The sequence below is a fragment of the Panicum virgatum genome, chromosome 7N (genome assembly GCF_016808335.1).
Source record: "Panicum virgatum strain AP13 chromosome 7N, P.virgatum_v5, whole genome shotgun sequence".
Classification (NCBI taxonomy): domain Eukaryota; kingdom Viridiplantae; phylum Streptophyta; class Magnoliopsida; order Poales; family Poaceae; genus Panicum; species Panicum virgatum.
The window spans coordinates 17,419,011-17,563,189 of record NC_053151.1 but is presented as its reverse complement, the minus strand read 5'-3'; the positions used below and the strand labels follow the sequence as shown (position 1 = coordinate 17,563,189).

The 144,179-nt window shown below is 46.2% G+C and overlaps 4 protein-coding genes, 2 long non-coding RNA genes and 1 other non-coding gene across 21 annotated transcripts in view; 4 read left to right on the top strand and 3 right to left on the bottom strand.

The window, feature by feature from the left end:
• The first annotated feature begins 46,894 nt into the window (after positions 1-46,894).
• On the top strand, positions 46,895-55,800 carry LOC120682586 (pumilio homolog 1-like). The gene is made up of 9 exons (XM_039964548.1): positions 46,895-47,369; positions 49,574-50,631; positions 50,711-50,852; positions 50,927-51,034; positions 53,293-53,505; positions 53,584-53,694; positions 54,613-54,798; positions 55,078-55,252; positions 55,355-55,800. Exons 1-9 carry the CDS (start codon positions 47,136-47,138, stop codon positions 55,429-55,431), a joined length of 2,304 nt encoding a protein of 767 aa, XP_039820482.1. The 5' UTR covers positions 46,895-47,135; the 3' UTR covers positions 55,432-55,800.
• A 1,901-nt stretch (positions 55,801-57,701) lies between these two features.
• LOC120682775 lies at positions 57,702-58,489 on the bottom strand. Its single transcript, XR_005678602.1, has 2 exons — positions 58,405-58,489; positions 57,702-58,093 (listed from the first exon to the last, which is right to left on the bottom strand). It is a non-coding gene; the product is annotated as an uncharacterized LOC120682775 (long non-coding RNA).
• A 6,560-nt stretch (positions 58,490-65,049) lies between these two features.
• Positions 65,050-65,547, top strand: LOC120680963 (translation initiation factor IF-2-like). The gene has a single exon (XM_039962525.1). The coding sequence runs from the start codon at positions 65,050-65,052 to the stop codon at positions 65,545-65,547; it is 498 nt and encodes a 165-aa protein (XP_039818459.1).
• A 15,227-nt stretch (positions 65,548-80,774) lies between these two features.
• On the bottom strand, positions 80,775-82,981 carry LOC120682828 (chalcone synthase C2-like). Its single transcript, XM_039964856.1, has 2 exons — positions 82,795-82,981; positions 80,775-81,784 (listed from the first exon to the last, which is right to left on the bottom strand). The coding sequence occupies exons 1-2, from the start codon at positions 82,979-82,981 to the stop codon at positions 80,775-80,777; spliced, it is 1,197 nt and encodes a 398-aa protein (XP_039820790.1).
• A 10,218-nt stretch (positions 82,982-93,199) lies between these two features.
• TRNAK-UUU lies at positions 93,200-93,272 on the bottom strand. Its single transcript has one exon. It is a non-coding gene; the product is annotated as a tRNA-Lys (tRNA).
• A 15,334-nt stretch (positions 93,273-108,606) lies between these two features.
• LOC120683870 lies at positions 108,607-111,324 on the top strand. Its single transcript, XR_005678963.1, has 2 exons — positions 108,607-109,975; positions 111,028-111,324. It is a non-coding gene; the product is annotated as an uncharacterized LOC120683870 (long non-coding RNA).
• Positions 111,325-142,621: 31,297 nt separating this feature from the next.
• The window catches only part of LOC120682492 (transcription factor PCF1-like), an 11,388-nt gene continuing 9,830 nt past the window's right edge, over positions 142,622-144,179 (top strand). For 14 of the 15 annotated variants that reach the window (XM_039964438.1, XM_039964432.1, XM_039964428.1 and 11 more), the window contains exon 1: positions 142,622-143,952. In XM_039964438.1, the coding sequence (XP_039820372.1) occupies positions 142,678-143,190 (513 nt within the window). In that variant the 5' untranslated portion in view covers positions 142,622-142,677 and the 3' untranslated portion in view covers positions 143,191-143,952. The remainder of the gene's footprint in view (positions 143,953-144,179) is intronic. The other variant, XM_039964442.1, reaches the window with a different exon arrangement.

Below are 144,179 nucleotides of genomic sequence, written 5' to 3'. Positions count from 1 at the left end.
GGGGGCCTGACGAGCGGGGCCGGGCGGTCAGCGGGTGAGGCGGGGAGAGAGTCGCGGCAGCGGGCGTTGACTGGCGGGGTCGGGCGCGCAGGGAGACAGGAGAGGGAGCGGGCGATCGGGGTGCGCGGCGCAGGCTGACGGGTGGGCCAGGCCGCGCTGGGCCGCGGCTGGGCAGGCCGGGGAGATGTGGGTTTGGGCCGGACGAGGGAGAGATTGGGTTGGGCCGGACTGGGGAGAGAGGTGGGCTGCGGGTTGGGTTTTGTTTTGGGTTTTCTGTTTTCTCCTTCTCTTTTCTATTTCTAAATCTAATTCAAACAAAGTTTGAATTTCAAATTTGAATTTGAATTCAAACCACACTCAAATAAAAGTATGCACCAGCATGAATGCAACAAAAAATTAAACCTATGATAAATTTTAATTAATTAAGGAGCAAAAATTAGATTAAATGCCAACTAAACACAATAAACCTTAGAAAAAATAAATAAAACCAATTTAATTTATTAATAAATGCTGAAATTTAAATTAGGGTGTTACAGACCCTACCCCCTTAAAGAAATCTCGTCCCCGAGATTTAGCTGGGCTGGCTAGCAAAGAGATCTGGATAGGTCTTCTTCAACTCATCTTCTCGCTCCCATGTAGCCTCAGCTTCACTGTGATGACTCCACTGAACTCTGCACATCTTGATGCGCTTGTTCCGAGTAACCCTCTCCGACGTCTCCAGAATCTTCACCGGATGCTCAGTATAAGTCAGATCCTCCTGGACATCCACTCCATCCAGGGGTGCCTGCTCCTCGGGTACTCGCAAACACCTCTTCAGCTGAGATATATGGAAGACATCATGAACTCCTGAGAGGCTGAGAGGTAACTCCAGGCGATAAGCAACTTCGCCTTTCCGCTCTTGCACCTTGAATGGCCCCACATACCGGGGTGCTAACTTCCCTTTGACATTAAATCTGCGGATTCCTCTCATCGGAGACACCTTCAGATATACATAATCACCGACACTGAAAGTCAGGTCTCTCCGTTTGCCATCTGCATAACTCTTCTGTCTGCTCTGTGCAATCCGCAGATTTTCTCGCACAGCCTGAACCATCTGCTCTGCATCATCTATGATCTCAGGGCCAAAGAGCTGCTTCTCACCGATCTGATCCCAATAGAGAGGGGTCCTGCACTTCCTGCCATATAATGCCTCAAAGGGAGACTTCTTCAGACTGGCCTGATAGCTGTTGTTATAGGAGAACTCAGCAAATGACAGGCACTTATCCCAACTAGTACCATACTGAATAGCACAAGCTCTCAGCATATCCTCCAACACTTGGTTGGTTCTCTCTGTCTGCCCATCTATCTGAGGGTGATAAGCCGTACTGAAACGCAGCTTCGTATCCAACGAATCATGGAGCTGCTCCCAGAACCGAGAAGTGAACTGAGACCCTCTGTCAGATATAATCTTCTTCGGCACACCATGCAAGCAGACAATCCGAGAGATGTACAACTCCGCAAGTCTGGCACCGGAGTAAGTAGTGTTCACTGGAATGAAGTGAGCAACTTTCGTCAGTCGATCCACTACTACCCAAATGGAGTTGTACCCTTTCTGAGTACGAGGCAATCCAACAATGAAGTCCATAGTGATTTCCTCCCACTTCCACTCTGGAATCTTCAAAGGCTGCAATAGACCTGCTGGCCTCTGATGCTCAGCCTTGACACGCTGACAAGTGTCACAAATAGCCACGTACTCTGCCACTGAATGCTTCATCCCATACCACCAGAAACGTTCCTTCAGATCATAATACATCTTCGTGCTGCCCGGATGAATAGAGTAAGCTGTATCATGGGCCTCACTCAGAATCAACTTCCGGAGATCCTTCACATCAGGCACGCAGATCCGGTTCTTGTACCACAAGGTACCCTGATCATCCTCTCTGAAATGAGGAGCCTTGCCCTTCTTGAGCAACTCACGAATCTCCTGCAGCTTCTCATCATCTTTCTGATGCTGCCTGATCTCTGACTCTAGAGTCGGTACTGCCTCAAACGCTGCACTGGAGGTATGATGCAAGAAACCCAGACTCAACTGCTCGAACTCCTCGCATAACTCTGGTGGCATCTGGAAAGCAACGGCCATGTTGACATAACTCCTTCTGCTCAAAGCATCTGCTACAACATTGGCCTTGCCCGGATGATAGTGAATCTCCAGGTCATAGTCCTTGACTAACTCTAGCCATCTTCTCTGCCGCATGTTCAGCTCATTCTGCGTGAAAATGTACTTGAGGCTCTTATGATCAGTGTAGATATCACACCGCTGCCCATACAAGTAATGCCTCCAAATCTTCAGAGCATGCACAACTGCGGCTAACTCAAGATCATGAGTAGGATAATTCAGCTCATGCCGACGTAACTGCCGTGAAGCATAAGCTATCACTCTGCCCTCCTGCATCAGAACACACCCAAGACCATCCTTCGAAGCATCACAATATACCGTGAACCTCTTCGTCTGGTCTGGCAGAGTCAGGACTGGCGCCGTAGTCAACCTTTTCTTTAGCTCATCAAAGGCCATCTGACGCTCATCAGTCCATACAAAAGCCACATTCTTCTCCAGCAAAGAAGTCAAAGGCTTCGCGATCTTGGAGAAATTCTCAATGAACCTCCGATAATATCCTGCTAAGCCCAAGAAAGATCTGACTTCTTTCACTGTCTGCGGTGTCTCCCACTCGAGCACATCCTTCACCTTGCTCGGATCAACAGCAATGCCTCCCTGAGAGATAACATGACCGAGGAATGGAACCTCGTCAATCCAGAACTCGCACTTGCTGAACTTGGCATACAACTGATGCTCTCTCAGTCTCTGCAATACGAGTCTCAGATGCTCCTCATGCTCTTCTTCTGTCTTGGAGAAGATCAGAATATCATCAATGAAAATCACCACAAAGACATCCAGATAATCCATGAAGACCATGTTCATCAGATGCATGAAGTAAGCCGGGGCATTAGTCAAGCCGAAGGACATGACTGTATACTCATATAGCCCGTACTTGCAGGTGAATGCCGTCTTCGGAATATCCCCAGGACGGATCCTCAGCTGAAAATAACCCGAACGAAGATCAATCTTCGAGAATATATGAGCACCTCGAAGCAAATCAAAGAGATCCTCAATACGGGGCAGTGGATGCTTATTCTTGATAGTGACTGCATTCAGCTCCCGATAATCCACACACATCCTCTTCGAGCCATCCTTCTTATCTACCAGCAACAATGGAAAAGCCCAAGGAGAGAAGCTGCGACGGATATAGCCCTTGGCTAGCAACTCATCAATAGTCTTCTTAACTTCTTCATGCTCTATAGGCGCCATACGGTAGGGCCGCTTTGCAATAGGAGCTGTGCCAGGCAAGAGATCAATACAAAACTCAATGGCGCGTTCAGGCGGCATACCTGGCAGATCATCCGGAAAGACATCCGGGAATTCAGACACCACGCGAATACCGTCCGTGGGTCTAGCCTCCATCTGATGAAGAAATCCCGAAGGCTCTACTGCACTGATAACAACCTCTTGGCCACTGGAAGCTGATAGCAAGACTGTCCTCTGAGCACAATCTATCCGGACTCCCCACTTGGCCAGAGTCTCCATTCCCAGAATGACATCAATGCCCTTGGTGTCTAGCACCATCAGATCAGTACAGAACTCTACTCCCCTCAAAGAAACACTGACTCTCGGGCAGTAAGTGTGAGACCTCAACTGTCCTCCCGGTGAAGATACTAACAGGCACCTCTTTAATGTGCTAGTATGAATACCATGATGCTCGACAAAAGACTGAGTAATGAAGGAATGCGTAGCACCAGTATCAAAAAGCACTGTAGCTGGATATGAATTAACCATGAACGTACCAATAACCACGTTGGGAGCCTCGGCCGCTGACTCGGCCGTCACGTGGTTCACCCTGCCCTGTGCTGGCGCCCTGGGCTGAGCTGGGCGTCCCTACTGTCCCGCCTGCGCCTTCCGGGGGCAAGCGTTGGCGTAGTGCCCCGGCTGGCCACAGTGAAAGCAGGTGCGAGGAGGTCCCTGAGCCTGCTGTCCGGTAGGAGCTGCCGGACGTGGAGCCTGCGGTGCCGGTGGAGCTGGTGGAGCAGCACGAGCCGGAGGTGCCGGTAACCTCTGGCCCTGCCCAGCCTGCTGCTGTCGAGGCGGGTACTGCTGCGGTGGCCTCTGCTGGTACTGCTGAGGAGGCCGGTACTGCTGCTGGTACTGCTGCGGCTGCTGGAGTCGTGGACGAGTGTTGCTGCCGGAAGCAACGGGGACAACCTTCCTCTTCTTGTCCTCCATCTCCAAGTGCTTACGCTCAGTGTTGAGCGCGCTGTCAACCAGATGGTTGAAGTCGTCGAAGCGGAGGTTGAGCAGCGCGTACTGGAGGTAGTCCTCAAGACCCTCCATGAAGTGCTCCTGCTTCTTGCGGTCATCCGCAACCTCGGCAGGGGCGTAGCGAGCCAGCTGAAGAAAGCGATCACGATACTCCGTGACCGACATAGTCCCCTGAATTCACAAAGACAGATAGATATCGGAAGATTAACTCAAGATTCATAAGGATAGAACAAGGGGGCATTAGCTCAAAAGAAACCGCTGAATGATTATACTTAAGATTACCTGCTTCAGTGCCAGGAACTCCTTCTGCTTCATCTTCATAACGCCCGCGGGGACGTTGTGGCTACGGAAACGCTCCCTGAACTGGAGCCAGGTGAGAGCCTCGCGGTCGTGAACTGGGTGGGACTCCCACCAGTCCAAAGCTGCCCCTCGCAGCTGTCCTGCTGCGTACAAGACGCGCTCACGGTCATCGCACTGGGCGATGTCCATCTGACGCTCCACTGCACGGAGCCAGTCGTCGGCCTGAAGAGGGTCGGACGTGTGAGAGAACGTCGGCGGGTGACCCCTCAGGAACTCAGCACGCCTGTCGCGAGGCTGCGGCAGTGGAGGAGGCGGAGGCTGAGTGTGAGCGTGCTGAAGAGCCTGAACGGTGTTGTTCAGGGTAGCCATCATCTGCATCTGGAGCTGGAAGTACTGCTCCGGAGTCAAGGGCGGAGGCATCGGGATCCCGGTACCCTGGTTGTTCTGACCCTGCTGCTGGCCAGAATCGGAACCGGTGCTCCTGGTGTTCACCATCTGATTTGAACAAAAGATTTCACGAGTAAGGATATTGCAGGAATAAACTCAGATGGATATGATAACTCTTTGCGGAAAAAGACTCAGCCATGATAAAGTAGACAGGATAGAGTTGACTGTTTTACCCCCCAACGATCTAACTCATTTTATTAATTAGTTAACTTTAACATCTGAGTGATTTTCTTTAAGCAAATTTAAACTACTAAGCTATGCAATCAGTCAAAAATCCAAATCAAGCATGTAGCATAATAACAAGCAGACAATTTTCACGACTTAGCCGAGTTTAGCAAAAGACTCGACTAACACAACGCGTCGCAGAACGTGCTATCGTATTATTATAAAAAGGTCACCTAGCTATGCTCATGGTGGTCAGATGACTGATTCAGGCCAAAATCTACGAAACTATTCTTCAGAGAGAGAAATCAAGGCAAGAAGGGTAAAAAGTCAAAGAAGTCAAGGGGTATAATAGTAAAATAGTTTCAGCAGGCAAGGATTGAAGAGAAGAAGTCCTAAAACTCGACCAGTTCTATCTAGGCTTCGTCCTACAGTCGATACGGCTCTAATACCACTCTGTAACACCCGGTTTATAAAAGAACATAAACCGAGCAATCATATACGTGCCAGGATCAAGTCACACGTATATACAACAGAATGAACAGTATATCATAGCACATATCACGTAAAAAGATATAATAAAGCGAATACGAATGTTATTTATTACATTAATGACAAAAATGTCTGATACAGCGGAAGCGAAGTACAAAATACGAAAAAGCTCTCCGAAGCTGAAGCAGGGCGCCACAGGGACGTCGACTGAGAGACGAACACCTAGAAGTCCTCGTAGTCCTGGTAGCGCTGGACGAACTCCCTCGTGTCGGCAGGAACTGAGCAGCAGTAGCGAAGCCAAGAGGAAAAAGTAGAGAAGAGGCAAGAGTGAGTACACAACTTGTACTCAACAAGTATAACACAAACTATGAGGCTCTAGGCTGGCTGACTCAACTGCATTAGCTTTTAAGTGTTGGCAAAATTTTATCAAAGCTATTTACTACGAATTGATGAATTACCATTAACCCAGTTACATAGTAATTAATCAGAATTAATTATGATACTACTGAGAACCAAACCAAAACCAAGCCACCAAGGTAACCCCGAGAAGCACCTCCCTCGTCGGAAGGAGATAACTTCACTAATCAAAAGGAGGATCTGGGCCGCTCATAACCGTGAGCACGGCTAGTATACCAGTTTTACACTCTGCAGAGGTTGCACATCTTTACCCACAAGTCGTGAGCTACGCCAGTTGTTCATCACACTTCCTTAGGTGAGATGGCCAGCGACTCACTACGAGGCCTTTAAAAAGAATCTCGTTGGTAAGGCGTAACCGCGAGAGTTAGGTCGGCGACGATGGGGCCCACCTCCGGGGGTACAAGCACAGGAGCGCAATCCAAGCACAGACCAAGCCGGAGGAGCAGGGACCATTGAAGCTTACTACTCTTGCCCCGCAGGTAAGTTACTCCAAACCAAAAAGATCTAATTATTACGCCAAGTCTATCCCATTCTAGCCTTGTGGTAGCGCTGTTGTCCCAGGTTGTCGCTCTATGAACCGGTCCTTATGGAGAGTGGCCAACCAAGCACTAAGCACCATGCTGGCCCCCTAAACCATGTTTCTACAAAAACATCTTTTAACGAGACGTGAGCCACTCAAGCCACACAGAGTGCCACTCTCAGAATTAAGTTCAAGTAAACCATTAATCAAATTAATTAAAAAGGACCAGAGTGTGTTATAGCACAGCAACCTAGCACAACTAACCAAAATGCAACCCAAAGGTATATATAAAGGATATAAACTGGCTAAGAAATCCTTAAAGGCATACAGTATTAAAATGCAGTATGAAATTGTAATTAAAAGTGATGGGTTGTTCATGTTACACTTGCCTTCCTCGTACTGCTCTGGCTGCTGCTCAAACTGCTCGGAAGACGGCTGCTCTGGGTACTGGTACTGGGGCTCCTCAGGTAGCTCAGCGTCTACTCACGAACACATGGCCAAAACAATGCACAAAAATAAGCATACAAGCAAACATTAACAAAAACTAAGAAACAGTACATCAATACATAAAAACAGCACACCAAACTACTCTAAAACTATTCTACGCGTTACAACAATCGCGTGGATATAAAGAACGCTAAAAACGGAGCTAAAACGCATTTTCCAGGCTAAAAACAAGTTCTAGGGGCTTATTTGTAAGAAAACTGAAGTTTCAGGGGCTTTTCTGCTAAAACCGAGGGCCTAAATGTAATTAAACCTTAGATCCAGGGGCTAACATGCAAAACTACAGGGCTTGGATTGCGGGTACAAAAACCAGGAAAGCCAGGGGCCTAAAAGCTAAAAACTGGACCTAGTTGGAATTTCTTTTGAACTAAGCTGGACGGCGGGTTAATTCTAAATAAACCTAGGGTCTCTTTAACAAAAATACCGGCCGAACCGGTACGTGCGGTTTCTGGCCGCTGGATCTAGATCTGAGGGTCTAGATCTAATGGATCCCAGATCTAATCTGGCGCGTTGATCCAAGATCCGGCGGTCCGGGGCAAAGGGGCGCGCGGTGGCGGCGGAACGTCGCCGGAGAAACCTTCCCCGCGGCGGCGCCTCGCCGGAGAGGCCCGAAATCGGCCTTCTCGGGGTCAAATCAACCAGCGCTCGGGTCGGGAAGGTTCGCTAGGCCATGCGTGATTCACCTGGGGGGTTATTTGGGCCCGGGGAGGCTTGGAGGGTTGGGTGCGACTGCGGTGGCGGTTCTGCGGGTCGTGGCCGCCGGTGAGCGGCGTTCTGCACGCCAAGGTGGCCTACGATCTATGACAATGGGTGCAAAGGAAAGGGGAGGTGGCGACGGTTCTTACAGCGGCTCGAATCGAGCGTGGGGGCCGTGCAGGGAATCCAGCGGCGAAGACCGGCGGTGGAGTCGGGGCGGCGTTCGTGGGGGGATCTGGAGGAGTGCGTCTCGGGGCTTCTGGTCCCGGTGGCTCGACGCGGTGGGACCTGGCGGCGCTGGGGGACGGGACGGCGCGGCCGGAGCGGCACTGGAAGCGGCGATTCGCAGCAAGCTCTGCTCCGGCAGGGCTTGGCGAGGCGGCGGCGCTGGGGTGTATGCGGAGCCAGCGGGTTGGGATGGCGGCGCAGGGGGTGCGGCTGGGTTTAAGAAGAGGAAGCCAGGGATCTCGGGCGGGGTTCTGGCGCGGGGGCTCGCCGGGGATCTCGGCCGGAGATCACGGCGGGGCGTTACGCACACGCGGAGGGTGCGGGAGGAGGGAGAAGGGGCCGACAGGTGGGGTCCCGGCGCAGCGAGACGGGGCGAGCGCGACGCTGGCAGGCTGGGCCCACGGGTCAGCGGCGGGGCGTGCTGCGAGCGGCTGAGCGGGCGACGCGGGCGAGCCGGGAGGGGGAGGGGGCCTGACGAGCGGGGCCGGGCGGTCAGCGGGTGAGGCGGGGAGAGAGTCGCGGCAGCGGGCGTTGACTGGCGGGGTCGGGCGCGCAGGGAGACAGGAGAGGGAGCGGGCGATCGGGGTGCGCGGCGCAGGCTGACGGGTGGGCCAGGCCGCGCTGGGCCGCGGCTGGGCAGGCCGGGGAGATGTGGGTTTGGGCCGGACGAGGGAGAGATTGGGTTGGGCCGGACTGGGGAGAGAGGTGGGCTGCGGGTTGGGTTTTGTTTTGGGTTTTCTGTTTTCTCCTTCTCTTTTCTATTTCTAAATCTAATTCAAACAAAGTTTGAATTTCAAATTTGAATTTGAATTCAAACCACACTCAAATAAAAGTATGCACCAGCATGAATGCAACAAAAAATTAAACCTATGATAAATTTTAATTAATTAAGGAGCAAAAATTAGATTAAATGCCAACTAAACACAATAAACCTTAGAAAAAATAAATAAAACCAATTTAATTTATTAATAAATGCTGAAATTTAAATTAGGGTGTTACAACCTTGTTGTTGGAGGAAATCTACAACTATCAGGAGGACGAGACGTTTCTAAACAAGAACACCAGCTGAGAGCCATGTCTTCAGAAGCTTGGGTGTTCCTGGCAAAGGCTCTCCCTCGCCTTTTATAGCCACGTGAGCTTCACTGGGAAACAACCCGTGACGCGACAGACACAGCAGTCACGGGTGTAATAGCGCGGATTCTTCGCACAGTGAATCTCCACGTGAATGCACAGTAAAGAGATAAGTATCACGAGTTTTATTCTTCAGGATATCACAAGTGCAATTAGTGTGGCATATCCAATTGTATCATTTTTCTGGGATACTACCCGAAAAAGACATCTTTTGGATATCGGATCTGATTAAACTTGCTGATATTTTAGGAATAAAATTAGATGCCACGAATTAGATCCTTAATTCCAAATCTTGGCTCGGGGGCTACCCACAAGATATGGGATTTTGATTTAAGGCTCGGGGGCTGGGGATATGTGGCATCAGAGATTTATTTTTCAATTTTTTGAAAAATAAAAAATGAAAAAGACTAAAGTGATCCTCAGCCTAATTCTACGATTCAACCTAAGGCTCGGAGGCTACTTGAAAGGATCTTGGTGATGCCTAGAGGGGGGTGAATAGGCAAACCTGCAAAACTTGAAAAATTCTTTGCAGAAATTAGTCCTGTCAGAACTTCCGACCTACTGTAGGAAGTTCCGACCCCTATACTATAAATTGAACGAGATTCAAAACTAAATATGAAATTGCAAAAACTATTAGAATCAAAAGTTCACCAGTACGTAGTAGAGCACCTTGCAAGTGATCTTGTGCACTAGAACAACTCAAGAGAGTAGATCGGGTCAAAACAAGTTCTAGGTCAACAAGAACAAGTATGAACAAGCAAGAACAAGTAAAGTAGATGACACAAAGATTTGTTCCCGAAGTTCACACCCACAAAGGATGCTACGTCTCCGTTGAGGAGCTCACAAAGAGCCGGGTTGCCCTATAACCCTTATCCTCACTCAATCCACCACATAGGAGGATTGAGTACTCACTAGCTCTTGTCCACAAAGGACGGGGTGATACAAACTTCCCGGGGCGCTCACACACGAGAGGGCGCTCCGCGGGCGATGCCGAACCGTCTAGGAGAAAGCTCCAAGAGTTACAAATGCGAATCGCCGGATGGAGATGCTTCTAGCGCCTTGAGAAGAACGTGGCTGTTCACTCTAGGTCAAGGACTCAAGCTCAATCACAAATCTAGCTCACACCCAAGCCCTTGCTTGGATCTACTCAAGGATTTGGCACTTGGAAGGGTTGGGGAGGTGTTTTGTAGGCTTGAGAGATAGTGAAGTTCGAGTAAAGTCAGCAGCCCTGAATGGAGGGGGTGAAGGGATATTTATAGCACCACCTCAAAAACTAGTCGTTGCTGAAGTTTTATGTGCTTATCGGAACTTCCGACCCAGGGTCGGAACTTCTGACCAGTTCATTTTTCAAACAGCCGAGAGGGGTTTGTCAGAAACTACACAGGACCTCCGAGAAGGAGGGTCGGAACTTCCGACCCAGTCAAAAACAGCTGGCCGAGGACCTTTTGTCGGATGAGATAGGATACTTCTGATGGGGTCGGAACTTCCAACCCAGGGTCGGAACTTCCGACCCCAACTGAACTTTTCAGGTTTTGTGCCCGTGCGTGCATCGTGTCGAGAAAAGATTTAAAGGTTTCTTTTCTAGACACTATAGCATCTCCAGACCGTAGTTTGTCGTCCCTCTTAATAGTACGGTGCTTCCTATACTCAAATTCAAAATAGAAATTAATAAAACTCATCAATGGAGCTCATGCACCATTCCTCAAGTGAATTTAGCGTCGATACTTGCTCTTTTCGATTTCAATGATTTTAAATCCTGCTCATAACTCAATAAACGCATTAGCTCCTTAATTGTGTGTGTCATTATCATCAAAACCCACTTAGGGGGCCAAATGCACTTACAATCTCCCCCTTTTTGGTGACTGATGACAACACAATTAAGGCTCACAAGATATTCATATAAAATCATTTATCCAAAGCTATAGATGAGCTCCCCCTAAATTTGTGCATGAGTTCAAATATTTTCAAGAATAGCCTCATATGCTATTTGCACAAATTTGAAAAGCTCACATCTATTTCCTTGAATTTAGTGGGGTGCGAAGTGTCACAATTAAGCTCGTGATGGATATGACATGATATCTCAAATCAGTAAAGTGAAAATAAGCATTACACCATTACAGGAGCATCACAAGCATGAATAACACAAGTCTAATCACACTAGCGTAGAATAGCATGAATAAAGTCTTACAAACTGAAATTGTCACTTGGCACACCACATAGTCTCATACATAACACAAATAAAGTCTTACACGTCCACAAGCCTAGATAGATAGAAGTTTAAGATACAAGACGATCGAAAAAACAAGATAAATCATAAGCGTGAAGCCCATGACCCTAGTGAGCTCACTCCCCCTTTGGCATCAAGCGCCAAAAAAAAGAGAGGCCCGGCCAAGGCCACAACTCGTCGTCGTCGTCACCACCTCCAGCATCCTCATTGGTGGGGGTGTTGGCAGCCGGCACATCCTCCTCGTCCTCGCCTTCGGAGCCCACACGGCCTCCAAAGTCCTCATCATCAAACGGCAGAGGGCCTCCATACATAGAATAGAAGTCTCCCATCTCACCCCATGGGTTGTAGAAGACCGGAAAAGGAGGGAACTCCAGGGGAGCCCGAACTGGAGAGTGCTCCATATCATTCTTAGCCATGAGGGCCTTCTGCCTTGTCTCAATATTTAGGAGTTGCTCATCCACATGCTGCCTATGAGCACGAATCTCCTCGGCGTTGTGCTTCCCAATATTGAAGCAAGCAAAGAGTCCACGAGATATGAAGTTAAGCATACCCTTCTTCTTGCTTGGACCACGGGAAGGGCCGCGTGAACTAGAAGGATCGGCCTCGGATGGATCAATAGAAGAGCCTGGTGCCTGAGAGCTGGACTGACCCCTAGTGCGCTGAGGGCGAGTATGAGTGCCAATCTTCAGGAGTCTGTCCACGGTCCCCTTGTTCGGCCTGTAGACAAGGTGGTTCTGATCTGCCAAGATGTTGATGCCTGTCACTTCCTTGATCATGTGAAAAATGTATGGAGCATAGTGACAGCCCCTCTTGGGCGAGATGGAGGTGCAAATGATCTCCTCCCACAAAAAACCAAACACACTAAACTCAGAAGAACCATGAGTCATCTTGGACAACAAGTTCCTTGACATATTAGAGATCCTGTCTGAGTTTCCTGCCATGGGAGAAAGAGTGTACCGGAGAATCTGATTCATGAACTTGTAATATGGAATGAGTCCAGAGGTCTCCCCATACTTCACATCTCCATATGCCTCGTCATACATAAAGTGCATCTCAGCATCATCAATGACATTCACATCATGAATCTTGGGTCTCTCAAGATCAACATCAGGAAATCCAAGTATATCAGCAAACTGGCGATAGTTGACAGAGTATATCTCACCCTGAAGCATCCAATGGAATTTCTTCCCCGGGCGATCAACATAAAGAGTGGCATAGAACTGAGCCACTACTTCCTCATTCCAGTGACAGTTGAAGGACATGATGCCTTGCATGTGCATGTTCTGACATGTATCAACTGCCTGAGTAACCACTGTCGGTGTTTACCGCCAAGCCTGATCAGGGATACCCTTAGCAGTAGGGTTTGTAGGTAGGGATCGATGGCTCTGGAACACGATGGTGCAAGGAACACAAAGATTTAGACAGGTTCGGAACTCGAGTTGCATAATACCCTACATCCTGTGTGGTGGTTTGTATTGCCTTAGGTGTAGATGTGTTTCGAGGGGGTCCCTGCCCGCCCTTATATATCCGGGGGGACAGGGTTACATGGAAAGTCCTAGCCGAGTACAGTTGGAGTCCTTCTACAACACGATCGGATAGTTTCCTTGTACTGCAGCTAGTTCTATGCCTATTCGGATAGTTACAAATGAGGTAAGGTACATCCACGAACTATCCCTTACTCTAGAACATTCTATGCCTATGAGCAGTCCCGCTGTCTTGGGTCTGACAAGCCCCCGAGCTCTTCGTAGCCGAGTCCTGCAGGCATCGAGTACTTGGACGGCGTCTTCGAGTACTTCAAGTAGTCAAAACACCCTTCTGGTTGCTTCTAGATCTTCCTTCTGATGCACCGAGTAGTTCTCCAAGTACTTGCGGTTGTTTCGAGGCTGTGAGGTGCTCAAGCCCCGCAATCTTGATCATATATGGTGCGCGAAGTACTCGCGCTCCATATGGAGTAGCCCCGGAGCCTTAGGTTGAATCGTTGAATCTGGTTGAGGGTCACTTCAGTCTTTTTCTCCTTCTTTATTTTTCAAAAAATTTGAAAAATAAATCTCTGATACATATATTCCGCAGCCCCCGAATCTTGAATTTAAATCCCTTCATTTAGATTTAAGAATCAATGTAAACTCGTGGCAAAAACTGAAAACTTCCCTGAGAAGAAAAAATCCATTGGCATCCCAAATATTCGCAAAATTGCCCCTGAAGACCGTATAAAGCCGGTTGAAAACTTCCAAGGGTTTTACCCCTTGAGCTCCTGGCCGCCGTCAAACTCAGATTTCACATTTGCCTCTTCTCAGCCAAAATCCAAAAGCCCCTCTCGTAGCCCCCGAGCCAAAACTCGTGACTTTGAGATGGCTCCCAGGAAGAACAAATCCAAAGTTGAGGAAGGAACTATCACCAATATGTCCACAGGTTGGCGTAAAAGCAAGATGTCTGAATCACTGGTCCAAGAGTTGCAGAATATGGGTCTCCTCCAAGAGCAGGGCATAAGCCAATGGCGCACTGGTGAAGAAGAAGATTACCCTATGGAAGGTACTCTTGAGACTGTTATGTTTCACGATTTTGTAGAACGTGGTCTCACTCTTCCTGTGTCAGAATTTTTCTATAGACTTCTTCAGTTTTGGGGAATTCAGTTACACCATCTCACTCCCCAATCCATCTTGCATCTTTCAATTTTCACTCATTTCTGTGAGGCATTCCTTGGACTTCTCCCCCATTTCTATCTTTTCCAACATTTCTTCTTCCTTGTTCCAATCCCTAATGCCGCCAATCCCGCCGTCGTCGGGGGATGTGAATTGGTACTCCGCCCTGAGAACCGAGGCGAGTACTTGGCTTATGATCCGTTACGTCAACGAGCCGAATGGAAGAAATTCTGGTTCCATGTTGGGAACTTTGAATCCCCTCTTAAAGAAAGGAATGTTGGTTCCCCCCAAGTCCAAGAGAGCTGGTCGAGTAGAGGACCTGGTGGCAAGCAAGTTGAAACCATTCTTCGTGCGATTGCCATTATTAAGAAAAAAAGAGTCACGAGAGATCATGTGGTCTTCTCGTTTATCAGTCGCCGGACGCAGCCTCTCTAGATGCGAAAGCATCCTGCCTTTAGATATGAAGGTACACAGGATCCCACTAGGATGTCCTCAGAACCATTGGCTCAGTCTGAAGTGATAAAGAGATGCTACAAAGTACTCGATAACTTCGACAATTCTTTGACACTTCCAACACTCTTCTCGGCACAAAACCCTCCTGAGAATGCCTGGGTACGTGCTTTGGACACCATGTCGAGTACTTGTAGTTAACCAGTTTTGATCTTCTGACTAAGTATTGACTTCTTTCTGCAGAATAATTATAAATCCTGGAATTGTATGCCTCTGAATTCTGCAAATGCTAATTCTGACGACAGCAAGAAACGGAACTTGGCTCCCGGATCAATATTGCAGAGGAAAATTCCTCGTCTCGATGCCGGCGAGTAAGTATATAATATTTTCTTGATTGTATCCCATTTGCCTCAGCTTTTTATTCAGAATCTTGCTTGGCTTAGGGTCTAACAACTTTCGTCGCATGAAAAAGATCAAATCCAAGACTTCCGCAACTGGGTGTCAAGTGGTTCGGAAGAAACTAGTCGATCAGCCCCCGAGTCTCCTATAATTGGATTGATCGAGACTCCGGCTGCCAGTTTTCCGAGTGTAGACACAGCTGAGAAACCAAGCGCACCAAGCCATGAAAAATCTGATACTCCTGCGGCTGCTGAAAGAGCCTCCAAAGCTGGTGGATCTGGGAGTAGTAAAGCAGAAGGGTCAAAAGGTCCTTCCATTCGATTGGTGCCCTTCCAGTCTATGCCTCAGTCAACCCAGGAAAAGTTGGGAAAGGAACTGTTTGATGATCCGCTGTTGTCTCTAGACAACATGAAGAAACTTGCAGATTGTATGCAGTGGAGCTTTAAATTCACCAAGGTGAGTCTTCTGCCACTATTTGTCTTTGTCGAGTAGTTGTTGATATCTGACTAGATTTGCCTTGTATGTCTCAGGATGTAGCCAATCGATCTTTCTTAAAGTTTCATGCTCTGTATAAGACTGTGGACAACAGAAAGGTCTTGGAGGATCAGAGAGCCATGATTGCCAAACGTCTGGATGAGTCCCTGGCGGCTCATAATAAGCTCTATGAAGCAAATCAACTGCATCATCTGGAGATTTATAATATGAAGCTCCAGATCAAAAATCTTGAAAAAGAAAAATCAAGGCTGCAGGAAGAAAATTCCAAGCTTCAACAACAAGTGCAGACTGCCCAAGCTTGTAAGTACTCAATCTTTTTTCCTTGATTTTGCTTGGTCAATAATAATTACTGAAAAACCTTTCCATCAGGTTCTCCAGAAGACCATACTCGACTGGTTGTAGCAGCTCAAGCTCTTGTGGATGTGATCGATGAAGGAGGGTCGTCAAATAGCAAATCCTTGGTGGAGCGCTTGGAAGAAGCTCCCCAGAAGATTTTTGATGTCTTGACGGCTACTTCCAAGAATTATCTAACCCACATGATAGGAGTTGTCAAGTCGTACTTGCCTCAGTTTAATCTGGCTCTGATAGCTAAAGGAATAGCTCCCAATTGCTCTGATGAGAAATTCCGAGAGTATTGTAAGGAATCAGAAGTGATTGCGGAGGAAATTCTGAAGAACATGACAGAGTAGACTGCTTGTAACAACTCTTATAATCTTCAGTGAGCTCTTGTCATTGTTCATAGCTTGTATCCTGTTGGTGTGTCTTCAGAAGCATAATCTGATACCGTTGGATAAGTATGAAGTAGTCGACCAACCGAGTAGAATACCCGCATAGAGTAACCCTTAAAGTTAATTAGTTAGGATGAGTCTCGTTGGACTATCCAAATAAAAAAAACTTGTAAAGATACCCATAAACTACTCGATCAGGCAAGTAGTGTGTCCTTACCAAGTACTGGAGTAATCCGTAAGACAAAACTATTAGGTACGAACCCCGTCGGGTTGCCCAAGACGTAAACGTCATAGGGATATCCAAGGCTTACTCGAGCAAGGCGAGTAAGGTATCCTTTAATCAAGGACTGGAGTAATCCTTAAGGCAAAACTGTTAGGTACGAACCCCATCGGGTTGTCCAAGATGTAAATACCAGAAAGATATCCAAAACTTACTCGAGCGAGGCGAGTAAGGTGTCTAACTTGTAGAATGGAGTAACTACTAAGATTGACCTGTTAGAGCGAACCCCGTCGGGTTGCCCAAGATGGACAAAATGTAGTAGTATCCATAACATACTCGAGCGAGCGAGTAGTTTTGCATTGACAGTAATGCTGGAGTTCCTCATAGTTGACCTGTTAAGATGAACTCCGTCGAGTTATCCAAGATGGACAACTAGTAAGGTATCCATTCACCTTCTCGAGCTAGGCGAGTAGGTTGTGCCCTTTAAGGGAAAGGATGCAGCTTGTGCAGTTGTTCTGAAGAAAAATTGTGTAAGCTTATCCTGAACTGGTGATGCTGTCAGATTGCCTTTAATGTAGTCGATATGTCGATAAGAATCCTCACTTTATTAAAGAAATCAACTGACACCACTAGTCTTCTTGGATCAAGGATAAAACTTGCGCAAGTGCTCAATGTTCCAGGAATTCGGTACCTCATTGCCATCTGCATCAGTGATTCTGTATGAACCTAGTCTTGCAACCTTAGTTACGATGAAGGGACCTTCCCATCTGGAATTTAACTTGGGCAGTCCTGTTTCATCCTGAATCCGGCAAAGTACTAGATCTCCAATGTTGAAGGATCTTTGCTGGATGTTGCGGTCATGATAGCGTCTGACTCCTTGAAGATATCTAGCTGATTGAGTTAAGGCATTGACTCTGGCCTCTTCGACTGAATCTAGCTCCAGTTGTCGAGCTTCGTCTGCTTCTCCTTCTTGATAGGCTTCTACTCTTGGGGATCTCCACATGATATCCGCAGGTAGTACAGCCTCTGACCCATAGGTAAGGAAGAAAGGAGATTGTCCAGTTGCTTTGCTAGGCTGGGTTCGCAGCCCCCAGACTACATGAGGTAGTTCTTGAATCCACTTGCCACCTTTCTTGGTGTTGGCGTCGTAAAGTCTTTTCTTCAAGCCGTCGAGTACTAAACCATTGATGCACTCAACTTGGCCATTTGCCCGAGGATGAGCCATGGAAGCATATTTGACCTCGATGCAGGAGTTGTCATAGAAATCCCAAAATGATTGTGACATGAAGTTGGAGCCAAGATCTGTAATAATGGTGTGAGGAAAACCAAACCGATGGATAATATCGGAGATGAAGTCCACTGCTCTATCTGATGAGATCTTGACAATAGGCTTGTACTCGATCCACTTGGTAAACTTATCGACTACTACCAGCACATGATTGAATCCTCCTGGAGCGACGGTTAATGGTCCGATCATGTCCAAACTCCAACAGGCGAACGACCATGATGGAGGGATTGTTATCAAGTTGTGTGTAGGGACGTGAGTTTTCTTGCCAAAGAATTGGCAGCCAGGGCACCGTCTGACCAAGTCTTCTGCGTACAAAACAGCTGTTGGCCAGAAGAATCCCGACCTATACGCCTTGCCGACTAGTGTCCTTGATGCAGCGTGATTGCCGCAAACTCCTTCATGTATTTCTCGGAGGATGTCTTTGCCTTCTTCAGGGGTAACACACTTCATGAGGATGCCTGAAGCAGAGTGCTTGTATAGGTTGTCGCCGACGAGGACGAAACCCTTGCTGCGCCTGGTGATGTGGGCAGCTTCAGCGCTTTTAGGATCAACATGTGGTGGAAGCTTGAATTCCTTGATGAAATCAATAAACTGAGTTCGCCAATCTTCATCAATCATCAGCACTTCTCTGACTATGGCCGGGGCCTCTGTGTCAGTGGCTTGTTGGCTTTGTTCCTTGACTGATGGATGGTGAAGTTCATGGACAAAAACTCCTGGTGGAACAGCTGTCGGTGTTTACCGCCAAGCCTACTCAGGGATACCCTTAGCAGTAAGGTTTGTAGGTAGGGATCGACTACTCTAGAACTCGATGGTACAAGGAACACAAAGATTTAGACAGGTTCGGGCCGCGAGTTTGCGTAATACCCTATGTCCTGTGTGGTTTGTATTGCCTTAGGTGTAGATGATTGTTTGGAGAGAATCCCTGCCCGCCCTTATATATCCGGGGGGACAGGGTTACATGGAAAGTCCTAGCCGAGTACAGTTGGAGTCCTACTACAACACAATCGGGTAGATTCCTTTGTACTGCAGCTAGTTCTATGCCTATTCGGGTAGTTACAAAAGAGGTAAGGTACATCCATGAGCTATCCCTGACTCTAGAACATTCTATGTCTATAAGCAGTCCCGCTGTCTCGTGTCCGACAAGCCCCTAAGCTCTTCGTAGCCGAGTCCTGCAGGAGTTGAGTACTTGGCTAAGTGTCTTCGAGTACTTCAAGTAATCAGAACATCCTTCTAGTTGCTTCTAGCCCTTCCTAATACGTCGAGTAGTCCTTCAAGTACTTCCGTTTGCTTCGAGGCTGTGAGGTGCTCAAGCCCTGAAATCTTGATCATATATGGTGCGCGAAGTACTCGCGCTCCATATGGAGTAGCCCCCGAGCCTTAGGTTGAATCGCAGAATCAGGCTGAGGGTCACTTCAGTCTATTTTCCAAAAAAATTTGAAAAATAAATCTCGGATGCCTATATCCAGCAGCCCCCGAGCCTTAAATCAAAATCCCTTTTGCTGCGAGTAGCCCCCGAGCATAGATTTGGAATTAAGGATTTAAGTCGTGGCATCAGATTTTATCCTTCAAATTGTTTGCAGGATTCATCAGATCCGGAATCCGAAAAGACCTCTTTTTCGGGTAAAATCCCAGAAAAATGATGCAATTGGATCCGCCACACTGATTGCACCCGAAATAATTTCAGGAATAAAACCCGGGATGTACGGCTCTTTATTCAGTTCTCACATGAGACGTTACTGTTTGGAGAATCTGCATTATTGTAGCTTTGACTGCGTCTGTGAATGCTGTCATGAATGCGTCCGTGAAACGTACACTGTTGATTCACGGGTTCTCCTTCAGCAAGTCTCCTTGTGGCTATAAAAGGTAGGGAAGAGGACTTTGCCAGAAGCACCAAAGTGTAGCGACCATGACTTTTTCATGGTGTTCTTGCTCTCGCCCTCCTGAATTTTGTGTAGTTCTTTCCAACAAAAGATGCTAGAAGAGAATTTGCGAGTGACAAGAGAAGTCTCCGCTGCCTCCTCCTGCATCCCTAATACCCTTGTCAGATCCATGCTGGACATCATGTCCTTGCATCTTCCAATGAGACAGTTTTGGGGTTGCTGGGTTGAGTCTTGTTGTGTCACATCCTTGGGGTTGCCTGTTTCTAGGTGCCCAAGAACTAACATCTCTGGCGGGGAAGCTTGATCTTGCCACAAAGTGTTTAGGGAGAAAGAGAAATTTCTATGCAAGATGCTACAAGAGGACTTGCGAGGTGATTACTGTAATCTGCCTCCATACTCTTGTAGCTTATTTCCCTGAACACAAATATCTTTATTCTCGAAATGGGAATAATAAGTTTGTACTTTGTCAGGGCCTCGGGCCGATCTAGCAGCAGCATGCTTCTCAGGAAGCCAAGAAGAGTGCGTGTAGACCCGAGTCATTTTGTAAAGTTATGTAAAAAGTACTCGAGTTGTAATGTCGAGTAGTTGTACTATGTCGAGTACTTATCCTTGTTTTGGAATGTAATCCTAGTTAAGGAAAAGGATGTCGAGTAGTCGACTAGGGATGTGAGTGTTTTCTTTTTCAGAATGTAATCTCAGAAAAAGGAATGTCTCTTTTAAATCCCATTATTTCCGCATTTTGCAATGAATTGTTGGCATGTTGGGTGTTTTTACCATGTTGCCACCGCCATTATAAAATGAAGCAGTAACTTAGGTTTTACCCCACTGGCCGCCACTTTTTTTTACTGCTTCAGATCTGTCTTTTCATTCTCGAGCTCCCAGATCCAAAGTTCTTGTTTCCCTTTGCTCCCCACTATCACCCTAGGATTTCCGCCAGTTTATGCGCGTGAAGCGATCCGTAGATTTCCGAATGGCCCCCAAGAAAGCGACCAAGGGGAAGGGTGTGGCTGCAGAGCCAACTCGTGATGAGGGTTTGAACACAAGTAAGTGTTCTCAATCTGACTTAGATTCTCTAGTATCGCAGGGTCCTTTAGTTCCCAGATCTGTTATCCAATGGCGTCCTGCCATGGGGAAAGATCATCCGTATGAAAATACGGGGGAAATCGTTGCTTTCACCTCATACTTGGAACACGGATTGGGGTTTCCTTGCTCTTCTTTCTTTTCTGGACTCCTGCGCTACTACAGGATCCAATTGCATCATCTGAGCCCAAATTCCTTTGTTCATATTTCCATCTTCGTGCATTTATGCGAAGCTTTTTTGGGCATCGAGCCCCATTTTGAACTCTTTCGCTTTCTTTTTCACTTGAAACCGCAGCCCAACAGATTTGTCTTAGATGTAGTAGGGGGCGCCTTGCCCGCCCTTATATACCCGGGGGGACAAGGTTACATGGAAAGTCCTAGCCGAGTACAATTGGAGTCCTACTACAACACAATTGGGTAGTTTCCTTTGTACTGCAGCTAGTTCTATGACTATTCGGGTAGTTACAAAAGAGGTAAGGTACATCCATGAGCTATCCCTAACTCTAGAACATTCTATGTCTATAAGCAGTCCCGCTGTCCCGGGTCCGACAACAGCTGCTCGAGTGGACCCAAGTTTGGAGAGGACATCAGCTCCCACGTTGTTGTTGCGATCGACGTGGTGGATTTCCAATCTTGAGAACTTGTTTTCGAGCTTTCTGATTTCTGCAACATATGCATCCATTGTATCCTTGTTGACGTCTCATTCTTTACTGACTTGTTGAACGACGAGTAGAGAATCGCCGTAGACAAGTAGTCGCTTGATGCCGAGAGATACTGCTAGTCGAAGGCCGTGTAGCAATGCCTCATATTCAGCTTCATTGTTGGAGACCTTGAACAAGATTTGGAACACATACTTTAATTGTTCTCCCTTGGGGGAGATGAACAAAACTCCTGTGCTGCCTCCATCGATCTTGAGTGAACCATCAAAGTACATCACCCAATGCTCTGGAATATTCTGGGGTGCTGGAATTTGATTTTCCCGCCATTCAGCCAAGAAGTCGACTAGTGCCTGTGACTTGATTGCTGTTCTTGGCTTGAAGTTGATTTCCAAAGCTCCCAGTTCAACTACCCACTTTGAGATTCGTCCAGTGGCATCCCGATTGTGGAGTATATCCCCCAATGGGAAGTCAGTTATGACTGAGATCTTGTATTCGTCGAAGTAATGCCGGAGCTTCCTGGAGGTGATTAGAATTCCATACAGAAGTTTCTAAATTGATGGGTATCTAACCTTTGATTCAGAGAGTACTTCGCTGATGAAGTAGACGGGTCTCTAAACACCGTAAGCGTGGCCTTCCTTCGGGCGTTCGACTACTATCGCCGTACTGACTACATGGGTAGTCGCAGCGATGTAGAGGAGTAATTCCTCACCGGGTAGTGGAGCTGTTAGAATCGGTGGTGACTGGAGATGATGCTTGAGATTCTCGAGTGCTTCCGCGGCTTCTGTAGTCCACTCGAATTTATCTTGTTGCTTTAAGAGTTTGAAGAAGGGTAATCCCCGTTCGCCAAGCCTGGACAAGAATCGATTCAAGGCTGCCATGTAGCCTGTAAGCTTCTGGACGTCCTTGATGGTAGCTGGAGCATCCATGGCCATGATGGCATTGATCTTCTCTAGATTAACCTCAATTCCTCGATTACTGACGATGAATCCGAGTAGTTTTCTAGAGGGTACACCAAAGACGCACTTGGTTGGGTTGAGCTTCTAGCGGAATTTTCGGAGGCTGTTGAAGATCTCTTCCAGGTCAGTAATGAATTGATCCTGGGTCTTCGTTTTGACAATGACGTCGTCGACATAAGCTTCAACATTGCGATGTAGCTGATTGGAGAAGCACAGCTGTATCGCACGCTGGTAAGTAGCGCCAGCGTTTTTCAACCCGAAGGACATGGTCTTGTAGGTGTATGCCCCGTAAGGGGTGATGAAGGCCGTCTTGATTTGGTCTTCTTCTTTTAGGGTGATCTGATGATACCCTGAGTAGAAGTCGAGGAAGGATAACAAGACACATCTTGCTGTCGAGTCGATTACTTGATCGATACATGGTAGCCCGAAAGGATCCTTCGGGCAATGCTTGTTTAGATCAGTGTAATCGACGCACATCCTTCACTCGTTGTTGTTCTTCTTCTGGATGAGCACAGGGTTGGCCAACCAATCAGGGTGGTAGACTTCCTTGATGAACCCAGCTGCGAGTAGTTTTGCCAGCTCTTTCTTGATGGCTTCTCGCTTGTCCGGTGAGAACCGCCGTAACCGTTGCTTCTTTGGTGTTGCTTTAGGGTCGACCTTCAAGGCATGCTCGATCAACTCCTTGGGCACCCCTGGCATATCCGCTGGTTTCCACGCGAATACATCTCGGTTGGCCCTAAGGAAGTTGACGAGCTCGAGTTCCTATTTGTCACCCAGTCCTGCTCCGATGATGGCTGTTTTGGAGTCGTCTCCCTCTTGTAGCTAGATAGTCTTGGCACCCACACCATTTGTTGGTTTAACCGATGATTGGCTTGGCTTCTTGGAAGGCATCGGCTCCTTGAGTGAGAGTTCTTTAGCAGCGGCAAGTATTTCGCTGACAGAGCTAGGAACCCGGATAGTGGAAGCATGATCTATTACTTCCTTGTCGCACTCGAAGGACTTGAGGAGGTCTCCCTGTAGTGAAAGGACTCCTTTGTTGCCTAGCATCTTGAGGAGCAGGTAGACATAGTGTGGCACTGCCATGAACTTGTCTAGTGCAGGTCTTCCCAAGATAGCATGATAAGAGGACTCGAAGTCGGCTACTTCGAATTTGATGTACTCTGTCCAGAAGTTCTGTTCTGTACCAAATGTGACTGGGAGGGTAACCAAGCCAATTGGAGTAGAGGAATTTCCGGGGACGATGCTGTAGAATGGAGCCTTGCTTGGAGTAAGCAGACTCATATAGTTGAGGCCCATCTTTACCAATGTTCTTGCAAAGATTAGGTTGAACCCACTTTCGTAGTCGATGAGTACTCGATAAGCTTGGAGCCCTGAACGACTGGATCGAGTACTAGCGGGAACTTTCCAGGTTCAGAGAAGCTGGTCCACTAATCCTCCCTGGAGAAGGTAATGGGGACCTCGCTATATTTGAGTGGCCTCTGAATTGCTGGTTCGACTGAGAGGATCTCTCTGAGTAGGACCTTCTGAGCTCGCTTGGAGAAGGTAGAATCTCCTCCAAATATGACATTGACGACGTTTTGCTGCTGTTGGAAACCGTCACGGTCTTTCTTGTCGTTTTCATCATCTTTGTCTTGTTCTTTCTTTGGAGCAGTTGTAGGTGCTGACTGGAAGGATTTGCGCAGGATCGTGCACTCCCACATCGAGTGGTTGCTCTTGGGGTGGATTGGACATCTTTTGTTGTGAAGTATCTTGTCGAACTGGTCCTGCGGTTTATCGCCCTTCTTACCGTGCGGTGTGCGATCCATAGTGCCGACAGTGTCGTCAGGCTTACGCTTACGCGTAGGATCCCGCTGGTTGCTGGGCCCTCCATGGTCGTTGTGGCGCTTCCCGTTGTTGTCGTTGTTGCGGCGGGGAAAGTGACTGCGTTCTTGCTCCTCTTCATCCGCCCAGCGCTGCATCATGTCAAGTAGATCTACCACTGTTTTGGGACGATTACGCCCAAAGTCGCGGTATAGTGATTGGACGGTGATGCCGCTCTAGAAGTAGTCGATAACGTCGTTGTCGGCGACGTTGGGGATGGTGGCTCTTATGTCGAAGAAGCGCTTGACGTAGGATCTGATCGACTCGCCTTATTCTTGCTTGCACATGGACAGGGCGTGTCGAGTAGCTACACGGTGTAGCGACCCTTCGAAGTTGTCGATGAAGGCCTTCTTGAGGTCATCCCATGAGTGAATGGACTCGTGCGCCAAGCTTTCGAGCCACGTGAGGGGTGCGGGCTCCAGGGCCATCGGGAAGTAGAGGACCTTGGTGTTGGTGTCTCCCCCTGCAACACTAACAGCGGTCGAATATAAACGTAACCATTGAGTAGGGTCTTGCTTACCGTCGTACTTCTGGATGTTTGTCGGCTTGAAATCCTTTGGGTACTCGACGTTGTCGAAGACACTGCTGAGGGCGGGAAACGATCGGAGTTGTCTGCAAGCTGTGCTCTACGTCTTGCGTTGATGATGTCCCGTGCGTCCATAATGGAATCGGCTACCTCTTCCCTGTTGTTCCCACGGTTGTTGTTGTTGCGGTTTGGCTGAGGGCTAGGAGCTTGATTTGCTTGTGGTTGGCCACCTCTGGGGCGATGACTACTCGCAGCTTCCTGATCCTCTTGATTTCTTTGGTTCTGCTATTCCTGCTGCTGTTGACGCTGGTGGCCTCCGGGGGTACGGCTTGCTTGAGGTATTGCTGTTGCGGTAGCCCTTGATCACGTACCGTGAAGTGAGGACAGGGGATTTTGTTTCTCAAGTTGTTCAACAGCGTTTTTGGTGAGATTTATGACTCGTTCCAACTCGGGATTCTGGGGCATCGTCATGAGTCGCAAGGTTGCTTCTGTCAATGCGGCAATCGGTGTTCTGAAGATGGGATCCGCAGCATTGTTGAATTTGTTGTTGAGGTTGCATGGCGGGAGATGAGCACGTTCGGCCGCACGAGTCCTGCGCACTTCTTTGCGTTGATTCCTTTCCCTGCGGGCTGTACGAGTAGCTTCGTCTTCATCAGCTGGAGCGTCTTGGGTCAGGTTGTCTACTGAGATCTGATCCAAGGCTTCGTTTGGATCATGGTGGCTTGGAGCACCTCCGGGCTGGATGATTACCGGAACCAAACGCTCGTGAGAGAAGCTTTCCAGGTCTGATTCGTAATCAGCTAGGACAGTTCCACCAGAGCCTGTTTCCCTCTCGGTTTCAAGAGGAGTGCCGTGTTGAAACAGGAGATCATCAATGCTGGCGACTTCTCGCAGGTTGTCGAGTAGTTCTGCGAGGGTATGACCTCGGAAAGACTTGAGTTGCATTTTAGCCAGCGCATTGGTGATGAAATCCAGGCTGTCTTGAGGTGACTCGACTGGATCTGGGTAAACGTAAAAAATGGGTGTCTCCCGGCTAGCGGTGGATGATTGGTTTTCGACGTGAAGTAGGCGATCCAGGCTATTTTCATAGGAGGATCTAATCCAAAGATGGGTTGCGCAATAAGAGTCCCAATCCGAGTGGATTTCGGTTTGAGATCAATCTGAGTCCGAGTAGAACTCGAGTTGTTTTTGAGTTTCAACACGATCTCCTTGGCAAGGTCGGGAAGCAACATAACGCCACGATCATGACATCTGGCGAGCTTGTTGGAGTCTTCCGACGCGGAGCTCTTCGGCGTGGGAGAGTTGGTTAAGTGGCTATCGAAGCCACCTGAACCATTGGCGATGCAGACCCACGAACCGAAGATGAAGGTGGCACCTCTGGGAGGCGTCATGGTGCTGAAAGCGAAAGTGGCCATCGAACTCGCCGATGAACTCGCCGAGTCCCCTACCTGGCGCTCCAGCTGTCGGTGTTTACCGCCAAGCCTGCTCAGGGATACCCTTAGCAGTAGGGTTTGTAGGTAGGGATCGACGGCTCTAGAACTCGATGGTGCAAGGAACACAAAGATTTAGACAAGTTCGGGCCGCGAGTTGCGTAATACCCTACGTCCTGTGTGGTGGTTTGTATTGCCTTAGGTGTAGATGTGTTTCGAGGGGGTCCCTGCCCGCCCTTATATATCCGGGGGGACAGGGTTACATGGAAAGTCCTAACCGAGTACAATTGGAGTCCTTCTACAACACGATCAGGTAGTTTCCTTGTACTGTAGCTAGTTCTACGCCTATTCGGGTAGTTACAAAAGAGGTAAGGTACATCCATGAACTATCCCTTACTCTAGAACATTCTATGCCTATGAGCAGTCCCGCTGTCCCGGGTCTGACAACCACCTGAACATCCAACTCATTCAGGTGACCCCAATCCATAGACTTCATTTCAGTGGTGGGATGGGTCTTGGTCATGATGACGGTCTCATACCAGTCAACGTGAAGTGTTGGTATTTGTTAACGCAAACAGATTAATCCGTAAGTGCACAGATACCGCTGTAGCTTTCACCCGGAGTATTCCAAGGTATCGATTTCCACGGGGAACGAGAAGTGAACTAGAAAGGGGCCAAGGTCAACCGAAGAGAAGGTAGAAAGATTGTTTTTGTAGGATGAGAGGGTCTCCTAAGGTATTCCTGGGATTACCAGATGCTAAAGGGTCAGGCTCACTAAACTTCACTTACTTCGTAGTGACGGTACCTTTCCGATCCTCGAAAAGAATAGGAAAAGGTGATCGGGGTCAGGCCGCCAACAGCCCTACAAAACACCAACCCGAACGTGGTGGAATACAAATGCCTGGTCGGAGCAGTCACCTCCGGGGCTACCACAACTATCCGTGGGGTTGGGCGCAAACTCAGGTAAACACTAGCCTAGACACCACGTCTATGCTAACGATTACTACTCTAACCTGGTACCTGGACTAGAGCACTCGGTCGAGCGGAATTCCCGTAAGTGAAATAAAGCAAGAACTGAATTTAGACAAATAATAATTTCAGAAATATCGAAAGATAACCTGGATGCAACTCGAGTCGAAGCCGATCTGTAGAGGTACAAAAGCTGAGGAGGCTGTGACAAGCCCGGCTCCTCCTCCTCTCTTCTACTCTCACTCTCTCCTCTTTTCTAAATATACAACTAGGTGGAGAATACCTAGAGGGATACTACTACAACAATATGATGGAGAAATGAGGCTCAAGTGTGTAGGTGTGTGTTTACAATAGAGGGGATGGCCTCTTTATATAGGAGAGAGGGGGAGAGGCAAAGGCAATACATGGAAACATTTCCTGCCGCCTCCTAGGCCATGCAACCGACCCCTAGGTCGGCAACAAAGTTTCCTTCTGAGCTGTGTCGAAAACCGGCAAAGAACCGGCCTCTAAGGCGGTGAACCGGAGCAAAACCGGAGGAAATATGTACTGCAGTGCGTTTCTGGAAGAAGAACCGGAGTCCTGGGCAGCCGAACCGGGCGAAACCGGCGGCAACCCGCGCCATGCACTCCTGGGCCGCCCACCGCCTCTAGCGCTTCCATTCGCTGGGCGCCACGTGCCCCTAGCGGGCTCCCGCGCGCGTCGCGCTCGCCTCCGCGCGTTCCCGCGCGTGCTGCGCCTGCCAGCCGGGCCCGCCTGCCAGCGAAATGGAGCGGCACGCTCCCGCGCCCGCGCGCGCTTAGCGCTCCCGCGCACTCCCGGCCTGGCTGCTGGGCCCGCTTGGACGGCGCGCCTCTCCCGCGCGCACGCGTTTGAATCGCCGCGCCACGCGTCGCGCGGAGAGCGGCCGGCTCGCTGCAGCGAGCGCGCGCTGGCGTGTTGACTTTGGGGGTGCTGACGTCAGCACTCCTTTTTAATTTGCGAAATTCATAATTTTTTATTGGGAGCTCCAAAAATAATAAAGTATATATCCATTTTGATCAGCGCGATGAGCTCTTTGCATTGGTGCACCTTGTTCTCCCATTTGAGGTAAGTTTTACCTATGAAAATTAGAAATTTCTGTAAAACACTTGGGAGCATCAAAACTAGTGGAACTCATTAGATAAATAATATTTTTGTTATGATGTGACATGGAATGTTGTCATTTTAGTTCACTTTGACGGTCACATTTTATGTGATAACGACCGTCAACAAGTTCCCCCACACTTGGATCTTTTCTCGTCTCGAGTAAAGGTTGAAGATAAAGTAAACATAAACATAGCAATTCAAGATATGGAACTGTCATAAAGATTATCCCAAAACATACCTCATACCTGTGAGATATGTGGAGTGGCTAACATATCTTCTTGAGCGGTTGAGAAATGGAACAGCTCTGAAACATAGCTATCTTATTCCATTTTCACATCTTAGTAACTTGAAGAGATTTTTTTTAAAAAAAATAAAGCATAGTTCACATGTACTCCTCAAATGGTACTCTCAAATCACTCAAAGTGTTTATTCTCCTCACCAAGGCATTTTGAGTTTTGCCTTCTTTTTCTTCCTACTTCTAAAAAGCTTATGTGGAGCTCAGGTAGGGTAAGTTTCAAGGCATACTTGCATTGCATATTATGCTAAGTCAAACAATGGATCCATGAAGAAAAATATCATACAATCAAACCAAGATGTGCAAGTGTATGGATATATAGTGGCTATCCTAATTCTATTATGCTCTTTGAAACACTTCTCTCTCTTTATGGAAATTTTAAAGAAAACCTTTTTGTGAGAACATGGGCTATCTCTTTTTTTTATGTCTCTCTTTTTCTTTCATAATTTTTTTTATGATAGCCCCATGACGCTTTTCACTACAAAACTTTTGAGAGAGAAATTAGACATATTTGGAGCATTTATTTTGAAAGAGCCTAACCAAGATATTTTTGTTCACTCCCGGTGTAGGAGTAGAACATTTTTTTTGGTGGATCCTAAGTGGAATGTATGTCTTGCGCCTACTCCCAGTGTAGGAGTAGTGCAAATATTTGGTGGCATGTACGAGATCTTGGTTTTTAAAAGCATGATAAATTTCTTGACATGGGTCAACAAATCTTGACAAAACTAAATGCAATAACAAGCAGTAGAAGTAGAAGGGTTTGAAACTGTAACATGATATTTGGCATTGGTGGGAATTTCTAATACCATTGAGTATGTGAGACTATGGATTTTTTTTTATTTTAGCAAAAGAAAACTCTCCAAGTACTTTGAATAGAAAAGGATGGATTTCCATGCCAAAGCCATATCTCACTTCAAACAACTTAGGCAATATGTTTTTCCTATATGTTTTTCCTATATGTTTTTCCCACAAGCACTAAGGATATGAAAGGAACAAAATTTATGCAGTCCATACTTAAAGAGCTATATCCAAATTTACCTTCAGATTTTAAATCTAAGTGTGGAATTTGGTTCTTTTTAAATCTTTGCAGAGTAAGAATAGAACAAGGAGAATGCATATGAAAAGGTGGGAAGGAAATGATCAAACCAAGTTGTGTACATGCTCCTCCACCCGTTCACGATGTGGTCCGGTGCCTTTTGTTCTTCAGTGGAGGTGTTGCACACCCCCACACTTCTTTGGAACTATATCTGCTTTTTATTCAAAGACAAAATAGGTGAAAATAACAGGGACTCTTCTGGTGGGAAACACCAGAGAGTCAAATTTATTGGACATTGAAACAAGTTTTTATTTATTTATTATTATTACTATTATTTGTTTTTTTTCTGACAAGATTTGAATATTTTAAATTGGATCATTAAATTGCAGAAATTCAATTGTGTCAATTTCTTCTATCTTTCCTGGTTCAAGGAAAAATTTTAAACGATGGCCATTTACCTTGAATATGTTACCGTCATCACTTTGGAGCGTGATAGCACCATGTGGAGCGGTCTCGATCACCTTGAATGGCCCTTCCCATTTACTCCGAAGTTTTCCATGACCGAAGAAACCCTTGAATTTAACATCAAAATCTTATCTCCAGGTTTGAACTCTTTGTGTTTGATTCTCTTGTCATGCCACCTCTTTGTTCTTTCTTTGTAGATCTTGGAGCTGTGGTATGCTTTTTCTCTCCATTCCTCTAGCTCAGATATTTGCATTTGTCTCTTCCTTCCAGCTAGGTGGACATTCATATTCCACTTCTTGATAGCCCAGTGGGCTCTGAACTCCAACTCCACGGGTAGATGGCATGTTTTTCCATATACCAGCTGGTATGGCAACATGCCTATGAGCGTCTTGTAAGCTGTTCAGTATGCCCATAGTGCATCATGCAGCTTGTTCTTCCAATTCTTCCCCATCTCATCCACGATCTTCTGCAGAATGTTCTTTATCTGCTTGTTTGATGTTTCAGCTTGACTGTTTGTCTGGGGATGGTATGGAGTTGCAACATTGTGCTTAACTCCATGTTCAGCCAGGAACTGCCAAAAGGTCTTGTCGATGAAGTGTGAGCCTCCGTCACTTATGACCATTCGGGGTGTTCCAAACCTTGGGAATATTACTTCTTGGAACATCTTTCTGGAGTGCTTGGCATTGTTAGATCGGCAGGCAAGTGCTTCAACCCATTTAGACACATAGTCCACTGCTACCAAAATATACTCAGGATCTCCAGACTTTGGGAATGGTCCCATGAAGTCTATCCCCCAGACGTCAAACAACTCCACTTGGAGGTTGTTCATGAGCGGCATTGCATCCCGTGCGTTGATGTTTCCATGTTTCTGGCATCTAGCACATCTTCTGACAAATTCCTTTGCATCTTGATACATCATTGGCCAGAAGAATCCGCTCTGCCAGATCTTGGCATGTGTACGGAATGCTCCATAGTGTCCTCCATAGGGCGATGCATGACATCTTTCTATGATCTTTGTGGCTTCAATAGTTGGGACACATCTCCTCAACAGCCCATCGGCACAGACTCGGTAGAGGTACGGGTCGTCCCACAGGTGGGAACGACTGAGATGCTTGAGTTTTCTTTTGTCCTCCCCTGGTGTAACATATCCTGTAACCATATAGTTGACAATATTTGCGTACCACGGATTCGAGTCCGTTGCCTTGAGGAGAGTGTCGTCCCTAAGATAATCGTTAATGGGTAACTCATGTGTATCCCTATGATGAAGCCTAGACAAGTGATCGGCTACCGAGTTCTCTACTCCTTTCTTATCTCTTATTTCGATGTCGAACTCTTGGAGTAGAAGAATCCATCGAATGAGTCGAGATTTAGCATCTTTCTTAGTAAGGAGGTATTTGAGTGCAGCATGGTCTGTATACACAATTACCTTTGCCCCCACTAAGTAAGATCTAAACTTGTCAATTGCAAAGACCACTGCCAACAACTCTTTCTTAGTTGTGGCATAGTTCAGCTGTGCCCCGGATAAGGTCTTGCTAGCGTAGGATATAGCATAATGCTTTTTATCCTTTGTTTGGCCTAAAACGGCCCCAACAGCAAAGTCGCTAGCATCGCACATGATTTCAAAGGGCAACTTCCAGTCAGGTGGCTGGATGATTGGGGCTGTAATGAGTGCCTTTTTCAAGATTTGAAAGGCTTCATGGCACTCATTGTTAAAGATGAAAGGTGCATCTTTAGCCAAAAGGCTTGTCAGGGGTCTAGCGATTTGAGAAAAGTTTTTGATGAAACGCCTATAGAACCCTGCATGACCTAAAAAGCTACGAATGCCTTTCACATTCATGGGAGGTGGAAGTTGTTCAATGACCTTAATCTTTGCTTTGTCCACCTCTATCCCACGAGCGGACACCTTATGTCCAAAGCACTATTCCTTCCTGAACCATGAAATGGCATTTCTCCCAGTTCAGGAATAAGTGCTTTTCTTCGCATCGTTGTAAGACTTTTTCTAAATTCTCCAGACAATCTGTGAAGGTGTTGCCATAGACGGTAAAATCGTCCATGAACACCTCCATGATTTTCTCAATCATGTCGGAGAAGATAGACATCATGCATCGTTGGAACGAAGCTGGAGCATTGCATAATCCGAATGACATGCGTCGGTATGCGTAAGTTCCATACGGGCATGTAAATGTAGTCTTACTTTGGTCGTCGGGGTGGATCAGGATTTGATGATACCCGGAGTACTCATCAAGGAAACAAAAGAAGGAATGGTTCGCGAGGCGTTCTAACATTTCGCCAATGAACGGCAACGGGAAAGGATCCTTCTTAGTGGCCTTGTTGAGTTTCCAGTAATATATACACATCCACCACCCCTGACACTCCGTTGAGGGATAAGTTCATTCTTTTCATTCTCAACGACTATCATACCTCCTTTCTTCGGTATGACCTAGACCGGGCTGACCCACTCACTATGTGGCACGGGATAGATAATCCCAGCATAGCGTTGTTAAGTCTCCTTTGTGGTTCCCTTGATGGTGAAGAATCAGGATCGATAGGGATTCTATGAGTGCATAGAGTGGTACTAATTCCTTTGAGGTCTTCGAGCGAGTAACCTATGGCCGCTTTATGTCTTTCTAGGACAGCGACAAGTTTTTGGGTTTCTTCTTGGGAGAGCTTGTCACTTATGATGACAGGAGTTTCACGGTTACCATCTATAAAGACATATCTTAGGCCGGAAGGAAGGGGTTTGAGCTCGATTGAGGGTTCTGATGGCACCTCGGTTTGATCTAGCTATTTGGGTTCTGCCAGCTTTTCTTCTTCTTCAATGAAGTTTTCATCGTCTAGAGCTGGTTCAGCCATGTTTTCTAGGTAAGTCATCATGACATCCTCCATAGGGTCACGTTTGGGTTTAGGCTCCATTATCGCATTGTTTGAGTGTGAAAGTGGGACAGCGATAGGAGAACTTCCCAATTTCACATTCAAGAGACCCTGTTTTGGTCTTTCCTGAAAGAGTGTCCCTAAGGGTAAACCGATCAAGAGGGACATTTCTAAGATGTCATAGATATGAAAATCCAGACGATACTCAGAATCTCTTATGCGCAAAGGAATAGACCTTATGATCCCATAGCTTTCAAGAATAACTCCCGAAGGAATTTTTAAAAGCTTATGAGATGGGATCACATACTCGTTGGGGCAAAGCATTTCAGCTAGGAGTTTTGGAATAATATTTATCCCAACATTCAAACAGTAGTGAGCCTCTAAGATGGTTTCCTTAAGGACGCAAGGTAGAAAATCGGATGGGGCAATGATTCGGGCTACCTCGGTGGACAACTCTGCATCTGCCGACCATTCACGACTCATGATGGCCGAGAGTACTTTGATATGTTCTAAAAGGAAGGGCTCACTGTGCGGACCATCATCCTCAGTCGGTGCAGAGTGCACTACAGGTCTCACTTGTACTGGAAAATTCGAGGTATTTCCAAAATCTTCAAAAAGATCTTCCTCGAATTCAAAGGGAAAAGAAGAGGGATGAGGTTCATCATCCTCTTGAGTTTGGTGCATTCCCTTAATGGGAGGTTCATCAGCAACCGGTTCAAGGGAAGGATTCAAAGGAATTTCAGAAACGGTTGCGAGTGCCTCCTCTTCTTGGTCGGGACTTGACTCCTCTATTTCTTTAGGGGACTCGTCATATATGTCGGTGTAAGGGGTATTTTCAAGGATTTTTTTAAGGATGGCCTTCCCCTCACTAATGGTCATGTGCTTGAACGAGCCTCCAGAAGAAATATCTAGGTAATCAACAGCCTCTTTGCTTAGACCAAGATGGAAGTGATTCAAGAGGATGTGGTCAGGCAAAGAAAGGTTTGGGCCGGTATTTATAAGGTCTATGAATCTAGCCCAAGCTGCTCCTAGAGTCTCCTTCTCTTTCTGTCAGAAGGTGAGAATTTCTATACGAAGGGCACCAACTCTGGAATCGGGGAAGAAAGCGAGACAAAATTTATCTCGAAGTTCATCCCAATTTCCATTGACTCCACCAACAGTATGAGCATACCATTTTTTCGCTCTTCCCAAAAGGGAGAATGGAAACAACGTCCATTTAATGGTCTCATGTTCCATACCTTAAATATGAAGGCAAGAACACAAATGCTCAAATTCCTGAAGGTGGGTATAAGGATTTTCATCTTCGTGCCCAGAAAAGGATTGGTCCCGAACCATGGCTATAAAGCCAGGACGGAGTTCATAGCCAGGAGCTGTGATTGGCTTTGACGACTGTGGTGGCTCTAAGAAGTCGCCCTTTGGTGCGGAGAACCGATGAATAGGAGTGGAATCCATGTGATGGGTGGTGGTTGATGGATGTGGTGAGGTGAAAGTGGTGGTGGTCAAATGAAAAAGGATACGCGGATGACTTGGTTCGATTCTAGAACAGCTACCGTTCCCCGGCAACGACGCCAAAAAGCTTGTTGGTATTTATTAACACAAACAAATTAATCCGCAAGCACACGGATACCGCTGTAGCTTTCACCCGGAGTATTCCAAGGTATCGATTTCCCCGGGGAACGAGAAGTGAACTAGAAAGGGGCCAATGTCAACCGAAGAGAAGGTAGAAAGATTGTTTTTGTAGGATGAGAGGGTCTCCTAAGGTATTCCTGGGATTACCAGATGCTAAAGTGTCATGCTCACTAAACTTCACTTACTTTGGAGCGACGGTACCTTTACAATCCTCGAAAAGACTGGGAAAAGGTGATCGGGGTCAGGCCGCCAACAGCCCTACGAAACACCAACCCGAACGTGGTGGAATACAAATGCCTGGTCGGAGCTGTCACCTCCAAGGCTACCACAACTATTCGTGGGGTTGGGCGCAAACTCAGGTAAACACTAGCCTAGACACCACGTCTATGCTAACGATTACTACTCTAACCTGGTACCTGGACTAGAGCACTCGGTCGAGCGGAATTCCCATAAGTGAAATAAAGCAAGAACTAAATTTAGACAAATAATAATTTCAGAAATATCGAAAGATAACTTGGATGCAACTCGAGTAGAAGCCGATCTGTAGAGGTACAAAAGCTGAGGAGGCTCCGACAAGCCCGACTCCTCCTCTCTTCTACTCTCACTCTCTCCTCTTTTCTAAATATACAACTAGGTGGAGAACACCTAGAGGGACACTACTACAACAATATGATGGAGAAATGAGGCTCAAGTGTGTGGGTGTGTGTTTACAATAGAGGGGATCGCCTCTTTATATAGGAGAGGGGGGGAGAGGCAAAGGCAATACATGGAAACATTTCCTGCCGCCTCCTAGGCCATGCAACCGACCCCCGTCAGCAACAAAGTTTCCTTCTGAGCTGTGTCGAAAACCGGCGAAGAACTGGCCTCTAAGGCGGTGAATCGGAGCAAAACCAGAGGAAATATGTACTACAGTGCGTTTCTGGAAGAAGAACCAGAGTCCCGGGCAGCCAAACCGGCCGAAACCGGCGGCAACCCGCGCCATGCACTCCTGGGCCGCCCACTGCCTCTAGCGCTTCCATTCGCTGGGCGCCACGTGCCCCTGGCGGGGCTCCCGCGCGCGTCGCGTCCGCCTCCGAGCGTTCCCGCGCATGCTGCGCCTGCTAGCTGGGCCCGCCTGCCAGCGAAATGGAGCGGCACGCTCCGCACTTGTGCGCGCTTAGCGCTCCCGCGCACTCCCGGCCTGGCTGCCCGGCCCGCTTGGCCGGCGCGCCTCTCCCACGCGCTTGCGCACACGCATTTGAATCGCCACGCCACGTGTCGCACGAAGAGCGGCCGGCTCACTGCAGCGAGCGCACGATGGCGTGTTGACTTTGGGGGTGCTGACGTCAGCGATGACGTCAGCACTCCTTTTTAATTTGCGAAATTCATAATTTTTTATTTGGAGCTCCAAAAATAGTAAAGTGTATATCCATTTTGATCAACGCGACGAGCTCTTCGCATTGGTGCACCTTGTTCTCCCATTTGAGGTAAGTTTTACCTATGAAAATTAGAGATTCCTGCAAAACACTTGGGAGCATCGAAGCTCGTGGAACTCGTTAGATAAATAATATTTTTGTTATGATGTGACATGGAATGTTGTCATTTTAGTTCACTTTGACGGTCACATTTTATAGACATGTAAGACATCTTGATTCAAATGTGACTAGGCACAAACAACAATACATAACAATAGTCACATGAATCAAGATTTGATCCAAAGATCAATATCCATGTTTTTTTTCATAAAAACTCACCCAAATAAAATTGTTTTTCCTAGTCTAGGCAACAATCAAATGTATGCAATAAGTCAAGCCAAGTTACGAGAATCCAAGATATTTAGCTCACTCCTCAAAGCACAAAACCTTTGCTCATCTAGAGGCTTGGTGAAGATATCGGCAAGTTGCCGTTCGGTGCTCACATGACGTAAAGCAATATCTCCCTTAGCCTCATGATCCCATAAGAAATGATGTCTTATATCTATGTGCTTTGTTCTAGAGTGTTGCACGGGATTGTTAGCTAGCTTGATGGCACTCTCATTGTCACACAAGAGTGGAATCTTACTAAACTCACAACCGAAGTCACTCAAGGTACGCTTCATCCACAAAAGTTGGGCACAACAAGCACCCGCTGCCACATATTCGGCTTCGGCGGTGGATAAAGCTACCGAATTCTGTTTCTTGGAACTCCAAGATACTAGGGAATAGCCAAGGAATTGACACGTCCCCGTTGTACTCTATCTATCTACTTTGCAACCGGCATAATCTGAATCGGAATAGCCAAGTAGATCGAAAGTGGAGCCTTTGGAATACCACAAGCCAAGGTTAGGAGTGTGTACCAAATATCTCAAAATTCTTTTAACAGCCACTAGGTGACATTCCTTAGGATTGGCTTGAAATCTTGCACACATGCACACACTAAACATAATATCTGGCCTAGATGCACAAAGTTAAAGAAGAGAGCCAATTATGGAGTGATATACCTTTTGATCGACCGACTTCCCTTCCTCATTGAGATCAAGATGACCGTTTATTGCCATGGGTTTCTTGATTGGCTTTGCATCACTCATGTCAAACTTTTTGAGCATATCTTTGATGTATTTGGTTTGACATATGAATGTACCTTCCTTCATTCGCTTGATTTGAAACCCAAGGAAGAACTTCAATTCACCCATCATAGACATTTCAAATCTCTTGTTCATGATCGTACTAAACTCTTCACAAAACTTTTGGTCCGTTGAGCCAAATATGATGTCATCGATATATATTTGGCACACAAAAATATCATTATCAACTTTGTGAGTAAAGATAGTAGAATCGGCTTTGCCCATTTTAAAGCCATTCTTGAGAAGAAAATCCTTAAGGCATTCATAACATGCTCTAGGAGCTTGCTTAAGCCCATAGAGCGCCTTATGGAACTTGTACACATGATTTGGACGCTTGGGATCTTCAAAACCCGGCGGTTGTTCAACATACACCAACTCGGATAGGGGGCCATTCAAAAATGCACTCTTCACGTCCATTTGATAAAGCTTGAAATCATGGTGAGTGGCATAGGCTAATAATATTCGAATTGACTCAAGCCTAGCTACGGGTGCATAGGTTTCACCAAAATCCAAACCTTCAATTTGGGTGAAACCTTGTGCAACTAACCTCGCCTTGTTTCTTGTGACGACACCATGTTCATCTTGTTTGTTTCTAAAGACCCACTTGGTGCCGATCACGTTTTGCTTGGGGCGTTCCACCAATTCCCAAACTTCATTTCTTGTGAAGTTGTTCATCTTATCTTGCTTTGCCATCACCCAATCCGGATCATCAATTGCTTCATCTACCTTAAGAGGTTCCAAAGAGGAGACAAACGAGTAATGCTCACAAAATGTAGCTAAACGTGAACGAGTAGTTACCCCTCTTCGAATACTCCCAAGTATGTTGTCAACGGGATGATCCAGTTGGATGCTTTGATGGACTCTTAGGTGTGGCACTTGTGATTGAGGTTGAATTGGTCCAGCATCATCATCATTATCAACTCTTGGTGAGCTTGACTATGATCTTGAGGGACTTGAGAGCTTGGTGGTTCAACTCTTGTTGACGATGATGGTTGATCCTTGTCACCTTGCTCAATCGGGGCTTGAGTGCTTGATTCACGTGGTCGCACTTCACCCAAGCCCATCCTCATGATTGATACATTTGGTGGTTCCTCCATATCTACAAGGTTCTTATGAACTTGCTCTACTTGAGAGCCATTGGATTCATCAAATTTCACGTCTACCGTGACCTCAACACAACCGGTGGTTTTGTTGAAGACACGATAGGCATGTTCGTTAGTACCATAACCAAGTAAAAAACCTTCATCCACCTTTGGTGCAAACTTTGAAGTTTTGGCTTTCTTGTTAAGTATGAAACACTTACTACCAAAAACTCGAAAGTAATGCACCTTAGATTTGTTACCCGTGATTATCTCGTATGGAGTCTTGCCCAAGTACTTGTGGATGTAGAGGTGGTTGATTGCATGGCAAGCGGTGTTGATTGCTTCGGCCCAAAAACTATCCGGGTCCTGTACTCATCAAGCATGGTTCTTGCGGCTTCAATCAAAGTCCTATTCTTCCTCTCCACAATGCCATTTTGTTGAGGAGTGTATGGAGCGAAGAATTCATGCTTGATTTCTTCTTCATCAAGAAATTCTTCAACATTTGTGTTCCGAAATTCCGAGCCATTGTCACTTCTAACATGCTTGATCTTCAAGTCATATTCATTTTGGGCTCTTCTTATGAATTTCTTGACTATCCCTTGTGCTTCACTTTTATCTTGCAAAAAGAAAACCCAAGTGAAGCGGGAAAAATCATCAACAATTACGAGACCATATTTGTTACCGCCAATGCTTATATAAGCGATGGGTCCAAACAAATCCATGTGTAGAAGCTTTAGCGGCCTTGTTGAAGTGAGGATGTTCTTGGCGGGATGCGGAGCACCAACTTGCTTCCCGTCTTGGCATGCGCTACACAACCTATCTTTCTCAAAGACAAAATTTATTAGTCCTAGGATGTGCCCTTCCTTTTGAAGCTTGGCCAAGTCCCTCATTCCAACATGGGCTAGTTGGTGGTGCCATAGCCAACCCATATCGAATTTTGCCACCATACAAGTCTTGCGCTCAACCTTTTCCGTTGAAAAGTCCACAATATAGACTTTGCCCTTTAATTGACCCGTAAAGGCAATAGAGGAATTGTCCCTTCTAAAGACGGTCACACCCTCGTTAGTAAAGAGACAATTGTAGCCCATTCCACAAAGTTTTGAGATGAACAACAAGTTGTACCCCACGGTTTCAACAAAATAAACATTTGTAATTGAATTGTCATGAGTTATAGCAATCTTACCCAATCCAATTACCTCACCCTTGCGATTATCTCCAAAGACAATCGTTTCCTTTGGAATGTTGTCATATTCAATTGAGGTGAACAAGTTCTTCTCTCCGGTCATATGATTTGAGCATCCACTATCAAGCAACCAAGCGGTGCCACCGGAGGAGTATTCCTACAAAACAAATTATGCTTGGAATTTAGGTACCCAAATAGATTTGGGTCCTTGTAGGTTAGATGGATACATTTTGGGAACCCACACACTCCTTAGAATCTTCTTCTTTGTGTACGCCCCAACATACTTAACCACAATCTTGCCATTGTGATCCATGGTCACCATGTAATCCGAAGTGTAGCTTGGTGAAGGCTCATGCATGGTACTCTTGTGCTTGATGGGAGCTTCTACTTTCTTCTTGCCCAAAGTAGAGATCAAGGGGGTTACTCCATGAGCTATGTCCATCAATTCACCAAGATTACCACCCTTGGTGAAAGAAAGGACTTCCTTGCCTTTGACCACCTTTCTCTCATTTACCTTTGCTCCCTTATAGTGGCCAAGCCCGTCCTTTATGGTAGGATACCTACCATCCTTGTAGATTACCTTGGGCTTGGGCTTCACATTACCTTCATAGCCATTCTTGACTATCATATTGAGCCTCTTGATTTCAAGATCTTTGGCTTTGACCAACTCCTCTAGCTTTGCAATGTTAGCAACACAAGCTTGTATATCAAATTTATAGCATTTAGAGCAACCTTCACTTGTGGAGACATTGGAGTTGGGAATTGCCTTAGAATGGGTTTTTGTGCTTTCCCAAAGAGCATTATGGTTTACTTCAAGGTCTTTGTATTTGACTGTCAAGCTTGATAAGCTATCTTGAAGTTCACCATTAGTGACTTTAAGGGAAACTAGAGAATCACTAGCCAATGTGTTCTCCTTCACCAACCTCTTATTAGAGTCATTAGCCAAAGACAAGTCAATGGATAATTTCTCTACTTTAGCTCTTTCCTCGGCAAGGGACTTCTCTAAGGCAAGGTTTCTCTCCTTTTCTTGGATGAGCAAGTCTTCTTGCCTATCGAGTGTCTCTTTCTTTTTCTCCAATTTCTCCATAGGCTTTTTAATTTCTTTAAAGCCTTTCTTGCCAAATTCTTTGATCATATAAGCTTCATGTTGTTTTTCTTCATCATCAAAATCTTTTTCTACACTACTTAATGTAGAGGAAGGATGAGAAGTGGAGGAGATGTTGTTGAAGAGTCGCCTTGTGTTCTTGGTTATGGCAAGAGATGCCACACCTTCTTTGTCGGATTCTTCATGGCTTGACTCCCACTCTTCACCAACATGAGCACGACCTTGATATCTCTTCTTGAAGTCCTTGCTCTTCTCCTTGTATTTCTTCTCTTCATTTTCTTTGTTCTTGAGTCTAGGGCAATCGGCAATGTAATGCCCCAACTCCTTGCACTCAAAGCATCTTCTATGATTTGGCTTCTTCTTGTCATAGCCATCCTTCTTGTGAAACTTCTTCTTCATGAACTTTTTGAAGTTCCTCATGACAAGTGCCATTTCTTCATCAGTTGATCCTCCATCACTTGACTCTTCTTTTGTTTGCTTGATAGCTTTGGAACTTGACTCAACCGGAATGCTTGGGGTTGCATTGAGTGCAACACTCTTTCATTTTGTGGCTAAGAGACTTTGCCACATCTCTCTCAACCAATTCTTGATGAAGAATCTCACCAAGAAGTTGATTTGGTGTCTTGGTCTTGAATTTGGGATCTCTTCTATTATGGTTGCAAGGGTTGGATTTCTCGGAGTGAAAGCTCTAAGCAACTTCTTTGTAACTTTGTGGTCATCCTACTCGGTGCTTCCAAGAGCGGCAATATCCGACACAAGAACCATGAGCCTCTCATACATTTGTGTCACGGTCTCATCATCATTCATGACAAAGTGCTCAAGTTCTCCTTGCAACAAATCCATCTTGCCTTCACTGACTTGATCCGTTCCCTCATGAGCTTCCTTCAAAGTATTCCAAATCTTTTTCGCAATCTCAACATTGCGGACTTTGTTGAATTCTTGGATACAAAGTGAGCCGGTGATGACTCGTACGGCTTGCACATTGCGGAAGTATTCTTGTGCTTGTTCGGCCGTAGGTACACCGTTGACGGGTGGAGTCACACCTACACACACAACTTCCCAAACCAAAGGGTGAAGCCCGTAGAGGTGCATTTTCATATCAAAGGCCCACTTGGGGTAATCCGTACCATCAAAGTACGGAGCACGACCCAAGTGGATGGATTGAAATTGAGAAGAGGAATAGCCTTGTTGTTCGTAGTTGTGAGGAACCTGATGCATGCCGAAGAAAGGGTGCTTCTCCTTCTCTTCCTTGATTCTTTGCTTCATCAATTTCCTCGCCTTCTTCTCAACCTTTTCTTTCATCTTCTCTTTTCTTCTTCTCCTTGCCTCCGACATCTCCCCTTCATCTTTACTTGAGCTTGATTCATCGCTTGATGCCACATCATGGATGGAGGGAGGCCGGCTTCTGGAGAAGGGGTTGAAGGGGATCCCGGTGGATCCGATGTTGACAACCGGCGAAATGGTTGCCACATCTTGCACGGCAGAAATCCCGACGTCAGCGCCGTCCCCGCTTTGAGACATCGTTATCCCTTAGCGGTTAAGCCTAAATCAAGAGATTAGGCTCTGATACCAATTGAAAGGATCTTGGTGATGCCTAGAGGGGTGAATAGGCGAACCTACAAAACTTGAAAAATTCTTTGCAGAAATTAGTCCTGTCGGAACTTCCGACCTACTATAGGAAGTTCCGACCCCTATACTATAAATTGAACGAGATTCAAAACTAAATATGAAATTGCAAAAAATATTTGAATCAAAAGTTCACCAGTACGTAGTACAGCACCCTGCAAGTGATCTTGTGCACTAGAACAACTCAAGAGAGTAGATCGGGTCAAAACAAGTTCTAGGTCAACAAGAACAAGTTTTAACAAGCAAGAACAAGTAAAGTAGATGATACAAAAATTTGTTCCCGAAGTTCACACCCACAAAGGATGCTACGTCTCCGTTGAGGAGCTCACAAAGAGCCGGGTTGCCCTATAACCCTTATCCTCACTCAATCCACCACTTAGGAGGATTGAGTACTCACTAGCTCTTGTCCACAAAGGACGGGGTGATACAAACTTCCCGGGGCGCTCTCACACGAGAGGGCGCTCCGCGGGCGACGCCGAACCGTTTAGGAGCAAGCTCCAAGAGTAACAAATGCGAATCGTCGGATGGAGATGCTTCTAGCGCCTTGAGAAGAACGTGGCTGCTCACTCTAGGTCAAGGACTCAAGCTCAATCACAAATCTAGCTCACACCCAAGCCCTTTCTTGGATCCACTCAAGGATTTGGCACTTGGAAGGGTTGGGGAGGTGTTTTGGAGGCTTGAGAGAGAGAGTGATGTTCGAGTAAAGTCAGCAGCCCTGAATGGAGGGGGTGAAGGGGTATTTATAGCACCACCTCAAAAACTAGCCATTGCTGAAGTTTTATGTGCTTATCAGAACTTCCGACCTAGGGTTGGAACTTCCGACCAGTTCATTTTTCAAACAGCTGAGAGGGGTTTGTCGGAAACTACACAGGACCTCCGAGAAGGAGAGTCAGAACTTCCGTCCCTAGGTCGGAACTTCCGACCCAGTCAAAAATAGCTGGCCGAGGACCTTTTGTCGGATGAGATAGGACACTTCCGTTGGGGGTCAGAACTTCCGACCCCAACTGAACTTTTCAAGTTTTGTGCCCTTGCGTGCATCGTGTCGAGAAATGGTTCAAAGGTTTCTTTTCTAGACACTATAGCATCTCCAGACCGTAGTTTCGCATCACTCTTAATAGTACGGTGCTTCCTATACTCAAATTCAAAATAGAAATTAATAAAACTCGTTAATGGAGCTCATGCACCATTCCTCAAGCGAATTTAGCATCGATACTTGCTCTTTTCGATTTCAATGATTTTAAATCCTACTCTTAACTCAATAAATGCATTAGCTCCTTAATTGTGCGTGTCATTATCATCAAAACCCACTTAGGGGGCCAAATGCACTTACACTACTCCATATGGAGCGCGAGTACTTCGCGCACCATATATGATCATGATTTCGGGGCATGAGCACCTCACAGCCTCGGAGCAACCGGAAGCACTTGGAAGACTACTCGATGTACTTGAAGGAAGGCCTAGAAGCAACTAGGAGGATGTTCTGACTATTTGAAGTACTCGAAGATGCCATGCCAAGTACTCGACGCCTGCAGGACTCGGTTACGAAGAGCTCAGGGGCTTGTCAGACCCGGGGCAGCGGGACTGCTCATAGGCATAAAATGTTCTAGAGTAAGGTATAGTACATGGATGTACCTTACCTCTGTTGTAACTATCCGAATAGGCGTAGAACTAGCTGCAGAATAAGGAAACTACCCGACCGAGTTGTAGTAGGACTCCAACAGTACTCGGTTAGGACTTTCCATGTAACTCTGTCCCCCCAGAGTATATAAGGGTGGGCAGGGACCCCCTCAAAACACATCAACACCTAAGGCAATACAAGAAACCACACAGGACGTAGGGTATTACGCACCTCACGGCCCAAACCTGTCTAAATCCTTGTGTTCCTTGCACCATCGAGTTCTAGAGCTAGTCGATCCCTTGCCTACAATCCTACTACTAAGGGTATCCCTGAGCAGGCTTGGCAGCTAAACACCGATAGGGAGGCCTATTTATAATCTTGGAGGTCGGTTCCCGCCAAATGCACATATGAAAGGTGATCAGGAGACGTGGGGGCTACTCCTCCCCGAAGTGCACCTGGACGGAATGCAGGCCAGGTTCGGCCGACCCTAGTGGTCGGCCGACCCCACCTGTCAGCCGTTTGATCTTATCTTTTGCATGATGGCTGACACATGGATCCTTATCCTTATCCTCTTGTGCATCTTCCATGGCGCTCCCGTTTGCTCTGCCAGGTGGGCCCTCTTTGTAAGGGCGTGACACCGGATACGATCTTCTATGTTGTTGCATGGCGTCTTCATCGTGTTTTCGTCTTCTTCCACTCTTGCTCATCTGAAATCATGAAAACTCCAAAATAGCTGTGGAACTAGGTTAGTGATACAAATATGCGAGTAAGGCGTATAGTTTTCCATTATTATCGAGTCTAGTTGACCGTCAGAATTAGCACTTAATGACTGTCAACACCGGTAGATATATGGTCTCTTATGCACACTTGGGAGAAGATGCACAAGATAGATGGCCTCTTGGATCAGAGTACTGCTTCGATATATATTAACATCGTCATGCAACAAGAGTACAAAGTTTCAGCATTCAAGACATATAAGTACAGGTACTCGATTTAATCAAATTGACCACTTTCATGTACCTCCTTGGGTGGATCCTTCGTGGTAAAGGTGTCCGGAACCGTCAGAACACCAAGTACTGCATCAAGTACTTGATGGATTCAACACACTGCTTCACTTTCGGTGATCCTCTCGGAGGTGAGGCGAGATGGATCCTTGATTCCTATGTAGTGAAAGCCAAAATTGTTACGCTTCTGCAGATTCTCCATCCTATCCAGGACATCACAACAGATGCTCTAGTCACTTTATCCTTCCTCAGATCTCTGATCCAATCTAGCAGCTTGTTCACTTGATCTTTGTCCTGAGTTGTTGCGGACCATTCCTTATGGATCTTATGAGGCCCATGTGTCCTGTCTGGCAGAGTCAGAGCATGGTTTTTGATGTAAAACCACTTGGATTTCCGGTCAATCACCTTGCCGGAAAGCTTGTATGGGATATAAACCTTATCCATCCCTTGGCGTAATTAAAGCCCAGCACCCCCCACCTCTGCAATCTCGGTCTGGCTTGGCTGAGGCTTTAAATGGAAAAGATGTTTGAAGAGATCGAAATGGGGCTCGATGCCCAGAAAAGCTTCGCACAAGTGCACAAAGATGGAGATCTAAAGGATGGAGTTTGGGGTCAAGTGGTGTGCTTGAATTCCCCAACAATACTGAAGGGCACAGAATAAATCAGAAGTAGGAACTCTAAATCCTCGTTCAATAAATAGGATGAAAGTGACGATTTCACCCATCTGCTCAAAGGGTCGACTATGACCGAGAGCGGATTGCCGTTGAACTATAGATTGCGGCTGAAGAAGGCACTCTTCGACAAGGAATTGGATATGGGATTTAGTGCACTTACTTGCTAGCCATCCGTCATCGAGTGTCAGTCCAGTTCTCATGACATCCTTCTCCTTCCCCTTGTTGGATCTTTTTGGCACCATGTGAAAATCCACTTGATGTTTTGAGCGCATCCACTCGAGGGCTCCGCTGGTGGTCAAGAAGAACGCTGAACGGTAGCAAAAAGGGAGATCTGCGCGCAAGGAGTGGACAAAGTCAAGAGCAGATCTACTTTTGGCGGAGGAAGCAAATGTTGCAAACAACGGCCAGAACAGTGGGGGAAATGGTGAAAACCCCCTAAGTTTACCGAGCGGTTAAATAGTTAGCGACGGTGGCAGTCCGTTAACTACTTGAAAACCAAGAGGCACTCTGCGTTCTAATTTATCTCTGAGCAGTAATTCAGGGACTTCTGACACTGGCACCTGTTTAAACATTTTTTCTGGGATTATATTCCAAAAAAGAGGGTTTCAGATATCAGATTCAATCTAACCGTCTATACCATTAGGATAAATTTTATGCCATGAGTTTAGATCTTTAATTCCAAATCTTGGGATTTCGATTCAAGGCTCGCGGGCTGCGGGATATGTGTCATCGACGGCTTATTTTTTCAAATTTCTAGAAGATAAAAAAAAGACTGATTTGACCATCAGCCTGATTCTACGATCAACCTAAGACTCGGGAGCTACTCCATATGTAGCGCAAGTTCATGGCGCACCATATAAAAGGAAGATTTCGGGGCTTGAGCACCTCACAGCCTTGATGCAACCAAGAAGTACTCAAAAGATTACTAGACACATTCATCCTCGATGCAACCTCTCGACATATTCGATGGGAAGCTCAGAAGCACTCGACAAGAAGCTCAGAAGCACTTGATGGGATGTTCAGAGCGCTCGAAGTACTCAAAGACATCTTCAGAAGTACCCAACACCTGCAGGACTCGGCTACGAAGAGCTCGGGGTTTGTCAGACTGGGGGCAATGAGACCACTCACAGACATAGAATGTTCTAGAACAAAGGATAGCGTATGACATATACTTTATTTTATTGTAACTACTATTACAGAAGTAGAACTAGTTAAACAGAAACAAACTACCTGATAGATATTGGGAAGGACTCCATATATAGTATTCGACTAGGATTTCCATATAACCCTGTCCTCAGACTATATAAGGGCAGATAGGGACCCTTCGAAAGATCATCTTATCTAAGGCAATACAAACCACCAACAGAACATGTGGTATTACGCATCTCGCGGGCCGAATTTTGCTAAAATATTGTGTTCCTTGTATCATCGGGTCCAGACCTCGGCAAAACCATACATACAAACTTACTGCGGTACGGTATCGGCTTGGCGGCTAAACACTGACAGTGGTGGAGGGAGGCAGCAGAGGTTTAGCGTTCGGGTCGTCTCCTGCTTTCGCAGCTCCGAATCCTAGTCCCGCCGCCGAGATTTCCATTCCCTACCGGGCCCTGCAAAACCCGCGAGCCCAAAACCCCGGAAACCCTAACCCTAAGAAAAGGCGCCGCCACCCACCGAACCCACCCGTGCACCCATTTGTTCCGCGCGGCGCGGTCCCTTCGGGTGGTTTCGTTCAAACCCAACCCAATTTTTCGCCAGCGCGCGCGCGGGTTGCTGCGAGAGGCGGCGGACGAGATGGCTCCCTTCGGCGACGGCGGCGGGGATGGCGAGGCAGAGCGGGCTTGGGACCCGCTTCGCAGCGGCAGTGCGCCTCCGACGATGGAGGGCGCGGCGGCGGCGGCAGCGGCGGTGGCGGCGGAGGGTATGTTTGGCGGCGGCGGGGCGTCGTTCTTCTCCGGGATGGACGGGCTCGGGTTCGGCGCGAGGCACGACGAGGTCAGCAGGCGCCGCGGGGCCGCCGGAGCGCAGGTGAGGATATGTTGCTGGTCTTGTGCTCATCGATGTTTTTAGATTGTTCGGGTGGTGTAGATTAGATCGGTAAGGTTGGGGGTTACCTTCGATTCCTCCTTCGATGAGTTTTCTATAGCTTCGCAGATTGCTCTAATTTTGTAAATAGTATAGGTGCATCTCAGGGTTGCTGCTTGGATAATGTCGTTTTTCTTGTGTTCTTTGCTGGTTTGGTTCGGATTTGTATTTTCTGCCTGTTGGATCGATAGGTTACAGTTTGTCTGTGCATTGAAGTTGACAGGAACATGAAAGTTTTGATCTTTAGCGTTTGTTGGCTTTCCTTCGATCCAGAAAAAAAGATCGTATTTGACCAGCATTCCGTGAGTTCCTGCATATGCTTATTTGTGTCTTTTAGATTAGAATGCTAGGATGTCTTTTATTAGGCGGATATGGATTTCGAGGTGCTTCCGTGTACACAAATCAATATCAGTATCAGCGATACTGGAAGCTACATGGTGCTCATGACGTTTGCCTTAGTATTATTTAGATTACTGGCCCTTTGGAATTGTGTTTTCTGTGCTCACTTTCCATGTTCAGGACTTCAGATGGAATAGTTTCCTCGGATTATAACTCACAAGATTACTGTTGTAATTATTTCGAGGGAAAAATCTTCAATGTTGCAAGAGACACGTTTTTTCATCCAGTTCGACAATTATTATTGTTCTTAGATAGTCTCACTGTACTTTAGTCCATATCTATTTCTGTCTCCATTTTTATAGACTGACTGTATTTTTTATACTAAAAGCCAGTACGGGAGCATATACGATAGTCAAGGTACAGTCAGTTGAAAAGTTTCTAACGGCTTCTGCCTATTTCATGGCTAATTTTTTCTTTAAAATCATAAAACCTTTTGGACAATAAAAATCGTGTAATTCTGCTGCTAACTTTTTCTTGTCAAAATATATTATGTTTCAAACGCCAGAGGACAGATGTCAAGTTGTCTACTCCTCTAGTAATTGGTGTTCCTTGGTTGCTAATGCCTAACCTTCTTGGGCAGCTAGTCAGCTACTACCTAGGCCTCTATATGTGCGCATTTATGCGTGTGCGCACACGTGTACGTGTGGAAGGGTTGTGGTTCTCCGGTTTTTTTTTTTTTGGGAACATAGTGGTTCTCCGGTTCTGGATTGGTTTGCAAATGGAGAAATGTGTGGAAAGCTGTGTGGAAGGGGGAGACAGGTGGGACTCCTTGTTTCCTTTTTTGGTGTTGATGAAGGATTGGGGTTCGGGGATTGGTTTGCGAATGGAGAAAGTAGTTTTGATCTGTCCCTATCGCTGCTTACGCTAGTCCAGCTTGCCCTAGCGGCCTAGCAGCTGCTGTCGACCAACCACTGCCTGTGCTCTGGTGGTTACTACATTATCGTGCTTGGAGGAGAGCCATTTTTTCAGGCTGTGGGTTAGATTTGACACGAAGGTTGTGGGAGATGTAATGGGGTGAGTGGAGTGGAGTTGTGGAGGCTGTTCTATTGGTGTTCGAAATAAGGGTTTGCTAAATGCCATTTTCCTAGTTGTTGTAATTCTATGTTGTGCTCATGTGATGACTCACCACCTTGTCAGGGGCACAGTTGCTTCTTGCTCACGCTCTGCAAGGCTCGACTATTAGTTTTACCCCATGCATGCAGGGTTTTTGTTACCTTACTCAGGAAGGAAATTAGTTGCAAGTTCTTCTATATTGCTTAGAACTTAAAAGTTTCCGCTCTCTAAACTCAAGTTTCTTATTTGTCCTGGTACAGCTGTGCTGCGGCCGACTCTCAATGTTATGTTTGCATGCTTTAATGTGCACCAACAAATTCTTCATAAGGCCTCTTATCTCTCAGATTGTTTAGTCATTCTTTGTTGTGTTTTCTCAAGGCGTCGCCTAGGCGTCCATGTGCCGTCCACCGATTTGCGCCTTGCTCGCCTAGGCGCCCGCCTTGCTCGCCTAGGCGCCCGCCTTGCTCGCCTAGGCGTCCAGCCGCCCCACCTTGCTAGGCGTCCGCCTTACCGCCTTGAGAACAATGGTTGTGTAATTGTGTTATTTAATTTTCTTTTGTTGGAAGATCCTGCGCTATTCTTGTTTGCCAACACCCCCCTCCCCAAGAAGAGGCAACAAGTTACTTTTTTTCCCAGATTTTTTTCATTATGTATGTCTTCAAAATAACTTTGGGTTTTTTATTTTTTGGATTCAGGAACATTTTGGTAATTCTGCATCTTTATCTGTGGGACCACCAGGCCTCTTGCTTAGTGGTACAGGAGACTTGGATGAGCGGCAGTTTCGAAAGAACAGAGTTCATAATGGTGGTGCTATGGCGAACTACTCTACATTTGATATGGGTTCCCTTTGGACAGACATGGATCCAGACAATGCTGAATATCGCAGAAATGTTCAGAATTGCTTCATGTCAAACATACAGAAGATGAATATCAATAGGGATCTTAATGCTTCCTACATGTCTGATTCTGACCTTTCAGATGCTTTATCTGGGTTGAAGCTGTCTAATAATAGAGTAATGGATGAATGGAATCATGGTGATGAGCTGCTAGATGAACTACTAAAGCGTCAAAGAGATTTCTGTACTAAAATTGGTGATGGTAACCGAACACCTTTGGTTGGTAATGCTTTTTGCTCACCTAGGTCAGATTTGCGTCCGCCACCAATATATGGAGATGGTATTTTACGCAGGCAGACCAGTGCATTAGATGGTTCCAATGTTTCAAGGATGAGTCGGCATCACTTAAAGGATGTTGATCACTTATCTTTGGCTGAACAGCTAGCTATGATGCGATCTGGCAACTTGCCTAGAGGAGTTAATCTTTCTCCTATGTCTAATATGATCAACCCCATGGAGAATAGATACAATAACATTAGCATTAGAGACTTGGCTTATGTTAGGAATCGAAGGGCGTTTCTCGAGGATCTACTTGCGCAAGAATATCTGCAGGATGATAATCTATTGTATAATGATAGCAGGATCCATCATGATGAGCCTCGTTCTCCCTGTGCAAGAATGCAAAGATCTGGATCCCATTTTCATCCCAACCCCGGGAACATCCGATCTCATTGTGATAGGCAATCACGGCTATTTTCCTTTAACAGAAAGGCAACTGGTAGAAATATTGGATCACAGTTCTACCACGATAATACATTAGCAAACTACCTGGATGTGCCTTCTTTGGATAATGAAGATAGAAGTGGTGCTGATTCAGTAGATCTCATTGATGTAATGGGCCATATCAAAGATGTTAGGCAAGTCTTCCTTTCATTCTGCAGTTTTTGTTTTCCCATTCAAATTTCCTTCATCTCATTGGTTTCTCATCTAATGCAGTATGGATCAATATGGGAGCCGGTTTATTCAGCAAAAACTCGAAAATGCATCACCTGATGACAGGGAGAAAATATTCCCAGAGATATTATCCAATGCACTTGCTCTAACAACTGATGTTTTTGGCAATTATGTTATCCAGAAGGTATATATGTCTATCCTGTTATGATTATTTGTATTTCTTGGGTAAACCTGACATTTGGTTTGTGATGTTCACAGTTTTTCGAGTTTGCTACAGAAAGTCAATTAATCCAATTGGCAGATCAACTCAAAGGTCACATTTTGCAACTCAGCCTCCAAATGTATGGTTGCAGAGTAGTTCAGAAGGTCAGTGATGTTTAATGCTTCGTATGTATATTACAGCTATCCCAACAAACTGGTGAACCTTTTGTGTGTCCTGACTGTTGTGAATGTGCTGGAAACATCTGCAAGGGCTCCTTTCCAATAGTAGTCCTGAATTTTGAAATTATATTTGTAATTTTTGTTTTAAAACCTGCAATTATATGGTATTTATCCAAATCTTGGTATATATAAATTACATAATACATTTGCATGTACCTGTACTGAGGTCAATCATATGAAGCATACATCTATCTGGCTATTACCATTTATCATATAAATGGATTGAGTCTGCTGCCTACCACATGAATGTTTTTAGAAGCTCATATGAAAAGGGATTTGCTTATTACATGCATATAAAGTGATCAGCTTGCTGTCAAGAGTGCTTGATGACATTGTGATTTGATTCTGAAACTTTTACCAAATTTCCTTATCCTTTTCCCTAACTTTAAATTCAAGGTTATTTCAAGCTTTTTCTCTCCTAGGTTGAGGTGACATAAGATTTATTCATTTATTATATTAATGTGGGAACATCTTATTTTTCCTTTCCAAGGAGTATTGTGAGGCAGCCCTCTTGAGGGGACTGCAATTAGTTTTTGTGTAGAACATAAATAATATTGCATTTATTCCAATGTATAAAGGCTGCCAGTTATGCTAGTGATTTACGCCTTCCATTCGTGAATAAAATGCATATTTTATTATGTCCCTGTCCTTTAATTTAACTTTCACCATAATTTCATAAAATGAATACTGGAAATAGTAAACGGCTTGGTTGCTAGCTTATGTGTCATGATTTTAAACAACCTAACTTTTCCCTTGTCCTTGAATGTTACTTTGTTCATAGGGGTGTTAACGTTATTTCAAATTAATCAACTCTAGTTTCAAGTCTTGTGGTGGTTACATGCCTTTTGAGTTAGTCTTGGACATTCTCTTCATTTCAATGTCGTTTTCTTGGACATTCTCTTCATTTCAATGTCATTTCATTGTTATGGAAGTTTCTTCTCTAACTTTAGTTATTTCTTGAAGTCTTATCTGATTTATGTCCTTAATTACTGATTCATCATTGGAAATTAAAGGGTATAACAGATGAGTAGATGGTTTTTGGTTTGAGGATTGGACTCATCTAGGGTGGTTCAGTTCATCATAGGGAAATCCAATTTTGGTTATTGTTGCTTCACTCATCTTGTATTGACATTGTGGCCAAGTGGAATGGCACGGTGATGGCTAACCTGTACATTTCTCAACTCTTAAGTCTAGCCTAGATCTTCCAGTTGTGTTCTCATGTCATTTATTAATCTTTTCAGTCACTTTGGTGACTAGTGCCTGTTTAACTATGAATGTATGAACTTCTGTTGCAGGTCAATTTATTGTGTTTACATTGATTTATTAATGAACTTGCAATACACGCCTAGAATAAAAGATTAAAATCACTTTTGGAAATCTCTGCTTCCAGCTGCACTGCCTACATGGTTTTCATTGCTAACTTAGGGCCTGTTTGTTTGAGCTACAGCTTTTGGAGCTTTTCTGAAAAGCCTCTGCTGGCTTTTTGCTTCTGAAAAGCTAATGATAGTTTTTAGACGATGCTTTTAACTTTCTGGCTTCAAAAAACTACAAAAGCTCACAAAATTGAGCGTTTCAGCTTTCCACATGAACTTAGCTTTTCTGAGCTTTTGGCTTTCCGGAAGCTGCACGAGAAGTTCACTGTTTGTTTGAGCTACTGATCTTAAGGAAGTTACCTTTGAGTTACTGCATGTGCTTGAATCTCCTTAGCCTTCTTCCCATCTATTGGGTGTGTTTAGATTCACGAAATTTTGGGAGAAAATGTCACATCGGACACTGTAGCGCACTGTAGAACTTTTCGTTTGTTTGGATTAAATATTATCCTACAATGACCTAACTAGGCTCAAAAGATTCGTCTTGCAACGTACATCAAAACTATGCAATTAGTTTTTTTATTTACCTACATTTAGTACTCTATGCATGGGTCATTTGTTATATTTAATATTTCGATGTGATGGAGATATGATGGAAAGTTTGGAAAATTTGGAAATTTTGTGGGAACTGAACACAGCCATTGTTATCATCGTCAGAAAAAATTGATGTCCTACTTTTGAAATATTATGACATGGTGGGTTTTGATTTTTTTTTTAATTTTCTTTTGTTGATCTTCTGCGCTACTTTCCGGTGAAATTTGACCTATTCCCTTAGTGTATTATGAGATAATTTGTGATGTTCAATATTAACAGGTTTTGGAAGTAGTTGATATGGATCGGAAGATCAATATTGTTCATGAGCTCAAGAATTCTGTTCTGAAATGTATTGGTGATCAGAATGGTAACCATGTCATCCAGAAATGCATTGAGTGTGTTCCTGAAGACCGTATTCCGTTTGTTATTGAGCCTATTCTTTCTCAAATTCTTGTTCTTTGTACCCATCAATATGGCTGCAGAGTTATTCAGGTACAGAATGCATCATTATGTTTCTTAAAGAAGTGTTAGATTGATTGCATGTAGTAACTACTAATTTGATTGTTGCAGAGAGTTCTGGAGCATTGCCATGATCCAGCGACTCAAAGTGCTATCATGAATGAAATTGTGCAGCAAACCTTCCATTTGACAGATGATAAATTTGGGAACTATGTTGTTCAAGTATGTTATTTCTTTCTATTTGTGTATGTGTTTATTTGAATATCTGGTCTTTCATTTTCCATGGTACATTGATACAATCACTTTTGCAACCCAATATGGCTAGTATTGGAATATTCACATTGAAATTAGATTTTGAATGATGGTTTAAGCCAATGTGAATTCTCTTGACTTTGATTCGCATGCATGAGGTTTTGTAAAAGAAATTGTATGTGCGTGTGCAACTTATGTTTGGTTGCTCACCATAGTAGTAGTATCAAGGAGTTAGCTGGTGTTAATGGTATTTATATCTATGCTTTATAAGGTTATAAATACTAGTTGACCCTGAAGAAGTACACGAAACATAATTAGGGAAAACTTAACTGAAGATTAAATATTGTCACTTCAGAAAGACTAGAAGACTGTCTGAGCAACCTGGTCTGGTATAGTGGTATGTCAGTAACACTAGAATGTAACCAGGTGTATTGGTAGTTTTGTCCCATCTCTTGGAAATATTTGTTCTTTTCACTTCACAGGTCTGTATTATGTGACATGTCCTATTTCTGAATCAATGTTGTGTTGCGTGGATCTTATAAGATATGTTCATGTAAGACTTAAGGATGGCATCATTGGTTTGAATTAGAAAACTATAACACAAATATGGTACATTTTGTCTATGATTTATCGAACTGTATAATGTTGGTTGTTGTGAATTATTGAAATGGATTGTGAACTGTTACCACATAAAGAACAGAGTAGCTGCTTCCAGTTGTAGCCTTCCTTTCGGTTGGAATGATGAAACTTTATATTGTATAAGCATTTAGGCTCATAAACATTGGAACTTTATGCTGTGTTGATTGTTTGCACCTCGTATGATTCTGGTGCCCTCGCCTCTTTTGTACTCGCTTGGTTTTTGATGAATTTGTTTTCAAAATTTTTTAGCATGTTTTGGACCACGGGAAGCCAGAAGAGCGTTCATCCATTATTCAAAAGCTCTCTGGACAAGTGGTGATCTTGAGCAAGCAAAAGTTTGCTTCCAATGTCATTGAGAAATGTTTGGCTAATGGAACTCCTGAAGAACGTGATAGCATTATTGGAGAAATCATTTCTTCTGGTCAAACATTTCAGGTTCGTTCTAGTTGCTAAGCTGGTACATGACTGCATTATGTAGAGCCTACTTTATTTTATTCATAGTGGCTCTGAGACACCAAGACTACATTTGCTTAGTTTTAGATAGCGCCTCTACTCTTTTCTGCACCTCAATAAAAGATGGTTGATTAACTTCATTTCACATCTGTCGCTGATTTCATAAGAGCCTTGTTGGATATTACGTGTTCTGGCCTTCTGGGTGGTCTGCTAGCTGCTAGGTTTTCAACTGACACTGCTAGACTTCCATCTGTTTTGCAGGAATTGATGAAAGATCAGTTTGGTAACTATGTTGTACAGAGAGTCCTTCAGACTTGTGATGACAAGTACCTAGAGATGATCCTTTCAAGCATCAAGTTACACTTGAATGAGCTGAAGAATTACACATACGGGAAGCATATTGTTGCACGTGTTGAGAAGCTAATTGTTACAGGAGGTATTCAGATATCAAATTTGCTGTATCACAATATGAAAAAGTTCGTTGTACCCTTCCTGGAACAGATGCTTTCCGGTTTCTAATATTTGTACTTGATTTCAGAGAAACGAGCAAGGATGGTGTCCCAGAGTTCACAACAAAAGCAGCCACTGATCTGTACAGCTGTAGACGAGCTGTAGCGCTGTAGTCGAGCTGTAGCTGTGCGCTAATCCCTTTTTAATCATCGACATCAATATAACCAGCAGGTGGTACGAGTAATGTGGAGATTACGTTTTGATACATGGTTTCATAGGGGGTACTTAGGTGATACTCTAGGAGTTATGTGTCCTGTATATAATCAAATGTTTTCGGGAGCTTGAGTAGCTAGATGAGGATTAGGTTTTCGGCACTGTAAATCCTTTTGGCCATGTACAAGTTTACAGTGGATAATAGATGTACATTGTGCTGGAGCTTTAGTCTTTGGTAGAAAAGCGTTGGTATGTGGAGGGTGCTATGTAATATACTCGGTTATTTATTTTCTGAATGGCGGCAGGGTTTCCGTTGCAGAACTCCTTTGGCACCTGTCCTTTAGGTCCACGGTGTACTGTAGGGTTTGCTTACTTGGACCAAAACATTTTGTTGACCAAACATACCAAACTCAGCTCATTCTTTATATTTATACTTCCTCTATCCAATTTTGATAGATATATTTGCATATGATACAATGACGAAGGATAACAAGTGTGCTTATCAATATAATAAATGCAACATAGATTTTTCCGGCGGTATGACACAGGAGACCCTAGAATGACCTGATGTCAGTGTAATTTGGGGAGATAAGAGTTCAATAGGGCAAATGCAGTAATTAATACATAAAAGGAAGATTGTGCTAAAGAAGAGTATGCACCCACGCACTACTCAAAAATCTCATCCGTCACAGTTATAGCCTTTATAGGGTGGGCACCATGAAGCTAGCGCCCAGATTTTTGTTAAATGAAAAGGGTGGCCAGCCATAAGTGTTGCAAGCCATAAGTCATATGTTTTTTCCTGTGAAATGCATGCGCGTGTGATATCCCACCATTGAACGGGGTAGGCTAGTTTCCAGTCGCCCGTTAGTTGGTGTCCGTACAGTCGATTCTCAGACAATGTTGTATATTTCCCTTTTTAGTATTTATTTTGTCGTTTTCAGCAAAACATTTTTCAAAGAAATTTTTCAGAGAAAGGGAAAAATTTTGATCAGAAAAAATTTGGCAGGGAAGTTTTAAGATAAAAATTTGAAGAAATTTTTTTTCAACCAAAACAAAAGAACTCAGGATAAAGAAACTTTTGCAGAGAAGTTTTGAGATAAAAAAAACTCAGGGTAAAATTTTTTTTGCATCCCCAAAAACCAAAAAAAACCAGGGTAAAACATTTTTTTGTTCAAAAAGTTGCATCAAAAAATAAAAAAAAAGTTACATGGGGGCTCGCCGCCTTCCTCCGGCTAGCTGCGCCGCCCCTCCCTGCCGCGCCGCCCGCCTCGCCTCCGCTGCCCTTCGCCGCCGCCAACCCGCCGCGCCGCGCCGCGCCGCGCTGCCCGCCTCGCCTCCACCCCCCTCCGCCGCCGCCGCCCCGCCCCTCCCCGCCGCCGACGCGCCGCCATGAAGTAGAGGAAGGGTGGGGGAGATGAAGGGACGAGAAGACTAGAGACGGGAAGGGATGGGAAGACTGAAGAGAGAGAGAGAGGCGCCAGTGGTGGGGAGACATATTCACGTGTGCATGGGCCCCTCTAATTGATGGCGTCGACCGTGAATTGGAGTGCTTGCGGTCAACCGTAGAAACAGCATCGTGCCTTTGAACTCAGGATCTCTAGCTTCACTTGATCCCTGCGTACAATCCCATCTATATGTCATTATTGCACGTAATAGGGATGTCCTAACCGCCCTAACCTTTATTGTCTGAAACTTTGTTCCATTTATTTGGGCTTATAAATGAATATCAATCAAAAAAATTTAACTACAGAGTTATAGATCTGATCGAAACATTTCACATAAAGTTTATCTTCACTCAAGTATATATACGAAAGTTACGAATTTCCAGATATAACAACAAATTATTCATATGGACTCAGTATTGTTAAGATCATAATGTTTCCTGGTTACCATGTCCTGCCTGCCTAGGTTATAGTGCGCTGCTTTGTGGGCGTCGGGGTGGTGTGTGTGGGTAGGGAGGGATGTTGTTCTGAGTCGGTTGAAGACTGATGCATGTTTCATATCCCAAATAATGCCGTAGGGTGGCCATTCCCTTACTGGCCAATATTTCGTACAGACAGGATATGCATGATGGATTTGTACTGATAAATGTGCCTGAGTGCCTGTGCGTCTATGCCAACACTGTTTTTTCCAAAGCAAAAAAAGCTTCATGGATGTGAATGATAAACATATTAATTCCGAACTACTGTGAAAAATATTCTCATGGAGTAAGCACTGAGGGCTAGAGATATATGTCCATATCCATTCTTATTTATAGCACAAGGTACGCCCAAGGTACACACGTAGCATCGTCCCATGGAGCAGCTATACTATATGCTGATGATACATATATAAGGCATAATTTAAGCTGATAGCAAGATATAGCATACGTGCACGGAAGTGTGTAGTTTGTTTGCGAATCAATTTCAAGGGCTATGGTGTCCAGGATAGCAAGGATCATAAGGTTTATCGCATTTTGCAAATGCCTTTGTTTGACCTGCATGCTCAGCAGCATGCTGCTCCATTTGCGCAGCGGCCATCACCGGAGGCATCTCTGCAGTGCAATTGCTGATGACAAGAAGCATGAGAACGGCGCACACAACAATCTTCATTGCTCCTTGCGAGCCTGATTAACCTGATACAAAAGTACGTATAATAAGTCATCAGTAATAATGACATGATGATAGGTACCTGTTTGATTTGGTCACATAACTATAATCTGTAACCTGATAACACACAAAATTTTTGCTTTACAGATCATCGACAGTAATCAACTTTAAACAAGAAACTCATGTAAAATAAGGAATATACATAACTAATAAGTAAATTAGAAATTACTAAGAAAAAAATGATACTCCTACGCACAATGCAAGCTACTGTATTGAAATAGAAGAAACTATATGGAGTGGGACGAAACAATATCTGTTGTTCGATTCAAATGCATACCAGCAGTTATGTAAGTCGCTAGCTATGATCTTTGGTTGGTCAATATGTATACATTCCTGGCGCGCAATTTATAGATGGCGTGCAGTACTGTTTAAGTCTAGTAGTACTATCTGACCTATTGCTAGTCCACCAAATTGACATGATATGCAATCGTGGATTGTAAAACATTATCTCTTGAATTTGAGATGATGGATGCGATCAATTCTTGTCTGCCCCCAAGAGTGGAGTCATGATGCTTGAGTCAGTTTACTGTGTATTTGCAAGGTGATGCAAAGGAGCAATATTTTGGCAATACCAATGCTGAGATTGCAGACGGTTTCAGGAAGTTCCTATTGTAAGAACCATCCAATTTGACACTATTCCCGAAATAATTGAGCCCGAGTGCTCTGATCTTCGTTGCTAGGCAACTCTGACCCAAATCGACACACACCGGTAGTTCCTCGAGTGAAGCCTCGATTAAAGCCGCGCTCTTCCAGGATAGTACAGACAACACTCACACGAATGTGAGCCCAGATATTACAACACAAATCATTTCATACATCATCAGAGTTGCAACAGAAAATTAAATTTATTACAAACCATGTTCAGAAAATAGTAAAGTACTACATAGTACTGACTACACAAATTATTCGAGTATCATTATTGTAGCGGAAGAATAAAACAACGACTAATGAAACATGTGAGGCCTCGAATTATGAAATGATAGAGCAACCAATCAACTATCCAGCAGTATTATTATCATCATGTTCCATTTGTTACTCTATGTGACAGAAATTGTTAAGTAGTCTCATGCTGTGAGAGGCGGACGATTCCGAATCGAATTTCAAACTAGCCAGGGGAACCTAACACACACGCATGGAGATCGACGCCACTTTTGCCTATGCTACTTTTTCCCTTTCTTTCTAGTCCGTGGATCCGGGACACCCTCCCCGACTATGGAGTCCGACCACTCTGCACCCATACGTTGCGACAAAAATAAACCCTACTTCTACAAAGAGAGTGCCTAGTCGTTCCACTCGCTGGTCCAATCAGGTACTTAAGCTTACCGATTATCATATTTCTCGGCATGTGGCTAGTACTTTCAAAAACTTAACGAAATATGCCACACACCGCGACCTTAACCAATTTTAACTACACCGATGGGGTATCACAACTACACAACCCCGTCCGTTGTCCTTATATTCCAGCAGTAGGTAAAGTCAGTCAACTCCTATGTTTCTCGCGAAAGGCAGGAAACCTCTCGACTTCTACCGTACCTAGTTAGCGGGGCTACTAGTCGAGAAAAAGATCCGGATAACAAACATAAGTACCTAGGGACATGCATCTAAGATTTCGATCAACGCCTGAGAACGTAAATGCGCAAATAAAACTATTACTGTCGGTGTCCTGACCCGGCGGTCCGGACCCAACTAGTAATGTTGCTGCGTGTTTCCTCGTCCCAAATGTTGATGCAAGAGGCAACACAGTAACGCACGGGTTTATCTTGGTTCCGGCCGCGGGGCCGTACGTCCAGCAAGGGGGTGTGCGAGGGCACTGTATTATCTTGCACCGGAGGTGCCTGTAGTAGGGGGTACAGGCGAGGCGAGAGAGGGAGGGAAGCTCCCAAGTCTCTGCTAGAGAAGGAGTCGATTGAGGCGTGTGACAATATCAGAGGCTCAGTGGTGTTGAGTGTTGCGTACTATCGAATTGGTCCGACCGCGACCCCCCTTAAAGGAAGCCCGCCTCCTCCTTTTATAGACACAAGGAGGGACGGTGTACATGCATAGGGGATCGTGTAAGTCGTCATCTTTTCCCAGAATCACGGGGGTGTAGTGGTCGAGCACTGTGGGAAGTACACTGTGGGGCATGGCGTCGGGCGTGGCAGTCGTCCTGGGCATCGTCCTCGGTCTTGCGGAGATCACGCCGGCGTCCCGTCAATCCCAGCAGGCGGCGTGGTCGTCGCTGTAGGGTGTACCGTCTTCCAGGTGTGGCGTGGCGGCGTTCCATGGGCCCTGCATGCCAGGGTCTTGCATATATATGTGCACCAGCGGTAGTGGAGCACGTGGCGGTCCTGGCCCCCCCTGGGTGGAGTGCTAGCGCGTGCGCAAAGGGGGTCCGGGAGTCACGTGGAGGTCCCGGACCCCTCGAGGGGGGAGGTCCGGGCCTCCGGCTGCTAGTGCTGAGCATCCCTCCTTGGGGACGCGAGGCGACGCCGGATCCCTTCCCGAGCAGGGGACGGGTCCGGGCCCGTTGGCGTGGTGAGGTGGAGTCCGGACAGCAGGAGTTGGCAGAATAGTAACGGGAGCTGTGCCGAGCACATCTCGTACCACGTCGCAGGTTCCCACAGTGTTTCCATAGTGTCCGGCATGGCGGAGCAGTGACCGGAGTTGGCGGACGGGACTCCGGTCACAGCCACTGTGGGGAATGGCGACCTGACGCCGTCTGACCTGGGTGCTGTAGAGGAGTGGTTGGCATTTAATTCCTCCGTACGACGGGCGGGTGAGCAGAAGGGTCGTTTGTCCTCTTCGTCGAGGGGTGGCCTCAAGCGAGACGGAGATGATTCGCCCCGCTCGAGGGTAGGTTCGCTACCCTCGAGCGAGGCGGAGACGATTCGGCTCCCCGAGGGTAGGCTCGCTACCCTTGAGCGAGGCGGAGACACGGGGCGCGGTCGAGGGTCTCGATGGGAGCCCTCGAGTGAGACGGAGATCACCCCGCGGGTACGAGGGGGGTGCGGATGGGCCGCGTGCCGGGCTTCTTTGAGTCCTTTCCTCTCTTCCAGATTGGAAGGAGGCCGTAGGCCTTCATGGGTTCAGTTGCCTAATATGTGTTTGCGTTTTTAGGGCGATTTCGGTACCACGATTAGGGTGCCCCTAATCGTGGTCCCCGACAGTAGCCCCCGAGGCTTTGGTCGAGTCAGGGGATTTGACCAAAGGGTATTTCGGCGATTTTACCCCTTGACGTGATCGATCGGTGCTGCGCTCCCGCCAGGCGCACCTGGGTGCCGGCCCGGCGGATGTGACAACTCGTCGGTCGGGGTAGTGTGCCTGCGGAGAGAGTACTCCGAGGCGCGCGCCCCTTTTTGTTTTGTTCCGAGGTCGAGACGCATCAGCGTACTGAGCGGGCCAGGGCCATGATGGCGCTTGCTGCTCTGCAGCTTGTGCTTTTGCTGCGCTGTCCCGCGCTCAGGGTCTCGGCCCGGCTTTCCCTGGTCGCCTTGCGACGCGCCGTTCGAGGGCAGTCGGCCAGTGCCGATGCTGCGCTACTCAGCGTCCAAGGGCTCAGCTTTGCTTTGTCCCGTCATGTCTCAGCACGGTATCCGAGGGTATCTTTCGCTCGCAGGGAGCCGCGCTGTCACAGGCGGTCCAAGCATTCGCCCTTCGACAGGCTTGAAGTTTGGCACCCGACGTAGCTATAAATATGGGTTGTGGGACTCCCTTTCCTCTCCAACTTCCCTGCTCTTACTTCTAGCATCGCCTAAGTCTCGTATTGTTTTCCTTTGCCTTTCACGACTGGCCCCCAGATGGGGTGGCCTGGCTTTTTTAGGCTTTGATGCTAGAAGAATGCTTGCGAGCGGCGGGGGAAAGCTGGAGAGGGCGTGCGCACCATCCCTTAGCTTCAGTGGGATTAGCAGAAGAGCATTGGGCCCATGGGGTCCTGCTTCTGTGATGTCCCTTAGCCTGAAGGGGGGTTGAGACGCCTGACCATGGCGTTGGTGCCAGGTTTGGTGGCCGTTCTTCGCATCGTCCCTCCTAGCGACAATGTCACCCTCGGGGAGATGGTGTGGAGGGTGTTGTCCGCCAGCTTGACCCCCTGCAGGGTCTTCGGTGGAGGAGATGCTAGAAGAAAGCTTGCGAGGAGGGCATCCCGCTGGACCCGTGTGGTCTGGGGGCTACTCCTTGCAATCCCGAGCAGCCTGGCCGTCGCGCCGGCCAAGGACTCGATGCTCTTCATCGGCGCTCGCTCCTCCCCAAGACAGGGAAATTTGCCACGCAGGTGGCAATGCGTTTGTACTTTTCGACGGCTTTAAGCCGGTAACCCTTTGTAATCTTTGTTCACAAAGATCAATGAAGTCTCCTTCTCCTTCACGGAAAGGACGACCGAAAGTGTATGGGTGGGCACCACTCCTGCAGGGGATTTTGGTCCTCGAATGTGTGAAGTTTCCTCCATGGGGACGCGTCAGCGCACCCGCGGGTGTAGCCCCCGAGGCCTTGGAGGAGTGTTTGCACTCATCCAAGGGCTATGAGCGTCGTCCTTCTTGGTTGCTTCACTGAGGTGGCCGTCCAGCGTCTTTTTCAGCCGGCATCGGCACTCCTTTCAGCCGGCCTCGGTGTTTTTCGTGCTGTCACAGCGACCCAGTGTCCGGCTGAACCATCTGGCAGGCGCGCGTAAAGAGTGGGGGTTTTGGTTAAACACATGGAACTTCGTAATCGACGGTCGTCGATCCATTCGAGGGTGCGGCCTGAGCCACGGTGTGCGAGGAGCCCCCGAGCCTCGACCTGCGTAAAGGCATTCGGGGAACCCTCATATTTTGTTACGGCCCTCGTCGCCCTTCCGCAGGGAGGAGGGGTGAAGCGCACCATGCTACCCATGCCGGGCCGTGAGCTATGGCTGCTTTAGTGAGCTATTATCGGGTAGTTCAAGTGGACGTCCGTGCCCCGTTCGATAAGGGTCGGCTCGTGGTCCGTGGACACATCATATAAAGCGCTCGCAAAGGTTCGCTAGGTGGGGCTCGGACCCATTCGATAGGGTCCGAGGGCTCGATGCTCTCCCTCGATGGGATCCCCCTGCTAGGCACCCTCGACTGGCCTTGAACACTGTGTAGGACGTCTCAAACTCCGCGTTCGAGGGTAGCTTGTACGGCACATCCATGCAGTCCCTGACTCTGGCGATCTGAGGCGCCTGTCGAACCCTCGACGGGCCAAGCTTCGAACCCTTGATCAGTAAGGCCTCGGAATAAGGTTCCCTCGAGGGTGAAGAGCCCCCGAAAGGAATATTCCATCAAGGTTCGCAAGTGGCATGGAGTCGCTAGTCGTGTGCACGGGTCTAACGCTGGTCATGGGCGACGTGGCCCGATTCGTGCGGTGCAGTGCGGGCGCGCCTTTTCAGGCGACTACCTCGGGTAGACGAAGCGGCGTGGGCGGTGGCTGACGGATAGAACAGTGCAACAGTCACGCCGCGCCCATCGGTTACCGCGCCGTAGTTATTGCCGAGTGTGCGCATGGGAGACTCCGCGGTCATGGGGCCCATCCGTCAGCAATACAAAATCTACCGCATTCAATGCGGGGGATTCGTGCCGTGGCGGTGAATCCGCCCGTCGTGGTGAATAAAAGCGAGAAAGGGGGATTGTTTGGGCTTACCTGGCCATCTGCCTTCGTCTCCCTTGCCTTCTCCACCTCCCCTGCATCCTGAGCCCACAACCAAGAGCGAGAGGAGAAAGAAGGAGAGAGCAAGAGCGCACCTTGGGCACCACAGAGCTTGCCTTCCCACGTCCGGGAGCCATTGCCGTGGGGGAAATCCACCGCCACAGAGGCGGTTCTGGAGCAGCTGGTCGCCGACCGGCTGCTGCCGATGAACACCAGCTTGAAGCGGCCGGCGTGGATTCCCCCGCGGCCGGAAGAGACAGAGCCGATCCCCCCTGAGGGCTATGTCGTGAGCCTCGTGCGTCTCCACGAGCGGGGATTCGGCGTCCCCGTCAGTAGATTCATGCAGTCGTTGTGCGAGTACTACGGGGCGGTGCTGCACAATTTCGGCCCCAACTCCATCTCACAGGAGGCGGTATTCGTCGCTGTCTGCGAGGGATACCTGGGGATTGAAGCACATTGGGATCTGTGGATCCATTTGTTCCACGGCGAGCTATTTGTCGAGAACGTGCGGGGCCAGCCGAAGAGGTTCGCGCGCGCGGGCGGCCTGATGCTCCATTTGCGCCCAAGCCGGAAGAACCTGTACATCCCCAATAAGATGATGACGAACAATGCTGGGTGGACTCGAGGGTAGTTCTACCTGCGCAACTTCGGCAACAGGCTCCCGGCGTTCACCAATAAGGTGCTTCGGGAGGGACCAACGAAGTGGGACTGGGGGGTATCGCCCCCAGCGCATCAAGCCAGGCTCGAAGTGCTCACCGAGGCGTTGGTGCACGTGGCGAGGAAGGGGTTGACGACGGCTGCCGTCATCGCGAACTTTCACCGGCAGAGGGTGATTCCTCTCACGGAGAGGAGCCTGCCGATCTTTGGCCTCACCCCCGGGGTCCCGGCCTCGGGCTCAAGGACGTCGATGGTGCTGCTCCCCCGAGGCATCGCTGCCCGGAGGGTGAGAAACGCGGTGGCAGAGTTCCCCGGCAACACAAACGATCTCTGGGAGATCAAGATGCGCCCCGAGCCGGGGTACCTTTCGGTGGTGAGTCCCGATTTTGATCCGTTGCCGACTTGTGCTATTCCTTTCCCCGCTCCCTGACTCTGATTTGCTTGCGTTTTGCAGGGGGTGAGCCGCAGGTGCCACCCCTCGAGGCCTCCGATCCCGGAGGAATGTGAAGTCAACCACCTGCACGCATAGGCGGTGAAGAAGTGGAAAGACGCGGCGGAGGCGGCTGTCGACAGGAAGAGGAAGAGGAAAGAAAAGCACAACAAGGCATGCAAAATCGCACGCGCGGAGGGGAAGCCGCGGCCCGCTATGCCCTTGTCCACGGAAGAGGAGGACACCTCGGATGCCGAGGTCAACCTTCCGGGTGACGACGAGGCGGCAACAGGCGTTGATTCTCCGCCGGTATATCAAGGGGTTGGCAAACAGGACGCGCCAGTGATGCTGCGTGAGGTGAGGTCCACACCGGGGTTGTTAGTGGACCCGTCCCTCGCGGGGGCGGAGCGGAGGTCACCCACGCCAGTGGCGGGACGAAGGTCGCCCACGCCGGCGGCGGGCGAAAGATCGTCTACGCCCGTGACAGAGCGGAGGTCGCCCCTGCCGGCGATGGGTGAGGGGATCCCCGCGCCCGCGATGTCGACGAGCGGCGATGGGTCTGCGGCTAGCGCGGAGATGCCTGCGCAGACGGCCTCGAGGCTCCAGGCCGATCCGACGACGACACCTTCGGATCAGTCGTCGAGGGGCATCAGTGTGCCGCGGGCCCGAAGGAGTGGCATGGGCAAACGCAGTATGAGCGTCCGGTCCGTGTAAGTGGTTTTGGTTTTATTTTTTGCGTTCATTTAATCAATCCCCTAATCCTGCTAACCTCAGTCTTTCTTCCCCGATTTCTAGCTCCGGGGCCGTCGCCAAGGATGCAGCCCCGCTCGCGCCGGCCAAAGCCCTCAAGACCGGGGCGCGCGCCACGCCGCACACGGCGCCGCAGCCCCCGCTCGTCGTAGATATTGTGGCGGAGGCCGCGAAGCTACGGGAGGCGATGACTCGAGGGCCCCGAGCGGCCCAACAGGCTCGAGCGCCGGGGAATGGGGGTGGTGCCGGCCAGAGTGGCGTTGAAGCAGCCACTCAGGCTGACGCCGTGGGGGAGGCCGGCCGGGGCGGCGCAGATGACGCCACCCGGCCGGACGTCGAAGTCGAGGTCGGTCGGGGCGACGCGGATAGCGTTGCCCGGCCGGTCGTAGAAGAAGGAGCTGGTGGGGACGCGCAGGAACACCCCGCCAGCCAAATGGAGATGGAGACCCCCGTCCCCGAGCCCCCGAGGGCTGGGGTCGAGGGCGTTGCGGAGGAGGAGTCGGCGCCGAGGGCGCCGGTGGCGAAGGAAACCCGCGTCTTGGTGCCTGCAGAGGCCCGGGACAAGGGTGTCGTTGTGGCAACGACGGCGCAGGCGGCGCCGGAAAGCGTGGTGCCGGTGGTGCAGCTGCCGGATAGCAGCGAGGAGTTCGGGGACTCGAGGGACATCGACCCCGCTGCTGCGGCAAGCGCCGCTGACCGGATCGCCGAATTTACGTCGGCCTGCGAGGAGGTTCTCAACGCGGGGATGTCCGAGGGGCCCCATCACAGGGCAATCATCCAGTCCGGGTCCCCCCGGAGTTTCTCCGCGACGAGCAGGAGGAGGAGGCCGTCTGGCAGGCGCAGATCGAGGCCGGCTCTCAGATTCTGAACCACCTTGATCACGCCCTGGAGCTCCATAGGACGACGGATTACCAGATCAGTCAGGTAAGCGGCTGCCTCCGGAGAATCGTTCGTATTTGGCCTTGATTTTGTGTGTTTTACCCACGCCTTTCCACTTGCAGCGGCTGAGGGACATCTCTCACAAAAAGAGCACCGAGATGACCAGACTGTACTCCCAGGTGCGCTGGCTTGGGCAGCACAATGCTGGTTTGGTGCTCCAGAATATCGACGCCAACACCAAGGTGACGGATCTGGGGGCACATCAGCAGGCGCTAGAGGAGGAGCTGGGACGTCCAGAGGGCCGCAGCGGAGCAGAAGGCTCAGGAAGCCGAGGCGCAAACCGCCAAGCTGCAGCGCACTAGAATGGCGCTCAAGCAGAAGGAAGCCGAGCTCCAGCGCAAGGAGGCCGAGCTCCAGCGCGAGAAGGCGACCGTCGCCACGCTCACCGGGACCCTCGAGGAGAAGGGTAAAGCCCTTGAGGGAAAGGAGGTGGCCATCCGGAATGCGGAGGCCGCCCTCAAGGAGAAGGAGAACTCCTTGTCTTCACTCGAGGAGGCCGCCCGAGTCCAGCAGGAGGAGGCACAGAAGAATATCGCGGGTGTGTGCTCGAAATTTCGCTGTTGTTGGATTCTAATTTTTCACAGCTTATCATGGTTCCTTTGATCAGAGCTGAGGCAGAGAGTGGCAGATGAGACTGCGACGAAGAAGGCGGTCAACACTGCGCTCATGGTGGCGCAGGCGGAGTACGCTGACCTGGAGCGGACCACTGTGAGCGTGTGCCAGGAGCTAGAGGGGGAGGGCGCCGTGTCTGGTAGCTCAGTGATCAGCCGCCTGTGAGTGCTAGGTGGCCGGATCGCCGAGCACGCCAAGAGCACCTTCCGCCTCGGTGTCCTGCGAGCCCTCGCCGTGGCCTCGACACACTATATCATGGACCTCCAGAGGGTGTCGTCGGGGTACGTCGTTCCCAATGACGTCCATGATGGCCGACGCCGACGAAGCCGCCGAGCAGTTCGCCACAGTCCTGGCCGGGAAGCTCGAAGCTGACATCCCCCCGATAGCCGAATTCGATGCTGCTGCAGACCCACAAAGGGGGGATGATAACCTGTAGGGAGACTGGGCCTCGGAGCCCATGTAATGAATTAGTACTTGTCGTAATTGTACTTGTGAATTAAGAAATTCGTTATCGTAAATCGACAATGTGGCCCATCGAGGCCTTGTGCATTCGAGCCCTCGTTTTCTTTACTTTACTTTCGTGTTCTCGTATGCGACTTTGGTAAACTTCTGCAAGGAATTTCGCGTTCATAAGCGACTTAGGCGTGGGGTGGTGAGGGGGTGCCGTATCCCGGAGGCGTAGGCGGCCCCACGACTCGGCCGGCCCCGTACCGTAGTTGCTTATGCCTCGCGTCCGTTTTTTCCAAGTGTACGAGAAACATAGAGACGAAAATTTTTCGAAAAAACGTTGGCGATTTTTGGGGACGCTCGGGGGTTCCCCCCGTAGTAGCCCACGAGGGAGGCTTGGCTTTGCCGAGGGTAAAGCCAGGCGTACCTCAGTGTTTGTGCGCATCCGAGCCCCCGAGGGTCCGGAAGGTTCCCAAAAAATAAACAAACAAAGCATACTCCTTTATTGTTTAGGGAAATCGAAAATGCGAGTACAAACGATGTACAAATAGCTCGGAACTCCAAGGATAGAAGCGACATAGCTGCTCTATATTCTATGCATTGGTGAAGACTTCGCCGTTTTCATTCGCCAGCGTGTACGTGCCGGGCTTGAGCACCTCGGCGATGATGTATGGGCCTTCCCACGGTAGTGAGAGTTTGTGGCGGTCCCTGTTGTCCTGTCGAAGCCTCAGCAGCAGGTCCCCTTTGTTGAGGTCTCAGCGCCGAACTCTATGCATTTGGTATCTTCGCAAAGATTGCTGGTAACGCGCAGAGTGTAGGAGCGGCACGTCTCGAGACTCGTCCACTTGATCCAGCGAGTCCTCGCGGGCTCGCTGGTTCTGCTGCTCTTGATAGGCCTTGAGCCTTGGTGACCCGTACTCCAGGTCCGTGGGCAGTATGGCCTCGGCGCCATAGACGAGGAAGAACGGGGTAAAGCCCATGGCTCTGCTTGGGGTCGTCCTCAGGCTCCAAATAACCGAGGTTAGCTCAGTGAGCCACCTCTGGCCAAACTTGTTCAGCTTGTTGAAGATCCTTGATTTCAGGCCTTGGAGGATCATGCCATTAACAAGCTCCACTTGCCCGTTCATCTGTGGGTGCGCCACAGCCAACTAGTCCACATGTATGTGGAAGCTGTCGCAGAATGCCAAGAACTTCTTGCCTGTGAACTAGGTGCCGTTTTCGGTGATGATCGAGTTCGGGACCCCGAACCTAAAGACAATATCATTAAAGAACAGAACGGCTTGCTTGGATTTAATCTTGCCGATGGGTCGAGCCTCGATCCACTTGGAGAATTTGTCGATTGCTACCAACAAGTGGGTGAAGCCCCCGGACGCCTTCTGCACCGGGCCGATGAGGTCCAGCCCCCACACGGCAAACGTCACGTGATGGGGATGGTCTGCAGAGCGTGAGCTGGGAGGTGCGTCTTTCGAGCGTAGAATTGACAACCCTCGCAGGTCCGCACGACGTCGGTGGCATCGGCGACCGCGGTGGGCCAGTATAAACCTTGTCGAAATGCATTACCCATGAGGGTTCGTGGTGCGGCGTGATGACCGCAGGTGCCAGCGTGGATGTCACGGATCAGCTCCTTGCCCTCGGGGATGGGGATGCATCACTGCAAGATGCCCGAGGGACTGCGTTTGTACAGCTCGTCATCGATTAGGACGAAGGACTTGGCCCGCCTAGTGAGGCGCCGCGCCTGAGTGTGGTCCGAGAGTAGGATCCCTCGAATCATCCAATCGAGGTACTGGGCGCGCCAATCTTGCGAAGTGGGGGCCTCGTCGATCTCCATTGCTTCGGCCTCGTCCGTGGAGGAGGTCTCGAAGTCAATGTCCATGGGCTCGGCCTCATCCACCGGGGGGTTCCCGCCGGAGGGCCCGGAAGTCGAGGGGCCTGGCTCCGCCAGATCCTTAAATTCGACGGAGGGCTTGGTGATGTCGCGAGCGAAGATGTTCAGAGGGACGGTGGTCCGCCCTGACGCGATCTTGGCTAGTTCGTCGGCATCCTCGTTGTACTTGCGCGGGACATGATTGAGCTCTAGGCCGTCGAACTTGTCTTCGAGACGGCGTACTGCTTTGCAGTATGCCTCCATCTCCAAGTCGTGGCAGCTAGACTCCTTCATCACTGGGTCGATGACGAGTTGAGAGTCACCGCGTACGTCGAGGCGTTTGACGCCAAGCTCGATGGCGATGCGGAGGCCACTGAGGAGGGCCTCATACTCCGCCATATTATTAGACACAGGGAAGTACAAGCGTATTACGTATCGCATGTGATCTCCGAGGGGTGAGATGAAGAGGAGGCCAGCGCCGGCGCCGGATTTCATCACTGACCCATCGAAGTACACGGTCCAGCATTCAGCCTGGATTTGTGGTGGGGGTAGCTGAGTGTCCGTCCACTCAGCCACGAAGTCAGCCAATTCTTGGGAATTGATCGCTTTGCGGGGGGCATAGGTGAGAGTTTCTCCCATCAGCTCCACGGACCATTTGGCAATTCTACCCTCGGCTTCCCTGTTGCGGACTATCTCTCCCAGAGGGAAAGACGAGACCACGGTGATGGGATGGGCCTTGAAGTAGTGGCACAGCTTGCGCCGGTCCAAAACCATTGTGTATAGCAACTTCTGAATCTACGGATAGCGTGTCTTGGTTTCAGACAACACCTCGCTGATGTAGTACACCGGCCATTCGATAGGCAGAGCATGGCCCTCCTCTTGTCTTTCGACAACGACCACCGCGCTGACCACTTAGGTCGCCGCGGCTACGTATAGATAGAGGGGCTCGTCATCTACGGGTGGCATGAGAATGGGGGCATGAGTGAGCAATGCCTTCAGCCTGTCGAGGGCTTCTTGAGCTTCGGGGGTCCACGTGAAGTGTTCGGTTTTCCTCAGGAGTCGATACAGGGGTAAGCCTTTCTCGCCGAGACGCGAGATGAATCGGCTGAGGGATGCTAGGCATCCCATGACCCTCTGTACCCCCTTTAGGTCTCGGATCGGTCCCATCCGAGTGATGGCCGAGACTTTCTCAGGGTTGGGTTCGATGCCCCGCTGGGAGACAATGAAGCCCAAGAGCATGCCTCGAGGGACTCCGAACACGCACTTCTCGGGGTTGAGTTTTACCCCTTTGGCCCTTAGGCAATCGAATGCGATCCTGAGATCGGCAACCAGGTCGTCCGCCTTCCTGGAGTTTACAACAATGTCATCGATGTATGCCTCTGCGTTCCGCCCAAGATGGTCCCCGAAAACGTGGAGCATACACCGCTGATATGTAGCTCCGGTGTTTCTGAGGCCAAAGGGCATCGTGACGTAGCAGTACATGCCGAAAGGTGTGATAAAAGAAGTCGCGAGCTGGTCGGACTCCTTCATCTTAATTTAGTGGTAACCGGAGTAAGCATCAAGAAAGGATAAAAGTTCGCATCCCGCAGTTGAATCTACGATTTGATCAATGCGTAGCAAAGGAAAGGGAACCTTCGGACATACTTTATTTAAACTAGTGTAGTCTACGCACATCCGCCAACTCCCATTCTTTTTCCTCACTAATACAGGATTAGCTAGCCACTCGGGATGGAATACTTCCTTGATGAATCTGGCCGCCAGAAGTTTCTGCAGCTCCTCGCCGATCGCCCGGCGCTTGAGGTCGTCGAAATGTCGCAGGCGCTGCTTCACCGGCTTGGAGTTGGGTCGGATATCAAGGGAGTGCTCGGCGACCTCCCTCGGTATGCCAGGAATGTCCGAGGGGCTCCACGCAAAGATGTCTGCGTTGGCGCAGAGAAAGTCGACGAGCACCACTTCCTATTTGCTGTCGAGGGTGGCGCTGACCTGCAACGCCTTGTCGTCGGAGCAATTCGGGTCGAGGGGCACCTTCTTGATACCCTCGGTGGTTTCGAAGCTGCCGGTGTGTCGGTGCGTGGAGTCCAAGGCATCGCTTGCCATTTTGTCGAGGGTGGCTGTGAGGGCCTCGTCCTCCGCTTGAGCCTCCGCATGCTCAATGCACTCGACATCGCACTCGTAGGCGTGCTCAAACAAAGAGCCGACAGTGATGACACCCTTCGGACCCGGCATCTTCAGTTTGAGGTAGGTGTAGTTGGGGATGGCCATGAACTTGGCGTAACAGGGACGACCAAGAATGGCGTGATAGGATCCCCGAAACCCTACCACCTCAAAGGTGAGTACTTCCTTGCGGAAGTTGGCTGCCGTGCCAAAGCAGACGGGTAGATCGATCTGGCCGAGGGGTTGGACTCGCCTCCCCGGCGCAACGCCATGAAATGGTGACTTGCAGTTATGTAAGCTACTGTATTGAAATAGAAGAAACTATATGGAGTGGGACGAAACAATATCTGTTGTTCGATTCAAATGCATACCAGCAGTTATGTAAGTCGCTAGCTATGATCTTTGGTTGGTCAATATGTATACATTCCTGGCGCGCAATTTATAGATGGCGTGCAGTACTGTTTAAGTCTAGTAGTACTATCTGACCTATTGCTAGTCCACCAAATTGACATGATATGCAATCGTGGATTGTAAAACATTATCTCTTGAATTTGAGATGATGGATGCGATCAATTCTTGTCTGCCCCCAAGAGTGGAGTCATGATGCTTGAGTCAGTTTACTGTGTATTTGCAAGGTGATGCAAAGGAGCAATATTTTGGCAATACCAATGCTGAGATTGCAGACGGTTTCAGGAAGTTCCTATTGTAAGAACCATCCAATTTGACACCATTTTAGACAAGCTGTGGCGGAACCACCCGAAATAATTGAGCCCGGGTGCTCTGATCTTCGTTGCTAGGCAACTCTGACCCAAATGGGCACACACCGGTAGTTCCTCGAGTGAAACCTCGATTAAAGCCGCGCTCTTCCAGGATCGCACAAACAACACTCACACGAAGGTGAGCCCATATATTACAACACAAATCATTTCATACATCATCAGAGTTGCAACAGAAAATTAAATTTATTACAAACCATGTTCAGAAAGTAGTAAAGTACTACAGAGTACTGACTACACAAATTATTCGAGTATCATTATTGAAGCGGAAGAATAAAACAACGACTAACGAAACATGTGACGCCTCGACAAAGCCCATACGAGACATCACTCAGTGGGAGGGGTGTCAGCACCAGCTAAAAGGCCATCCCACTCAACAGACCAGCCCGGATGCAACGTACACGGCCAAGTCAGACTCGCAATTATATCCTTGAAGTCAGTACCTGAAAGTAGTGCCACAAGCAAGGCTGAATATACTAATACTCAGCAAGTCTTACCCGTCACCGGATATACCTTAGTCCAATAACTAGACATGCAAGACTTTTTGGTTTGTGGGGTTTGTTTTGCCAAAAACGCAGCTAAGAGTGGATCCTTAGTTTCAGGTTTTAACTTTGCCATATTCTAGTTGGATTAATCATTCTAAGTTTGCATCTGTCTCTACACAAACATGATAGAGCAACCAATTAATTATCCAACAGTATTATCATCATCATGTTCTATTTGTTACTCTATGTGATAGAAATTGTTAAGTAGTCGCATGCTGTGAGAGGCGGACGATTCCGAATCGAATTTCAAACTAGCCAGGGGAACCTAACACACGCATGGAGATCGACGCCGCTTTCGCCTATGCTACTTTTCCCCTTTCTTTCTAGTCCGTGGATCCCGGACACCCTCCCCGACTACAGAGTCCGACCACTCTGCACCCATACGTCGCGACAAAAATAAACCCTACTTCTACAAAGAGAGTGCCTAGTCGTTCCACTCGCTGGTCCAATCAGGTACTTAAGCTTATCGATTATCATATTTCTCGGTATGTGGCTAGTACTTTCAAAAACTTAACGAAATATGCCACACACAACAACCTTAACCAATTTTAACTACACCGACGGGGTATCACAACTATACAACCCCGTCTGTTGTCCTTATATTCCAACAGTAGGTAAAGTCAGTCAACTCCTATGATTCTTGCGAAAGGCAGGAAACCTCTCGACTACTACCGTACCTAGTTAGCGGGGCAACTAGTTGAGAAAAAGATCCGGATAACAAACATAGGTACCTAGGGTCATGCATCTAAGATTTCGATCAACGCCTGAGAATGTAAATGCGTAAATAAAACTATTATTGTCGGTGTCCTGACCCGGCGGTCCGGACCCAACTAGTAATGTTGCTGCATGTTTCCTCGTCCCAGATGTTGATGCAAGAGGCAACACAGTAACGCACGGGTTTATCCTGGTTCCGGCCGCGGGGCCGTACGTCCAGCAAGGGGGTGTGCGAGGGCACTGTATTATCTTGCACTGGAGGTGCCTGTAGTAGGGGTACAGGCGAGGCGAGAGAGGGAGGGAAGCTCCCAAGTCTCTGATAGAGAAGGAGTCAATTGAGGCGTGTGCCAATATCGGAGGCTCAGTGGTGTTGAGTGTTGCGTACTATCGAATTGGTCCGACCGCGACCCCCCTTAAAGGAAGCCCGCCTGCTCCTTTTATAGACACAAGGAGGGACGGTGTACATGCACAGGGGATCATGGAAGTCATCGTCTTTTCCCCGAATCGCGGGGGTGCAGTGGTCGAGCACTGTGGGAAGTACACTGTGGGGCATGGCGTCGGGCGTGGCAGTCGTCCTGGGCATCGTCCTCGGTATTGCGGAGATCATGCCGGCGTCCCGTCAGCCCCAGCAGGCGGCGTGGTCATCGTTGTAGGGTGTACCGTCTTCCATGTGTGGCGTGGCGGCGTTCCATGTAGTGGGGCACGTGGCGGTCCCGGCCCCCCCCCTTGGTGGAGTGCTAGCGCGTGCGCAAAGGGGGTCCGGGAGTCACGTGGAGGTCCCGGACCCCTCGAGGGGGGAGGTCCGGGCCTCCGGCTGCTAGTGCTGAGCATCCCTCCTTGGGGATGCGTGGCGATGCCGGATCCCTTCCCGAGCAGGGGACGGGTCCGGGGCCGTTGGCATGGTGAGGTGGAGTCCGGACAAGCGGAGTTGGCAGAATAGTAACGGGAGCTGTGCCGAGCACGTCTCGTACCGCGTCGCTGGTTCCCACAGTGTTGCCACAGCGTCCGGCATGGCGGAGCAGTGACCGGAGTTGGCGGACGGGACTCTGGTCACAGCCACTGTGGGGAATTGCGGCCTGACGCCGTCTGACCTGGGCGCTGTGGAGGAGTGGTTGGCACTTAATGCCTCCGTACGACGGGCGGGTCAGCAGAAGGGCCATTTGTCCTCTTCGTCGAGGGGTGGCCTCGAGCGAGACGGAGACGATTCACCCTGCTCAAGGGTAGGTTCGCTACCCTCGAGCGAGGCGGAGACGATTCGCCTCCCCGAGGGTAGGCTCGCTACCCTCGAGCGAGGCGGAGACGCGGGGCGCGGTCGAGGGTCTCGATGGGAGCCCTCGAGTGAGACGGAGATCACCCCGCGGGTCCGAGGGGGGTGCGGATGGGCCGCGTGCCGGGCTTCTTTGAGTCCTTTCCTTTCTTCCAGATTGGAAGGAGGCCGTAGGCCTTCGTGGGTTCAGTTGCCTAATATGTGTTTGCATTTTTTGGGCAATTTCGGTACCTCGATTAGGGTGCCCCTAATCGTGGTCCCCGACAATTACATCATACGAATAGTTAGATGAAATTAATGTGGAAAATAATGAGATTATGCACCGGGGCTTGCCTTCTTGGGCACTGAAAGTCTACGAGTCTTCTGGGGCTTGACCCAGGTCTTGATTCAAATTAGCACCGTTAAGATTAGCAATCTCCGCGGAAACAGAGTCCGATGGAACCAACTTGTAATCGCCGTCAGCAAGATTAACCGTTTCTATATGCAATGCAATGATTTATTATTACAACATGGTATGAACTTGCTGTTCTTCATGATAAAGTTGTAGTCCAACAATTAATAGATTTCAGTGATGATCTTGTAAATTCATTTTTATGGACAGTCATTTATGGAGTAGAACTTATATTTATTTTACTTCATGAATGAGTGGGTTGGGGTGTTTTCATTTCTAGACTAGAAACATGAGTATAAGTTTGAAATTTCATAACAGAAAATATACATAGGAACTGGTACTGAAAACTTTACTGCTAATAGGTCAGGTACTCCAGAATCTACCGCAAAAATTTCAGATTTTAACAGCAAGGCATCTAACCATGAAAAATCATCTATTCAGATTAAGCTAGGCACTTCACGAATTTGTATAGATTGCTAGGCATGTTTTCTGGGGCTACAAATTTTACAAAAAAACATCTAGATTTGAAATAACCAGCACTGTAAGTTTTCCAGAATTTATCCACTCACAAAACAGGAGTTCTAAAATTATCAAAACTAGCATGCTTTCATCAAACTTAATTTCTACAGAGTGTTTTACCAGGTTTTTGGATCTCAAATTTTTACCAAAGCATAGAATATGTCTAAACATGCTTCAGTAAAATTATCAAGTATTATTTCCACCAGTTATTTTACTTATGAATTAAGCTATATATGAACTCACATAAATATTCGAAAAACAATATGACCAGAATTGCATACCAAATGTTTTCTACTAATTGTACTCATACTAAAAAAGCACAGGAACAAAAATCATGGTCATGTGTGAACTATTGCATCCAGAATGAAAATAACAAATCTAGGCAAGATATATCTAGCATGATTTATATCTATAGAAATAGTAAGCAAATGGAGTTCAAACTTTGCAGGCCCAATTACATGACTAAAACAGAGTTCCAGAAATAAACCTAGATGTTTCTAAGAACACGAACTGTATATCATGAATTATGTTCACAAAACAAGCAATAAATATAACATATAGCAAACTAGATCTAAAATTTCTCAAACTTGCACAACAGTAGGTACTCAATAGTATGTTCTTAGAGAAAAAGTTTCATAGCTAAACCATATGTATTTCCACCCGCAATAATATATGAACACAACTAGTAGATCTTGGAATCCTAATCATTTGAGCAAGTCAATGATTCCTAACTGAGCTCATATTTTTACCAGATGCTTCTAACAGTACTAAGAATAACATAACCAAAAATCAAGCATAGTTACTAAACCCAACTACTAGAACATTTATGTACTATTTAATCTAATCTTTTTCTTAGATTAAAATGTAGACATAAACTGAAGATTTACATGTAACAAAACTTATAGATTTCATTGCAAGGATTCCAAAACATTTAGATTTGCATTTTTCTGATTTTTCTACAATTTTCTACATGTTTTCAAAGTTCACTGGATTTTTGTTCTTGAGCTCATGTCACTCTTTCAGTTTAGACCCTAGAAACATTTTAAGCTCTTATGAATAGGTCCTTGGACCGGTGTACCCGCAAGGAATCTGAGCGATTCCGGCGAGGTCAGTCGTCGGCGGCGAGGGAGAGGTGGTGGAAAAGGATCACGAATCACTGGCGAACCTTGGGGTGGTCAGGGTTGGACCGGAGGTGGTCGGAGGAGGCAGCTCCACGGCGGAGCAGAGGTAGCGGAGGAGGTCGTTCAAGTCCGGCGAGCTCCGGCGCTCGAGCCGGCACTGCTGGTCCTGGCAGCTTCACTAGAGGTCGAGGAAGGTGTGCAGAGGCTCGTCTAGGGCAATGCAGGGGCGGAGGCGGTTCATCGGCGTGAAGCAGAGTTTCCCGGCGATGGCGGAGTAGGTGGAGCGGTGGAGGAGGCGAGTCCGTGTGCAGGGGCCTGTTCTGTGGTACTTTGTGCGAGAGTGAACGTGGGGATGAGTTTGCTTTGCCCGGGAGGCAATCGAGGCCGGGGGTGGTCGGAACCGGGGCGGCCGGTCACCGACGGCACTGGCGGGGCAGAGGGTGTCGTGGCGGCGTTTCCCGGCGTCCAGGACGCATGTGCGCGCGAGGAGGTGCCAAGGGGCAGGACAAGTGGAACTAGCGGGGTCTCTCGGGTCCACTTGGCCACGGACGCGCCGTGGACGAGGTCCACCGATGGTGTACGAGCGCGCGGCGGCGGAGCAGGGAGGGGAGATGGAACAGGGACTGATTTTTTATTTCCAAAAGTTCAGGGACCTCTCTGTAATCTAAAATTTTCTCTATCTTAAGGGGTTCAAATGAAAAACTTTTGAATACCAAAGTTGTGTAACTTTTCAAGATCTACAACTTTTGTTTCAGGCAGATTTTCATTTGAAGTTCACCATTTGAACTATTTCATAATTACAAAGTTGCATAAAAGGGCTTTAACTTTTGTTTGGTTTTTAATTGGATTTGTCTGAAACTTGTATTAGGCACATGTCATTTAGAGTACTAGAATCAGCCCTCAATTATTTTTTGTGCATATATTCAAACATGATTTGAGTTGGTTTTCAAATGTTTTTGCCCTCACATATGTAGTTCAAAATGTGTGCTTTGAATTTAAATCGACTTTTCCTCCTTGTTTTAAATTCCTGATTTCCCTCTTATGTGTTAATTTTTTTGAGTTGTACTGCATTTTATTTTTCAGACACAAGAGGTGTCACACAAACAGCTAGTCATTATCATTAAGATGAGAGCTAACATGCGCTCGCCCGAGTATGTGCCACATGTTAAACCATATCTAAAGACACAAAAAAACTGATACGTCATTCACCCAAAATAATATCAAATCCGGTAGTCCTGGTATGTGCTTCCACCATATGCCCAAGATCAAGCATACACACACCGTTTACAATCACATTCATTGCCGATGAACCATCAAGAGCAACTTAAGCATTTCAAAAGATCAACAACTAAATATTACAAGTTCAACATAGGAGGGTTCCAATCTGAAATTAAAGGTTCAACAACATCTTACAAGCCTTGGGCTCAGGAATAGCATTAAAAGAGACATGAAATGTAAAGTTTAGTGTTCATCATGCTCTTACGAAGTACAACTATGCAACGGATAACCTGATAAAAGCGCAACAAGATAATGACGTCTTGCTCAAGGACACCATTGTGGCCACAACAACCTACTCCTCCCCGCACCAGGATCGGCGGGGTAGAAGTGGCCAAACACAACCTCCGTCTCACCTGCAACTTACTTCAAAAGGCAACATGAGTACAAAGGTTCTCGCAAGGCTTACGCGATTAAATTAACAAGGATTATGCAAAAGGGCACAAAATGGAGCTTTAAGGTTAAGTTATTATTGCATAAGCATGAGCTCTCTAACCAACATCTAGCTCTCTAGCAAAATTAATTAATCTTGCCCAACCCACAACTCAAGTTTTAGTTGCATATGAGTAAAGTAAGCAATTTACCATAAAAGTGCCTTGAACCACTCTCCAACATAATTGAAACTTTCTATGAAGAATTCGCCGACAAGGAGCTTACTCACAATCGAGAGCGCAGCAATTCAAATTGATTCTTAACCTTGCAAGGGTGTACTTCTTTACCCACACGACGCAAGGACCATGCGACTCACCCAACCGACCAAGTTGTGCTCGCGACAACTGTTTCAAACAAGACTCAACCATCGAACATCGCGCCTAGCTTACACGGACAGTCACCTAGGTCCACCGAGGACACCCCTAAGTCTCTCTACATAGCCCCTTGGTCACACATCTAGGACCGTGCATTAAAAGCCAAGGCAAAGAGGTAATAGGCTCATCCTTACAATTATTTTGGATATGTGGTAGCATGATAAAATGCTCAAAGCCGAGGTCATGCACGGATGGTCCTTAAACGGTCCGAGCGGACTATACCCACGTGACTTGCTTTTGAGGTGTGTTTTCTCCTTTAATACACATGCATACAAATATTTACCAACACTTGTCGAAATGGTTTGTAATAACCCCTACCCCTACAAATACACTTGTTGTTCATCTTTTATGCATTTATGCAGGATTTGACGGTCTAAAATTGGTACTTATGCGCCATCAACAACACCCCCGCACTTAGCATTGCTCGTCCTCGACTGAAGAAGAAATGACTAATGTACAACATGACTTTCAAACATATGAAGCAAGCATAAGAGATATTTCAAACCTTACCTTGTACTTGTGAACTTTGAAGTGTCTATCATACTATGTTGGGTAGTCGAGGTACGGAATGGTCTTGAATCAAATCACTTCTACTCCTAGTGTCAAGTTGCTTGAGATTTTTTCAATAAGTTTTTTGAAACAAACCTTGCTTAGCTCCTCATATGATTCTTTCTTATCGTTCAACATGTATATATCCTTACCAAGGCATTTGACTTGCCTTTTCTTCATCCTACTTCTAGTGATGACTATATGTGAGCTCAAGGTAGGGTATAAAGGATAAGGTTCCTAGCGTTTCCTGCTTAGAGACTTAGGTTTTTATTTTTTTAAAATAAAAAATAGTCTAGCTCCTCAAATTATTCCCTCGGATTACTTTTTTTTTGTTTGTTTTTTTATCTTTACCAAGGCAAAGTTGTTGGCCTTTCTCTCTTATCATCTAATAAGGTTTTTCTGGAGCTTAGAGTAGGAGTAAAGAGACATGTTTTCTTTCCTTATGTTGCTAAATCAAAAACGAGATTCAAGAAGAAACAAGTCATACAACCTGATCAAGATGTGCAAGTGTATGAATATTCCTTTCATGAACCATCTCTGTCCTTTATTTATATTTCTTTTTGGACATGGGCTATATACTCTCTTCTTTTTTTTATCATGCCTTCTTTGAGCATGTCCTTTATTTCTTTTTGCTTAGCCCATATATCTTCTTTCCTAAAGTGATAACTTTTGGACAGAGATGTCATGTCATGACATGAAGTTTTATTTTGTAGGTGGATGGATGGCATATTTTTGCGCAACTTCCGGTGTGGTAATTAGCATGTATATGTGGTGTGTACGTGATCTTGATCATGAAAGCGTGGTAAGTTTCTAACAAGGGTCAAAAAATTTGACAAAGCTCAAAGGAAAGTCAAGCTGCAAGTGTAAAGTTGTGCATGAAGAACAAACTTTGGCTTTTGTCGGAATTATAAATATGAGGAGGCAAGCTTTTTATTTTGAATTTTGTAAAAGAAACCAAGTACCAAGTACCAAATTATTTTTATTATTATCCCACTCCAAATGCACAGGTTGACAAGTAGTTCCAATACAATACCAAATACCAAATTCTTGAAAATACACGTGGCACGAGCATTATCACCAGCAACAAGCTTGCGGGGTAGTACTCATACATTATTTGTGTGACAAAATCCAAATAAACCGAAAAAGGTGTGGTGGTGGTGTGCATAGCCATAGCCCATAAGAAACTATTATTCCATGTGTAAGCAAGAACGGTTACGCAGAATGCCCAGTAGGGATGGGGACGCTGTGGAGAACGAGGGTCTCGACCGTGAGGCCGGGGCCGAAGCCAAAGAGGACACCCCAGTCCATACCCTCGCCGGTCGTAGCTCGTCCGTCCTCGGCGGAGAACTTCCTCATCTCGTCGAGGATGAAGAGCACGCAGGCGCTCGACATGTTGCCATACTCAGCCAGGACGTGGCGGGTGGCACGGAGCCTGGCCTTGTCGATGCCAGCCTTGGCCTCGACCATGTTCAGTATGGCCGGGCCGCCAGGGTGCGCCACCCAGAAGATGGAGTTCCAGTCCGATATGCCTAGCGGCTTGAAAGCCTCCTCCAGCAGGCGCTCGATGTTGGTGGAGATGAGCTCCGGAACCCTTTCCTGGAGGTGGAAGGTGAGCCCAACCTCACGGAGGTGGCCCTCGATGGCGCCGTCCGAGTCCGGCAGGATGGTCTCCCCCGCCGATACCAGCTGAAACAATGGCCGCTCTACAAGCTCATTCGGGTCTGCGCCCACGACCACCGCCGCCGCGCCGTCGCCGAACAGAGCCTGGCCGACGAGCGAGTCGAGGTGAGACTCGGAGGGGCCACGGAACGTTACCACGGTGATCTCAGAGCACACGATGAGCACCCTGGCACCGCGGTTGTTCTCCGCGAGGTCCTTGGCGATTCGGAGCACCATCCCTCCGGCGAAGCAGCCCTGGTGGTACAGCATGACTCGCTTCACGGAGGGGCTCAGGCCGAGGAGCTTGATGAGCCGGGAGTCGGCGCCGGGCATGTCCACGCCCGAGGTGGTGCAGAAGATGATGTGCGTGATTTGAGACCGCGGCTGGCCCCACTCCTTGAGCGCCTTCTCTGCCGCCGCGGCACCCAGTTTTGGCACCTCGTCCACCAGGATATCCTGCCGTGCGTTTAGGGATGGCGCCGAGTACGAGGCCATGTTAGGGTTCTCCTGCAGGATGTCCTCCGTCAAGTGCATGTAGCGCTTCTGGACCATCGACTTGCGGCCTGCACCCCACACCAACATATCCATGTCGTTTGAAATTCAAATTTAAAGGTCTGCATATATAATGATGAGTTGAGTGTTTGCAACTGACTGCATAATTAATAAGTACAAGATCCAATTAATTACCCTTCTCAAACTATAATGAGGAGCCACGCAAATTTTAATTTGTGGGTACACCTTATAAGGTCACTCTTACTGCGATCCATGCATGCTCCAGCTTGACTCGCATGGGTAAATGCAATGATCCACTTTCACAGGGTTTCTGAAAGCTTACTTTTCCAAACTGTAGTAACTAAATTGATAGATGATATGCGTTATGTAACCAATCAAACAGAAGCTGCATAGTAAGCAGTAACTCTCAATCTCTGATGTCTTTGTACTTTGGTTGATTGATCAATTTTTACTCTTCATTTAATTTAAATTCAGATTAGTTCGTTTAATTTAAATGAGTTTTAAATCGACAAAATAACCCAGAGAATGATAAACCTACATCCCTGCTAGTGACCGAATTGTACGTTATCATTAGTTAGATATAGCTCTTTGAACCTCTACAAAGTGTTTCACACAAGACCAAAATTGACGACAGTGACGGGTCCATTATGCTGGACGATGGGATCAAATTAACCTTAGCTTTGTTCAGCGAATATAATGGAAGAGTCGACTGCTAGAGGAAAGTTAGATATAGAGGCTGATCTTTGTCAATATTTGGTTTCTTAATTGGTCTGTCCAGCCAGGAGAGGTACCTCTGCCGCCTTACTTTCACTTCGTTACCACCTACCCACTGAAAGTATATAAACAAATTAAATAAAACCATTATCGGGAAATCTCTGCCGCCTTACTTTTCACTTATGGTTCAACACATCATGTGATCATGAAGTGTACATGATGATCGAGACAATCACGTCAACCTGGCAAGAACATTTAGCAAGCATGCATGTATGGCTACACAGCAGTTTAATTATCAGGAAATTAAACTGGTAGCTAGAAAGATTAGTGTAGCATATATACGCACATATCCTGTTGAATTTTTCCTTGAGGTCGGTCAGGTGCTCGCTCTTGGTGACCCGGAAGTAGTAGTCCGGGTAGTCGGCCTGGTACACGCAGTTCGGCGGCGTCACTGTTCCGATGGCCAGCACCGTCGCCGGGCCCTCCGCGCGCTGCGCCTTCCTCACCTCCTCCACCGTCACCTTCGCCGCCATCTCCCACTGCACCACCGGAAGCTGAAACAGAAAGCAGCTAACAGCTAGCAGCTAGCGTACAAGCGTTCTTATCGGACCAGCTTGATGTCTGTATGTTCGGCTGGAATTCCATGGTCGATCGATGGCCTATTTATATACCCGAGGGTGGCAACAAATTTCTCGTTCCGGCATTGGTAAAGGCAGCTGGGAGCAGACTTGTTAATCAGGTGCCCTACCAGCAGCATGCCGCAAACCTGAGAAACGTACTGTCATCATTGTCGTATGAAACGCTTGATACAAAGCATCAACTTAAGTTCATTGGAACTTAGGGGGAATTAACATGGGGTCCATTCCACGCACAGATTTATATTGTGCCCGTTCAACTTGTGACACAGCTAGAAAACTTCACATTCGTCCTAGGCCCTTATTTCCGGGCTTGGTTTCGGCTGGTACTGATGTGCCCATTTAGTACCATGCCTAACCGACAGTGCGCCTCAGAGCCGATTAGTACCGGCTGGAGCCACAAACTGGAACTAAATAGCACCACCGATGCCCGCGCGCAACGGCTAGCGACCATTTAGTACCGGCTGGAGCCACCAATCAGTACTAAATGGCCCCAAGAACATTTAATATTGGCTGGTGGCTCGACCCGGTACTAAATGGGGAGCTTTGGTGCCAGCTGGAGCTACCAGCCGTACTAAATCGTCTTTTATATATCAGCTCACTTTCTTTCTCTGTGAGCCCGTGCCAACCATTTCACCGAGGTCAGGTTCTTCTTCTCCATGGCGACATAGAGAGGAGGTGCTACCCATTTTCTCAGTTTTCACTCATCCAAGTGCGTCAAAGGTTTGCAACTTCATCCTCTCTTCTTTGATGGTCTTTATTCTTCGTTTAGTGCTCCATACTTAGAGAAATTTGTGGTTTTTACAAAGAGTGAGAATAAGCATGATTCTTTTCATTTATACATTGATTTGAGATGTATAGAACCAATGACTTGAACTTAGACAAGGTTTATTGAATAGGTTGAATGTGGGTAATTTATAGAGATTTTTTTAATTATTTGCAAGTAACATTGGTAGTTTGTTAGGATTATTTTCAATTATTATAGCAGGTGGATTTTGATTTTATACATGTATACTATAGATATTGAAAAGTGAAACTAAGATTTATATTTGGTATTTATTTATTTTATATTGTTGATGGATTATTTTGACACTCTAATGATGTATATGTTTTCATTTTAATTTTAAGAGTAATTAATGTTTTCTTCTTAATGAGATATAATGAGCTGTAAGTAATATTTACTTCTTAGAAATGCCTTTGCAACATGATTCCTTCGAGCGTCGTGCCTCGCTCGGGCTGCGGTATGCAATCAATTGAAATGCACCAGACATTCGCTTGAGTTCCGTCCTGGACAGTCGGGATGGCAGAATATGATCGTTCCGTGTGATGCCGCGTTAGTGATGTTGAGTTCGGAAACTCGACGGGTGATGGAGCTTGGAAAGCTCAGATTGGATCTGACCCCGGTGGAAGTGTTGCTCTTGAAAGTCGAGGCGTTGGAAATCGGGTTCCTGGGAACTGTCGTCTCCGGAAAGCTTCCGAAGGTGAAGGACCGGCGGTGGTCTCCATCTGCATGGCTACGTGAGCGGAGAAGATGTCGTGGTTGGATGCCATCAAACTCAACGTAAGGACTCCTGAGATCCCCTACCTAGCACGCCAACTGTTGGATTGCTTATCCGACAAGTCCACCAGGGGGGAACCCGGCAGTAGAATTTAGGAGGGAGAGATTTCGGAGCCAAGACTTGATGGTAACACGAAGACGCAAGGGTTAGATAGGTTCAGGCCGCAACGAGTGTAACACCCTACGTCCTGTGTTCGGTGTCGAATTAGGGTTTCTGGCCCTGTTTACAATGATCATGGAGTTGGACTGGAATTAGATGAATTATATATCTATGGGTCTCCATAGACCAGGAGGTGTGAGTTACAGGTAAGGGATAAGATCTACTCAGATTGTTATAAGGAAGGATGTCGGTTAAAATCTCTAATAATCAGGGCATTTTACTGGAGGCTTCATCCTGATCCACAGAGGATTCTTCCGTCGTCCAGCCAAGTGCTTGTCCGCGGGGGAGTATGAGCAGAGCCACCAAGCAGGGTGGCCACCTGGATACGGGGATCCCACTTGGCAGGGATGTAACTAGGTCTACCTCTGTCAGTCATCTACAATTAAAACATTTGTAATTATCGAATGAAAAAAGTCTACGTAACCTCTTCACCTATCGGCAGTCGACTACTTAATCCCCCAACCTATAAAAGGATATTCCACACCCCAACCTTTCTAAAACCGGACAAATACCCCCCGGAGGGTGGTTTTATCTTTTTTATTTATTTATTTCGAATGAATCATCGAAAAATCATATTAAATTATAGAAAAATCATAAAATGAAAAGCCCAATTTTATTGGACTCCACATGAGCATAACTACACAGTAAACATATAATATAGTATGTTTTAGTAGAATTTTTTTATTATAGATTTTTATATATTCTTTTCTATAATTAATTGAAATAATTCATAATTACAGTATCTATAGTTCGATTATGGTGAATATTTTATGTTGACCTAATTATTGCATGCTTAAGTGGTAGTATATTTTTCGTACTTATTGGATCATATATAACTTAGATATATATTTAACAAGCATAAACCCTAAATAAATTTATAATATGTAATATATGATCCAATGGGTATGAAATTTTTTCTACAGTTCAAGCATACAATAATTAGGTCACCAGATAAATTTCACCACAATCGAACTATAGAAACTGTAGTTATGAATTATTCCAATTAATTATAGAAAAGAATAGATAAAAAATCTACAACAAAAAATTATATTAAAATATACTATATTATATATTCACTGTGTAGTTTTGCTCACGTGAAGTCCAAGAAAATTGAATTTTCTATTTTATGACTTTTCTATGATTTACTATATTTTTTTATGATTCATTCAAAATAAACAAAAAAAAAGACAAAACCACCCTCCGAAACCGCATGAGGGGGTTATTTGTTTGGTTTTGGAAAGGTTGGGGTGTGGAATACCCGATTTTATAAGTTGGGGGTTAAGTAGTCGACTGCCGGTAGGCGGGGGTTATGTATACTTTTCCATTATCTAATAGATAGTGCAGGCACACTGCCACTAATTCTTGATTAATCTCCAACTTTAATGTTTAGTTGTTTGTACTAATCGTATTAGGCTGGTTTGCTATTTTTAAACTGTTTCTTATCAACTTTTGACAGACATAAGTTTTGTCATCGATTTACGTCATGAGATGATATAACTGACCCTCTTCGCTATATTGATGAAAAATTGTCTGCTATCAACTTTTTAACCATTTGTACTTAGCACATTCAGACACTTTGCATGTTCATACCATTTAGTATTTACTTGATCAATTTCACCATTTTTAGCATGCGACAGTATTGCTGACACTCGCTGAGAGAGAGACAGAAAACCATCATCGATCTGTCCTTTAAACCGCTTGTACTAAACTCTTTAACATCGTCATGGATGTGACAATAATACCAATAGTTCATATGGCCAATCCAGTTGAAATGGAAATGTGACCCAAGCAACGTCTTTTCAGAAATACATATTACTCACTCCGTTCCAAAATATTAATAGTTTTGGTTTTTAGAAATTTATAGTGTTTGCTATAGGTCGAGATATAACATATATTTAGTATAGTAAAAATTATAAATCTAAAAATTTAAAACGACCTACATTTTGAAATGTAGGGAGTAGCGTGGATTGGATTTCATGAAGCTGTTGTGAGGTGTTTCGTTCCGCTACAATGAAGACATGATGATCATTATGTAGGTAAACATGCATATAGATGACGCGTCATTGACTACAGCAGCAGGGCAGCTACTTTGATTCAGTCGAGCTACAAGGACCACAGCATGCTTTACAACTTTCCAAATTCCAGGTCCTCTACAAAATGAGGATGCGCCGGTAGAAGCTTCCAAGACCATGAACAACGACTCCATGTATGTAGCCATGATGGACGCGTCTCCTGGTTGCAACGGTCTGTTCCTTCCCTCTGTCATTCCTTCCTTGAAGATTTTACGGCACCACTTTTTCCGGCTGTGCAATTACCCAGGTCAGAAACGCCAAGTCCAAAACCAAGCTGAGCGGCGCGTGCCAAGTCCAAAACCATTCTTATTTTCCTGCCACGTGAAACAAAATTCGTAGCCGTACCCGAGCACAACTCTTCCACGAACCAGCAACGAATAAATGACATGCTTTTGATTTTCTTGATAGATAAAAAAAGTAAAATCACACGAATTCGGGCCTTTTGATCTGGTCACCTTACCAGTTACCACACGGAAGCAATTTACACCTTTTTTACCCACAGATCGGCAGGGAAGCTTCATTTGACTCGGTGACTTTTTATTATATTAATATCGTCAAGAAAACAGTTTACTATTCATGATAGATTCGACATTATATTGTCATTCTCTCTAGGTTTTGTACTGCGTTTCTCAAAAATACATAACCTAAGCTAAGTACAGTAGGTATAGATATTAATTTGTAACTTAAGAGTTAGTTGTTGTAATAGGCTAGAAAATTGAACTGGCATAGTATATCTTCATGAGCAAATTTCCTATATGTCATTGAGAAATATAGCTCATCCCTTATGTGACATCGAAAATTAGCACATCACTTCTATACCATCGTTTATAATTTATCACCCTCTATGTGTTATTACCGATGTGTAACGAACATGGCACCATTTATGCCATTTCGAGTGATTTTGGTGATCGTATGACAACGCAATCCATGGGACTAATGTTTTTGTTCAGTGAATGTTTCTAGATCCCAGGGATAAAGTAAAAAGGCCATACAAAGCAAAACACGAAGAAAGAACTCAAATAAACGCTAAATTGGACGAGTTCTGCAGAAACCAATAGCATCGGAAGAACCGATGCCTAAGCATCAGTGCATCCGATGGTTGTCGGAAAAAACGACGCCCTGGCTTTGGTGCAAGACTGAGCGCCTCTGGAGATCAAGTGAAGAAAGAGTGTAGTACCGGTTGAACCGACGCTGTCAAGTCAAGCATCGGTGCAATCAATGTACTATGTTCCAGAGACGATGTCAAGCGTGAAGCAGCCAGCCCTTCAGCACCGGAAGAACCGACGCCCACCGGAGTATAGCGTTGGAGCAATGATGTCAGAAAGAGCAATGGCTACATGAAGATCAAGTGTCACCGGAAGTTCCGACGCTATAGCATCGGTTTATCCGATGGTCCCTGAAGTTGCTGCAGCTGTGTCAGAGAGTCCAACGGCTACTTCCGAGCGTAGAGTGACCGGAAGAACCGACGCCCCAGCACCGGAAGTTCCGATGCCTACGCAGAAATGTGCCCAACGGCTCCAAACAGCTAGTTCAAGTGTGTGGCCTATATATATGTGCTCCCCCGGCCATTTGAAGATTGCTGGAGTCCCAAAACATACACACACATCCAAGAACACCTCCAAGCCATCCAAGAGCATAAAGATCAAATCTTTAGTCCTTAGCACAAACTTTATGAGTGTTAGTGCTAGGTTAGCTCTTGAGTAAGTGATCAAGCAAGGTTTAGATCCTTGTGCTGTGGTTCTAGAGTGACCCAACATTGTATCTTGGTGCGCCGGCCATCCTTGGAGTTTTGGTGGCTCGCCGGCAAGTCAACCACCCTCCGACTTGGTGTGGAGCGGCGTCGACAACATTGTGCGGGGGACGGAGACCCCTCCTTCGTGGTCAATCTCCCTTAGTGAAGATCGGGATCAAGGTGACCGTGATTGCGTTCACGGAAGAGACTTGATTGCCGGGAAGCGATACTCTTCGTGGGTGCTTCAACAACGTGGACGTAGGGGCGCCTTTGTGGCAATCCGAACCAAGGGATAAATCCTCGTGTCGAGAGTTCGCTTCCTCTCATCCCTCTCTTTAAGCTTTCGTATTGCAACTTGTGTGCTTTTACTTTCTTAGTGTAGTATTTTGCTAGGATTAGCTATAGGTTGCAAAACTCTTTTGGGATGAGGGTTTCACACTAAGGTGAACTGTAGTTGCACATCTAGATAGCTTGTTTTAGTTTAAGTTTTGTGCAAACTAGTTGGAGCCATAGGTTAAGGTTTTTAGAGTGCCTAATTCACCCCCTCCCCCTCTTAGGCTAGAGCACCCGATCACTTTCAATTAGTATCAGAGCCGAGACTCACTTCTCTCACAAAGAAAGCCAATTCCATTGGCAAATTTGGCTTTTCTGGCTCTTAGAGGGAAAGGATGGATCCTTTTAGACCCGCTCCATGGTTCGACGGCACGGTCTTCCAACGATGGAAGATTTTAATGCAAGCCCATCTTCAAGCAACAGGGTTGAATGTTTGGAGAGTTGTGAGTGAAGGTGTTAAAAATAATGGTCAACAAGAGAAGCAACATGATGTCACCGCTAAATACATAATCTTGTCTTCTTTTAGTGATAATGTGTTCAATCGTGTTTATTCTTGTGAAAATGCTAAAGAGCTATGGAAAACTATCATTGAGAACCATGAGGGCACGGAGGATGTTGCCAATAAAAGATATCATGTTCTCATTGATAAGCTTAATAGGTTTAAGCAACTTGATGATGAGAATGCCGAATCCATGTACTTACGATTGAATACTCTTGTGAATGAGATTAATTCTTTAGGTGTGAAGCAAATTGAAGATGTGGAACTCATTCGCAAGATCCTTCACTCACTCCGAATGCTGGACTATGATTTGGTGACCACAATTCTATATGAGAAAGAGCTCAACACGTTGACACCAAATCAAGTCCTCAACAAGGTGATCGCCCATGAGCTACGCAATGACATCAAGACAAAGGTGCCATCTTCTTCACCAACACATAGCGCACTTGCATGCAAGCAACTCAAGAAGTTGAAGAAGATGGTCATCAAAGGTAGCTCAATTGATGAGGAAGAAGAGGATGCAAGAAACTCCTCAAGTGATGATAAAGAGTCAATGAACCCCAATCTCTACAAGAAAGTAAAGAAGATGAACAAATGCTTGAAGAACATCAACTCAATGGGGTATATGGTCTTCCTCAAAGATGGGCCTCACCATCAACTTATGAAGGTTGAGAAGAAGTTCAAAAAGAATAAGCAAAAGAAGGAGATGAAGTCCAAACATGAATCATATGCCATATTTGGTGAATGGGTAAGCGGTGGTGAAGAATCAAGTGCAAGTTCAAGTGATGAATCAAACCAGAAATTCACCACCCGCATGGGATCATCATCCAACACTTGCTTTATGGCCAAAGATATAGATAGCGATGTAAGTGATGATGACTCCGACTCTCCTTCAATTGATGAACTTTTTGACTTAGTTCATAAGCACCAAAAAGTCATTAAGAAGCAATCAAAGGAAATCAAAAATCTTAATGCTCTCAATGATCTAAATGCATCTCTTGCTACAAATTATAAAAAAATTGTTGTGCAAATTCAAATTGCTTAGCAATGAGCATGAAGAGCTCAAATTAAAATTTGAGAGCATTAATGATACTAATGACATTTTGGAAATGAAGCAAACTATCCCGTGTGCAATTCTAATATCTAAGATAGATGCTTCAACTTCTTACATTGATTTAATTGATGAATCTTGCTCTAACCCTTGCAATGAGAAATGCAATGAGAATGTTGTTGTAGAATCATATGATGACCTCATTGCCAAGGAGAATGATAAACTCAAGCAAGAAGTGGAAAGACTTATGAACAACTTGTATAGATTAAAGGGCAAAGGCATAGAGAGTAATGTCCAACCTTCTCAAGATAACCGTGAAGATATGGTGAAGAAACTTGAGAAGGGGTCCACCGTGACTTCCTCAAAGTGCCACAAAGAAGGCCACAAGTCCAACAAGTGTCCTCAACCAAGAAAGAAGCTTTCGGATGAGAAGAACAAGAAGAAACTCACAATCAAGAGTTCTCTCATCTACACCAAGCCCAACCGGAGGAACAAAAACAATAGCACCTCCTATGTGATCAAAAAGAAGACCAATGGCAAGGTGGTTGCTCGCAAGATTGGGAAGAAGGAGGTGGTTGCTCGCAAGATTGGGAAGAAGGAAAAAAGTTGGAACTACCCCATTTGGGTGCCCAAGGAAATCATCACCAATATGAAGGGGCCTCAAATGGTGTGGGTTCCAAAGGAGACTTGAAGCCCAAGAATCGCTTCGGGGGATTTGGAGGCTTAGCTTACAAGTTGAAGTGAAGGTTCAAGCCAAAACAAGCTAAGCTCACAACTTGAACATTTGTTGCCCAAGTCCCCCATAAGGTAATGGTAGCTATATTTCAATTCAAGCATCATGTAGCTCCATTACTTTTGTTAGGATGTTTGCATGTTTTGCATCTCCTAGTGTTACATATGGTGGGTTGCTTGTGTCATGATTCTAACCCATGAGCAACCTACATGGTTTGATAAGTGTGTAGAAAGCTACACAAGGTTACCCTTCATGGTACATGGACCCAATAAGGTATTTATTTCATTTGTGTACCATGAACACAAGCTATAGGGTAAATTTTCTATTGTTGTCAAAAACTATGTGCATACATTTGCTTGGTGATTCAAACACTAAATGCACATATTTAGGGGGAGTTCGTCCTATGGTTTGTAATTTTGAGACTAACGTATTTGCAAGTTTATCTTTTGTAGTCTCACGATGAAGTTAACACTCTAAGAGAATGTTATTCACAATCAATGTGAATAAACAACTCTATAAAAGTGATTAGATAAATTGTGCTTTCATGCATATTGAGCCATGCTCTATTGAACCTAAATGCTCATATCTAAGTTCATAGGCTATGTGGTCATATATTTGCTTAATCTTGGTGTACTAAGTGCTCATCTTCTAAAAACTTCAATTGTGGTAGGTCACTTTTAATTGGTACATGCAAGGTAAACAAAGAACCCCCGGAGGTAGGCAAGATTCTAATTTCATTCAATTGGTATCTTTGTCAAATCTTTGTTTTTATAGAGCTACCTCCAAGCATGATATGATCTAAGCCTTCTTGATGAGACATCTAGTTGTGCACTTGATTTCCACATTATCATTTTGTGCACATACTTATGGAAAGCTTAGATCATATCATGCTAGTTTTGTGATTTTGTGACCCACCGTAGTAAATTTTCAATTGGTATCTTCATTGATATCATACAATTGGATCATAAGTCAGGTAACTAACTCCCTAGGCTACTAATCTTCTATTGAGCTATATTGTTTTGCAAGACTTTTTAGGTGATTTGATTCCAAAGGAGGAGAAATGTGGATCAAAGAAAGGTATTTTCTCAAGGAGGAGAAGTATATCCCAAAAGGGGAGAAATGCCTAAGTGAATCAAGTCAACTTATGAGGAAGGAGTAGCAAGATAGGGGGAGGATCAAATGGGAATCATGATTTTAAGGGGAGGTCAAATAGTTATTGGATGATGGTAAGCATCCAAGCAAGTGTAAGTAGTTTAATTTGTCAATTTTTGCAAATCTTATGCTTGCTTTGATTGTGTTGTCATCAATCACCAAAAAGGGGGAGATTGTAACGAACATGGCACCATTTATGTCATTTCGAGTGATTCTGGTGATCGTATGACAACGCAATCAATGGGACTAATGTTTTTGTTGAGTGAATGTTTCTAGATCCCAGGGATGAAGTAAAAAGGCCATACAAAGCAAAACACGAAGAAAGAACTCAAAAAACACTAAATTGGACGAGTTCTGCAGAAACCAATAGCACCGGAAAAACCGATGTCTAAGCATCGGTGTATCTGATGGTTGTCGGAAGAATCGACGCCTTGGCTTTGGTGCAAGACTGAGCACCTCTGGAGATCAAGTGAAGAAAGAGTGTAGCACCGGTTGAACCGATGTTGTCAAGTCAAGCATCGGTGCAATCAATGTACTATATTCCAGAGACGATGTCAAGCGTGAAGTAGCCAGCCCTTCAGCACCGGAAGAACCGACGCCCACCGGAGTATAGCGTCGGAGCAATGACGTCAGCAAAAGCAATGGCTACATGAAGATCAAGTGTCACCGGAAGTTCCGACGCTATAGCATCGGTTCATCCAATGGTCCCTGAAGTTGCTGCAGCTGAGTCAGAGAGTCCAACGGCTACTTCAGAGCGTAGAGTGACCGGAAGAACCGACCTCTTTGAAGGCTACTATGCATCCTTATGAATACAAGAGTGTTTTTTTGGGTATAGCAGGACTTGAACCTGTGACCATTAGGTTAAAAGCCCAATGCTCTACCAACAGAGCTATACACCCGATTTTACAAGAAGGGTGCCTTAGTCGCGCATTGGTGTGAGCGAGGCGCCAGAAGGTGCTTTCTCGTAGAATCATTTCATTGGGAAAGGAAGTCTGCCCCAGCACCAGAAGTTCCGATGCCTACGCAGAAATGTGCCCAACGGCTCCAAACGGCTAGTTCAAGTGTGTGGCCTACATATATGTGCTCTCCTGGCCATTTGAAGATTGCTGGAGTCCCAAGACATCATACACACATCCAAGAACACCTCCAAGCCATCCAAGAGCATAAAGATCAAATCCTTAGTCCTTAGCACAAGCTTTGTGAGTGTTAGTGCTAGGTTAGCTCTTGAGTGAGTGATCAAGCAAGGTTTAGATCCTTGTGCTGTGGTTCTAGAGTGAACCAACATTGTATCTTGGTGCGCCGGCCATCCTTGGAGTTTTGGTGGCTCGCCGGCAAGTCAACCACCCTCCGGCTTGGTGTGGAGCGGCGTCGACAACATTGTGCGGGGGACGGAGACCCCTCCTTCGTGGGCAATCTCCCTTAGTGAAGATCGGGATCAAGTTGACCGTGATTGCGTTCACGGAAGAGACTTGATTGCCCGGAAGCCATACTCTTCATGGGTGCTTCAACAACGTGGACGTAGGGGAGCCTTTGTGGCAATCCGAACCACGGGATAAATTCTCGTGTCGAGAGTTCGCTTCCTCTCATCCCTCTCTTTAAGCTTCCGCATTGCAACTTGTGTGCATTTACTTTCTTAATGTAGTATTTTGCTAGGATTGGCTATAGGTTGCAAAACTCTTTTGGGATGAGGGTTTCACACTAAGGTGAACCGTAGTTGCACATCTAGATAACTTCTTTTAGTTTAAGTTTTGTGCAAACTAGTTGGAGCCATAGGTTAAGATTTTTAGAGTGCCTAATTTACCCCCTCCCCCTCTTAGGCTAGAGCACCCGATCACTTTCACGATGGCACATATGGGATGAGAAATTATAGACGAGGGCATATAGAGAATGAGAAACGATGGCATAGAAGGGATATGTGCCATCGGTAATGGCATGCAGTGGATGAAAAATTATAAATAATGACATAGAAGGGATATGCTAATTTTCGATGGTACATGAGGGATGAGCTATATTTCTCAGGCATATAGGGAATCTGCTCTATCTTCATCAATAAGCCAGGTACATTTTGCAGCATGCTTAACTTAACTGGAGCTACGGAGTCCTAATTAGGACCGAGCATATGAGTCACGTTGTAATTAGGACCGAGCATAAGAGTTCTTGATGTCTTTTGAGAAAGAACGAAACTTAGATGCATAACGTACTCACGTGCGGGCCTTTTCATCGTCAGGTTACCAGTCAGCAGCACACAGACGCTATTTACATCTCTTTACCCACAGATTACCGGGGCGGGGAAGCGTCGTTTGGTTTGGCAACTTCCTTAATTATGATGTCAAGAGTTCGTGAACTGATGATTCTGCATTAGTCTTTATTATAGCATCTATATATCCATTTTTAGCAAAACAATGTTGGGTATTCTCATATATATAATTTTTAGCAAAAACAGGCACTTTATTTTACTCAATTTTTCTACAATTGTCAACTCTATCGCTAATCGTTGGTTAAAAGTTAAGAAGTTTGAATGTTGAAGCGTGCACGCACCTTACAGTAATAAATGGTGGGAGTAGGTACCTTGAGAAACTTTTGGTTTTGTCTCTGACCATAAATTTCCTGACCATCCTTTGGCAAAAGTGATACAAATTATACTAAATATTCCACACCTAATAGCTGTGTAGACCATAAGTTTGTTTAGAATTTTCGTTTTTTGGCAAACATGCTATCAAACATCCGATCCGGGAAATTCAAAACCTGCTCATCATACCTGTGTCGACATAAATGTTTGGATGATTTTTGACAAACATGCTACCAAGCGAGTTGAACTACCAGGGCGGGTTACAGGAGCTTGTTCAATATTGAACGCTGCAATCATGTGATCAACTCGCCTCCAGGCAATCCAGAAAGAAGGCTGCGAAACTAGTACGGCATGTTTTATTTTTGAGGCTCAGCTTTTCTGGTTTTTGTTTACATCACTTCTCATTCAATACGGAGCCTGTAAGAGAAACAGGTCAGAGCCTCTTTTAAAAACAGAGCCTGTAAGATACAGAAATATATGTATGATGTGAGATACAGAAATATATGTATGATGTGACTGCACGACCATTAGTTCAATATACTTATGCCTGTCTTGCAATGAACATCTAGGATATATATTGTGTATAATGTGTGGGTTGTATTACAATAAACACCTAGGATGAATATATAGAAGTACAAGATTTAGGGGCAGATATTTCCTGCACTACCAAATATACTCTAAAGATCTACCGCGTAGCAGTAGCAACACGAATAGAGAGATTGGAGAATAATGGAGACATCCCCACATGCATGATTAGCTCATGCGAATGATAGCCCCCTTCGTGCCGAAGTAACCGAGGTCGAGGTGGATTTGATTAAACTTGTGGAGGAGGACGCGGGTCTGAAGCAGAGAACAACCAGCTCAGTGGGGTAATGAGCCAACTGGATGGCGATTGTATACAGCGCACATAGCAAGCGCAAATGCGCCATCCTTTAGCAACATTGGCAGCGAAGTCCATGAGGTGATAGCCGTAGATGTGGATGCAGATCAAGAGAAATCATGACGAGGAGGATAGACACGATGGTTAGCACCACCATCTTGAAAGATGGTGATTCCAACACCAATGGTGTGACCATAAATGTTGGTGCTGCAACTTGGGAGGGCACAACACCAGTCTTATCCTTGGGAGTGTCAACTTGGGAGGGCGCAACACCAATCTCGTCCTTCAGAGTGTTAAATAGAGCAGTGACAGGATGGCATGACCATACAAATAAGAACTGAGTACAATCATGGATGCACCTAGCTTGATGATGCCTCCTACTTTTATCCCTATCTCTTTCATCCGCAAAGAATAGAGAGGAAGAGAGAAACATAGTGGATGGACGAGGTCTACTTGGTGGGCGAGTGGCAACACAACTCCAACTACGCCCCAGTAGCTTGGAGGACCCTAATGTGCAGGGCCTCGGAGCCCGCTGAACCTCTTGATGGAGCAATAGTGGCACCACTGAGAGAGGAAGGGGATTAGCAAGACAGATGCACCTGGGGCTGACAGTTCCAAATTTAACAATGATGTGGAGAAAAGTGTCGATGAGGCAGAGAAAGGCGTGAATGTTAGAGGTCACGCGTGCTACTGTGAGTAGACGCATCCAGAAGGCCTGCCACTAGTCCGAAGGAGCCTCCGCCGCCGCCACCGCCGCCCGTCTTGCCACTGGATTAGGGTTCCACAATTGTCGGGGTTAGGTTACCGGGGTTTCTAGGGTCCTAGGTAGCCGGACCTATAAAGGATGGTCGAGTGGTTCCCGAACTATTGGCGAGGCAGGGGGGCGGGGGCGCCGCCCTCGGGGCGGTGGAGGATGGTGGGCAGGGAGGGTTGGTGGTGGGGGAGTGTAGGGAAAATAGCCTCTTATGCCACTTTTCAATATAATGTTTTGGTGATTGATATAGACAACACAACAATTAGACTAATGCGATTGTTTAGATGATATCCTCAGGCTTTTAGGTTCAAGTGATGACAAATAGAAGGAAGGCGAAGCTAGGCCCGAAGGATAAGAATTGAAGAGACCGTGAAGAAATCAAAACAAAACAAACAAGACAGAGACAATTTGCTATCACCGGTTAAACCGATGATGAGCAAATTGCACTCACCAATGCAATGGACCCAAAAGCTGAGGCTAGGGTTTTGCGTCGGTTAAACCGACGATAAAGATAAGACATCCGTCGATGCAATGACTGAAGTGAAGTCAGACACAGAGGGACAACGGTTGAACCGGTGATGAAGGAAAAGTGAACATCGGTGTAATTGTCCAGAGAGTTGGTTTTTCGAGAATCAGGGGACAGTTACATTCACCGGTTAAACCGACGATACGTCAGTTGATTGCCCATACAAGTAACGGATAGTTTTTCAGTGGGCAGTTTATATTCACCGGTTGAACCGACGATGGCTATTGGAGGAGCGTCGGTTTAACCGGCGTTATGTACTTTTTCTGTTAGCTTTCCTCCAACGGCTCTTTTGGGGTATGTGGCTATATATACCCCCAAGGCCGGGTCATTTGGAGATGTTGGAGACTCTGGAAGTTCTATTGAAGATCAACATCAACTCCATCCACCATATTGAGCTTAGTGCCACATTCAAGCTTAGAATAGCTTAGTGCAAGTGTGAGCTTGAGAACCTTAGTGCTTGGGAGGACTTGATCTTGAGAGATCAACCTTGAGCAAAGTCTTGCTGCGGCAAGCAACCGTGTACTCGTCGTGTGACCCTCCGACTTGGTGTGGAGAGGCAATGACACTTTTTGCGGAGAAGGAGACCCCTCTTGGTGAGAAACTCCGATAGTGAAGATGGTGCCATTGGTGACGCTTCGAGAGAGACAGTGGCGGTGGCCTTGTCTTGGTGACTTGGCATCACTTAACCTTTGCTTGCCGGAAGCCTTGGTGGCCAATGCAAGAAGGTGATCAAGCGAAGAGACTCGGCATCACACTTGTTCTTAGTGGACAAGTGGCCGTGGACGTAGGGAGGGATTTGGTGTCCTAACCGAACCACGTTAAATCGTGTGTCTTGGTGTCTTCACGGGAGTTTGCATATTCTCTCCCTTATCTCTTTACTTATTGTATTACGTTTCCGCATTTACTCTATCTTGCGTGCCTTTACTTTCCTAGTTAGTTTGATTAGGATTGACTATAGGTTGCAAGTCTTTTGGGGTAAGTAGAGAGTAGCATAGATAAATCTTAGTCATAACTAGCATGTGTAGGACGTATTAGGTTTATCTTATGCAAGTATATTGAGCCCTAGGTTAGAAAGCGAATTAGCGACCCTATTCACCCCCTCCCCCTCTAGGGTCGGACACCCCGGTGATCCTTACAAATTGGTATTAGAGCTTGGTCTCACACCTCTTACGAGGATTAGCTAATTTCGTTAGTAAATTTGTGAGAAAGCTCGTAGGAGACGCGTCGACTTCACCGTCGAGTGAGTATCATGTCCGAGGAAGGGATGAGTACCGATGGGGCTCCGTTTTTCGATGGCATGGGTTTTCCACGATGGAAAGTGCTTATGCAAGCACATCTTCAAGCCCGGGGGCTTGATGTTTGGCGTGTCACCGAGTTGGACAAAAAAATGAGACTAAGGCCGAGAAGCAATATGATGCCATTGCTAAATCTACTTTATTGTCCTCTTTATGTGATAGTGTTTTAATTGTGTTTCTGCTTGTGAAAATGCCCGTAAGCTATGGAAGCAAATAGTCGAGAATCATGAGGGCACAAAGGATGTTGCCAATCAAAAATATCATATTCTCGGCGAGGAGCTGAGTAGCTTTAAGCAACTTCCCAATAAAAATGCTCATGACATGTATTCACGATTAAATACTCTTATCAATGAAATCAATGCTTTAGGTCTCAATCAACTTAAAGATGAAGAAATCAACCGCAAGATTCTCCGAAACCTTCGCAAGCCCGACTACGACATCATCAACACACTCTTGCAAAAGGAAGACCTTATCAAGCTTACACCAAACCAAGTTATTAATCAAATCATCGCCCATGAATATAGTATGGGGATGACAAACAAGAAGGAGCAAGAGTCCACCTCTTCTTCAAGCCGCAAGAGTCTCGCCGCCAAGCACTCATGCAAGCACCAACCAAGGCGACAAAACTCATCAAGCTCAAGTGAACAAAAAGAAGAGGATGAGGAAGAAAGTGATGATGAATCAAGTTCAAGTAAGGATGAAGAATACCCAAGCGCCATGCTATATCACTACCACAAGATAGTCAATCATGTATATGAGCTCTATGAGCTTGGGTACAGAACTCTCAATAGAGAGAGTGTGGTAGGGATGGAGAAGATGACAAAGAAAAAGAGAAAGTCAAGAGCTCAAGCTCTCTCCGCCATCCACAAGCCCAAGAAAAGTGGTAAAAGTTCAAGAAGCAAGAATATCAAAGATTCCAAGAGCTCCACCACTCATCGCCCTCGGAGATTATCACCACCACCCATGTGTCTTATGGCACAAGGTAATAACTATGTAAGTGATGACTCGTCCTCAAATAATGAATCCGATGTTGAAACTGATGAAACTAGTGAGATGATGACACTCCTCCATAATCAACAAGAACATCTCATTAAACAAAACAAGGAAATCAAAACTCTCAAAGCTAAAGAAAAGCTCCATGCCTCATTTGTCTCAAGATATGAGAACTTGCTAAACAAATACAATTTGTTAGACAATGAGCATGAAGAGCTTAAAATGAAATATGAGAGTCTTAAATCTAAAAGTGAATCATCATCGGATAAATCATTTCCTTGCAATATTCCTTTTGCAACACCTATCATCAAGGTAGATGCGTCTACCTCTTGTGATCTAACCCCTTGCAATGAGGATGTGATTTTAGAAATATGTGATGATCTCATTGCTAAGGAAAATGAAGAGCTCAAACAAGAGGTAGAAAGGCTAATGGCGGATTTGAGGCGGCTCAAAGACAAAGGCACACAAGGGCAAGTCCAACCTTCTCAAGATAACACCTCCGCGGGCGTGAAGAAGCTTGAGAAGGGAGAAACCGTGACTTGCTTCAAGTGATGCAAAGAAGGCCACAAGTCCTACCAATGCAAGGAGAAAGAGGCGTGAAGCAAAGGGCAAAGAAAATGGCAAGCCCAAGAACTTGAACAAGAGCAAGAAGGGACACAAGAAGGCTAAGGAGATCAAGAAAAACACATCTCCATACTTGAAGGCTTCATACATGTACACCAAGCCCACCCACAAGAACAAGCAAAAGAGCAACCACTACATACTTGAAAAGAAGAAGAATGGCAAGGTGGTGGCTCATGTCATGGGGTGGAGAACATATGGATGGAACCGGCCTATTTGGGTGCCCAAGGATATTATTCATACCATGGATGGCTCTCAAAAAGTTTGGATCCCTAAAACTTAGGCGCCAAACAAGCACTACGGGGAATTTGGAGGCTTGGCAAGGTTTGGGATGCATGAGTAGGGATGCATCATGCAAAGTTGAATTAAAGCCAAGTTGTGGATTAAAGATTAGTGACCCAAATTCCCCTCCCCTACATATGAGGTAATGAGCAAGGAAAAGGATGATCTCAATTTCATTTGATATCCTTCATGCATCATTGTAGCTCAATGCCTCTCTAGGATTGCATGATCTTATCTTTACTTTTGGTATCTTTCATTTGATATGCCTTCCTAGAAATTTCACATGGAAGGTTATCCATGCTTTATCACATCTTGTTGCAACCTACATGAGCTTAATTGATTCTCTCACATGGCATATGTCTTCCATAGCATATCTTGCAATTTGATATCTCTCATATTCGTGGTAAAAATGCTTTTGATATCAATTGCTTGCTTATGGTGCCATGATTAGCAAATTATAAAGTTAAATCCCCATTATTTGAATTACAAGCGCATACATTTGTTTAAAAGTGATTCAAACTCTAATGCACAAATTTAGGGGGAGCTAACTCTATAGCTTATGTTTGTGTGATTAATATACTTTACAAGTGCTATTTGTTATAGTCACCTAGAGCTATCTCCATGAGTTCAATTTTTTTTTTGAACACTACCCCTACAAGTCACAATTGGTATCACAATTGGTGTCAAGATAGGAGATGCCACAAGCTTTGAAAAAGGGGGAGCTTGTTCAAACAAAGGGAGATATGCCAAATTTAGTGGGTATAACACTCTATCACTAGTAAATTCCTTTTGCTACTAATGTTCCTTGCTGTTAGTGGTTATGAAGCTTTTAGGTGTTTGATGACAAAGGGGGAGAAATGTACCCTAAAAGCAAGCAAATAGTTTGGAGTGAATAATGCCATTAGAAAGGGGGAGGAATGGAAAATACATGGTGATAGAGGGAGGTACTTAGTCAATATGAGGGAGAAATGCAAATTGATGATCCCATGGACTAAGGTACAAAAATTTTCATTGCTCATATGGTTCAAACCACACAATTGTCTTACATTGGCCACAAGCCATTGTTTCACAATTGCTATCAAGCCAGAAGCATTCCGTCCTATGGACTAATCAAATGCCGGTGGCTTTTTAAATGAGCATTGAAATGTCATCCGAGTAAGCTAAGTAGTTTCTAACTTTTCAAATTGATATCAATTTGATATTCTTACAATTCATCTTACTTGCTTTGGTTGTGTTGTCATCAATCACCAAAAAGGGGGGAGATTGTAGGGAAAATGGCCTCTTATGCCACATTTCAATATAATGTTTTGGTGATTGATATAGACAACACAACACTTGGACTAATGCGATTGTTTATATGATATCCTCAGGCTTTTAGGTTCAAGTGATGACAAATAGAAGGAAGGCGAAGCTAGGCTCGAAGGATAAGAATTGAAGAGACCGTGAAGAAATCAAGTCAAAACAAACAAGACAGAGACAATTTGCTATCACCGGTTAAACCAATGATGAGCAAATTGCACTCACCGGTGCAATGGACCCAGAAGCTGAGGCTAGGGTTTTGCGTCGGTTAAACCGACGATAAAGAAAAGACATACATCGGTGCAATGATTGAAGTGAAGTCAGACACAGAGGGACAACGGTTGAACCGGTGATGAAGGAAAAGTGAACGTCGGTGTAATTGTCTAGAGAGTTGGTTTTTCGGGAATCAGGGGACAATTATATTCACCGGTTAAACCGACAATACGTCGGTTGATTTTCCGTACAAGTAACGGAGAGTTTTTCAGTGGGCAGTTTACAATCACCGGTTGAACCGACGATGGCTATTGGAGGAGCATCGGTTTAACCGGCGTTACGTACTTTTTCTGTCAGCTTTCCTCCAACGGCTCTTTTGGGGTATGTGGCTATATATACCCCCAAGGCCGGGTCATTTGGAGATGTTGGAGACTCTAGAAGTTCTATTGAAGATCAACATCAACTTCATCCACCATATTGAGCTTAGTGCCACATTCAAGCTTAGAATAGCTTAGTGCAAGTGTGAGCTTGAGAAGCTTAGTGCTTGGGAGGACTTGATCTTGCGAGATCAACCTTGAGCAAAGTCTTGCTGCGGCAAGCAACCGTGTACTCGTCGTGTGACCCTCCGACTTGGTGTGGAGAGGCAATGACACTTTGTGCGTGGAAGGAGACCCCTCTTGGTGGGAAGCTCCGATAGTGAAGACGGTGCCGTTGGTGACGCTTCGAGAGAGACAGTGGCGGTGGCCTTGTCTTGGTGACTTGGCGTCACTTAACCTTTGCTTGCCGGAAGCCTTGGTGGCCAACGCAAGACGGTGATCAAGCGAAGAGACTCGGCGTCACACTTGTTCTTGGTGGACAAGTGGCCGTGGACGTAGGGAGGGACTTGGTGTCCTAACCGAACCACGTTAGATCGTGTGTCTTGGTGTGTTCACAGGAGTTTGCATATTCTCTCCCTTACCTCTTTACTTACCATATTATGTTTCCGCATTTACTCTATCTTGCGTGCCTTTACTTTCCTAGTTAGTTTGATTAGAATTGGCTATAGGTTGCAAGTCTTTTGGGGTATGTAGAGAGTAGCATAGATAAATCTTAGTCATAACTAGCATGTGTATGACGTGTTAGGTTTAGGTTTATCTTATGCAAGTAGATTGAGCCCTAGGTTAGAAAGTGAATTAGCGACCCTATTCACCCCCTCCCCCTCTAGGGTTGGACACCCCGGTGATCCGTACAGGGAGGCCCGACGGAATTGGCGAAGGAGGAGCATGCACGGCGGCGGCAGAGGGTGGCAGCACCAAAGCTGGCGGGCGGAGGTGGAGGTGGAGGAGGGGGAGCCCGGCTAACGTTGAGGATGAGGGTTATTGTTAGGATCGGCGGTAGGAGAGGATGGCAGTGGAGGCACCAGGACGGTGCTAGAGCCAGCCGGCGGCGGTGGAGGCGGAGGAGCAACGTCAGCCCATATACAGCCCACGATGGTGGAGGTGACTGGAACCTTCTGCGAGGCTCCTTTTCCCAGTTGCACCCTCAAGACAGGGCGCAGCCATCTAGTGGCCTGGGGGCAGAAAATCATGTGGGTATGAGTTTTGCTCTGGTGGTCTCTTCCATGAAATTTGCACGAATTTGAAAGAACCTAATTTGATTAACTATAATGTTTCCCCACATATGTATTATTTGGCCGTGCAGTGCCACCGCACCTGCAGCCTTGACCTTTAGCTCCACCGGGTGAAATAGGCATACGATGATGAAACAGGAGATAGAACGTCTGGTGAAATTCAAACGGGCAAAAGTAGTCTTTTCACCCTCAATTTAACACCATTAACGGTTAAAATAAACGGTAGTGTTGATTTGGGAACGAAATTTGAACCTAGTGTCAAATAAGGAAGATTTAAATTTCGAGGGCCAAAAAAGGAATAAGTAACTTGCCAATGTCAAATAAGGAAGTTTCTCAAAGTCAAAATGCGAACCTGTGTAAACTTTTTAGGGTCAAAATGCGAACCTGTGTAAACTTTTTAGAAGTCTTGAACCATTCCAAAGTTCTGTGTTTCAAATAATATAAAGTCCACATGAGCAACTACATATTAATTAGAATACATGTAAGATAACAATAATATGTATGGAAAACAATTATCAACTTTGGTAAGACAACAGAATTATCAAACTTAGGTTGGGGCCCTTGGTCTATTGCTGCGAGTCTCCTTTTTAAGCCATTTAGCTTCTCACTGCGTTTCTCTAGAACACAAGAAACGCCTAAACAACACAGCTCCTAACTATTTGACACGCCTCACTTTTTGCTTTCTAACACTAAAACCCTTGTCCCTTGTGTACTTATTATTGAACCTGTAAGCCTCCCGTTTAGTTGCAAAGGTCTTTTTTACTATGTCCCAATACTCATCAAATGCAGTGTACCATTCTGCTGCATGTGATATTTTCCTAAATATTTCCTTGTCATAACGATCATTGCCATCTTCCTATGAACACAGATATATATTTCAGAATGTTAAATATAGAAAAACTCTATATGGAAAGCAAACTAAAGGAACAAAATGACGGCAGGTATGGATTCCACTTTATTTAAGAATGGCACAAAATAACTAGATGCATTAGTCTGATACACAATCTCCTATTATATGTCACCATCAATTCACTTATGCATTTATGCAAATTCTGAAGAAAAAAAATCAATCATCTTGCAGAATCACAAACTACGATCCACAAGATTTTTGAAATTAAAATTAATTAAGTAATATGGAAAGCTCATCAATGCATCATTCAGAACTTGATCAGCCCTTATGTGTTACCACTAATGGTGAATTTTTATTCAATGATGTGTTATGACCATCTGAGCTGATATCTTCAACTGCCCCAAGATGAAAGACCAATGCCTCCTCATGTACAACTTTACTACTGTTATCCATTATGGGGGCGGTGGCCGTAAGGTTATCAACAATATCGAAAATTGTAATTTCATCAGCTTTGAAACATTAAAAATGAGTAAAGGTGTATTGAAGCCTAGCCAACTGATCTATGCATTCCCAATAGTCATCACAACATTTCAAACTACTAATTGTTTCTTCATAGCAGGCTCTTTTCAATTAACAACATTTATCTTAAATAAATCATTTGCAATTAGTGTTGTCATGAGACATGCTACAATACCCACAGTCCACAGAAATGACAAGGAGGGGGTACAGCATAGAAGTAAATTCATTTTTTCATTCCAGTACTACGATCCCAACCAAAGAATCAATGAACTTCAAAACTTTGCTCCAAGCTGGTAATCTTGAATCGTATACTACACTAGTTTCAGTTTCTACATGTGTCATACCACCGCCTTGGAGTGTTGCCTCCCTACCCCCGATCGACCTCGGGGAGATGCGACGCCGCTGCTAACAAAAATGGATGACGGGTGCAGCGGCAAAGGTCGCGGCCAAGAGAGCAAAAGAAAAGGCTCTTCAGGTAGGGGTTGAAACCACGTGACAGAGAGGGAGAGCTGCCACCGCTGCCAACAAAATCAGATCAAGCTCAGCAAGAAGGAACACTATAGACAAATGGCGAGGGAGAACTGACAAGGGAGTTGAAACCCCATGGCAGAACGGATGCCACTGCTACCCGGCTGGAGATCAGAGAGTTGGAGACATAGATGCTGCTATTCGACCGCCTGAGCCCGGAGTGGCGAGGAGAAATCGCAAAGGGGTGGCAAATGGTGAGGAATGAAACCGTAAGGTGGAAAGGGAGCTGTCGTGCCGCCAACGGTGATTGATGGGTAGGGAAGTATGTGCAGGATAGTTGCCGGCGTGAACAAGAAGGGGAAGATGGAAACAAGAGATCTGAGGTAGAAGACATGGGGATAACATAGGCTGTGTTTAGTTCCCAAAAACTTCCCCCCAAACTCCAAACTTTCCATCACATCTCCATCACATCAAAACATTAAATATAGCAAATGACTCATGCATGGAGTACTAAATGTAGTTAAATAAAAAAACTAATTACATAGTTTTGATGTACGTTGCGAGACGAATCTTTTGAGCCTAGTTAGGTCATGTTAGGACAATATTTGCCACAAACAAACGAAACGTGCTACAGTGCGCTACAGTGACTGATGTGACTTTTCGCATCCACTTTTTACACTCTTTTTACGGAACTAAACACACCCATATTGGTTTTTTTGGGCAGCGTGTGGGCTAGCTAGGTAGTGTGGATCGAGCATGGACTGGGCATGTTTAAGGCCTGTTTGTTTTCGCTTTTTTGGACCTCGCTTTTCTGAGAATCAGGATTCTGAGATAAGCTAGCTGTCTGGAGAATCGACTGTCTGGATAAGCTGGGTGTTTGGCAATCCTGATTATTTTGAGTCGATTCTCTGAGTTGAGTGGTAAAATGTCTGAAATGCCCTCGAGGCTGATGATATCTCATTTTTTTGCTGAAGACGAGTAGAATTCAATAATTCTCATATTTTTTGAGTATCTTGACTACATAATTATATTACTATTAGATCAAATAGATTAATGTCTCAAATATATCATTTTGGAATTTATGGATCGAGTTTGTCTGGAGTATCCGGACGTATACCCGGAGTATCCGGGTCTGACGATCGGATGTCCGAACGTCTGTCCGGAGTATCCGGACGTATATTCGGAGTATCCGGGACTGACAATCTGATGTCCGAACATCTGTCCGGAGTATCCAGGTTGAGGAAGGATCGTCCAATTGTGATTCATGGCTCCACGGCCCTGCGCCGATTGCCAGGCTCCATGCCAGCTCCCGTGGCTGGGTGCGCGGGTCAAAGCGGCCTTGGCCCCAGCGCTGCAGCAGCAAGGGAGGGCGGCGGCGCGGCAGCAAGGGCGGGCGAACGGCTACGCAGCAGCAGGGGAGGGAGGGCGGACGTGCAGCAGCAGGGGCGGATGGGCGGCGCAGCACCAGCACGGAGGGCGGCGGCGCGGCAGCAGGGGAGGGAGGGCGGCCGTGCGGCAGCAGGGGCGGCCGGGCGGCGCGGCAACAGCAGGGGAAGGGTAGGTGGCGCCGCGGCAGCAGGGAGGCGGGGGCGCAGGAGGGGGCGGCGGGTGGCGCATGAGCATGCAGACCTCCGGCCGCTCGGCTCGCGGCGCAGGAGGCGGAGCGTCTCCCCGAGGGCGGAGGCGCAGTAGAGGTCCGGCGGCGCAGGTGTGGGGCGGCGGCGGTAGAGGGGCAGCGGCGGTAGAGGTGCAGCGGCGAGATCTCGGGGGAGGAGGGCGGTCTCGGGGGAGGAGGCGTATCAGGGGAGAGACGGGGGCAGGAGGGGGTATCGGGGGGAAATCCGCTCGCTTCTCCCGTGCGCGAGTCTTGCAACGCGGTGGGAAGAATCAGCATTCACGTGGTATCGGGGATTCCTGAGGAAGCAGGGGCCAGATAATCGAGAAATAAGCAAGGCGTTTGGGTGGGATTCTCGCTTATTTTCATCTAGAATCGACTTATAATCGGAAACAAACAGGGCCTAAGTCGGCCTGTCCGTCGGTTCGGCAAACGTTGATACCAGCCCGCACCAGACCTAGATGAACTCGTGATCCCGGTCCCAGCACGGGTTGGAGCCGCACCGGTATGAACCCATACGACCGAAGTCGTGGTCCACTGGTTTGCGGTGTGGACCCATGAAAACCATGAGACAACAATAGGTAGATGGGGAAAAGGATGCAACAATAGGTAGAAGGGGAAAAGGATGTTGCGGCGGTGGCTACAGTGGGCTACTGCAAGGCTATAGTAATAATAATCTGTTCTCAGTTCTTGTTTGGAATTTGGATGTGGAATTCAAGAACTATATCTTTGATTTATCATTCAAAAGAGGGACACATTTCCCCCCTTCCATTGCAGATTTTGATATACATTGCCTGAATGATTGAGCGTGATGGAAGTAATCCCTGCGTTCATTATCAGTTAGTCTTTATTTCTTCAAAGTATGTTTTGTTTCAGAGTCATTCACTTAGTCTATTTACATTCAGGCTCATCTTATCAGGAGCGTAACTATCATTTTGCTTAGTCTATTCGCTTCATGAATGTCACAGACATTTCTAGCCTATGACCTAATGTTCACAATAATTATTTCAGGTTATAGTGGATGGTGAAGAACATTCTTTGGAAGTACCTACTACTGCAAATCTCCTAGAAGACAACAGTGAGAGAATGAATAGGTTAACTGTTATGTAGAAAAGGTTATTGGAAGCATAGAAACGAAAGAGATCAATTTCATCAGTTCACATATCAAATTCTGTACATGTAAAGCTTTTATGTCAATCTCAATTTATAGTAGCACACATATTTAGTAAGATTATTATTGCAGCTAGATAATGAGTTTAGTATATATATCTTATTTATTACTCCTGTTATTATTGTTTATTATTGCAGCTAGATACTCAGTTAACCAGCTCTCCCACTCGGGTGTCTCCAGTTCAGAAAAGAAGCAAAAGAGTTGGTTCGAAAAAATTATTAGTTTTGATTTTTGTCATCTTTAATGATTTTGATTTTTTGTTCAATCTAAATCTGTTTTCCTTATTTTCCTGCAGATTTGACTAGGTTGGAAGCATAGCATTTTATGCAATCATGAAAAAAAGTTAATGGTGAGGCCGGTCCAAACTCCATAGGCTACCGCACCTGGCCTCATTGTTTATCAATTGAATAAATATATCATTGAACCCAAGACCAAATCTACAATTAACACAAAATAAAAATTTCAAAAATAGAACAGAATAATAATGTTTTTTAATAAATTTCCAGCCATCGGCCGTAGCCATTTGGCCCATTTTGCAAGCCCTGGCCGCCGGCCCCCGCTCACTCGTCCAGCCATCGACCCATCATTCCCCATCTTCGCCGCCATCGCCGCTCCGCTCCCGACGGCGCACTGCCGCTCCTCTCGCCGCCCCTCCCCCGCACCCCCCCCCCCCCCCCCCACTGCTCCGCACTGACGGACTGACCTCAGCTTCTCCTGGTTAGGCTTGGATTCGTCCGCCACCCTGCAGCAGACCAGATCTGGCCCACTCGCCCTCCTCACAGCCACGAGCCACATCGCTGGAGACGGCAACCACCGCCCGCACGCGAACGGGGTGCCCGACGACCATGCCCAGAGGAAGACAAAGCAGGGGGCCAGACGGCCTCGCGGGCGTCCCCGAAGAGATCCTGGTCCGCCTCCCGGCGAAATCCGTCCTTCGCTGCCGCGCCGTCTGCCGTGGGTGGCGCCGCCTCACCACTGATCCCGCTTTCCTCGTCGCGCACCACCGCCACCAGCCCACGCTCCATGTCATCAGCTCAATTGGAGGCACTGGCGTCAGTCATTACTACTCCCTCGACGCCATCCTCGTCAGCCGGTGTTATGGCCCGGGCGCCGCAGCTTCGATGCCTCATGCGACGGGCTTGTGGTCATCGGCAGTTACATCTGCAACCCAGCCACACGCCAGTGGGCGCCCCTAAGCCGCCGGAAGGTATATTTTGGCAACATCATCGGCCTCTACCGGCATCGTCAGCCGGGTGCTGTTCTGGCGACAGTCGAATGTTCCTTCTGCAGTGTACTGTCCAAATGATTATTGCGTCCACACGGTGGGCTCGGAGAAGCCAAGGCGCATTGCTTGCTCAATAGAACATGTCGATGAGGAGCTGAGACGTGGCTTAAGTGGGATGGGTCCAAACATCCGTGGCGCGCCAGTACACGTCCATGGAAACCTGCACGTTCACTGGAAGAAGCCATCATGGAACAACTACCACAGGATCCTGTTCCACACAGTGACCGAGTCGTTGAGGCAGATGCGCCCCCCTGCTGTGAACCCCCGCCATAGTATGCAGTTGTTTGACATGCATGGCATGCTTGCTGCGTCATGCAGCAAGGATGCCATGATGGACATTAGAATCTTCGCACTGCAGGTCTACGAAAGCGAAGTCTGGTCATTCCAGTACCGGATCAAGCTGCCAGAAATGGAGATCCGGCAGTTCCAGGAACAAGGAGATTGGTTAGCCAAGATCGTGTCTGAGGAAGGCGACCTGCTTGTCAGCTGCTTTGGCTGGCTGTTGCACTATGACAGAAACTGCAATTTGCTGGCCAAGTTCCAGTATGATGATGATCTACCCGTGTTGACCCCTTATAGGCTCAAAGAAAGCCTTATCTAGCATACATTTTTCCAAAAGAAGCCGAACAATTCATCTTCTCCATTTATGCCATGTAAGTGTAAGTAGTTTCAAGCAATGTTCTTACTCCTAAGTTCTGTTTTTCTGTTAGTTATAAGTGATACCATTATATATATTATTCTGATTGTGGAAAAAGTTCAGAAATAGGTATATCCTATATCGGAATGAATTTAGTAGAACTGTCCCTATCTATGTATAGAAGACTGCAGTTTAGAATAGATTGTGCACTTTTGACCCTGCATTGTACCCTCTGTGACATCCTTCTCTTATTTGAATGTGAACATGGTTGTCTAATTCATTTGGAGCATTTCTAGTTAGACCAAACTATTCTCCCAGGCGGTCGGGGTATACATGTAACATTACTGCTGATATAAGCAATTGGTTCTTGTTAGTCTTTCAGGCTTTGTTACCAGTTGGTTTTGGATGGTAGTGATTCCATTGATGATTTATCCTTGGGAAAATCGGTTAACACAGCATAGATTACTTTCTTGTGAAACTTTCTGTAATTGTGATTATATTGCAAATTACCCAGGCATGCATAGGCCTTCTGTCAGTTTAGTGTTGACATGTCACCGTTGCTCATCATGCGCTGTTCCACCACATTTGGATTGATCTGAGGGTAACCTGGATCACATTTTTCAAAATCAAGCCCCCTACTGAGATAAAATTCACTCAGAGTTTCACCATTTCAACGGTCAAGTTGCTTCATATTTGGTCCATCCAAATTACGACAGACAGATTACACGAGGATTTATGTTTTGTTCACCAAGAATTTGTACATACAGTGTGCAATGACTCTTGTGCATAAAGTTCAAACCTGGCATGGTCCTAGCTATTGCAATGCGCAATTAAATTAAACTATTTAGCACACAGTTGACCCCTAACATGGTCTGAAGAATGCAAGGTATTCTGATTAAGAGAGTGATCTTGATAACGGACACAGTTTTTTCTCAAGTTTTTTTTCTGACCTTTATCAACTCGCTATTTCTCAACTAGCATGCTCTGTTGTACCATTGCATGTAGATGTTTACTAATGCACATCCTGCTTATGCCTTTACTCACACCAAATTGTTTTTTTTATGTCAGACAACAGATATTGATCTGTGCTTGGAAGATACTTCTCAAGTTCTTCGCATATATCAAGGGTACTCTTTTTGGGTGCTATTCAGCATTTCTGATCACATTACTTTATTTGTCTTTGTGCTTCATGGTGTCTGAAGATAGTCATAGTATGTTTTATAGCAGATGGAAGGCGCCGCTGGACTATGGTTTTATATATGCGTGAGTAGCAAAGGGATGGCTGGTTTACTTTCCAGTCTGTATAGCTATCCTTCTTGTAATACCCGAGTGCTTGTATAAATGATCGTACTATTCCTGAGCTCAGTTCTAAATTTCCATGCTAGAAGCCTGGCGGACGCCTTATTACCTGTATATAGATAGTTATCTTTATGCATGCAACAAATCTTTTTAGTAGAATGTAGCATTAACAGTCACATACATGGCGTGGTAGCGAAGGGTGCAGCTAGCCAAGTGTCTAAGGAAATGGATTGACTTGGATTGTTACAGATTACCCTATGTATTAGCGTCAACACATGCGTGTCAAATGAGGCACTACTCTTTGCTAAATACCTTGTTCAGTTCTTCCTGTGTAGCTCCATGGAATGTAAGTTTCACATGCCAGTGAAGTTGAACAGAAGTCCCATTTCCTGTGTAACTCAAATAAAAAATGTTGGAATATGATTTGACTTAGCTGAGCTTTACACACAAATCTCTATATACGATCCACGCACCAAAAGGATCAGCCGCCAAGATTATGTGAGTTCTGGTCATTTTGCAAAAAAGTGCTCAATCTTTAGGCTTTAGTTAAATCAACCTGTAGTCCGACCTCTTTTCTTAGGTAATTTTGTGAAAAGACACAATTTTTTGAAAGGATTGACACTAGGCCTAGAGGGGGGGTGAATAGATCTGTTTAAAAAATTTCTGAAAAAATTTGGTAGAAAATTGTCAGGTCCGGATGATCCGAACCTATGTCAGGCCCGATGATCCTGCGTAGAGTCAGATGATCCGACAGAGAGAGAATCTTGCACTAGATTTGAAATCTACTTAGCTTTTGACGAATCCCTTTGAATACAAAGTTGATAAATGAAGTAGCTAAGCCTGTGAACCAGTTTAGCACAAGAGGAATACAACTAACAAGTAGATCAAGTCAAAAATAGCTCAAGAACAATAAGAACACAATAAATAGAGGAGACACAAGATTTAACCCGAAGTTCACTCCACGAAGGAGCTACGTCTCCGTTGAGGTGCTCATAAAGAGCAGGGTTGTCCTATAACCCTTTCCCTCACTCAATCAACCACGTAGGAGGATTGAGTTGCTCACTATCAAATGTCCACGAAGGACGGGGTAACACAAACTTTCGGGGCTCAACCACAAAGGAATGGAAGCTCACCGACACCTCTAACCTCCTAGGAGCCAAGCTCCAAGAGTAATAAACACGAATCGACGAATCAAAGGTTGCTTCAAGTGCTTCTTGAGATGAACAAGTGCTAGCTCACGGGGTGCTCTCAAATCACACTTCGAATCTCACTTCCTCTCAATCCCTAGGTGTTTCCTTGCAAGAATCAAGCTCTAGGATAGAGAGAAGTGAAGGAATGAATGCTAGGGAGGCGTGGTTGGTCGGGGGGAGAGAGAGAGCAGTAAATAAAGGGGGTGAAGGGGTATATATACTCCCACCCCCGAAAGTGACCGTTGTGTGTTTTCTGGTGGTTCCCGGATCATTCGGAGTAACCTCGGATCATCCGGGGTAGTGACGGAATAGGCTAAAAACACACTTGAATTTCCCAGGTCCGGATCATCCGGCCTGGCACTACCAGGCGCTCACAAATCTCCAGGTCCGGATCATCCGGGCTAAGGCCAGATCATCCGGACTTAGTGCTGAAAATCACTGTTTGCCCAGATCATCCGGGGTAACCCAAGATGATCCGACCCCATGCAGAAAGAATGTGCAAGAGTGTTTTGTGAGTGAAAAGCGTGTCTCTCAAGTATGTCATCTCAAATGAAACATTTTGATAACCTAAAATTCATTCAAATGCGTCCCCCTTGATAGTACGGTGAAACTATACTCAAATTCAAACCAAAAATTAAAATTAAATCTCTGATAGAATCCACCATGCTTAATTTGAAATTTGGGGACCTTCTTTTCATCTTCTCCTTGATTTTCTTATTTTATTCATGCACACACTTTCTTGAAAGCATCATATCCCTAAATTGTGATTGTCAAAAATCACCAAAATCATTTAGGGGCCTAGATGCACTTTCAATCTCTCCATTTTTGGTGATTGATGACAATACCAATTTGGGCTCAAAAAGGGAGAAATAGAATACAAGAATTCTAATCAAGAGGTAGAAGAGCTCCCCCTAAATGTGTGCATGAATATTTCAAAGTGGCCTCAAATGCCAATGCACATATTTAAGTGAGCTCCCCCTACAACATTGCATACATGTGCTTTTTGTAGGAATATGGGGTAGCAAAAACAAAAAATTTCTACCGCATAAACCAGGATTACTGCAGTTATAGATCACAGAATTACCACTAGACGCGCGGTTGCGGAACTTCTGTAGCGCGTCGGTGTAGTGCAGATGGAAGCCGGCAGTGCAGTTGCGTGAACAACCTCACGAACTACTCGTCCTTGTGCAGCAAGCGCAACACCTCCACGAAGTCCACACGTACGGGAAGAAGCGCCGCAATCCGGACTGCTAGGTCCGCGAGGACGACCTAGGGTTTGGCGCACAGGAGGGGCGGCAAGAAAGGGGGCGGCTACTGTAGCAGATACTGTTTACACGCGTGAACAGTAGCTGTTGTTAGGGTTTTTAGGCGCCCCCCTCTATTTATATAGCCCCTTAGGTGGGCTGTCTTGGGCGCCCCCTTTTGGGGCTAAAAGGCCCATTAGTGCACTTAAGCCCAGTATAATTCGGATCTCATCCTTATCAGGCTTCTTTCCCTTAAGTGTGTGACCCTATGGGCTCACATGCGAATAGACATGGCCCGAGTACTCTTACTCGGCCTAATAGTAGACAGTGGCCTCTAGCAAGACATGTCAACTCCTATACGCACACAAAGGTCATATCAGACGAGCCGCCACAATATCATATACATGATGTTCCCTTTGCCTCACAATATTTGGTCTAGCTTAAAGCCGACCACTCTTTCTCGATCCTATGATTCGGAATCCTTGGTTAACTCTTAACCCAGCATGACCATGCATTTCCTGATCCAAATCACTCGAGGGGCCCAGAGATATCTCTCTCTTGTAGAGAGGGGCAAATCTCATCTTGACCGACTATGTCTCATAGCATGCTTCTTGACAGACCCGAAAGCCACATTTATGACTACCCTGTTACGGTGCAGCGTTTGATGGCTCCTAAGTAAGTCGGTTCACATCTTGAGTACATACGACGATCTCAGGTCTTAGGACACAGCGTACATATTGTGTAATGAGAAGTCATCATCTCGTGTTGAGTCAGTTCAATCTCATGTCTCACATGAGCCCACATTATTAGTTTGACATCACCATGTCCATGATTTGTGAAACGTAGTCAATCAACTAATACATGTGCTAGTCTAATATTCATGTGTGTCCTCACATGAACTCCGACTAGGAACACTTTAGAATATTCATACAAGTAAAGAGTTTCACAAATACTTCACATAAGCATTAATCAATTCAAGTTGTCATCCATGAATATTCAAGGAACACTTTATTAACCATGAATTCAAGGAAATATGATTGCCTCTAGGGCATATTTCCAACACTTTTTGTGTGATGAAATAATCGTGATGCATATGACAAAATCAACACAACAATAAAGTGAGAAATAACATTACATCATCCATAAGCATCACACCATAGAAAAATAAAAAGTTCGACATCACACTAGCAAATTAGTCTTACAAACCGAGATTGTTCACGTGGCACACCACATATAACACCATCACATAGTTCTTACATGTCCAATACATAAATAGGATAGATAGAACGATGAAAAGCGAATGAGGGGCCTCCAAGCGCCAAATTCACTCCCACTTTGGCATCAAGCGCCAAAAAGGAACCTACTCGTCGTCGTCGTCACCATCACCATCTCCATCGGACTCGGTCTCCTCGCCATCGTCTTCCTCTTCCTCATCATAAGTTGGACCTGCCATTTCTTGACCTCCATAGTCAAGCTCAACATCATCTCCAAGAGGGTTGTCTTGAGGTATAAAATCATCCCATGGATTGTAGACCCTTGGAGGAATAGGAAAGTCTCTAGGCTCACAAACTGGAGAGTAAGAAAGATCAATATTGGCCATGATTTCCTTTTGCCTTTTCTCCAACTTAAGGAGTTCCTCGTCCATATATCTCCTATGCTCACGGATCTCCTAGGAGTTCTGGCAACACATGTTGAAGCAAGCAAAAATGCCTTGAGCAATAAAATCCAACTTGCCTTTTCTGCCTTTGGAAGCCTTTCGCCCATGTGAGGTAGATGGTCCTGCAGGTGAAGAAGGTGCTGCCCAAGAAGATGAAGGAGCTCCTCTAAAAGATGATGCACCAGGAGCAGGAGCAGATGTAGGTAGATAAGCACCAGGAAAATGTCCAAAAGGAGAAATCCCAGTGCTGTGAGTGCCAATATGAAGAGCCTGCTCAATCTTGCCTTTGCTTGAATGATATGACACATGAAAGGTACTGTGCACAATGTTGAGCTGAGTCACTGTCATGATCATATGGAAGATGTAAGGAACATAGTGACATGCACTAGAGGAATCTGATGAACGAGCAATGATTTCATTCCAAATGAATTCTATGACTGCAAACTTGCGTCGCCCGGGAGCCATCTGAGCAAGCAAGTTCTTGGCCCTATGGCATATGTTGTCCGAGTCACCCCCTCTTGGAGTGAGAGTGAACCGAAACAGAGTGTTGAGCAATCTATAATATGGAGTGAGGCATTTGACTTGCCCAAGCACAATTTCACCATAAGCCCGATCATACATGAAGTGCATCTTAGAGGGGTCAAGTTCATTACCTTCATGCAAGTCCACCTTGGAATCATCACGATCCACAATATATCCACCACCATAAGCAACTGAGTTTCCAGTGTGACCAAACAATATGCTAAACTGAGCCATGTTGTATGTGAACCTTTTTCCTCCAATGAGAAACTGAAAGATCCTTCCACAGTCACTAATATGAAGTGTGGCATAGAATTGGGCCACAATTTCCTCATTCTAGTGGCAAGAGAAACTCATGATATCAACTAAATTCATCTCTTGACAACGGTCATATACAGCATCAACTACCTCCTTAAGTGGTGAAGCTAACCCCTTCAAATAGTTCCAATCAATCCACTTCATCTCTGTGGTGACATGCTTCTTGGTCATGATGACTGACTCATACCAGTCGGCTTGATGGGGAAACCAAAAGCGAGGATCACCACGAAAGCTACGCTCAACAATAGTTGGATCTTCACTATATCTCAGATGATCAACACAGTTTCCACCCTTCTTATAGTTAATCTGTTATCGCCATAAATTAACAGGGTTAATTTATGGGCCGAAAGCAAGATGGGCTTAAAGCAGAAGATTGAGGAAGGCTTGTAAATCGGCTCCTGCGTGAGCGTATGGGCCACATTGGCCGTGTATCCTTAGATTTAGTTCAAGATTAGAGATAGAGTCCAATCGGGACAAGATTAGTTTAGATTGTTTCCCAAGTCTCCGGACTATAAATATGTATCCTTTGTTATTTGTAAAGAGAGCGTCATCACGACTCGCAAACAACAACTCTCGGCGCATCGCCACCCCTAATCCTAGGGTTTCAACCAAGTAAGTGCCATGCTGCCCTGATCGCTTCTTGCGATCAGGGCAGTATTGTTCTTGCTTTTACCATGGTATTACTCGTACTGAAGCGTTTTTTATGGCGAGTAGTACTAGTTATCATGATGTTCGTAGCATGGCTTTTAGTAGATCTTTTGTGCTTTGTTGTTTATCATCTGCGAATATCATGTTGTCTCTGTGTAGTCACGTTTCAATCTCTCGCTAGTTCTTATCGCGTAGAACTAGTCGCACAGGGACAACACCCTGCTTCTTTCATGTTTAGTAGATCCGATCTGTTATGGTTTGCTCTTATCTTAAGAGTTGGCATAATATCTGCTGGGTTAGGCCTTGCAAACGGATTGGATGATCCGGTGGCGTAGCAGATGCTTTATCTTAGCCTTGATAGGGATTGTTCCGGGAATCGGCTCTTGCTAGTTCTTAGGCCTCTGTTTTAGGTTGTGGTTTAGTTGTCTGTTACGTTCGCTAGGCCCAGTCACGTGTAGGATGTTCCGATCTAGCAGTGAGGCTGTTACCATCGTGGGTTAAGATTAATTGGACTTGATTGAAGCAGTTTTATAGTGATTTGCTCTATTTATCATATCCGGATGCAATCAGATCCCGTCTGACACCGGGACTCGATCGGCTCTTCAAAGCCGATGCAAGAGTCGTCCCGGGGAGCCGACCACGGCTCGGACTTACGTTTACACATGTGCTTGTATGCAGGAAACTATTCGGGGAACGTCTACACCCTCCTGATCGGGTATAGGTCAGGTGGCACGCCCGGCTTTCACACATCCTCCGGGCGCGTGACGGAATTTGCGGGCCGTCGACGAGGGAGCAGTGCTTGCCAACGCACCAGCAACCTCCCGGCTCTTCGTGTTGCCCGTCGTTGCTCGCCAGTGGGTTTCGGTCGACAACATAATCATAGGAGGATCAAGACGGTCACGAGTTGGGCGAGTAATAGTAGCCATGATATACTCAAGATATGAAAGATCAATATCATGATCAGCCTCAATCCTAGGATTACTACTATCAGCTAGAGCAGAGCTAGATTGCCTCCTTGAAGTTCTCCCAGTACCTGTGCCTCGTCCTGGAGGATTTGCTGTACCACGACCTCTCACATTTCTCTTGGTCGCGCCCTTCTTAGTGCTTTGTGGGCGAGTGTGAATTTCCTCATCAGAGCTCCCCACATAATCATCATTACTATCGGTGGGAGGACCCTTCTTCTTGCTCACTTTGAGTTTCACCATCTAGAACACAAGATAAGTAACCAAGATTTAGGATATGATGGAGAAGGAATTGAAAAATTCAATGAAGAAGTGGTTCTTTCCTGGGCATAGCCGGATCATCTGGGTATGGTCCGGATCATCCGGGCATAGGCCGGATCATCCGGCTCTGCTCGGGAAGAACTTCAAATTCATGAATCCGAGGATTTAGCCAACAAAATCTTATGAAACTCTAGGCATGACCTCTAAATAGATAAGGGAGATGATTCACCGGAGGAAATTGCCTAGAACTTCCTACATTGAGTGATCAAGGCGAGGGGATTTTGAATAAAATACCTTTGAGATTCCCGCGCGAATCGAAGGAGTTCCGGAGGGGTCCGGATCTTCCGAGATGTGGAGAATCAAAGGCACAAGAAACCACGAAGAAATCCCGGTCGAAATGCCAAATCGCCGGGCGAGGTTTTGAGGAGAGAGGAGGGGGCGGCGCGGAGAGAATGAGCATAGTTAGGGCACCCCCGCCGCCGGCCCTATATATAGGCCAACTATCAGGGCCGGATGATCTGGGGTAAGGCCGGATCATCCGGTCGTGACCAGAGAGGTTTTTGGGCGCAGGGGCCGGATGATCCGGGGTAGGTCCAGATCATCCGGAGATCTCCAGGTTTGGATGATCCGAAGAGTGGTCGGATCATCCGGGTTTACTCAGTAAGGTTTTGCCCGAAAATGTCGGATGATCCGGGGTAGGGCTCTTCGTGTTGCCCGTCGTTGCTCGCCGGTGGGTTTCGATCGACAACACATTCTGGCACGCCCAGTGGGACACTCGGCAACAACATCCACCGCAATGATGACCGGAGCTCAAGATCAAGAACCCGCTCCCAAGCCCGTCACATATGATGAGCTTCCTCCTGAACACAAGAAGAAGTATGATGAGATCAAAGCTCTGCTGGAAGCCGATCTCATCGGCTCTTTTGAGAGGACTTGCAACCATGGCATCAAGTGGAAGGGGTTCTCACCAGAAAGCACTCTGGACAATGTAGATCTGTCTGTACCATCTGAAGAATGCACCAGAGCCCTGCGTCAGGAGATGAACTACATGGTGGCCCATGCGCTTCATCGGCACTCTCAGAGCTTGATGAACGAACTCGAGCACATGGCGCATCGCGTCATCCAGGAGATAATCAAGAACCAGTACTCTCCATCGGGGCCAATCCTGGGGAGTCACACAGAGGAAGCTGCACTGCATTCTAGGCCGCAACTGCCATTCTCATTTGTAGCTCCCATACCACACAGCTCGCTGATCTACGTCGTCCACAAGATCGGCGGTGATCCTGGAGAAGGCCAGTTCCTCACCGAGCCACCTAAGGAGATTCCGCACGGCTACACGTGCGCCTACATCCCTGACAGCGTCAGTCCAGCATGCTCAATGCAGGTGATGAACCCAGGAGCTCCTGGAGCAGACGCAGAAAAACAAGCGTGGCTGGCAAAGTACACTACTGGGCCGAATGCTGAGCCATCGGCCCCAGGAGTTCTCAGTGTGGAGCAGGTCAGTGTAATACTCAGAGACCAGTTCGGCATCCTGCCCAAGAGGAAAGCGATCGGCTATTCCAAGCCGTATCCAAGTGATTATGACTTGATCCCACTGCCACCCAAGTATCGGCTTCCTGAGTTCACCAAGTTCAACGGGTCAGAAGGAGCCAGCTCCATCGAGCATGTGAGCCGATACTTAACGCAGCTTGGGATGATCTCAGTATCGGATCCATTGAGGGTCCGGTTCTTTGGCCAATCCTTGACAGGCCCAGCTTTTGGATGGTATGCATCACTGGCTCCGGATTCGATCCGGACTTGGAGGCAGCTTGAAGATCAATTCCATACCCAGTACCACTCGGAAGCTGCAGAAGCCGGAATTGCCGACCTCGCCCAAGTCAGGCAGAAGCGAGGAGAGACCGTGTCAGAGTACATACAGCGCTTCAGGGAGGTCAAGAACCGATGCTACTCGTCACGCATCACAGAGAAGGAGGCAGTCGATCTGGCTGCCCTGGGACTTGCTAAGCCGATCAAGGATGCGGCTTTCCAGTTGGAGTTCACATCTTTGGCTCACCTGGTGCAGAAGCTTACAGCGTACGAGCATTACCATCCTGAGCTGTACCAGGACAAGTTCAAGCGCCATGTAAACATGGCACAAGCTGAGGAATTTGACGACTCTGGCGAAGAGCAGGAAGTAGCCGTGGCAGAGTGGACCCGGGGGGCAAATCCTGTCCCATGCAAGTGGATCAAGCAGCAGGGGCTTGTGAAGGGCTTCGACTTCGACGTAACCAAAACAGAGCAGATATTCGACCTGCTCCTCAAAGAAAAACAGCTGAAGCTCCCAGAGAACCACAAGCTACCGATGCCACAAGAGCTGCAGGGGAGGCTGTACTGCAAATGGCACCACTCGTTCACTCATGCCACGGGTGAATGCAAGGAGCTGCGTCGACAGATCCAATCGGCTATCGAACAAGGCCGATTGATCCTGGCTCAACACACCATGAAGGTTGACACGAAGCCCTTCCCACCGGTTAACGTTGTGGAGCTGTCAGACGTCGGATCCGAAGGCCAGGATCTAGCATTCCAGATCAACATGGTGGGACCTGTGCGCCGCCATAACAAGCAGAGGAGAGAGGCCGCTTCTAGCAAACGGCCGCAAGATGAACGTGATTTGGAACAGCAGCATGTGACTGAAGAGCAAGTACGTCACATCCGCAATCAGCTTCCAGCTTCTAATCGGCTTCTGGAGAAATACCAGTACCAGTATCAGCTACGCCGCCGATACAAATCGGAGGAAGACGAGTACGAGCACCGCTCAGGAAGGACACTGGGCAGGCGCCAGGCTACACGCGACCACTGGCATTGCCCGTTCTTCAGGTACTGTTGGAATTCCGGCATGAGCCGATTACCTACAATAGATGATTGCTTGGAGTGCAGGCCTCGAGGGCATCAACAAGACAAGACATCGGTGTTCCAGCGTTTGGGGCCCAGAACACGTCAGGACGACCATGTGGGGCGCCCATCCGGAGGTGGTTCAGATTCAGAGGAAGAAGACAGGTACCATCACCCACGGTGGTGTCCTGACGGGCTCAATCGGTCGCAGAAGCGCAGAATACAGCGCTTGCGCAACCTCGAAGACGCAGAAGCAAAGTATCTTGACGTGCTGAGGAAAGTGCGTCCGGATCTCGCGGAGCAAGTTAGGCGACCACAGAGGGAAGAGAGGCGCCCCCCGAGGATGGAGTGGCGCCCCAAGCAGACAAAAGCCGATGAAAAGCCACCGGCTGACGTGAACATGGTGTTCGTGCTCCCGTTGGAGTTTCGAGCACCCCAACAGGAGGAATTGGCCATCGCGCAGCAGGATCTCGGCCCACGGCCAATCATTTTCGAGAAGCCCAAGGAGAAGAGCTACAAACACTTGAAGGGGTTATATCTCAAGGGCTTCATCAATGGCAAGCCTGTGAACAGGATGTTGGTCGACACTGGCGCTGCAGTCAACTTGATGCCGTACTCTGTGCTGCGCCGGCTGGGTCGTTCTTCTGCTGATCTGATCAAGACCAATGTGATGCTCAATGACTTCAACGGACAACCATCAGAAGCAATGGGGGTTCTTAATGTGGAACTGACAGTGGGCCGCAAGACCGTACCGACATCGTTCTTCATCGTTAACAGCAAGAGTACATACACGGTGCTGCTTGGAAGGGACTGGAGTCATGCCAACTGTTGTATCCCCTCCACAATGCATCAGTACCTCGTCCAATGGGACGGCGATGAAGTAGAAGTGGTCCCTGCAGACGATTCCAGCGAAGTCTCCGTCGCGGATATGCATGCTTGGGATGCAGAAGGACAAGAGCCGATCTCAGGGATTGCCCTTGAAGACTGTGATCGGATCGAGGCGACAAAAAATGGATTGAGGCTGGTCTTATCCACTGGCCTCACAGAGTAAACGCATCCTGGCATGCCACGGGATGTAATAGAAATAGAGAGGCCGATCCCGGCGATCGGCCCCAAAAAATAGGAAAATCCTGTTTGGGTTCGGAATTGTTACATCATGTACACACGATGGCCTGCTCTGGCAGTTGGCCACTCATCCACTATTTGATTTCAAATTATAATGGAAGTATAGAGGCAGCCAGCCCATGTGGTTGGCCAAATAATTTTGCTTGTCATCTCCCTGTGTTTGCCGCTGATCTTGCAGACAATGAAGACTCGCCTGCGTTCGCAGCTGGTTTCTCAGACGACGGCAAACTAGGATACGGGTTCACGTCAGCTGACGATTTGGAAGAAGTTGACATCGGTTCTGGGGATAAGCCACGGCCGACATTTATCAACAAAAAGTTGGATCCGGTTTTGCGTAAGGAGATGATTGCATTACTGAAAGAGTATCGGGACTGTTTTGCATGGGACTACACTGAAATGCCCGGTCTGGATAGAAGCATCGTCGAGCATCGGCTCCCGCTCAAGAAGGGGTTTCGGCCGTTTCAGCAACCAGCACGTCAGATGAAGGCCGAAGTCCTAGAAGAAGTCAAGAAAGAGGTGGAGAAAATGCTGGATGCTGGGTTCATCAGGCCGTGCCGGTATGCAGAATGGATCTCCAGTGTGGTGCCGGTACAAAAGAAAGATGGCCGATGGCGTGTCTGCGTCGATTTCAGAGATCTCAACAGAGCAACTCCGAAGGATGAATACCCAATGCCTGTTGCAGAGACGTTGATCAATGCCGCTGCTGGCCACAAAATGATGAGTTTTATGGATGGCAACGCCGGTTACAACCAGATCTTCATGGCCCCAGAGGACGTGAACAAGACTGCGTTTAGAGTACCAGGTGCGGTTGGCTTGTTTGAGTACTTGGTTATGACCTTCGGACTGAAAAATGCTGGTGCAACATACCAACGTGCTATGAATTACATTTTTCATGATCTCATCGGCAAACTGGTGGAGATTTATATTGATGACGTTGTGGTCAAGTCCAAGTCAACTGCGGAGCATTTAGAAGATCTGCATCAAGTTATGGAGTGGACTCGAAGATTCGGGCTCAAAATGAACCCAAAGAAGTGTGCCTTCGGTGTATCGGCTGGTCAATTTCTGGGATTCCTGGTGCATGAACGGGGAATCGAGATCGGCCTAAAGAGTCAAGAGGCTGTGAAGACGACGAAGCCACCTACTACGAAGAAAGAGTTGCAGAAGCTCATCGGTAAAATCAACTTTGTCAGACGGTTTATCTCTAATCTGTCTGGGCGCATTGAGCCGTTCATGGGTCTAGTGAAGATCAAATCTGATGATGAGTTTCACTGGGGGGCAGAACAACAGTAAGCTTTCGATGAAATCAAAGAATATTTGTCAAAACCTCCAGTGTTGGTTTCTCCTCAGCATGATAGGCCGTTCTATGTGTACCTATCCGTGGGTGACACTTCTATTGCTTCAGTGTTGGTTTAGAAGCATGACGGCCAGGAGAGGGTGGTTTTCTACCTCAGCAGACGCATGTTAGGCGCCGAGACCAGGTACCCTGAAATCGAGAAGCTTTGCCTTTGCTTATACTTTACATGTACAAAGCTTCGTCATATTTTGCTCTCGGCGGAAACAATTGTTATATGCAAATCAGATGTCATAAAGCACATGCTGTCGGCTCCTGTCCTGAAAGGCCGACTTGGAAAATGGATGTTTGCATTGTCAGAGTTTGATATCCGATACCAGCCTGCAAAAGCAGTCAAGGGGCAAGCACTGGCGGATCTTGTTGCGGACATGATCAGCACTGATATTGCTGCAGTATTTATTCGTGCTTGGGCTATGTTCTTTGATGGATCGGCTTGTGATGATGGGTGCGGTGTGGGAATTCTGTTGGTCTCGCCTCGTGGGGCGACATATTCTTTTTCCATCAGAATGACTGCCTCATGCACCAATAATTTGGTGGAATATGAAGCCATTCGCAAAGGGATGGAACTACTCCTTGAAGCTGGAGCAGAGGCGGTGGAAATTTTTGGGGACTCAAAATTGGTGATTTCTCAGCTCACGGAGGAATATAGATGTGAGAGCGAGGCTCTTTTCCCGATATGGATGCAGTGCCGTGAGTTGATGTGACAATTTAGATACATCAATTTCCACTGGATACGCAGGACTCTGAACAATGAAGCCAATGATTTGGCACAGATGGCTTCCGGGTACAGGGAAGCAGCCGATGGAGTCGATGTGGAGGTTCAGTTTCTAGAACCCGGAGACTAGAGAGCCGATATCTTCAATTACTTGAAGGATTCGGCTCGGGGGCACCCAGAAGGATAAGACTCAAGGCCATGAAGTATGTTCTAATAGGGGATGACATGTTTTACAGGACCTTGGAAGGACTACTGCTCAAATGTCTGGGGCCTTCAGAGTCAAATCGGCTCTTGCATGAGGTACATGAAGGAGCCTGCGGTACTCACCAATCGGCTCATAAAATGAAATGGCTGATTAGGCGATCGGGTTACTACTGGCCCACTATGCTTGAGGATTGTTTCAAATATTAAAAGGGATGTCAAGCATGTCAAAAGTTTGGCAAAATTCAGATAGTGCCAGCATCAGTGATGAATCCTATCATCAAACCTTGGCCATTCAGAGGATGGGGCATGGACATGATTGGACAGATCAACCCGTCGTCTAGCAAGGGTCACCAATGGGTCTTAGCTGCCACAGATTATTTCACAAAGTGGGTAGAGGCAGTGCCCATGAGGTCAGTAGCATCGAGAGATGTGATCAGCTTTGTCAAAGAACACATCATTCACAGGTTTGGGATCCCTCAGACCATTACGACCGATGCAGGATCGGTCTTTATATCAGAGGAGTTCAGAAAGTTTGCCGATGACATGGGGATTAAGCTGATCAGATCATCTCCGTATTATGCCCAAGCTAATGGACAAGCTGAAGCATCCAACCAGAGCCTTATCAAGCTCATAAAGAGAAAGATCGATGAATATCCTAGGCGCTGGCATGAAGTGTTATCAAAAGCTTTGTGGGCATATCGTATTTCATGTCATGGGTCTACCAAGACGTCACCGTACCATCTAGTCTACGGCCAGGACGATGTGCTACCATGGGAAATCACGACTGGATCAAGGCATGTTGAGTTTCAGAATGATCTATCTGCTGAACAGTACGCAGCCTTGATGAACGATAACGTGGAGGACCTGACAGAGCTAAGGCTTTGGTCGCTAGAAAAAATCAAAGAGAGCAAAGCTAAAGTTGCCCGTGCATACAACAAGAAGGTCAAGCCAAAGGATTTCCGAGTTGGAGATCTGGTTTGGGAGGCGGTATTGCCATTGGGAACTAAAGACAAAAAGTTTGGTAAATGGTCTCCAACTTGGCATGGGCCGTACAAGGTTGATCAGGTTTTGCCTGGGAACGCATACATGCTCGAGGAATTGGACGGTGTCAAGTTTCCTGTTGCTGTCAATGGTCAGCATCTCAAGTGGTATTTCCCGAGCATGTGGGAAGGCGAGTAATGAAAGCCGATGACGTCCATCTGGCTATATCACGACGGGCCAACACGTTGAGTTGGCCAGTAAAAAAAAGAGAGAGAGTCATGAAAGGCCAACACGTTGAGTTGGCCAGTAAAAAAAAGAAGAAAAAGAAAAATCATGACAGGCCAACACTTTGAGTTGGCTAGTGAAAAATATGAAAAGCGAACAGCCGATGTGTGACCATCGACTTAAGATGTTTTAAAAGAACAGTTGCAAGTCTCAAATGAACAGGTGGTACTAATTCTCTCTTGAGCCTATCTACTGGTTCAGGAATTCCACTATGGCATGGATGGCTTCAGTACAGACGGCGTCTGCTCGTGCTACAATCGCTTCGTCATCCTTGTCATCGCCTGTGACTATCTGCCGACTCAAGGTGCTGATTTCTGCAAACTCTGCTTGTATCTGCTTGGCTATTTCCTGGGTTTCTTGCTTGGAGTTTGCGATGGAGGTTTCTTTGGCCTGGATGAGTTCTTTGGTGGTGCGGACCTTTTCTTCAAGTTCCGCCAGTTCTTTCTTCAGAAGGTTGAGTCGGTTCACGTTGGCAGACACGTCAGCTTTGATATCTAGAGTTGCCTTCTTCTGGTTGAGGGCCTTGCACTTTTGGGTAATGTCAGCTTTCAGAGAAGTTTGAGAGCGACGTGCTTCCATCCTTTGTTGTGCTTTACTGACTTCTATCCGAAAAAATGGGAGGTTGCTGGCCGACTAGAGCTTGATTTGCAATGACTCTGGAAGTTGGGATTCTATTTGCTCGAAGATGTTCTTTATTTTGCTGGAATCGTCAACCAGAGCGGTGATTGGAGCGGATAGAAGATCCTTGATGAGTTGAAGCTGATGTGTCAAGTTAGCCGATTGCTGCAGAGATAATGTTTCTGCTCCAGGGACAATCAGACCCATTGATGCCGGGTCGAAGGAAAGCAAACCTGAAATGTCAAAGCTCTATGGACATCTTTGGAGTTAGAACAAGGTGCATTTATGAAGTTATCGGCTGGTTCAGAATTGGTTTTGTGATGTTACCTGTTCAGGAGCAATCGTCCCATCAGAGCTAGTATTAGCGTCAAGAGCATCGACTGTATCAGCTTGTTCTTCGTTTGTATCCATCAGTGCATCAGGAGTTGCAGCCGTCTCATGTTGATTCAGGCCTTCTGCATTGAAGGTTTCTTCAGCTGCATCCTGAAAATGGAATTACAGTGAACTAGAGTATATATGTCTGAAATAAAGAGGAAGTTCTTGAATGATGAGTTACCTGGTTGGTGTTGGACTCTGATGGGCTCGGAAAAGTTGGTACTGGTTTCTTGATCACTCGCCTGGTGATCATCTTCCTTTTCTTGCTCAAGACTCGGGGGGCAACTACTGCAGAAGTTTGTCTTCGTTTGAAAGCTGACTGAAGTAAGTCTGGCTGGACAGTCATTATCACTTTCTTCATTGGTGGTAATCCTTTGCAGAAAAAGTACATCAGGAGCAGTTGGAAGAAGGTGAAACGGTTCCCCAGTACTGGTTATGGGTTCTGGGCCATCTTGTTGCTGCTAACAGGATGAGCAGGATTAGCCAAGAGAAAAGGATAGGGGACTTAGGAGGAATTAAATGCACAAATTCAGTACCTCTTCCTCTAGGATTACATATTCAGGATCGATTTGCTGCAGTCGAGGACCTAGAGCTTTTCTGAAGACATGAATTCTCCACATGTTCCACCAAGTATCAAAGCCGATTGATGAAGAGATAAAGAACAGATCGGCTGGTATTGGGATGTGGAGGTCATCAAACATGTTGTAGCATCTTGAACTGGTGATACCATCGGGCAGATCGGCTCTGCTCTCCACCAAGTGGTGAATATGGAAGTGGGGAGGGACCTGTCCTAGACCAAGTTGCCGGGCTGCTACGACTGGCTGGTAAGATTCATAGCCTGGCTTGATAATTCTATTAGAAGTGCTGATGCCAACAGGAAGGAAGCTAGGTCGAATCATCAAAGAATACAGATGCCGAGTGCTGTCGTCATCGGCGAAGTTATCTAATCTAAAGGCAGTTGGGTTTTCGAAGGATTCAGATTCAGTAAATGGGAAATATAGGGGATTATCTAGTCCTTTATAGAAGACTCTGAACCAGTTTGCTGCATCTGCTGAATTTAGTTTACTGCCAGGAAGACTGAATAAAGCTTGGCCATAGCTTGTGCATCTAATTGGTTTGCCACTCTCGTCAGGGAAAGAGTTCTTGGTCAGGCCTTGGAAGTTGGGAATATGATGCTGGAAGTACAGCTGTGCCCATAACTGAATGAACCACCAAGGGCCTCCAGTTCTCAGTTTCTTGTGGTTGAGCAGATTGGATATCATTAAGTGGAGATATCTATATGTTTCTTCAAGAAAAAGTTTGCCTAGGCCAGTGTGATTACCATGGGCCAGGTGATAGGCTAAGGGGAGATAGTTCTTAGTTGGAGCTAAAGAAGGGCCACAGAAAATGAAATGCTCTAGCCAAAGATTTAAAAATGTTGTGTGTTCCTTCTCAGTCACTGGACCTTTTGTTTTCATGTGCTGACTCATGTAAGTACCCCAGTTTGTGCAGTTGACTTTGGAAGAAAGTTTAAAGGGGACTTCTGCCATTTTGTGAGCAGCAGGGTTAGGAGAGCTAATGTCTAGTCCGGTGATCATGACAACATCTAGCAGAGTAGGGGTCATGGGTCCATGACCAAAAAGGAAACAATTCAGAGCATCAGACCAGAAATAGCCGATGGTTTTCAGAAGATTTTCATCTTTGTCAAGGGGTGACAGTGATAAGCTAAGTGCATTGGCTATGTTCAAATCTTGCCACAAGGGCATGTGGGCTTTTGCTACTCTGTTATACCATGTTATCCAGCTTTCAGGTGGATTAGGCCAGGCTCTTAAGCAGTCGGCCCAGAGGTTCAAATCAATGTTTTGACTCATGAAAGGGATCCTATTTGCTTCACAAGAGATCAAATCTGTGGGGGTTTCATGTGTTTGTGGGCCAAGACAGAAAGATTTTGGATTGGAGGGATGCGGCAGAAGGATGTTTGATACCTGAAGTTCAGAAGTTCAGAAATATGCATTTGGTGTCATGTTTCAGAGTTTCAGTTTCAGAAGCTTAGTGAGCTGAAGAAAACTAAAAGATTAGGCCGAATATTACCTTCAGGTCATGGATTGCCGCATCGTTAGAACTTGTTGTCTGAACTGCAGAATCCGCCATGGTCACAGATCTGTGGACTTAGGGTTTGGTTGTTGGAGATTCTGGTTCGAATTCCGGCTGCCTGGAGAGTTTTTTGCTCGGATTTGTAGAGTTTGGTTTTCGAATTACACTCGAATTTGAGAGTTCGTCGAGTTCGGTTCAAGCTGGAAGCGATATTCTACTCTTGTGCGGGTTGCTCCTAGTTTGAATTTCGTCGGCTCTCGGATATTTATGGAAGCCTGATGCGTTGCCATCGGCTTTTTGGGAAATAAATGAAGACATGCGAAATTGGGGAAACTCGATTTCATTAAAAAGGAAAGATCATTACAAGGAAAGCCGATTCTACAAAGGAATCAATCCTTCGGCTTTGAGGTCCTATTCTTATGATGCTACCTATATCTACCAGTCGTAGGTGTCTGAGCACCTACGGCGCTTCGGGCTTCGCGACGGTGCGTCTCCACCATCGTCGTCATCATCATCGCTGTCGTCGTCGTTGCTGCTGAAGGCGCTGCTGCCGCCTTCAGACCCGGAGTCGCTACAGCCGCCGTCGTCGCCGCTGACCTCCTCTTCGCTGTCCTCCTCGGAGGACCCGAGGAACTGGAAGGGCTTTCCGCCCATCGGCTCATCGTTATCGGAGGGGGAGTCGATCTCCTCTTCCGAGGAAGAGTCGACTCCGTCCGATGAGGGGTCTTCTTCCTCATCCTTCTCCGACTCTTCTTGGAATAGGAGTCGGAGGTCTTCTCCTTCGGTCATGGGTTCGTCCTCCTCGGAGGCGACCCCGAAGTCAAACTCCTCTGCGTCCCAGTGCAGAGGAGCCAGCGCCTCGTAGGCCACTGTTGGGTCCCACTCAGGGGTCGGCTCTCGGCTCTTTGGGATGGAGTCGATGGAGGAGGCCGAGAGGGAGGAAGAAGAAGAAGAAGGGGAAGAGGAAGAAGAAGAAGAGTCTCCGAACGAGTTGGAGCCGGAGGAGGAAGAGATGGCCATGGCTGTTGGAGGATTGGGGTGGTTTCTGCACTACTGGCATTGGGAAGAAGATGGAGTTTTGCTGTGAAGAGGAGCCGATGCAGAGGGAGGTTAAATAGTAAGAAGATAGAAGGTGGATCGGCAGTTTCACGTTCTACGAGGAGCCAGTTGCAGAGATGTTGCGTCTTCCTTGGTGGTTGCAGTATGATTAATGAGCATTAATGGGAAGATGAAGCGACAGATTGGTTTTGGAACTATCGTTGCCAAAACCAGGGGGCATGTGTTATCACCATAAATTAACATGGTTAATTTATGGGCCGAAAGCAAGATGGGCTTAAAGCAGAAGATTGAGGAAGGCATCTGAGCAAGCAAGTTCTTGGCCCTATGGCATATGTTGTCCGAGTCACCCCCTCTTGGAGTGAGAGTGAACCGAAACAGAGTGTTGAGCAATCTATAATATGGAGTGAGGCATTTGACTTGCCCAAGCACAATTTCACCATAAGCCCGATCATACATGAAGTGCATCTTAGAGGGGTCAAGTTCATTACCTTCATGCAAGTCCACCTTGGAATCATCACGATCCACAATATATCCACCACCATAAGCAACTGAGTTTCCAGTGTGACCAAACAATATGCTAAACTGAGCCATGTTGTATGTGAACCTTTTTCCTCCAATGAGAAACTGAAAGATCCTTCCACAGTCACTAATATGAAGTGTGGCATAGAATTGGGCCACAATTTCCTCATTCTAGTGGCAAGAGAAACTCATGATATCAACTAAATTCATCTCTTGACAACGGTCATATACAGCATCAACTACCTCCTTAAGTGGTGAAGCTAACCCCTTCAAATAGTTCCAATCAATCCACTTCATCTCTGTGGTGACATGCTTCTTGGTCATGATGACTGACTCATACCAGTCGGCTTGATGGGGAAACCAAAAGCGAGGATCACCACGAAAGCTACGCTCAACAATAGTTGGATCTTCACTATATCTCAGATGATCAACACAGTTTCCACCCTTCTTATAGTTAATCTGTTATCGCCATAAATTAACAGGGTTAATTTATGGGCCGAAAGCAAGATGGGCTTAAAGCAGAAGATTGAGGAAGGCTTGTAAATCGGCTCCTGCGTGAGCGTATGGGCCACATTGGCCGTGTATCCTTAGATTTAGTTCAAGATTAGAGATAGAGTCCAATCGGGACAAGATTAGTTTAGATTGTTTCCCAAGTCTCCGGACTATAAATATGTATCCTTTGTTATTTGTAAAGAGAGCGTCATCACGACTCGCAAACAACAACTCTCGGCGCATCGCCACCCCTAATCCTAGGGTTTCAACCAAGTAAGTGCCATGCTGCCCTGATCGCTTCTTGCGATCAGGGCAGTATTGTTCTTGCTTTTACCATGGTATTACTCGTACTGAAGCGTTTTTTATGGCGAGTAGTACTAGTTATCATGATGTTCGTAGCATGGCTTTTAGTAGATCTTTTGTGCTTTGTTGTTTATCATCTGCGAATATCATGTTGTCTCTGTGTAGTCACGTTTCAATCTCTCGCTAGTTCTTATCGCGTAGAACTAGTCGCACAGGGACAACACCCTGCTTCTTTCATGTTTAGTAGATCCGATCTGTTATGGTTTGCTCTTATCTTAAGAGTTGGCATAATATCTGCTGGGTTAGGCCTTGCAAACGGATTGGATGATCCGGTGGCGTAGCAGATGCTTTATCTTAGCCTTGATAGGGATTGTTCCGGGAATCGGCTCTTGCTAGTTCTTAGGCCTCTGTTTTAGGTTGTGGTTTAGTTGTCTGTTACGTTCGCTAGGCCCAGTCACGTGTAGGATGTTCCGATCTAGCAGTGAGGCTGTTACCATCGTGGGTTAAGATTAATTGGACTTGATTGAAGCAGTTTTATAGTGATTTGCTCTATTTATCATATCCGGATGCAATCAGATCCCGTCTGACACCGGGACTCGATCGGCTCTTCAAAGCCGATGCAAGAGTCGTCCCGGGGAGCCGACCACGGCTCGGACTTACGTTTACACGTGTGTTTGTATGCAGGAAACTATTCGGGGAACGTCTACACCCTCCTGATCGGGTATAGGTCAGGTGGCACGCCCGGCTTTCACACATCCTCCGGGCGCGTGACGGAATTTGCGGGCCGTCGACGAGGGAGCAGTGCTTGCCAACGCACCAGCAACCTCCCGGCTCTTCGTGTTGCCCGTCGTTGCTCGCCAGTGGGTTTCGGTCGACAACATAATCATAGGAGGATCAAGACGGTCACGAGTTGGGCGAGTAATAGTAGCCATGATATACTCAAGATATGAAAGATCAATATCATGATCAGCCTCAATCCTAGGATTACTACTATCAGCTAGAGCAGAGCTAGATTGCCTCCTTGAAGTTCTCCCAGTACCTGTGCCTCGTCCTGGAGGATTTGCTGTACCACGACCTCTCACATTTCTCTTGGTCGCGCCCTTCTTAGTGCTTTGTGGGCGAGTGTGAATTTCCTCATCAGAGCTCCCCACATAATCATCATTACTATCGGTGGGAGGACCCTTCTTCTTGCTCACTTTGAGTTTCACCATCTAGAACACAAGATAAGTAACCAAGATTTAGGATATGATGGAGAAGGAATTGAAAAATTCAATGAAGAAGTGGTTCTTTCCTGGGCATAGCCGGATCATCTGGGTATGGTCCGGATCATCCGGGCATAGGCCGGATCATCCGGCTCTGCTCGGGAAGAACTTCAAATTCATGAATCCGAGGATTTAGCCAACAAAATCTTATGAAACTCTAGGCATGACCTCTAAATAGATAAGGGAGATGATTCACCGGAGGAAATTGCCTAGAACTTCCTACATTGAGTGATCAAGGCGAGGGGATTTTGAATAAAATACCTTTGAGATTCCCGCGCGAATCGAAGGAGTTCCGGAGGGGTCCGGATCTTCCGAGATGTGGAGAATCAAAGGCACAAGAAACCACGAAGAAATCCCGGTCGAAATGCCAAATCGCCGGGCGAGGTTTTGAGGAGAGAGGAGGGGGCGGCGCGGAGAGAATGAGCATAGTTAGGGCACCCCCGCCGCCGGCCCTATATATAGGCCAACTATCAGGGCCGGATGATCTGGGGTAAGGCCGGATCATCCGGTCGTGACCAGAGAGGTTTTTGGGCGCAGGGGCCGGATGATCCGGGGTAGGTCCAGATCATCCGGAGATCTCCAGGTTTGGATGATCCGAAGAGTGGTCGGATCATCCGGGTTTACTCAGTAAGGTTTTGCCCGAAAATGTCGGATGATCCGGGGTAGGGCCGGATCATCCGGGTTTGTCCAGAGAGTTTTTGCCAATAAGGATAGATTTGATGAGAGATTTTTTATCCGATGTGATAGAGAATAATATATGGACATATAAGATCCTTAACTCAAAATGATCAGGCACAATCAATAATACATAACAATGATCATTTGAGGTAAGGGATGATCCAACGATCATAACATCAAATTTTTTGAAAATAACTCAAACAAATAGCATTTTTCTCTAGTCTAGGCAACAATACAAGATATGTGCAACATGTCAAGCCAAATTACGAGAATCCAAGATATTTAACTCACTCCGAAGAAAACAAAACCTTTGCTCATCAAGGGGCTTTGCGAAGATATCGGCAAGTTGTTTATCGGTACTCACATGACATAGAGCGATATCTCCTTTGGCTTCGTGATCTCATAGGAAGTGATGTCTTATGTCAATGTGCTTGGTTCTTGAGTGTTGGACGGGGTTGTTGGCTAGTTTGATGGCACTCTCATTGTCACACAAGAGAGGTATCTTTTTATACTCACAACCAAAGTCACTCAAGGTTTACCTCATCCAAAGTAGTTGAGCACAACAAGCACTGGCTGCAACATACTCGGCCTCGGCGGTGGATAGCGTAACGGAATTTTGTTTCTTAGAGCTCCAAGACACCAAGGACCGACCAAGAAATTGGCAAGTCCCCATTGTACTCTTTCGATCAACTTTGCAACTAGTGTAATCCGAATCGGAATAGCCAAGTAAATCAAAAGTGGAGCCCTTGGGATACCACAAGCCAAGGTTTGGAGTTAACACTAAATATCTCAAGATTCTTTTAACAGCTACCAAATGGCATTCCTTAGGATTAGCTTGAAATCTTGCACACATGCACACACTAAGCATAATATCCGGCCTAGACGCACAAAGGTAAAGCAAAGAACCGATCATGGAGCGATATACCTTTTGATCCACGGATTTTTCATCTTCATTTTGATCAAGATGTCTATTCACGGCTATGGGAGTCTTGATGGGTTTAGCATCGGCCATGTCAAACTTCTTGAGCATATCATTTGTACATTTAATTTGACATATGAAAGTCCTTTCTTTCATTTGTTTGATTTGGAAACCAAGGAAGAACTTCAATTCACCCATCATGGACATCTCGAATCTCTTGGTCATGATCCTACTAAACTCTTCACAAAACTTTTCATTAGTAGAACCAAAGATAATGTCATCAACATAAATTTGACAAACAAAGAGATCTTTATCTACTTTTTGAGTAAAGAGAGTAGAATCGACTTTGCCCATTACAAAGCCGTTCTTGAGAACAAATTCCCTAAGGCATTCATACCATGCTCTAGGAGCTTGCTTAAGCCCATAGAGCGCCTTATGGAGCTTATACACGTAGTCGGGATGCTTGGGGTCTTCAAAGCCCGGAGGTTGCTCTACATAGACTAGCTCATAGAGTGGTCCATTCAAGAAGGCACTCTTGACATCCATTTGATATAACTTGAAACCATGATGAGCGGCATAGACTAGCAATATCCGAATTGATTCAAGTCTAGCCACCGGAGCATAAGTTTCACCAAAATCCAATCCTTCAATTTGAGTGAAACCTTGAGCAACCAATCTAGCCTTGTTTCTTGTGACAATGCCATGTTCATCTTGCTTGTTCCGTAAAACCCACTTGGTTCCAATGACATTTTGCTTGGGTCTTGGCACTAATTCCCAAACTTTATTTTTTGTAAAGTTGTTCAACCCTTCTTGCATAGCCATTACCCAATCTGGATCACCAAGTGCTTCATCTATCTTAAGAGGTTCCAAAGAGTAAACAAACGAGTAATGTTCGCAAAAACTTGTTAAACGAGAATGAGTAGTTACCCCTCTTCGAATACTCCCAAGTATGTTGTCAATGGGATGATCCCGTTGAATGCTTTGATGGACTCTTGGGTGTGGCACTTGAGATTGAGGTTGAATTGGTCCACCATCATCATCATTATCAACTCTAGGTGCATCTCCTCAAGTTGCTTCGACTTGAGCTCCCCCTTGATCGTTGCCATGATCTTGATCATCACCAAGAGTTTGACTATGATCTTGAGAGACTTGAGAACTTGGTGGTTCAACTCTTGTTGATGATAATGATTGATTCTTGTTGCTTTGCTCAATCGGGGCTTGAGTGCTTGATTCACGTGGTCGCACTTCATCCAATCCCATCCTCATGATTGATACACTTGGTGGTTCCTCCATATCTACAATGTTCTTATCAATTTGCTCTACTTGAGAGCCGTTGGATTAATCAAATTTCACGTCTACCGTGACCTCAACACAACCGGTGGTTTTGTTGAAGGCACGATAGGCATGTTCGTTAGTACCATAACCAAGTAGAAAATCTTCATCTACCTTTGGTGCAAACTTTGAGGTTTTGGTTTTCTTGTTAAGAATAAACACTTGCAACCAAAAACTCGAAAGTAATGCACCTTAGGTTTGTTACTGGTGATTGTCTCGTATGGAGTCTTGCCCAAATACTTGTGGATGTAGAGGCGGTTGATTGCATGGCAAGCGGTATTGATTGCTTCGGCCCAAAAGCTATCCGGGGTCTTGTACTCATCAAGCATGGTTCATGCGGCTTCAATCAAGGTCCTATTCTTCCTTTCCATAATGCCGTTTTGTTGAGGAGTGTATGGAGCGGAGAATTCATGCTTAATTCCTTCTTCATCAAGAAATTCTTCAACATTTGTATTCCGAAATTCCGAGCCATTGTCACTTCTAACATGCTTGATCTTCAACTCATACTCATTTTGGGCTCTTCTTATGCATTTCTTGATGATCCCTTGAGCTTCACTCTTATCTTGCAAAAAGAAAAGCCAAGTGAAGTGGGAAAAATCATCAACAATTACAAGACCATATTTGTTACCGCCAATGCTTATATAAGCGATGGGTCCAAACAAATCCATGTGTAGAAGTTTTAGCGGCCTTGTTGAATTGAGGATGTTCTTGGCGAGATGTGGAGCACCACTTGCTTCCCGGCTTGGCATGCGCTACACAACCTATCTTTCTCAAACACAACATTGGTTAGTCCTAGGATGTGCCCTTTCTTTTGAAGCTTGGCCAAGTTCCTCATTCCAACATGGGCTAGTCGGTGGTGCCATAGCCAATCCATGTCGGATTTTGCCACCATACAAATCTTGGGCTCAACCTTTTCCATTGAAAAGTCCACAATATAGACTTTGCCCTTTAATTGACCCGTAAAGGCAATAGAAGAATTATCCCTTCTAAAGACGGTCACACCCTCGTTAGTAAAGAGGCAATTGTAGCCCATACCATAAAGTTGTGAGACGGACAACAAATTGTACCCCAAGATTTCAACGAGATAAACATTTGTAATTGAATTGTCATGAGCTAAAGCAATCTTACCCAATCCAATTACCTCACCCTTGCTATTATCTCCAAAGACAATTGTTTTCTTTGGAATGTTGTCATATTCAATCGAGGTGAACAAATTCTTCTCTCCGGTCATATGATTTGAGCATCCACTATCAAGCAACCAAGCGGTGCCACCGAAGGAATATTCCTACAAAACAAATTATGCTTGGAATTTAGGTACCCAAATAGATTTGGGTCCTTGTAGGTTAGATGGATACATTTTGGGAACCCACACACTCCTTAGAATCTTCTTCTTTGTGTAGGCCCCAACATACTTGACTACGATTTTGCCATTGTGATCCATAGTCACCATGTAATCCGAAGTGTAGCTTGGTGAAGGCTCATGCATGGGGCTCTTGTACTTGATGGGAGCTTCTGCTTTCTTCTTGTTCAAAGTAGAGATTAAGGGGGTCACTCCATGTGCTATGTCCATCAATTCACCAAGATTACCACCCTTGGTGAAAGAAAGGACTTCCTTGCCGTTGACAACCTTTCTCTCATTTACCTTTTCTCTCTTGTAGTGGCCAAGCCCGTCCTTAATGGTAGGATATCTACCATCCTTGTAAATGACCTTGGGCTTGGGCTTCACATTACCTTCACAGCCATTCTTGACTATCATGTTGAGCCTTTTGATTTCAAGATCTTTGGCTTTGATCAACTCCTCTAGCTTTGCCATGTTAGCAACACAAGCTTGTATATCAAATTTATAGCATTTGGAGCATTCTTCACTTGTGGAGGCATTGGAGTTAGGAATTGCCTTGGAATGGGTTTTTATGCTTTCCAAAAGGACCTTATGGTTTACTTCAGGGTCTTTTGTATTTGACCATCAAGCTTGATAAGCTATTTTGAAGTTCACCATTAGTGACCTTAAGGGAAGCTAGAGAATCACTAGCCAATGTGTTCTCCTTCATCAATCTCTTATTAGAGTCATTAGCCAAAGACAAGTCAATGGATAATTTCTCTACTTTAGCTCTTTCCTCAGCAAGGGACTTCTCTAAGGCAAGGTTTCTCTCCTTTTCTTGGATGAGCAAGTCTACTTGCCTATAGTGTCTCTTTCTTTTTCTCCAATTTCTCCATAAGCTTTTTAATTTCTTTAAAACCTTTATTACCAAATTCTTTGATCATATAAACCTCATATTGTTTTTCTTCATCATCAAAATCATTTTCTACACTACTTGATGTAGAGGATGGATGAGAAGTGGAAGAGGATGTTGCTTGTACCTTGTTGCCTCTTGCCATGAGACAAAAGTGAGTGTCATCCTCATCATCGGAGATGTTGTTGAAGAGTCGTCTTGTGTTCTTGGTTATGGCAAGTGATGCCACACATTCCTTGTCGGATTCTTCATGGCTTGACTCCCACTCTTCACCAACATAAGCACGACCTTGATATCTTTTCTTGAAGTCCTTGTTCTTCTCCTTGTATTTCTTTTTCTTCATTTTCCTTGTTCTTGAGTCTAGGACAATCGGCGATGTAATGCCCTAACTCCTTGCACTCATAGCATCTTTTATGATTTGGCTTCTTCTTGTCATAGCCATCCTTTTTGTGAAACTTCTTCTTCATGAACTTCTTGAAGTTCCTCATAACAAGTGCCATTTCTTCATCGGTTGATCCTCTATCACTTGACTCTTCTTTTGTTGCTTTGATGGCTTTGGAACTTGACTCAACCGGAATGCTTGGGGTTGCATTGAGTGCAACGCTCTTAGTCATTTTGTGGCTAAGTGATTTTGCCACATCTCTCTCAACCAACTCTTGATGAAGAATCTCACCAAGAAGTTGATTTGGTGTCTTGGTCTTGAACTTGGGATCTCTTCTAATCATTGTTGCAAGTGTAGGATTTCTTGAAGTGAATGCTCTAAGCAACTTCTTTGTGACCTTGTGATCATCCCACTCGGTACTCCGAAAAGCGGCAATATCCGAAACTAGAACCATGAGCCTCTCATACATTTGAGTCACGGTTTCATCATCGTTCATGACAAAATGCTCAAGTTCTCCTTGCAAAAAATCCATCATGCCTTCACGTACTTGATCCGTGCCCTCATGAGCTTCCTTCAATGTATCCCAAATCTTTTTCGCAATCTCAACATTGCGGACTTTGTTGAATTCTTGGATACAAAGTGAGCCGGTGATGACTCGTACGGCTTGCGCATTGCGGAAGTATTCTTGTGCTTGTTCGGTCGTAGGCATACCGTTGACGGGTGGAGTAACACCTACACACACAACCTCCCATACCAAAGGGTGAAGCCCGTAGAGGTGCATTTTCATATCAAAGGCCCACTTGGGGTAATCCATACCATCAAAGTACAAAGCACGTCCCAAGTGGATGGATTGAAATTGAGAAGAAGAGCACGCTTGTTGTTCGTAGTTGTGAGGCACTTGATGCATGCCGAAGAAGGGATGTTTCTCCTCCTCCTTGATTCTTTGCTTCATCAACTTTTTTGCCTTCTTCTCAATTTTTTCTTTCATCTTCTCTTTTCTCCTTCTCCTTGCTTCCGACATCTCACCTTCATCTTCACTTGAACTTGAATCGTCGCTTGATGCCACTTCATGGATCGAGGGAGGCCGGCTTCCGGAGAAGGGGTTGTAGAGTACCCCGGTGGCTCCGACGTTGACAACCGGCAAAACGGTTGCCACATTTTGCGCAACGATGGAAGTGTTGGTGTCGGCGCCGTCCCCACATTGAGACATCGATATCCCTTAGCGGTTAAGTCTAAATCAAGAGATTAGGCTCTGATACCATTGAAAGGATCGACACTAGGCCTAGAGGGGGGGTGAATAAGCCTGTTTAAAAATTTCCTGAAAAACTTGGCAGAAAATCGTCAGGTCCGAATGATCCGGCCCTATGTCGGATCTTCCGGTCCTTCTCAGGCCCGGATGATCTTGCTAGGGTCGGATGATCTGATAGAGAGAAAGAATCTTGCACTAGATTTAAAATCCACTTAGCTTTTGACGAATCCCTTTGAATACAAAGTTGACAAATGAAGTAGCTAAGTCTGTGAACCAGTTTAGCAGAAGAGGAATACAACTAACAAGTAGATCATGTCAAGAATAGCTCAAGAACAATAAGAACAACAATAAATAGAGGAGACACAAGATTTAACCCGAAGTTCACTCCACGAAGGAGCTACGTCTCCGTTGAGGTGCTCACAAAGAGCAGTGTTGTCCTATAACCCTTTCCCTCACTCAATCAACCACGTAGGAGGATTGAGTTGCTCACTATCAAATGGCCACGAAGGACGGGGTAACACAAACTTCCGGGGCTCAACCACAAAGGAATGGAAGCTCACCGACACCTCTAACCGTCTAGGAGACAAGCTCCAAGAGTAACAAACGCGAATCGATGAATCAAAGATTGCTTCAAGTGCTTCTTGAGATGAACAAGTGCTAGCTCACGGAGTGCTCTCAAATCACACCTCAAATCTCACTTCCTCTCAATCCCTAGGTGTTTCCTTGCAAGAATCAAGCTCTAGGATGGAGAGAAGTAAAGGAATGAATGCTAGGGAGGCGTGGTTGGTCGGGGAGAGAGAGAGAGAGCAGTAAATGAAGGGGGTGAAGGGGTATATATACTCCCACCCTCGAAAGTGACCGTTGTGTGTTTTCTGGTGGTTCCCGGATCATCCGTAGTAATCTCGGATCATCAGGGGTAGTGACAGAATAGACTAAAAACACACTTAAATTTCCCAGGTCCGGATCATCCGGTGTAGGGCCGGATCATCCGGCCTGGCACTACCAGGCGCTCACAAATCTCCAGGTTCAGATCGTCCGGACTAAGGCCGGATCATCCGGACTTACTCAGTGCGGAAAATCATTTTTTGGCCGGATCATCCGGGGTAACCCAAGATGATCCGACCCCGTGCAGAAAGATTGTGCAAGAGTGTTTTGTGAGTGAAAAGCGTGTCTCTCAAGTATGCCATCTCAAATGAAGTATTTTGACAATCTAAAATTCATTCAAATGCGTCCCCCTTGATAGTACGGTGAACCTATACTCAAATTCAAACCGAAAATTAAATATAAATCTCCGATAGAATCCACCATACTTAATTTGAAATTTGGGGACCTTCTTTTCATCTTCTCCTTGATTTTCTCATTTTATTCCTGCACACACTTTCTTGAAAGCATCATATCCCCAAATTGTGATTGTCAAAAATCACCAAAATCATTTAGGGGTCTAGATGCACTTCCACTTTTCTCAAAATCAACTGGCAGTCCAACCTTCCTGGTTGAAGAAAATTTGCAAAAAAAACTTAGGTTTTCATAAAATCAGCTCGCAACCTTTGGAATTTTTTTGGAAAAATCCTCACATTTAATTAAATCAAACCTCAATTCGTTCCATCCATTACTTCTACACGAGCAACATTATACGTACAATTTGAACAACAAAATACGTTGAAATCAAAAGTTATTCAATATAGAATTTGATTAAAAATTCAAAACTACCACTTCATTATAGAGCAAAATTCCAAATTTAAAACACTTTCGCAATTCGTTTGCACAAATGCTTGCATGCAATCCGTTGTACCTACAAAATAGACACCAAAACATCTTCAGATTAAAAAGTATTCAATACAAAAGTTAGCTCAGAATTACAAAATATACAACTTTATTATAATTTAAAGCAATTTTACAATTTATCTGCTTAAAAATATTTATGTAAGATCCATTCTACCTACGATTCGGACACGAAATGTCTTTATGTTAAAATGTTTTGAGTACAAAAATTGCTTAAAATTTCAAACCTAAAGCTTTGCTGCACAGCAAACTTCTAAAATAAATAATAACCAAAAATACTATAACCAAAAACACTAAATATGGTAGAAAAAAGATAGTTCCATTTTTCATAGAAAAAAGATAGTTCCATTTTCGTACAAAAAAATAGTATACTTAATAGTGTCACAATAATAAAAGAGTCTAAAATATATACCAAGTACAACAATGGGTTGCAGACTATGACACCTACACAAACAATAATTACTACTTTGTGCATAAAGTAAAGTCTATATCAACTACAATCCGATCAAACGAAATACGGGCCCTGCGCAACAAAGCCGCACGCCTTTCTAGTTGGAGAGGATAGCAGCACCAAGGAGATCAAATAAAAAGAGAAGGTAAAATTATATTCATCAAAACATCAACTAGATGGATATTATTATGTTACTAAACTTTCTTGTAATAATTGTATCAATATTACTCAAATTGAAGAAAATTTAGAAATATACTTGTCATCATATTGTACAACGAAATTAACGATTTCATGGGTTAGGAGTATGAAAATCCGTTTTCATCACACAAGAGAATAATCTTTGCCATGGAGATAGATGTGTTTTAACTTGTTAAATATATAACTATTTCTCGATTGATAAAAAATTAGATGTCAATTTTGCTAGCTTTCATTTTATATGCTCTATTCACAATATTTGGAGTTAAACACATATTTATCATTCTAGAAAATTAGATAATTATTTCATCCGTTCACATATTTTTAACAGGGAAATAGCAATGTTAGCAATGTTGTAAACCTAGCAAGGCTTGTTTCATGGTTAAAGTAGTTATTTTAAGATTTTTGTAAGTTATTGAATTCTTGTGCAGTAACATGATTCCTAAAATTTCCTATATTCCACGAACATCTTTATAATCATCATAAGAAAATGCATTACACAAATTAGAAAATCACAAGCAGAGCTCTTCTAACATTGAGATCAACTAGCTGGCATTACTATTATAAAAAAATTCTAAGCTGGCATTGCTCATAGTCTAGCAGCAAAACCCCACATAATTTTTTTTTTGAGATTCACATAAAATTTATTTGTTGGTAGGGATAGGGAAGAGGTGAATGAAAAATTAATACGGCCCAATCACCAACTACCAGACATCCCTACCTGGCAGAGTGGATAGGAAGAGAGCGGGACCCTGCATCCTACTTAGAGCAAGTATTACGGAGCCAGGTAGGCGGGCTGGGAGCACAGACACGTAGGAAAAATCATCACTGGCGGAGAGAGAAAAGGAGAGAGAATGTGCTGCGGGCGTCTCACGAAACGCCGGCTGGAAGCCGGCGGATGCGCGCGCGCTGCGCCCATTCGCTGCGCTGCTGCTGCGCTCGCAGGCGTGCTGCTCCCATTGGCCGGTGGCCGCATGCGCTGCCCGCTGTCTGCCGCTGCCGCCATAAATGCTCACCACGCTGGCATTCTCTCCGCCGGCTGTGGGCGCGTTTATAAAACTTGCTCTTATATGACCCCGGGTCCGTCCGTGCCGTCCCCATAGCCCCACCAGCAGGCAGGAGCCGGCCCCACCAAGCAGCCCCAAATTTCCCCCCTTCCCGATTCCAAATGTCTTCCTCCGAGCTCGTGCTCTACAACCTGGTCCCCGCCCCCCAAACCCTAAACCCTTCCCAAACCCACGCCGCCGCCGCCGTCTCCGGCGACCTCTCCATCTCCACCACCGTCGCTCCGCCGCCACAGGAGCCTCTCCGCGTCCGGGCGCGTCGCCCGGTGGGGTCCCCCGCCGACCGCCACGCCAAGGTCGCCGGCCGCGGCCCCCGGGTCCGCATCCCGGCCATGGTGGCGGCGCGTGTCTTCCAGCTCACCCGCGAGCTCGGGCACCGCACCGACGGAGAGACCATCGAGTGGCTGCTCCGCCAGGCCGAGCCCTCCATCATCGCCGCCACCGGCACGGGCGTCACGCCCGAGGAGGCGCCCCCCGCTCCCGTCCCCGTCTCCCCCGTCGCGGCCACCGCGTCCCTGATGCCCGTACCATACTACACTGCGCTCCTTATGCAGCCACCGCCAACCGCCGATTCCGCATCCGGCTCTGGTACCGCCGCACAGGCGAATAATAACTAGGCTAGGTAGAAGATGGCGGTTACTATGATTAGGACTCTAATGTTAGTTATTAGCTTAGGTTTCTTATGACGCTCTGTAGCCATGGCAATGGCATCCCCCACCGCTCAATAACTAACATATTACCTTGGGGGATGCTGTAGCCCGTTGCTTAGATTGTCAGTTAGGTAGAGAATGGATTGAGATGGTAACAACAGAAGAGGGGGGGAAAAGACATTTAAGCAGTTTCTGAGTTCTACTCATGTTTGGAACAAAGTCTGACATCTTGTGGTGCTTCAGTTTGTATTTGAATGTTCCTTTTTTTCGGTACATGGTTGGTGCTTCCGTATTTGTCCTGACTAGCAGCTGGATCTAGTTATTCGGCCTAAGAATTTGTCGTGGACTCATGGTGCTTGGTTCGCCCTTATCATGGTTCTGATGAAGGCCACATGGTAATGGTCTAACGGAAGTTTGAAAGCCATCAAATTATCTATTGCTTACTGTCATGATGTCTATATTTTGTCCTGTGCAATTTCCAAATGTAAATGCAGTGAGATTTACCTCCAGTTCTGTTTGGATGGGCTTCAGTAGTCAGGTCATATGTGCTACATGATCGAATTTTGTTTGCAACCAACAAAAGGGCAGTGTTAATTGAAAATGTGTGTTTGCATGTCTACTTTTCTTGTCTGGATGTCAGGTAAATTCCTGTACTACTGTAAGGAGAAAACTTCACATGAAGGTCTGTGCAATCAGTTATCAGCATGCCTTAACAGCCATCTTTTCACTGTAAGTATGCTGTTACCTATCTACATGTCCCCTCCAATTTCATTTTCTTGAATCATATGAAGTTACATGCACAACTGACACATTTCTTCTGCATATTGACCATATAACAACTATGTGTTTTTTTTATTTGGACTCAATAATGTGTCTATAGATACATCCAGGTATAAATGATTGGATGTGAAGTTTGATTTTAGTTCCTTTCAGAATTAGCTTCTGATGTAGTGGTG

What these genes read in the sequence shown, in the direction of transcription:
- LOC120682586 (XM_039964548.1), top strand. Translation starts at nt 47,136, where the DNA reads ATGGCTCCCTTCGGCGACGGCGGCGGGGATGGCGAGGCAGAGCGGGCT. An exon ending in GCAATTATGTTATCCAGAAG is followed by an intron (nt 50,853 to 50,926) that starts GTATATATGTCT and finishes TGATGTTCACAG; the next exon opens with TTTTTCGAGTTTGCTACAGA. An exon ending in GAAGCTAATTGTTACAGGAG is followed by an intron (nt 55,253 to 55,354) that starts GTATTCAGATAT and finishes ACTTGATTTCAG; the next exon opens with AGAAACGAGCAAGGATGGTG.
- LOC120680963 (XM_039962525.1), top strand. Translation starts at nt 65,050, where the DNA reads ATGCCCTTGTCCACGGAAGAGGAGGACACCTCGGATGCCGAGGTCAAC.
- LOC120682828 (XM_039964856.1), bottom strand. Translation starts at nt 82,981, where the DNA reads ATGGCGGCGAAGGTGACGGTGGAGGAGGTGAGGAAGGCGCAGCGCGCG. An exon ending in GGAAAAATTCAACAGGATAT is followed by an intron (nt 81,785 to 82,794) that starts GTGCGTATATAT and finishes TGTGGGGTGCAG; the next exon opens with GCCGCAAGTCGATGGTCCAG.